The sequence below is a fragment of the Oncorhynchus gorbuscha genome, linkage group LG16 (assembly GCF_021184085.1).
Source record: "Oncorhynchus gorbuscha isolate QuinsamMale2020 ecotype Even-year linkage group LG16, OgorEven_v1.0, whole genome shotgun sequence".
NCBI classification, from domain to species: Eukaryota; Metazoa; Chordata; class Actinopteri; order Salmoniformes; family Salmonidae; genus Oncorhynchus; species Oncorhynchus gorbuscha.
Window position 1 is genome coordinate 67,540,382 of NC_060188.1, and position 132,289 is coordinate 67,672,670.

A 132,289-nucleotide genomic window follows, 5' to 3' on the forward strand; every position below is an offset into this window, starting at 1 on the left:
AGAAAATTAGGTCATTTTAGCCAATTTATCCATTGGATGAAAGGGAATGTTATCCCCTCCCCTCCCCTCCTCCTCTCACCATAAGTCCCTCTTTGGGTAGTGATGATCCAAACAAGGCAGACAGGTCCTCAAACAACATGTTAGTCATATTGCTGTAATGCTACCAGACAGAGAGACACACGTTTTAAAATCAATGCCAGCACACAGGGACTGTAAACTGCATTTTTTAAATGACAAATGCAATGGCAAACATCACTTGTAAATCCACAACAAACTTGATCATACAGTTCTACAATTATGAGGACTCACAGCATAGATGTATGCGTGCGCAGGTAAGGGAGCCAGTGTGCAGCACAGCACCAGAGTGAGAAGGCCCAGTTGGGCATCCATGCACCACAGACCCAGCATCCTGCCTCACTGTCTGTTTGGAGAATGGGATGAGTACTGTAAGGTAACAGGGAAGCTCAGCCTGAGGAGTGAAAATAATCCCTTGATTATAGTAATCCCTTACAAAAAAATACTGTAGTTTTGAAACTGCAGTAAATGTGCAGTAACTGCAGTCAACTGTGGTATTTTGAACGCAGTAATTGCAGTATTTGCAGCAATTATACTGCACTCTAACTGTAGTAATAAACTGGATGGTTCGAGCCCTGAATGCTGATTGGCCGACAGCCGTGGTATATCAGACAGTATACCATGGGTATGACAAAACATACATGTTTACTGCTCTAATCACGTTAGTAACCAGTTTATAATAGCAATAAGGCACCTCGGGGGCTTGTGATATATGGCATATATAACAAGACTAAGGGCTGTGTCCAGGCACTCCGCGTTACGTCGTGCTAAGAACAGCTCTTAGCCGTGGTATATTAGCCATATACCACACCCCCTCAGGCCTTATTGCTTAATTATACTGCTCTCTGACTGCAATCTTTTTTCGTAAGGGATTAATATCATTATAATAAATGATTCCAATACCAGTCCAAATAAACGGGGGGAAAAATCACAGTATAACGTTAATAGTTTCTTTGATCAACGTTTAGATATGTTGGTGCCTGTATACAAAACACAAATACGGTACAGTAGCTAGCTAACGTTACTCGTCAGTGATAACTAGTTTATACGTAGCTAGCTTGCAACCTAGCCAGCTAACGTTAAATTAACACACAGCTAAAAGACGTTAAACATTTTGGAATCAATGCTTGGGGACAAAAATAACACATTCGGTCCGGTGGACAAAACTATTATTTTCCTTAATAACTGTTAGCGAGCTAGTTTACTTCGCTATTGGCTGAACAATCTGACGCTAGGTAACATTAGGTGTGCTGCTAACAACAACAAAGACGAATTTCATTTACCACGGCACGGATAACTAACGTTAGCTAATGTTCTAAGATTGTAACTAGCGATCTGAAAGTTACAGTATTTTATGTCAAGCTGCTCCTCAATACTGATAATCAGAACAGTATCAATTATGGAAATGTAAACATATCTATCTAGCTATCTATCTGGGGGAAATGGTGTGATCCTTTTACCAGTCAGTGTCTTGTTTGGTCCAATTCTTCACTGCGATAAAGTTATTACCGTTCTCCTAGCAGCAGGATATTATGGCGGTACCACGATCGCGGATTTTATGTTTTCAAAATAAGAGTCCCTAGCAAAGACATACTACATGTTGGGAATATTGCACTCAATTGCAGTACAACTGTTTTTCACAGAATTTTAAATGTTATTTATACCAACATGTATTTTAAAGTTTACACAGATACAAACAGATCACCAACCATTTCGAATCCCACCGTACCTTCTCCGCTATGCAATCTGGTTTCAGAGCTGGTCACGGGTGCACCTCAGCCATGCTCAAGGTCCTAAAAGATATCATAACCGGCATCGATAAAAGACGATACTGTGCAGCCGTCTTCATCAACCTGGCCAAGTCTTTCGACTCTATCAATCACCACATTCTTATCTGCAGACTCAACAGCCTTGGTATCTCAAATGACTGCCTAGCCCTGGTTCACCAACTACTTCTCTGATAGATTTCAGTGTGTCAAATCGGAGGGCCTGTTGTCCGAACCTCTGGCAGTCTCTATGGGGGTGCCACAGGGTTCAATTCTCGGGCCGACTCTTTTCTCTGTATACATCAATGATGTCGCTCTTGCTGCTGGTGATTATCTGATCCACCTCTACGCAGACGACACCATTCTGCATACTTCTGGCCCTTCTTTGGACGCCGTTTTAACTAACCTCCAGACCAGCTTTAATGCCATACAACTCTCCTTCCGTGGCCTCCAACTGCTCTTCCTAATCTTACTTCATTTGCACACACTGTATATAGATTTTTCTATTGTGTTATTGACTGTACGTTTGTTTATCCCATGTGTAACTCTGTTGTTTGTGTCACACTGCTTTGCTTTATCTTGGCAAGGTCGCAGTTCTAAATGAGAACTTGTTCTCAACTGGCCTACGTGGTTAAATAAAGGGCAAATAAATCAAAAATAAAATTAACTAAATGCTAGACCCTGCGAAACAAATAAACATGACCAGAAACTCATAAACAGTTACACATAACTGGGGCCACAGGGGACCTATCAGTGACACAGGGGGTTAAGGTCCCTCGGGTGTTCGAGGGCGAAGAGGCCCATCTGTATGGGGATAACCTGTCCCGGTGCAGTGCCACCTTTCTCCCCCTGGGACGCAGCTGGACCTGGTACACCACCTCCCCCATCCTCTCAAGGATGCTGCAGGACCCCACCCAGTGCCTGTCGAACTTGGGGCAACAGCCTTTCTTCCTCAGGGGGCTGTAGACCCAGACCACGTCTCAGCCTCAAAGTGCCTCCCCAGGTGTACACAACATAGTTTATTTTCTGCCTCACATCTGAATTCCCCAGATTTTTCCTAACGAAGGTATGGGCTGTCTCAAGACGGTCCTGGAGTCTCCTGGCTTATTCTGGCACCAGTGGAACAGAAGGGCTATCAGGGGGTCGGCCCAAATGCCGTCTCTGCAGGAGTGTGGATCTCTCTCCCCAGCATGAGTAAGGCAGGCATGCAGGAGGTGGAGTCTTGGACAGTGGTGCAGCATGCCATGAGGACCATGGGCAGGTGCTTGTGCCAGTCACGCTGGTATCTGGCAGAGATGATGGCCAGCGTTTTGTTGAAATGCTCCATGAGGCCATCACTCTGTTGGGGAAACGGAGTGGTGCGGGTCTTGTGCACACCCAGCCGTTCACACATGGTTGCAAACACAAAGGACTCAAAGTTTCTGCCTTGGTCGCTGTGAATGGACTCTGCAGCACCAAACCTGCTGTACATACCCCCTGTGATGGCGTTGATGGTGGTCTTTGCTTTCTGGTCAGGCAGAGCATTGACCCCAGTGCACAACTGAGCAAGAGGACAAGTACATTAGAGTGTCTAGTTTGAGAAACAGACACCTCACAAGTCCTCAACTGGCAGCTTCATTAAATAGTAACCGCAAAACACAAGTCTCAACATCAACAGTGAAGCGGCGACTCAGGGATGCTGGCCTTTTAGGGAGAGTTGCAAAGAAAAAATATATATATCTCAGACTGGCCAATAAAAATAAAAGTTGAAGAAAAGAACACAGACACTGGACAGAAGAACTCTGCCTAGAAGGCCAGCATCCCAGAGTTGCCTCTTCACACAGTATATTTTACAATAGTTATCTTTTGTTTGTTTTTAGTCCCATCCTTAAGCTCCACTTAACCACTCCCATCTTTCTCTGAACAACATCCAGTTTTGATTTCTATGTGCCATATATTTTTTAAACTGTTCTGTGATGTTACACAACATTTCTGAACCTTTCTATTCTCATACTTTCTACATATTGTAAATTAAAGATAAACATTTTTGCAAAGAGTAGTATTATATTATTGATCGATTGACTATTACTTTTTAAATCACCCAGCAGTGCTATCTGCAGAGGGGGACATAACTTGCAGGGGGTCTGGGGGTCCTCCCACTACGTTGCCTAGAAATTGGCCTGAATATTGATCACCCATATCTCTACAACTCTGCTCTTTTCAATCTATATCTAGCATATTGACTGATATAGCCTAGTAATACAATATAAGGGCCATGTGAGAATCTCTGGTAATTTAACCTATTTCTTAATTAAGTTATTTTGTGCATTTGATATTGCCTATAGGGAGCAACATTTCTGGGACCATGGCTGGCAACGTCACATACGCCTAACTTAACATTGTGGGACTGCGGTTGGGTTTGGGACCAGTCCTTGCAGTAGCAGATGGGAGTCAGACAGAAAGCCAGCTTGGACAGAAGCGGGATGAAGAAATCGGTCCACGCAGACCTCTACTGTGCACCATGACACTGAAGCCTGTAACACTTTAGAGCTGTTTATTATTGTGTCAGCGTGAAAAGTAGGGACTTAGCTAGGTAAACTGACAGATCAATAACGTTACATTGACATACTGGCTAATATAACTCACATCGCACTGAAAAAACATCAAAATGTCATTCTTTAATCGTTTGGAAGATGGTTTCATAATTTCATTCAGGTCTAGTTTGATTGAGGCAAAAATTAATAGCTAAGCCAACTTTTGGCCAGCTCTCTCTGTAACGGTTCATCAACGGTGAAAGCTTGCCAAGTTTATTTACTTCTGTAATGTGACAAAACAAAAGCTACAAAACATTTTCATACAAACAGCTGCAGTTACATAGTAATAATAACCACCTCATATCGCTATCTGACAGATAACTAGAGGCTAGAGCTGACCTGGCTGTGGTATCTACCCACTAATGTATTCATTCACCTCAGTCGAGAGGGGATGAAACATTAGTTAAAGTTACAATACTAGCTCAGCACTATGGGCTCCTAACCAACTGTGCTATTTTTTTATTTTTTTTTGCATTGTTTGTAACTTATTTTGTACATAAAGTTACTGCTACCGTCTCTTATGACCGAAAAGAGCTTCTGGACATCAGAACAGCGATTTCTCACCCCCAACTGGACGAAGATATTTTCTTTAATGAGTCCGACGCAAAGGATATACTGCTTCCCTGAGACCAGGCCCAAATCCCCGTCATTCGTGTGAAGAAAGGACGGGGATACAGGGGGAGAAGGTCGGGGTGCCTTGTGAGAATTCGTAGGCGAGTGATTAAACCACTGATACCATCCGTTCTATTGACCAACATGCAATCACTGGAAAACAAACTGAATGATCTACGGTCGAGACTATCCTACCAATGGGACATTAAAACTGTAATATTTTATGTTTCACCAAGTTGTGGGTGAACGACGACATGGATAATATAGAGCTGGCTGGGTTTGTGTTTCTATTTGTCAATAACAGCTGGTGCGCGATGTCTAATATTAAAGAAGTCTCTAGGTATTGCTCGCCTGAGGTAGAGTGCCTCATGATAAGCTGTAGCCCACACTCTCTACCAAGAGAGTTTTCCTATTATTCGTAGCCATCTATTTACCACCACAAACCGATGCTGGCACTAAGACCGCACTCAAAAAGCTGTATAAAGCCGTAAGCAAACAAGAAAAATGCTCATCCAGAAGCGGTGCTCCTAGTGACCAGGGACTTTAATGCAGGTAAACTAAAATCAATTTACCTCATTTATACCAGCATGTCACATCCACTCCATCCAGCCAGCTCCATGCCCCAGATAGATGGGGGGAGAGGGGAAGGGTGGAAGGGGCCGTCCTACCGACCCTGCTATGCCCCTCCAGAGGGACAGAGTCAATCATCCAGTCATCCAGCCCAAGCTGTAGTAGGCCTAAGCCAGCCCTCCACACTTGCCTGGCTACCCAGACATTTGCGAAAACATTCAGGGCCATCTGATTGGTCCAGAAACCGTTGGGCCAGAGGCTGAACACACATTAGTAAAGCGGCAGTTTGAACATTTGTTATAGGCTTTGATACTCTGATTGGTAAGAGGCGATCTAATCACTGATGACTTTGTTTTGTACAACAGTCCTTGTACCTCTTGTCACCAGAAACGACTTCAATGATGTCAGTCTCAGACTAAAGTATGTAACGAATGACAGACCTCCAGGCTTCTAGGCCCTATACTCTCGGCCCTGCATGCCTGCCTACATGCCCTTTCCCTGGGCCTAAGTGTCCAGCTTACTCCCCCCCAATAATTAAATTTTTCCTCTCCACATCGAGACCTCTAGGCCTTTTCTCCCTGCCCTGCTTGCCTACCCAGTTGTGTAGCTAGCTAGTGCTGTTCGTTGTTGAATCTCAGATCACTTGTCATGATGTGCGCTCATACTGCTCTCATCTCACGTGCCTGCTGCAGAGCTCTCTCAACACACACACCCCTCTGGTCCTCCCCCTCTCTACCAATGATTGTATATTAAGCTCCCTCCCTACCACATTTACTTACTCAGCAACAGCCTGCCTCACTGCCTGATAGTCAGCAGCAGGTCACAGTGAAATTAATACATGTAAAAAAAAAATGCCATGGTGGCCATGGAGCTATTTAGAAGTAGCCCATAACCAATACATTTTCACCAATTTGCAGTAAAACCATGGACATGGCAACACTGGTTGTGATTGAATGGCAAAGACCCACCCAAGAAACACTCACATCAAACCACACCCCCAAGACAACCTTCATTTGCCTTCAGTCGTGGTCGCTAGCGTTTCTTAATGAGCATTGACGAAAAGAGGCCAAATCAGGAGCCCTTTATGCTTATGGATTAAATTAACTCCACAACTGGGTTATTAGCTACCAGTTCCCAAAACAGAAAACGTCCAGCAAGGTTTGGGGACGTGCATCACAAGAGGTTGCTGAGGGGAGACCATTTCACTAATCCGCTCCAGTCATTACCACAAGCCCGTTCTCCCCAATTAAGGTGCATGTTACATCTACAATGGGGAAAGCAGACCCATTTAGGAGCAACTTAGATTTACAGGCATTACGGAACTAGATATTGGACAGACAATTTATGCCACTCAACAGTCACCCATTACTGCATTTCTGTAGATAACTGAACTAACTGTTTTTCTGCAGCAGCTTAAACCAAAGCAAGGTTTCCTAAACTTGGTCCCCGGGACTCTAACCTTTTTGTTTTTGCCCTAGCTCTACACAGCTGATTCAAATAATCAACTAATCATCAAGCTTTGATAATTGGAATTAGCTGTGTAGTGTTAGGACAAAACAACTAAACATGCACTGCTTGTGGTACCAATGACCGAGTTTGGGAAACTCTGAACTAAAAGGTACAAGAGGGTCGGTCGCCTCCAGGCAAAAGAGCTGATCAAGGGACTACAGAAAAAGGCAGGCCGAACAGGCCCCCATTAACATCAACTGGGCTGTAGTGGAGCGGGTCGAGAGTTTCAAGTACCTTGGTTCCCACATCACCAACAAACTATCATGGTCCAAACATACCAATACAGCAGTGAAGAGGGCACGACAACAACTTTCCCCCCTCAGGAGACTGAAAGAATTGGCATGGGTCCCCAGATCCTCAAAAAGTTCTACAGCTGCACCATCGAGAGCATCCTGACCGGTTGCATCACTGCCTGGTATGGCAACTGCTCAGCATCTAACCATAAGGCACTACAGAGGGTAGTGCGTATGGCCCAGTACATAACTGGGGCCAAGCTTCCTGCCATTCAGGTCCTACATACTGTAGGTATGTCAGAGGAAACCCCCCAAAATTGTCAAGTCGTATAGACTATTCTCTCTGCTACCTCACAGCAAGCAGTACCGGAGTGCCAAGTCTAGGACCAAAATACTTCTTAACAGCTTCTACCCCCAGGAGATAAGACTGCTGAACAATTAATAAAATGGCCACCCAGTCTATTTACATTAACCCTCCCCCCATTTGTTTTTACACTGCTGTTACTCGCTGTTTATTATTTACACAGTCACTTTACCCTTACCTACATGTATAAATTACCTTGACTAACCTGTACCCCCACACATTGACTCGATACTGGTACCCCCTGTATATAGCCTCGTTATTGTTATTGTATTGTGTTCATTTTTAGATTTTTTTTACTTCAATTTATTTGGCAAATATTTTCTTAACTCTTTGTTGAACTGCATTGTTGGTTAAGGGCTTGTAAGTAAGCATTTCACTGTAAGGCATTCGGCACAAGTGGCAAAGTTTGATTTGATTTGGTAATTATATAAATTAGGTAAGAGAATATCATATTACCATTCGTGTAATAAAATGAGAGAGGTTAAGGTGAGCCCCTTAATAATCCCGCCTCCTCAATCCAAGTGTTTGACATTGAGGAGGGGACAAGTAACTTTATCAGCAACAGTCATTTTTCATTGTAAAAGGGAAAGCTAGTCAGTTGCACATCTGAATGCATTCAACCAAAATGTGTCTTCCGTATTCAACTGAATCAGAAAGGTGCAGGGGGCTGCCTTAACCGGCATCATTGGCACCCAGGGAGCAGATTTTTTCCACTTTGCCAGCTCGGAGATTCAAACCAGCGACATTTCGGTTACTGACCCAACGCTCTTAACTGATAGGCATCATACTTTGATCTGCTGTCATCCAAATATGGCTCACGAGTTGTGCAAATCAAATCAAATTTTATTTGTCACATACACATGGTTAGCAGATGTTAAATGCGAGTGTAGCGAAATGCTTGTGCTTCTAGTTCCGACAATGCAGTGATAACCAACAAGTAATCTAACTAACAATTCCAAAACTACTGTCTTATACACAGTGTAAGGGGATAAGGAACATGTACATAAGGATATATGAATGAGTGATGGTACAGAGCAGCATACAGTAGATGGTATCGAGTACAGTATATACATATGAGATGAGTGTGTAGGCAAAGTAAACAAAGTGGCATAGTTAAAGTGGCTAGTGATACATGTGTTACATAAGGATGCAGTCGATGATGTAGAGTACAGTATATACATATGCATATGAGATGAATAATGTAGGGTAAGTAACATTATATAAGGTAGCATTGTTTAAAGTGGCTAGTGATATATTTACATCATTTCCCATCAATTCCCATTATTAAAATGGCTGGAGTTGGGTCAGTGTCAATGACAGTGTGTTGGCAGCAGCCACTCAATGTTAGTGGTGGCTGTTTAACAGTCTGATGGCCTTCTTCACGACGCTGTCAGTGTGAGTGGACCAATTCAGTTTGTCTGTGATGTGTATGCCGAGGAACTTAAAACTAGCTACCCTCTCCACTACTGTTCCATCGATGTGGATAGGGGGGTGTTCACCCTGCTGTTTCCTGAAGTCCACAATCATCTCCTTAGTTTTGTTGACGTTGAGTGTGAGGTTATTTTCCTGACACCACACTCCGAGGGCCCTCACCTCCTCCCTGTAGGCCGTCTCGTCGTTGTTGGTAATCAAGCCTACCACTGTTGTGTCGTCCGCAAACTTGATGATTGAGTTGGAGGCGTGCGTGGCCACGCAGTCGTGGGTGAACAGGGAGTACAGGAGAGGGCTCAGAACGTACCCTTGTGGGGCCCCCGTGTTGAGGATCAGCGGGGAGGAGATGTTGTTGCCTACCCTCACCACCTGGGGGCGGCCCGTCAGGAATTCCAGTACCCAGTTGCACAGGGTCTCGAGCTTGATGACAAGCTTGGAGGGTACTATGGTGTTGAATGCCGAGCTGTAGTCGATGAACAGCATTCTCACATAGGTATTCCTCTTGTCCAGGTGGGTTAGGGCAGTGTGCAGTGTGGTTGAGATTGCATCGTCTGTGGACCTATTTGGGCGGTAAGCAAATTGGAGTGGGTCTAGGGTGTCAGGTAGGGTGGAGGTGATATGGTCCTTGACTAGTCTCTCAAAGCACTTCATGATGACGGAAGTGAGTGCTACGGGGCGGTAGTCGTTTAGCTCAGTTACCTTAGCTTTCTTGGGAACAGGAACAATGGTGGCCCTCTTGAAGCATGTGGGAACAGCAGACTGGTATAGGGATTGATTGAATATGTCCGTAAACACACCGGCCAGCTGGTCTGCGCATGCTCTGAGGGCGCGGCTGGGGATGCCGTCTGGGCCTGCAGCCTTGCGAGGGTTAACACGTTTAAATGTCTTACTCACCTCTGCTGCAGTGAAGGAGAGACCGCATGTTTCCGTTGCAGGCCGTGTCAGTGGCACTGTATTGTCCTCAAAGCGGGCAAAAAAGTTATTTAGTCTGCCTGGGAGCAAGAAATCCTGGTCCGTGACTGGGCTGGATTTCATCTTGTAGTCCGTGATTGACTGTAGACCCTGCCACATGCCTCTTGTGTCTGAGCCATTGAATTGAGATTCCACTTTGTCTCTGTACTGACGCTTAGCTTGTTTAATAGCCTTGCGGAGGGAATAGCTGCACTGTTTGTATTCAGTCATGTTGCCAGCGGTCTAAGGCACTGCATCGCAGTGCTAGACGCGTCACTACAGAGCCTGGTTTGATCCCAGGCTGTATCACAGCAAGCTGTTATCTGAAGTCCCATAGGGCTGTGCACAATTGGCGCAGCGCCGTCTGGGTTAGGGGAGGGTTTGGCCGGGGTAGGCTGTCATTGTAAAAAATGATTGGTTCTTAACTGACTCGCCTAGTTAAATAAAGGTTAAATAAAAAAATATCATTACATTTCATGAAAAACATGATTTTGACTGTTCATTACCTTTAAATTTGGCAGATGCAATCGGGGCCTGGGTAGGGTAGGGACAGAATGTCGCGGGCATGGGTAGGGATTCAAATGAATGCCCATGCAGGGCTCTAAGGAAGGTCCAGGGAGTAAGCTGGACACTCAGGCCCAGTTTTACTGTGTGTGTGTTGCAAATCTATTTTTCTGCATTTGGTGCATGTGTACTGTGTCTTCCTTCCCATCTTGGGCCCACACACATCGCAGCGCTTCTTCTTGTTGCTACCTGCTGCATTCAATACTGATGAAAACACTTAGTTCAGGAATTTTACTAACATCTCACTCACTCACTCACTCACTCACTCACTCACTCACTCACTCACTCACTCACTCACTCACTCACTCACTCACTCACTCACTCACTCACATAGTTGTAGCAAGCCAAGGTAAGAGAGTCAGGCACACACACATGCAACAACATCACTCACACTTACTTCCGGTATTGGAGTTGTTGGTTCTGTGGGTCGGGCGGATGGGGCACCAGCATCCTCCTCCTGAATCCTCCTCACAATGGCTGCAGAAGCTGTGGTCCTTGGGATATGTTGCCTCCTCTGGATTTGAGGTCTTACCAATGCCTTTCCCAGCTCTTAGAGAAAGAGCCATCTCCTCTGGAACATCCCTCTGTTCCAATCTGGGTTCAACGCCATCCAGATGACAAACGCGTTGTACGCCCGAGATCTCCAAGATGTTGAAGAATATCACAAGTGGCCAGCTTAGGGTTCTTCTTTTGCAGCTGTAGCCAGTCACCAGCTTGTATAAATTGTACACCCCTCCTTCTGTTGCATTGTAATCCATTATGATTTCTGTTTTTTGTTGTTCCTGGCCACAGATTCTCCCATCCCTCCTCACGAGTACCACACTTTTTCCTTTATTGGCCAAAGACTTTTAGAACTAAACCAAGATACACCACAGCCTGTCGTTTCAAATGGGAACAAATGAGCCATAGTGGGCAGAACAAGCAAGGAGGTGGATTGAGCCAAGCACGAGCTAGCGAGATCCTATTGGAAGGTTATAGCACAAATTAGCATGATTCTGTTGGGGAACACCTACTCTGAAGTGCGCGTGTGCAATAACTGAATTTGCCTTTGCTCTCCTTCTAAACAACACAATGTTTTAAAACTTTGGCAAAGTTCAAACTTTGGTAAAGTCTAATTAGTCCACTCTGTTCGTAACATAGTGTAGTTTTGGAAACAGAAAACTATATTGACATCAAATGATTCAATTATCAGAATGTCAGGCAAAATCTTTCTAGTTCCTTATTCACTCACTGCTGGCCACTGGGCTTCCTCTCAGTGGAAACGCAAACCGGATGCTTCACATTTATACATCCAGTGAAATATCGGTTTCATTGTTCTATCTGTGGTGGAGCTCTAGGGCTTCTGGGCTTGCTCAGTACTTGTGCACTAGGAACGTCTGTGAGTTTATTTTCAGCTTGGTTTAACCATGTATTTTTGGAGCCAATTGCTCTGAATCTTTCTAAGAGTTAATCCTTCTGTCGAATGCGCTTTCACTGGAGCAGATGTGGTTGACCCTATGTAGTTGACTTATAGGGTGACTTTAGGGCGGGTGTGACAACGTTGAGCATGGAGGAAGTTGTATTTGTTTGTGCTCTTTCTGAATAGAGCAGATGAGAGGGAGGTACCTGATTTGGTGAGGCGTATGTCCAGGAAGTCAAGACCTCCTTCATCATGTCCCATAGCGCAGGAGTCCTGCAATTGAATTCACAAATTGGTGAAAGGACATCAGTGAGTTTAGGTCAGAACAAAAATGTACTAAAAAAACAATGGTACTCAAAAAAGGGTTGGACGTCTTCTTTAGAATGTGAACTTTTTCAACATACTTGATGTGCAGGTTGGCTAGGTTCGGTGTCATCCGCTACACTGCAGGAATTAGCATTTGAAGTAATATTTGGTGAGCGTCAACCCCGTGACTTCAACTGGGTTACTTCATTGTTTTATTATTTTCCCACCAAACCTTAACCCCATCTTCCCACAAGGTGGCAGTATGTTTCTACTGAATGATTTCTATGTTTGTGAGGGATGAAGGGACTTAAATTATACCACCTCTGGACGGGTGGATTGAGCCTCACTTCTAGGGAAAAACAACTCAGATAATCTGATAGTTCGGAATTTCTGAAGGTCTACAGAGATTTCAAAATTTTTAATAGATGCTGTAGGAACAAAAGACAAACCATGATTCTCTGTTGGTTGGTGGGTGTTTGTTTCCGTGTGAGTGTTTGTCGCCACACGGTACTGTTTCGGTTTTCGTTTCATCACATCATTTATTGTTTTGTATTTCAGTGTTCAGTTTGTTTTTTAATAAATCGTCATGAACACTTACCACACTGCATCTTGGTCCGATCCTTACTCCTCTTCAGACGAAGAGGAGATCTGCCGTTACAGTGGGCTCCGCTGCCTTGGATAGCAAAAGAGTAAACATAACTCTCTGAGTATAGTCATTGTAGTAAATTACCACATATTCAGCACTAAACTAGGTAGAATATTTGAATTAAAATAATTGTACCGATGTCATTGAATAGCCAATAGCTAATATTTTGGTTAATTGCTGAAAAATATCCCAAATGTATGTTATTTGTTCAGCACTAAGATTCTAACAACAACAGTGTGCTAGATATACTTATTTAGGCTCATGTTGTTTAGGTTCTAAAATGAACAGAGTAAAAACTCACAGACAACTATGAAAAGCTCAAACAAAGTGTATTTACCCAATGGGTCAGACAAGGACATGTTACCACCAGCACAAGTCTACTCCTTCCCTCTAAACATTACATCTTTATTGCTAGGCAGGAAGTTAAGGGACGTGGGTAATAAACTGTTCCTTCTCCCTTAATGTGACCTGACCTCCACCATATACATTCCTCCTACAGATAACCATTAACTTCTGGTGTAACAACCAGACTTTGGCCCTTCTCCTTTCCATAGGATGGATACCTGATGTCTAACAATATTTCAAGTTTAGAAGTCAGAACCCATCATCAGGAAAGGACAAGGACAGGGGGACATAACTTTAAAAATGGCAGAGTAATTAAAAAAGTACATTTGTTTTGAGTCAACATGACGCTCTCGGCCTGCCTAATGTTAATGGTTACACTTGTGTCCACCTAGCCTACAATTTCATGGTTTCTGAGACAGTGATCTGAGAGGTTGCCAAGTCTACTGTGATAATTAGTGTCATATCAGGGCATTATGTTCTAGTCTCATAGTCTATTAATTTAAGCTATAGGCCTATGGGTTTATTATGTTTAGTTCTGTGTGAGTCGCATGTTAAATCCAAGAGTGATGGATTTATGTAGGCCTAAAATACTATTTGGTCTGGATAGTGAAACCACTTTAGATGGTTTGTTGTGTGCAATCGATTACAGTATGGTTTAGGGTGGGCTATGTTTTTATGATAATTGAATGATAATTTGAGTGCCTACATTTTGGCACACCTACATTTTAGCTGGCCCTGCCATCAACGGACAACTGCCTACGCCACTGATCTAAACTTGCCCAGAATGAAGGTAGAATGCTTTAAATGTTTTGTAGATCTTTATTAAGGGCTTGCAAACTATTACAGACTACAAAGGGAAGCACAGCCGCGAGCTGCCCAGTGACACAAGCCGACCAGACGAGTTAAATACTTATATGCTCACTTTGAGGCAAGCCAACACTGAAGCATGCATGAGGGCATCAGCTGTTCTGCACGACTGTGTGATCATGCTCTCCATAGCCGATGTGAGTAAGACCTTTAAACAGGTCAACATTTACAAGCCCACAGGGCCAGACGGATTACCAGGACGTGTACTCCGAGCATGCACTGACCAACTGGCAAGTGTCTCACTGACATTTTCAACCAGTCCCTGACCGAGTCTGTAATACCAACATGTTTCAAGCAGACCACCATAGTCTCTGTGCCCAAGAACACCAAGGCAACCTGCCTAAATGACTACCGACCCATAGCACTCATGTCTGTCGCCGTGAAGTGCTTTGAAAGGCTGGTCATGGCTCACATCAACACCATTATCCTAGAAACCCCAGACCCACTCCAATTTGCATACCACCCCAACCTATCCACAGATGATGCAATCTCTATTGCAATCCACGCTGCCCTTTCCCACCTGGACAAAAGGAACACCTATGTGAGAATGCTATTAGTTGACTACAGCTCAGCATTCAACACTATAGTGCCCTCAAAGTTCATCACTAAGCTACGGACCCTGGCACTAAACGCCTCCCTGCGCAACTGGATCCTGGACTTCCTGACGGGCTGCCCCCAGGTGGTAAGGGTAGGTAACAACACATCTGCCACGTTGATCCTCAACTCTGGGGCCCCTCAGGGTTGCATGCTCAGTCCCCTCCTGTACTCCCTGTTCACCCATGACTGTATGGCCAAACACAACTTCAACACTATCATTCATTTTTCAGATGGCATAACAGTAGTAGGCCTGATCACTGGCAACGATGACAGCCTATAGGGAGGAGGTCAGAGACCTGGAAGTGTGGTGCCAGGATAACAACCTCTCCCTCAACTTGAACAAGACAAAGGAGATGATTGTGAACTACAGAAATAGGAGGACTGAGCACGCCCCCATTCGCATTGACGGGGCTGTAGTGGAGCAGGTTGAGAGCTTCAAGTTCCTTGGTGTCCACATCACCAACAAAGTATCATGGTCCAAACACACAAGGACAGTCGTGAAGAGAGCACTACAATGCCTATTCCCCCTCAGGAGACTGAAAAGCTTTGGCATGGTCCCCAGATCCTCAAAAGTTCTACAGCTGCACCATTAAGAGCATCCTGACTGGTTGTATCACCGTCTGGTATGGCAACTGCTCTGCCTCCGACCGCAAGTCACCACAGAGGGTAATGCGTACGGCCCAATACATCACTGGGGCCAAGCTTCCTGCCATCCAGGACCTCTATACCAGGCGGCGTCAGAGGAAGGCCAAATAATTGCCAAAGACTCCAGCCACCCAAGTCATAGACTGTTCTCTCTGCTACTGCATGGCAATTGGTACCAGAACGCCAAGTCTAGTTCCAAAAGACTTCTTAACAGCTTCTACCCCCAAGCCATAAGACTCATGAACAGCTAATCAAGTAACTTTACCTGCATAATCACTTTACCTCTACCTACATGTACATATTACCTCAATTACCTTGACTAACCTGTGTCCCCGCACATGGACTCTGTACCGGTACTCCCTGTAAATAGCTTGCCTACTGTTATTTTATTGATGCTCCTTAATTATTATTAATATTATTTTTGTATTTTTTTAAACTTCAGTTTATTTACACATTTTTTCGAAAACTGCATTGTTGGTTAAAGGCTTGTAAGTAAGCATTTCACTGTAAGGTTTACCTACACCTGTTGTATTCGGCGCATGTGACAAATACAATTTGATTTGATTCAAGGGTCAGCCCATGCATGAGTTGACTTGAGGTAGAATATGAGGTCATTGCTGGCAAGTATTTTGATAAAATGTCATGTTGTAGCCTATGCCTAGGCCTCGCTAAAGGTAAAGGCTAAACTATCTTGCAAGTTCACGCACATCAGAACAACTGGGAGAATTTCGACAGGTGAATAATGTTGCAAGTGTAAGGGTGGGGAATTAGCTCGCTGGTTTAGGGTCATGAACCCTAAATGCTATCTAACTGGCTAATGGACAGCCCCTCTGCATTAGGTACTTGAACCACCCCCCAGCGCTGGACACATGTAATAGGCTGTAGCAGCCTCCAGACCAGCAGTAGGCTACCATCAGCTACATAGGGATTCAATCCTAAAGGGGCCGTGAAAACCTGTAAGTAAGAGACCTAGGGCTTCAACCTTTAAACACCTGGCACTGGCAACTGGAAGGTGTTGGTGGAGTGGAAGAAGAGATTCGAGGCACCAGGAGTTTAAAGTCCTACTCCAGTCTCTTTTTCACCTAATTTATGACCTGATTTAGTTAATAAAAGGCACATCTCAATAGGTGGTCCAGTTGACTCATGACATTATGGCACAAGTGGGGTAAGGTTTGCTCCTCAAGCATGGGGGGAGGCCGATGACATCAGCAGGCACCATCAGACCAACTCCTTGAATGCCCTACTCCTTGAAGTTTGCAGTCTAAATAAACACAAATTTGTGCAAAACACATGTTTTTACTCTTTAGTGTGTGTACACTGATGTATTTATACTTGGGATATCGCTTAACAGGAAATGTTCAATAATCTCTGGAGGATGTCATTACGTTTATTGTTTTTATTTATTTATTTATTGCACCAAAGAGCAAAAAGGCAAAAATCCTGCAGGAACGTTGTACAAGAGTCAGTGAAAGAACAAATTGCTGTAACAAAAGCCCAGAAAGGCTACCTCACCAAAGAGTGAGCATAAACCTGGTCTTGTATATAGCCATGTTATTGTTATGTCATTTTCTTGTCTTACTTATTATTATATATTTTTTTTAACTTTTACTCTATTTAGTAAATATTTTCTTAACTCTATGCCTGCATTGTTGGTTAAGGGCTTGTATGTAAGCATTTCACGGTAAGATGTACACATTGTATTCGGCACGTTACAAATACAATTACATTTGTGGGCTAGATGCAGCCAAACTTGCCCCCTGTGCAAGGGATTTATAGACTTTCACTAGGAGCTGTATCATGAAATTAATTGTCATGAAATGGATGTTGCAATCCAAGATTGCCCTCTTTTAAGTTTGATAAATTATTCCAAACAAGAGTGGTGAATAACATAATACCACCATAATGTAACATAACCGTTTTTTTTTTACCTCCACTCCTCACAGGAGAATTGTCACGTTCTGACCTTTATTTCCTTTGTTTTGTATTTATTTAGTATGGTCAGGGCGTGAGTTGGGTGGGCAGTATATGTTTGATTTTCTATGATTTGGGATTTCTATGTTTCGGCCTAGTATGGTTCTCAATCAGAGGCAGGTGTCATTAGTTGTCTCTGATTGAGAATCATACTTAGGTAGCCTGGGTTGCACTGTTTGTTGGTAGGTGATTGTCTATGTTAGTGGCTTGTGTCAGCACAGGTCTCATTTGTAGCTTCACGGTCGTCCTTGGTTTATTGTTTTTGTTACTCTTTTGTATAGTGTTGCAGTGTTCAGTGTTCTCTTTAATAAAATTCACTATGAACACATACCACGCCGCATTTTGGTCCTCTGATCCTTCTCGCCTCTCCTCTTCAGATGAAGAGGAGGAAGACCGTGACAAGAACACTAATACACACATTTATTGCATTGTTTTCCAAGTGTATTTATCATCCCACCCACCACCCCCTTCATCTAAGCTGCTTTTCTACTATATGATTCTTGCAATGAAATATGTTGATTCTTGCAATGAAATATGTTTTTTCTTTACTGCCAATTTGATTATATTAACCCCTGCAGTTGAAGGTGTTACAAATGGAAAAGTGCAACAAATAAATATACAGGAAGTTAGATACACAGTTAAGTCATGGAAGGCAGTCCACAGAATCCCAATATCAGGTGGAGGGACATAAGAAGAAAATATCATAAACTGTGATGGTGGTGATGTCTTTATTCACATATGTCCCATGTGTTAATGATCAGAACTGATCTAGGAACTATTCAGTTGTCATAAGAAATGAGAAACACAGCACCTGAAAATAAAATAATGGATTAGTAAATCCACATATTCCAATGGAAAGTGTGTCCGATTATGTAGTACATTTACTTGATGTGGAACTGTTGAAATATAAACTTACAAGAATCCCTTTCCACAGCCAAGTGGTCCAAAGAACATCTCTGTTGGCAGGCAAACTTTTCGACAGACTCCACTCAGGGTGGGGCAAGAGAAGGGAAATGATGCAGCCTCATTCTGCACAACTATAGTTAGAACCAAAAGAAGTACAAAATGGAACCAATAAAACAATAAATTTAAGAAAAACATATTGCATATACTGTAATACATGCAACTTAGATGTAACTATTGAATGCCAATGCATTCATATCACCATTTAATTTAGAAATGCTATTTTCATTAGGCATGTAAACACAAATTGAATCCAGACTTACTATTAAGTGATAGGAAAACCAGGAGCACCAGGAAGAGCACACGTTGACAAGACATTCTAGCTGCTGAAGAGGATTATGTTACTACTCCGTAACAGAGCTGAACTACACAGAACTGAACTTTAGTCGTGGCCTGTTTTGTATGTTGGTCTTGAGGGAGGAGTGACTTTAATAAGGAACGCTATGGTCACTGTGAGAAAAGCTCAGGATGGAATTATGTGGATGTCTGAATGGACATACTGTTCCTAATCACATTTAGTAAAACTCCTTCCCTGCAAAGAGTAGGCTACTCATGATGCAGTAGCATCACAGGACAGGAGCTCGAGAGCAAAAATTGTTTTCACCTGATCTAAAAAATGCTTTAGTCCATATGTTAACAATTTCCAGGGAATGTTTTTCTCTCTGTGAGAGGCAGCAATGTTAGCCTGAAATCACACGTATCTCCAATGTATGTTGTTTATATCAAATATACTTATTCTATATTTGCAGAACATATATAGTCTCATAAGTCTTTGACCTCTGCTGTCTGCCCTTTTAGGCCATATTTTTCAATGGCAGTGAGAGACATTCAAACTTCTACATACTGTAGGTGAGTTTCTTGCATCGCAGAAATTTGCATAATGCATAACATTATCACATTACAGTAAACCTCCATAAATGTTTGCTGCCTTCTGATGGATCACACAGTTAAGGTTTGTAAAGACATGCCTGTATGGAAGGTAGGACTACTAGGGCCGCATTGTACTAGTTCTGCTTGTTGAGCTGTTCTTATGGTTTGAGGTTTTCTCTTGGGTTTGAGTCGTCCGGGTTTGACCGGGGTAGGCCGTCATTGTAAATAAGAATTTGTTCTGAACTGACTTGTCTAGTTAAATAAAGGTTCACTTAGCAACCAGCATGTCTAGGCATCTAGCTTTTATTTTTATCAACTCAGTTTCCTTTTTACATGGGCTGATAAATAGATCCTGTGTTCCTTACACAGTAAGTGGAAACAGAGAAACATGTATTATTGAATAAAACAAATTCCCTACTAAATCCCCTACTAAATATGCATCCAGAATGGTCCATTTACATTTGTTATTACATTTGCAGTGCTGTACAAGCTGACTCTTCACAAGAATACTTCAGATTAAAGGTAGAATAGCTCAACTAAATTCACTCCATTACTCATTTCAATCCATGTTCTTTGGCGGTGTTATTTTAGCTCTGATTCTTTTGTTTTTAACAGCTTAACTAACGGTGTGAGGGAGAAACAGAAAACAAAGAATAGAACTAATAAGCAATAACCAATTCATGTTTAATGATCAATTTAACACTACAAGTATTTAACTCTGTATCTGCTGAAAATGTTTGTTTTTTTATCTGTGTCCTGATAGGAGTTAGTTTGACACCATATATAATGGGTTTGATAAATGGAGGGATGACAATAATAGCAAACGACATGAGCTTTCCAAATACCTTTGGACCATCCCTGGATCCAAACAGAGAGTCCATAGCATCAAATACCTTTGGACCATCCCTGGATCCAAACAGAGAGTCCATAGCATCAAATACCTTTGGACCATCCCTGGATCCAAACAGAGAGTCCATAGCATCAAATACCTTTGGACCATCCCTGGATCCAAACAGAGAGTCCATAGCATCAAATACCTTTGGACCATCCCTGGATCCAAACAGAGAGTCCATAGCATCAAATACCTTTGGACCATCCCTGGATCCAAACAGAGAGTCCATAGCATCAAATACCTTTGGACCATCCCTGGATCCAAACAGAGAGTCCATAGCATCAAATACCTTTGGACCATCCCTGGATCCAAACAGAGAGTCCATAGCATCAAATACCTTTGGACCATCCCTGGATCCAAACAGAGAGTCCATAGCATCAAATACCTTTGGACCATCCCTGGATCCAAACAGAGAGTCCATAGCATCAAATACCTTTGGACCATCCCTGGATCCAAACAGAGAGTCCATAGCATCAAATACCTTTGGACCATCCCTGGATCCAAACAGAGAGTCCATAGCATCAAATACCTTTGGACCATCCCTGGATCCAAACAGAGAGTCCATAGCATCAAATACCTTTGGACCATCCCTGGATCCAAACAGAGAGTCCATAGCATCAAATACCTTTGGACCATCCCTGGATCCAAACAGAGAGTCCATAGCATCAAATACCTTTGGACCATCCCTGGATCCAAACAGAGAGTCCATAGCATCAAATACCTTTGGACCATCCCTGGATCCAAACAGAGAGTCCATAGCATCAAATACCTTTGGACCATCCCTGGATCCAAACAGAGAGTCCATAGCATCAAATACCTTTGGACCATCCCTGGATCCAAACAGAGAGTCCATAGCATCAAATACCTTTGGACCATCCCTGGATCCAAACAGAGAGTCCATAGCATCAAATACCTTTGGACCATCCCTGGATCCAAACAGAGAGTCCATAGCATCAAATACCTTTGGACCATCCCTGGATCCAAACAGAGAGTCCATAGCATCAAATACCTTTGGACCATCCCTGGATCCAAACAGAGAGTCCATAGCATCAAATACCTTTGGACCATCCCTGGATCCAAACAGAGAGTCCATAGCATCAAATACCTTTGGACCATCCCTGGATCCAAACAGAGAGTCCATAGCATCAAATACCTTTGGACCATCCCTGGATCCAAACAGAGAGTCCATAGCATCAAATACCTTTGGACCATCCCTGGATCCAAACAGAGAGTCCATAGCATCAAATACCTTTGGACCATCCCTGGATCCAAACAGAGAGTCCATAGCATCAAATACCTTTGGACCATCCCTGGATCCAAACAGAGAGTCCATAGCATCAAATACCTTTGGACCATCCCTGGATCCAAACAGAGAGTCCATAGCATCAAATACCTTTGGACCATCCCTGGATCCAAACAGAGAGTCCATAGCATCAAATACCTTTGGACCATCCCTGGATCCAAACAGAGAGTCCATAGCATCAAATACCTTTGGACCATCCCTGGATCCAAACAGAGAGTCCATAGCATCAAATACCTTTGGACCATCCCTGGATCCAAACAGAGAGTCCATAGCATCAAATATTGTTAAAATAATAAAGTTGACAAGGGCTATTAAATGAGGCAAAGAAGTAGACATAAATTTGTGTTGATTTTTTGGGGGAATGCCAACAAGCAACAATAATTTTGACATGAGAAAATAAGAAATGCTACTAGTAAATTAAACCACACAAAGAAAGACCCATTGACAATATGTTTAACAATGTCCTCTTGGCAAGCAAGTCTTTCTATCAATGCCCAGTTTTGACAAAAGAGTCAGTCTATGTGTGATCCACAAAGAGGATAGGATTTCCCTGTTGTACCACAGGGAAACAGCCAAATGAAAATGAGCAACTTGCAGATGGTTACTCTTGTCATGACAGTTTGATAATGCAGAGGTCTACATATTGCCATGTACCTGTCAAGAGCCATCACAGTTAAATTAGTAAATTCACATAAGGAATATGTCATGATCACAAATATCTGGAGAACACAGTTACTGAGTGAGATCATATTTGATCCTGTCAGTGTATACAATAATGCAGGGTAGAAACCAGTGGATCCATAATGCACAAGTTACACAAGAAAATATACATGGGCTCATGGAGAGTTCTGTGTAAACTTATAATCACAATCAAGGTCAAATTAAGACAAATTTGACAGTGGGGATGGTGTGTTCAGGGTGATGAGCTGTGTTGCTTTTACGCCAAACATAACGTTTTGCATTGTTGCCAAAAAGTTACATTTTGGTTTCATCTGACCAGAGCACCTTCTTCCACATGTTTGGTGTGTCTCCCAGGTGGCTTGTGGCAAACTTTAAACGACACTTTTTATGGATATCTTTAAGAAATGGGTTTCTTCTTGCCACTCTTCCATAAAGGCCAGATTTGTGCAATATACGACTGATTGTTGTCCTATGGACAGAGTCTCCCACCTCAGCTGTAGTTCTCTGCAGTTCATTCAGAGTGATCATGGGCCTCTTGGCTGCATCTCTGATCAGTCTTCTCCTTGTATGAGCTGAAAGTTTAGAGGGACGGCCAGGTCTTGGTAGATTTGCAGTGGTCTGATACTCCTTCCATTTCAATTTTATCGCTTGCACAGTGCTCCTTGGGATGTTTAAAGCTTGGGAAATCTTTGTGTATCCAAATCTGGCTTTAAACTTCTTCACAACAGTGTCTCGGACCTGCCTGGTGTGTTCCTTGTTCTTCATGATGCTCTCTGCGCTTTTAACGGACCTCTGAGACTATCACAGTGCAGGTGCATTTATACGGAGACTTGATTACACACAGGTGGATTGTATTTATCATCATTAGTCATTTAGGTCAACATTGGATCATTCAGAGATCCTCACTGAACTTCTGGAGAGAGTTTGCTGCACTGAAAGTAAAGGCGCTGAATAATTTTGCACGCCCAATTTTTCAGCTTTTGATTTGTTAAAAAAGTTTGAAATATCCATATATAAACTCAGCAAAAAAAGAAAGGCCCCTTTTTCAGGACCCTGTCTCTCAAAGATAATTTGTCAAAATTGAAATAACTTCACAGATCTTCATTGTAAAGGGTTTAAACACTGTTTCACATGCTTGTTCAATGAACCATAAACAATTAATGAACCTGCACCTGTAGAACGGTCATTAAGACACTAATAGCTTACAAACGGTAAGCAATTAAGGTCACAGTTATGAAAAGTTAGGCCACTAGGAGGCCTTTCTACTGACTCTGAAAAACACCAAAAGAAAGATGCCCAGGGTCCCTGCTCATCTGTGTGAACGTGCCTTAGGCATGCTGCAAGGAGGCATGAGGACTGCAAATGTGGCCAGGGCAATAAATTGCAATGTCCGTACTGAGACGTCTAAGACAGCGCTACAGTCCAGAAAAAAACATTGCTTAAAGAAAAAAATAAGCAAACACGTTTGGTGTTTGCCAAAAGGCATGTGGGATACTCCCCAAACATATGGAAGAAGGCACTCTGGTCAGATGAGACTAAAATGGAGCTTTTTGGCCATCAAGGAAAACACTATCTGGCGCAAACCCAACACCTCTCATCACCCTGAGAAAACCACCATGCTGTGGGGGTGTTTTTCATCGGCAGGGACTGGGAAACTGGTCAGAATTGAAGGAATAATGGATGCTGCTAAATACAGGGAAATTCTTGAGGGAAACCTGTTTCAGTCTTCCAGAGATTTGAGAATGATACACCTTCCAGCAGGACAATGACCCTAAGCATACTGCTAAAGCAACACTCGAGTGGTTTAAGGGGAAACACTTCAATGTCTTGAAATGGCCTAGTCAAAGCCCAGACCTCAACCCAATTGAGAATCTGTGGTATGACCTAAAAGTGCTGTACACCAGTGGAACCCAACCAACTTGAAGGAACTGGAGCAGTTTTGCCTTGAAGAATGGGCAAAAATCCCAGTGGCTAGACATGCCAAGCTTATAGAGATATACCCCAAGAGACATGCAGCTAAAATTACTGCAAATGGTGCCTCTACAAAGTATTTACTTTGGGGGGGGTGAATAGTTATGCACGCTCAAGTTCTGTTTTTTTGTCTCATTTCTTGTTTCACAATTTAAAAAATGATCTGCATCTTCAAGTTGTAGGCATGTTGTGTAAATCAAATGATACAACCCCCCCAAAAACTATTTTAATTCCAGGTTGTAAGGCAACAAAATAGGAAAAATGCCAAAGGGGATGAACACTTTCGCAAGCCACTGTAAATGAGCTATATGTTTATTTATTTATTTTAATTTATAAAATAAATAACCTGTTTTTGCTTTGTTGTCATGTGGTATTGTGTGTGGATTTATGGGGGGGGGGCGATTTAATCTATTTTAGAACAAGGCTGTAATGTTACAAAATGTGGAAAAAGTCAAGGGCTCTGAATTCTTTAGGAATGAACTGTAAACACTTGCAGTTTCCTAAATGGCATTGGCACTTGTATTGGAACCAGGAGCTATGGTCATATGAGACGAAAATAGAGGTCTTTGGCCAAACACACCAGCGGTCTTCAGTACATTTAGTAATTGCTTGCTTTTCTAAAGTCTACCAACCTTGCCAACTGGAATGCCATCTAAGATAGTTAGACAAGCTAGCTACTCTAACTTGATTGATAGCCTGAAATGGCTTCTTGGTAGCTAGTTATGAGGTTGGGAGATTGGGAACCTATCTGGGCTAGCTAAAGCCACCTTTATAAAATTGCTAGGTGGCTAGGAATATTACAGAGAAAAGAAATGTTCTAATAAAAATAATAAATATGATTATTTATTTTTTAAACAGGACAAATCTGAGGGAGCATGTGCCCCATAAGGGAATGACACCTCTGGCACAAAGCATTGAAAACAGGGTTGGCAATAATTTTGAGAGAAAAATATATATTACATGTTAAACAAAATATCTTTCTCTTTTATTAGTATAAAAAGTAATAAATATAGCTCAGTTTTGGTATCATTTAACTAGTCTTTTTTGCTCATCTTTGTCAAGGGTGCCAATAATTTGAAGTGACTGTATAAAACATTGGGCACAGAGGGAATATGGCTCCATCCATGCTCCCTCACCCAGTTCCATCAGAGTTACAACAGTGTTGTCTGACGGGAGGTCATTACATTTACATTTAAGTCATTTAGCAGACGCTCTTATCCAGAGCGACTTACAACTCGCCCTCATCTGCTCACCCTAACCTCCAGACACCAGCCACAAAGAGTTCCATTTGGTCGGAGTGTCCTTTAGGTCTCATCAGTGTGGTTTTAATTGCTTTCCAGGGGATGAGTGGATTAATGACCTAGTAGCCCAGATAGCTAGTCTGATGAAGAATATGGTTGTCAACTAACTCCTAAAATATACTGAGAACAACAAAGAATATCCCAAAAGAAACTGAGAATGAAAATAAAACTGAAAAGTGAAAGGTTTATAACTAGACTGCAATTGTATGCCTGTCAGCATTTCGTCAATATCAAAATGTGCCAAATGTCTACCAAAGACATCAGTAAAGTAGCTAATTATGGAGAATTATTAGTGCCACGTTGAAAATGAAATGCTTAAATACTATATTGGAATGTAAAAATTATGAATACATTTACATTTTTTTGGTAACACTTTATTTGGATAACCTATCTGTCGATGCTCTAGAGACTATATACAGACTACCAGTAATATTTCAACAGCATGACTTTAACCTTTCAGTAGCATTTCAGTGGTGTAGCTCTTCATTTTCAACATGGTAGTCTATAGTCCATCTGTACATGCTCAACAAATAATCTGTATACTATTTGCAACCAAGCTTTAACTTCCTAACTCATGTCTTGATGTTGCTTCAATATATCCACATCATTTTCCCGCCTCATGATGCTATCTATTTTGTGAAGTGCACCAGTCCCTCCTGCAGCAAAGCACCCCCACAACAACCGCTTCACGGTTGGGATGGTGTTCTTCAGCTTGCAAGCCTCCCCCTTTTTACTCCAAACATAACGATGGTCATTATAGCCAAACAGTTATCTTTTTGTTTCATCAGACCAGAGGATATTTCTCCAAAAAGTCTGTTCTTTGTCCCATCTGCAGTTGCAAACCGTAGTCTGGCTTTTTTATGGCAGTTTTGGAGCAGTGGCTTCTTCCTTGCTGAGCGGCCTTTCAGGTCATGTCGATATAGGACTTGTTTTACTGTGGATATAGTTACTTTTGTACCTGTTTCCTCCAGCATCTTCACAAGGTCCTTTGCTGTTGTTCTGGGATTGATTTGCACTTTTCGCACCAAAGTACGTTCATCTCTAGGAGACAGAATGCGTCTCCTTCCCGAGTGGTATGACGGCTGCGTGGTCCCATGGTGTTTATACTTGCGTACTATTGTTTATACAGATGAACGTGGTACCTTCAGGCATTTGGAAATTGCTCCCAAGGATGAACCAGACTTGTGGAGGTCTACAATCTTTTTTCTGAGGTCTTGGCTGATTTCTTTTGATTTTCCCATGATGTCAAGCAAAGAGGCAAATCAAATCAAATGTATTTATATAGCCCTTCGTACATCAGCTGATATCTCAAAGTGCTGTACAGAAACCCAGCCTAAAACCCCAAACAACAAGCAATGCAGGTGTAGAAGCACGGTGGCTAGGAAAAACTCCCTAGAAAGGCCAAAACGTAAGAAGAAACCTAGAGAGGAACCAGGCTATGTGGGGTGGCCAGTCCTCTTCTGGCTGTGCCGGGTGGAGATTATAACAGAACATGGCCAAGATGTTCAAATGTTCATAAATGACCAGCATGGTCGAATAATAATTAAGGCAGAACAGTTGAAACTGGAGCAGCAGCACAGTCAGGTGGACTGGGGACAGCAAGGAGTCATGTCAGGTCGTCCTGGGGCACGGTCCTTGGGCTCAGGTCCTCCGAGAGAGAGAAAGAAAGAGAGAATTAGAGAGAGCATATGTGGGGTGGCCAGTCCTCTTCTGGCTGTGCCGGGTGGAGATTATAACAGAACATGGCCAAGATGTTCAAATGTTCATAAATGACCAGCATGGTCAAATAATAGTAAGGCAGAACAGTTGAAACTGGAGCAGCAGCATGGCCAGGTGGACTGGGGACAGCAAGGAGTCATCATGTCAGGTAGTCCTGGGGCATGGTCCTAGGGCACAGGTCCTCCGAGAGAGAGAAAGAAAGAAGGAGAGAATTAGAGAACGCACACTTAGATTCACACAGGACACCGAATAGGACAGGAGAAGTACTCCAGATATAACAAACTGACCCTAGCCCCCCGACACAAACTACTGCAGCATAAATACTGGAGGCTGAGACAGGAGGGGTCAGGAGACACTGTTGTCCCATCCGAGGACACCCCCGGACAGGGCCAAACAGGAAGGATATAACCCCACCCACTTTGCCAAAGCACAGCCCCCACACCACTAGAGGGATATCTTCAACCACCAACTTACCATCCTGAGACAAGGCTGAGTATAGCCCACAAAGATCTCCGCCACGGCGAGAGGCTAGCACTGGAGTAATATGATCAAATTTTTTGGTTCTAGTCAGGATTCTAGCAGCCGTATTTAGCACTAACTGAAGTTTATTTAGTGCTTTATCCAGGTAGCCGGAAAGTAGAGCATTGCGGTAGTCTAACCTAGAAGTGACAAATGCATGGATTAATTTTTCTGCATCATTTTTGGACAGAAAGTTTCTGATTTTTGCAATATTACGTAGATGGAAAAAAGCCGTCCTCGAAATGGTCTTGAAATGTTCTTCAAAAGAGAGATCAGGGTCCAGAGTAACGCCAAGGTCCTTCACAGTTTTACGACTGTACAACCATTAAGATTAATTGTCAGATTCAACAGAAGATCTCTTTGTTTCTTGGGACCTAGAACAAGCATCTCTGTTTTGTCCGAGTTTAATAGTAGAAAGTTTGCAGCCATCCACTTCCTTATGTCTGAAACACATGCTTCTAGCGAGGGCAATTTTGGGGCTTCACCATGTTTCATTGAAATGTACAGCTGTGTGTCATCCGCATAGCAGTGAAAGTTAACATTATGTTTTCGAATAACATCCCCAAGAGGTAAAATGTATAGTGAAAACAATAGTGGTCCTAAAACGGAACCTTAAGGAACACCGAAATTTACAGTTGATTTGTCAGAGGACAAACCATTCACAGAGACAAACTGATATCTTTCCGACAGATAAGATCTAAACCAGGCCAGAACATGTCCGTGTAGACCAATTTGGGTTTCAAATCTCTCCAAAAGAATGTGGTGATCGATGGTATCAAAAGCAGCACTAAGGTCTAGGAGCACGAGGACAGATGCAGAGCCTCGGTCCGATGCCATTAAAATGTCATTTACCACCTTCACAAGTGCTGTCTCAGTGCTATGATGGGGTCTAAAACCAGACTGAAGCATTTCGTATACATTGTTTGTCTTCAGGAAGGCAGCGAGTTGCTGCGCAACAGCCTTCTCTAAAATTTTAGATGAAAAATCAAGTGCATTTAATCTAAATATCGGTATATGAGGACCCCTAGTGGTCACTGGGTTTTTCCCCTTTCCTTTGCAAAAAAAACAACCAGAGATTGTATACAGTAGCTTGCAATGCAATGAGATATATTTGACTCCCGTATTTACTCTGCAACATTTATTGTCATTGACTCGAACAAAATATAATTGTATGAGCTATGCATATGTGTAGCGGCATAGCCGCGGGAAGTAGGGGTGAAGCAACACCTGAACAATGTTAATATATATATTTTTTTTCAACATGACAAAAATATATATATTTTTTTTAATAATTTTTTTCACAAAAGTAGTGCAATGATATTAGCAGACCAATATAGATGGCTATAGCACCATCAAAGAAAAAAGCCCAGCATATCTGATAGCTGTATAATTAAGAATAGCATCTCGCAGGATTCAATAGTTGGAATTGTGAGCGTTGATGCCCTGTCCCTTTCTTTGCGAATGTCATTCTAATGGTTTCCAGAAAGAACAAAAGCCTCAAACATTTACATCAAAATGCGCAAAGTTAAAAGGTAAATGGGTAAAGACACAATGTCATGCAGATGATAGAGGACCCAAAAGCGACTTAACAGAAACAGAGTTTATTCAAGTCCAAACAGGGAATAACAGAAATCCTCTAGTCTGTAGAGGGGAATGACAAGAGAAGCGGCCACAGACTGCAGGTCGCTTCGGGTAGGCGCAGGCCGTAGTAGACAGAGACACCTGCTCACACGCAGCATCTGATGAAGGCAAAAAACACGACAGGACAGGGCGAAACACAATCACAGCATGGTGAATACAAAACAAGGAACCGACGGGACAGGAACGGAACACAAAGGAATAAATAGGGACTCTAATCAGGGGAAAGGATCGGGAACAGGTGTGGGAAGACTAAATGATGATTAGGGGAATAGGAACAGCTGGGAGCAGGAACGGAACGATAGAGAGAGGAGAGAGAGGGGAGGGGGAGAGAGAGGGATAGAAAAAGGGAACGAACCTAATAAGACCAGCAGGGGGAAACGAACAGAAGGAAAAGCAAAAGACAAGATGATATAAGACAAAACATGACAGTACCCCCCACTCACCGAGCGCCTCCTGGCGCTCTCGAGGAGGAACACTGGCGGCAACGGAGGAAATCATAGATCAAACGGTCCAGCACGTCCCGAGAAAGAACCCAACTCCTCTCCTCAGGACCGTAACGAAAAACGATAAAAAGGGAAACTAGGGTACTACTCTAAAAAAAAAAAAGAGAACTAGGGACAGACTGAGACACAGCAAGGGCAGGGACAAGAACAGGAGAGATGCGATGGCAGGGAACAGACTGAGACCCAGCAAGACCAGGAGCAGAAGCAGAAAAAAATTACCAGACTTCTTCTGCGCGCAGTCTGAACACGCAGCCACGAAACGGCGCGTGTCACGCTCCTGAGTCGGCCACCAAAAGCGCTGGCGAATAGACGCAAGAGTGCCTCGAACACCGGGATGACCAGCTAACTTGGCAGAGTGAGCCCACTGAAGAACAGCCAGACGAGTGGAAACAGGAACGAAAAGGAGGTTACTAGGACAAGCGCGCGGCGACGCAGTGTGCGTGAGTGCTTGCTTAACCTGTCTTTCAATTCCCCAGACTGTCAACCCGACAACACGCCCATAAGGAAGAATCCCTCGAGATCAGTAGAAGCCACAGAAGAACTAAACAGACGGGATAAGGCATCAGGCTTGGTGTTCTTGCTACCCGGACGGTAAGAAATCACAAACTCGAAACGAGCGAAAAACAACGCCCAACGAGCTTGACGGGCATTAAGTCGTTTGGCAGAACGGATGTACTCAAGGTTCTTATGGTCTGTCCAAACGACAAAAGGAACGGTCGCCCCCTCCAACCACTGTCGCCATTCGCCTAGGGCTAAGCGGATGGCGAGCAGTTCACGGTTACCCACATCATAGTTGCGCTCAGATGGCGACAGGCGATGAGAAAAATAAGCGCAAGGATGAACCTTATCGTCAGACTGGAAGCGCTGGGATAGAATGGCTCCCACGCCTACCTCTGAAGCGTCAACCTCGACAATGAATTGTCTAGTGACGTCAGGAGTAACGAGGATAGGAGCGGACGTAAAACGTTCTTTTAGAAGATCAAAAGCTCCCTGGGCGGAACCGGACCACTTAAAACACGTCTTGACAGAAGTAAGAGCTGTGAGAGGGGCAGCAACTTGACCGAAATTACGAATGAAACGCCGATAGAAATTAGCGAAACCTAAAAAGCGCTGCAACTCGACACGTGACCTTGGAACGGGCCAATCACTGACAGCTTGGACCTTAGCGGAATCCATCTGAATGCCTTCAGCGGAAATAACGGAACCGAGAAAAGTAACGGAGGAGACATGAAAAGAGCACTTCTCAGCCTTTACGTAGAGACAATTCTCTAAAAGGCGCTGTAGAACACGTCGAACGTGCTGAACATGAATCTCGAGTGACGGAGAAAAAAATCAGGATATCGTCAAGATAGACAAAAACAAAAATGTTCAGCATGTCTCTCAGAACATCATTAACTAATGCCTGAAAAACAGCTGGCGCATTGGCGAGACCGAACGGCAGAACCCGGTACTCAAAATGCCCTAACGGAGTGTTAAACGCCGTTTTCCACTCGTCCCCCTCTCTGATGCGCACGAGATGGTAAGCGTTACGAAGGTCCAACTTAGTAAAGCACCTGGCTCCCTGCAGAATCTCGAAGGCTGATGACATAAGGGGAAGCGGATAACGATTCTTAACCGTTATGTCATTCAGCCCTCGATAATCCACGCAGGGGCGCAGAGTACCGTCCTTCTTCTTAACAAAAAGAACCCCGCCCCGGCCGGAGAAGAAGAAGGCACTATGGTACCGGCGTCAAGAGACACAGACAAATAATCCTCGAGAGCCTTACGTTCGGGAGCCGACAGAGAGTATAGTCTACCTCGAGGAGGAGTGGTCCCCGGAAGGAGGATCAATACTACAATCATACGACCGGTGAGGAGGAAGGGAGTTGGCTCGGGACCGACTGAAGACCGTGCGCAGATCATGATATTCCTCCGGCACTCCTGTCAAATCGCCAGGTTCCTCCTGAGAAGTAGGGACAGAAGAAACGGGAGGGATGGCAGACATTAAACACTTCACATGACAAGAAACGTTCCAGGATAGGATAGAATTACTAGACCAATTAATAGAAGGATTATGACATACTAGCCAGGGATGACCCAAAACAACAGGTGTAAACGGTGAACGGAAAATCAAAAAAGAAATAGTCTCACTGTGGTTACCAGATACTGTGAGGGTTAAAGGTAGTGTCTCAAATTTGATACTGGGAAGATGACTACCATCTAAGGCAAACATGGGCGTAGGCTTGTCTAACGGTCTGAAAGGAATGTTATGTTTCCGAACCCATGCTTCGTCCATGAAACAACCCTCAGCCCCAGAGTCAATCAAGGCACTGCATGTAGCACCCGAACCGGTCCAGCGTAGATGGACCGACATAGTAGTACAAGATCTAGATGAAGAGACCTGAGTAGTAGCGCTCACCAGTAGCCCTCCGCTTACTGATGGGCTCTGGCCTCTTACTGGACATGAATTAACAAAATGTCCAGCAACTCCGCAATAGAGGCACAGGCGGTTGGTGATCCTCCGTTCCCTCTCCTTAGTCGAGATGCGAATCCCTCCCAGCTGCATGGGCTCAGTCTCAAAGCCAGAGGAGGGAGATGGTTGTGATGCGGAGCAGGGAAACACCGTTGATGCGAGCTCTCTTCCACGAGCCCGGTGACGAAGATCTACCCGTCGTTCTATGCGGATGGCGAGAGCAATCAAAGAGTCCACATCTGAAGGAACCTCCCGGGAGAGAATCTCATCCTTAACCACTGCGTGGAGTCCCTCCAGAAAACGAGCGAGCAGCGCCGGCTCGTTCCACTCACTAGAGGCAGCAAGAGTGCGAAACTCAATAGAATAATCCGTTATGGACCGTTCACCTTGGCATAATGAAGCCAGGGCCCTAGAAGCCTCCCTACCAAAAACTGAACGGTCAAAAACCCGAATCATCTCCTCTTTAAAGTTCTGGAACTTGTTAGAGCAATCAGCCCTTGCCTCCCAGATAGCTGTGCCCCATTCTCGAGCCCGGCCAGTAAGGAGTGAAATGACGTAAGCAACCCGAGCTCTCTCTCTAGAGTATGTGTTGGGTTGGAGAGAGAACACAATCTCACACTGCGTGAGAAAGGAGCGGCACTCAGTGGGCTGCCCGGAGTAGCAAGGTGGGTTATTAACCCTAGGTTCTGGAGACTCGGCAGGCCAGGAAGTAACAGGTGGCACGAGACGTAGACTCTGGAACTGTCCAGAGAGGTCGGAAACCTGAGCGGCCAGGTTCTCCACGGCATGGCGAGCAGCAGACAATTCCTGCTCGTGTCTGCCGAGCATAGCTCCTTGGATCTTGACGGCAGTGTAACGAGCGTCTGAAGTCGCTGGGTCCATTCCTTGGTCGGTTCCTTCTGTCATGCAGATGATAGAGGACCCAAAAGCGACTTAACAGAAACAGAGTTTATTCAAGTCCAAACAGGGAATAACAGAAATCCTCTAGTCTGTAGAGGGGAATGACAAGAGAAGCGGCCACAGACTGCAGGTCGCTTCGGGTAGGCGCAGGCCGTAGTAGACAGAGACACCTGCTCACACGCAGCATCTGATGAAGGCAAAAAACACGACAGGACAGGGCGAAACACAATCACAGCATGGTGAATACAAAACAAGGAACCGACGGGACAGGAACGGAACACAAAGGAATAAATAGGGACTCTAATCAGGGGAAAGGATCGGGAACAGGTGTGGGAAGACTAAATGATGATTAGGGGAATAGGAACAGCTGGGAGCAGGAACGGAACGATAGAGAGAGGAGAGAGAGGGAGGGGGAGAGAGAGGGATAGAAAAAGGGAACGAACCTAATAAGACCAGCAGGGGGAAACGAACAGAAGGAAAAGCAAAAAGACAAGATGATATAAGACAAAACATGACACACAAAACATCCACATCAATTAAATATTTTTACTGCTCAAATAACATGGAAAACAACCACTTTTTGTGCAGTATTAATTTACCAACCTTAGAAACCACTTAATGTAAATTTACATTACTGTATTGTACAGAAGTTTGTACCTGTAGACCAGTGGAGGCTGGTGGGAGGAGCTATAGGAGGACGGGCTCATTGTAGTGGCTGGTATGGAATAAATGGAACGAAGTCAAACGTGGTTTCCATATTATGTTTGATGTATTTGATACCTTTCCATTTATTCCATCACAACCCTTAAATTGAGCTTGTCCTCCAAAAGCTCCTCCTACTATCCTCCACTGCTGTAGACTTTCCCTCACCATGAAGAAAAACAAGGCACAATACAGTAATTGAGTACATTGAGACAACAAGTGGTTTGTGGTGATGAGAGTTTGTGGCTCAGTTGGCAGAGCATATAGCTCTTGCACTGCCTAGATTGGGGGGTTCAATTCCCACAGGGGACCAGTATGAAAATGTATGCACTCACTACTGTAAGTTGCTCTGGATAAGAGTGGCTAGTAAAATAAATCGCTTCAGTTTTCATATAGAGATAAGTTGCATTTTCAAATATTTCAAGAAACTGGAAACCATATCAAGCAAGTGTTTTCCACAATAATTATCAGATAACCTGTTTTGTACAGATAATTATCAGACTCAAAATACAAAACATATTAAATACTCAAATACATTTCATTTAAATGTTTTCACAAAGTAGTGCACTGGGCCTTTACTAGTCCTGTATTATCGGCCCCTCCATTCAGGGGTTGCCACTGTTCAGCTAAAAAAACTGGCTCTGTTTTCCATCTTATTTTGACATTAATATGTGACACATATCAGTTTGCAAGCAATGTAAAAAACAAACAAACATTGAATTAATAAAGCTGCATACTCCTTTTTGCTTTCTTGAGTAAGGCAGCCCCGAAATGCAGCATAGCTCAGTGCTTTCTGTGGTGGTGTGTTAACCAGCGTAAAATACAGAGTGTAGGGATTGGTAATGTTCTCTAGTTGCGCTGTGATTGGCTTAGTGTTCTGTCACACATGGGGACACTACGTCACTGCAAAATCTAAGGGGAGAGCTCTAAAATTCAAGCCGTTGGGTGCTGCAATACAGTTGCATTAGAAGTGCCCATCCAAGAAGGCTCAAGGTCATTGGTCACAGATGAAATGACATCAAATCACGTTATATGTACAGTATCTTTGACTGGACTGACATCATACTTTCTAAATCTCTGCTTGCAGTCATCATCAAGAACTCAAACATGTATTGGAAAATCCTTTTCAATCCTGTCACATTTTCCTAAGTTTGTTTTATTCACTGCTTTAGCACACTCTGCCAATCCGGATGTCTTAGCCGTGTCTGAATCCTGGCTTAGGAAGACCACCAATAACTCTGAAATCTCCATCCCTAACTACAACATCTTCAGACAAGATAGAACGGCCAAAGGGGGCGGTGTTGCAATCTACTGCAGAGATAACCTGCAGAGTTCTGTCCTACTATCCAGGTCTGTACCCAAACAATTTGAACTTCTACTTTTAAAAATCCACCTCTCTGCAAACAAGTTTCTCACCGTTGCTGCCTGCTATAGACCACCCTCTGCCCCCAGCTGTGCTCTGGATACCATATGTGAACTGATTGCCCCCCATCTACCTTCAGAGCTCGTGCTGCTAGGTGACCTAAACTGTGACATGCTTAACACCCCGGCCATCCTACAATCTAAGCTTGATGCCCTCAATTTCACACAAATGATCAATGACCCTACGAGGTACAACCCCAAAGCCATAAACACTGGCACCCTCATAGATATCATCCTAACCAACTTGCCCTATAAATACACCTCTGCTGTTTTCAACCAAGATCTCAGCAATCACTACCTCATTGCCTGCATCCGTAATGGGTCAGCGGTCAAACGACCTCCACTCATCACTATAAAACGCTCCCTGAAACACTTCAGCGAGCAGGCCTTTCTAATCGACCTGGCCCGGGTATCCTGGAAGGATATCAACCTCATTCCGTCAGTAGAGGATGCCTGGTTATTTTTTTAAATGCCTTCCTCGCCATCTTAAATAAGAATGTCCCATTCAAGAAATTTAGAACCAGTTACAGATGCAGCCCTTGGTTCTCTTCAGACCTGACTGCCCTTAACCAACACAAAAACATCCTATGGCATTCTACATTAGCATCGAACAGCCCCTGTGAAATGCAACTTTTTAGGGAAGTTAGAAACCAATATACACAGGCAGTTAGAAAAGCCAAGGCTAGCTTTTTCAAGCAGAAATTTGCTTCCTGCAACACAAACTCAAAAATGTTCTGGGACATTTTAAAGTCCATGGAGAATAAGAGCACCTCCTTCCAGCTGCCCACTGCACTGAGGATATGAAACTCTGTCACCATCGATAAATCCACTATAATTGAGAATTTCAATAAGCATTATTCTATGGCTGGCCATGCTTTCCACCTGGCCACCCCTACCCCGGTCAAGAGCACTGCATCCCCCACAGCAACTCGCCCAAGTCTTCCCCATTTCCCCTTCTCCCAAATCCAGTCAGCTGATGTTCTGAAAGAGCTGCAAAATCTGGACCCCCACAAATCAGCCGGGCTAGACAATCTGGACCCTTTCTTTCTAAAATTCTATCCTGTTCAACCTCTCTTTCGTGTCGTCTGAGATTCCCAAAGATTGGAAAGTAGAGCTGGTCATGGGTGCACCTCAGCCACGTTCAAGGTTTTAAACGATATCTTAACCGCCATCGATAAGAGACAATACTGTGCAGCCGTATTCATTGACCTGGCCAAGGCTTTCGACTCTGTCAATCACCCCATCCTCATCTGCAGACTCAACAGCCTTGGTTTCTAAAATGATTGCCTCGCCTGGTTCACCAACTACTTCTCCTACAGAGTTCTCCTACAGAGTTCAGTGTGGGGCGGCAGGGTAGCCTAATGGTTAGAGCTGGTGGACTAGCAACCGCAAGGTTGCAAGTTCAAACCCCCGAGCTGACAAGGTACAAATCTGTTGTTCTGCACCTTAACAGGCAGTTAACCCACTAGGTTGTCATTGAAAATAAGAATTTGTTCTTAACTGACTTGCCTAATTAAATAAAGGTAAAAAATATTTAAAATCTGAGGTCCTGTTGTCCGGGCCTCTTGCAGTCTCTATGGGGTGCCACAGGGTTCAATTCTTGGGCCGACTCTCTTCTCTGTATATATCAATGATGTCGCTCTTGCTGCTGGTGAGTCTCTGATCCACCTCTACACAGACGGCACCATTCTGTATACTTCTGGCCCTTCTTTCGACACTGTGTTAAAAACCCTCCAGATGAGCTTCAATGCTACACAACTCTCCTTCCGTTGCCTCCAACTGCTATTAAATACAAGTAAAACTAAATGCATGCTCTTCAACCGATCGCTGCCTGCACCTGCCCGCCCGTCCAGCATCACTACTCTGGACGGTTCATACACCTAGGTGTATGGTTAGACTGTAAACTCTCCTTCCAGACTCACATAAAACATCTCCAATCCAAAGTTAAATCCAGAATTGGCTTCCTATTTCGCAATAAAGCATCCTTCATTCATGCTGCCAAACATACCCTCGTAAAACTGACCATCTTACTGATCCTCGACTTTGGCGATGTCATTTACAAAATAGCCTTCAATACCCTACTCAACAAATTGGATGCAGTCTATCACAGTGCCATCCGTTTTGTCACCAAAGCCCCATATACTACCCACCACAGCGACCTGTACGCTCTCGTTGGCTGGCCCTCGCTTCATACTCGTCAAACCCACTGGCTCCAGGTCATCTACAAGACCCTGCTAGGTAAAGTCCCGCCTTATCTCTGCCCGCTGGTCACCATAGCTGCACCCACCCGTAGCACGCGTTCCAGCAGGTATATCTCACTTGTCACCCCCAAAGCCAATTCCTCCTTTGGCTGCCTCTCCTTCCAGTTCTCTACTGCCACTGACTGGAATGGACTGCAAAAATCTCTGCAACTGGAAACACTCCCTCACTAGCTTGAAGCACCAGCTGTCAGAGCAGCTCACAGATCACTGCACCTGTACATAGCCCATCTATAAATAGCCCAAACAACTACCTCTTCCCCTACTGTATTTATTTATTTATTTTGCCCCTTTGCACCCCAGTATTTCTACTTTGCACACTCATCTACTGTCAAATCTACCATTCCAGTGTTTTAATTGCTATATTGTATTTACTTCGCCACCATGGCCTATTTATTGCCTTTAACTCCCTTATCTCACCTCATTTGCTCACATTGTATATAGACTTCTTTTTCTACTGTATTATTGACTGTATGTTTGTTTTACTCCATGTGTAACTGTGTTGTTATACAGTATGTGTCGAACTGCTTTGCTTTATCTTGGCTAGGTCGAAGTTATAAATGAGAACCCTACTGTCCAGATTGTAAACGCTATTACATTTTTGCGCATGGCATTTGTGCATGGGAGTGACAAGGTAGAAATGATGGCAGATCGATTTGTTTGGTTTGCTATGCTACACTAAGCTCCAGCGCCCGTATCAGTCTCTGCCACATGGCCTCAAACTGCATCATTTCGTTTTCACCATCGCCCACGCATTTTCAACATTTAGAAAATAAAGCTTTTGAACTTTCCATTGTGTTAACATTGAGGGAGGATTGGTTGATTTCCATTTTTTAAGTATATGTTTTTTTCAGGATGATTGACGACAAGAGTATCATCCAACCCGTCGGGTATCTCCCGAAACCCCATATGTCATGTCTTGAAATATGCAGACAGACGGATTCAAATAAATGTACATTGTAATACTTCTGACAGCCAAACCTCAAACTCCGCCAATAATTGTTGGACTTTATAGCATTCCCAGAAGGCATGGATTATTGAGTAAGTGTTAGTTTTACACTTAAGACATGACTCTGCCGTTGTGCTGAATAATTTGTTTAGTTTTTCCCTTGTGTAATAAATTATTTTACATTAGTTTACACTGAATTATTTTTGTTAACTGTAATTATTTTTGTTATGTTCCAACATTCCTTTTTTTTCTAAGAGAGTGTCATTTGGATTGGCTCTCTGCACGGTTTTGTATATTGAACCTACAATATCATATGACTATCATTTTCTGACTCAAATAGGATTCCCTCAAGATTGCTCTGATGTCCAAAAGATTTCAAATCAACATTTCTTGATAAAACCTTTAAGTTGCATGTATTTGAAAATATATACACTGGTCAGTCCAAAATGGCTTTTTAATTCTGTCATGGAAATAAATGTATTTCCTCTTACCAAGTCATTTATGGTTTCTATCTCTTTAGTTTTCCATATGGACCAATTTATCTCTGAATTCTGAAAAGATATCCAAGGATTGTTCCATCGGGTTCTGTTTTTAGGGAAAGATATTAGTTCTTGTAGAATACGTTTCATTTTCATCCATTTTGAAATAGTGTTCTTAACTATAAAGTTGTTAATATTCTTAGCCTTTTCCTTTGAAAATAGACACGTGTAAAGATTCTGGGGATGAGCAAGTGCATCTTCAATAATATGTACCCATTTGTCTAATTTAGTGCACTTAACTATACACTGAGTGTATAAAACATTAAGAACACCTCATTCCATGACATAGACTGACCAGGTGAAAGAATCAATCCCTTATTTTTGTCACTTGATCAATTTCATCAGATAATGTATTATTTGTGTATATTTTTTACTTGAGGACATTTATATAATATTTGTATTACATTTATTATTTCATTTTGAAAGTTGAAAGCTTCCAACGTTTTGAATAGATAAGGCCTTTCAAGGCGGTCTAAAGCCTTTTCGGCATCAACAACCATTATTGATAAATCTATGTCTTGTTTTTTAGCTTATTGTATTAAACTGAAACATGTTCTTGTATTTGTTTTTAAGTGTTTCTTTTTAATGAACCCTGTTTGATTGATATGTATCAGGTTTGCCATTCTATTGTTTAGGAGCTGTCACAACCTCGTCGAAGATGGTGCCTCTTCCTGTTCGGGCGGTGCTCAGTGGTCGTCGTCGCCAGCATATTAGCTGCCATCGATTCCCTTTCCGTTTGTTATTGGGTAATTGGGTACACCTGTTTTGTATTAGGGTTTGTTTGTAGGTTATTTAAGGGCACTAGGCCTGCTGGGTATTTGTGCGGGCTTGTTTGTTGTTACTCTGTGTTGGATGGTGTTATTTGTTCGTGTCTTATTTTTCCGGACTATTTTTGTCCTCTTGTTTGGACTGGCAACTTGTATCCGCCCTGTGTATTGGCGTGACCGTTTTTGTTGCGCTGGTGAATAAATTTGACAAACGACTGAACCCTGCTCTCTGCGCCTGATTCCACCCACCACTCCTAGTTTATCGTAACAGGAGCTTTGTTATTATTTCATTGTCACAATTTATTAAACCTTTAAAATTATAACTGACTTGGCATCTATTTGTTTTGTGAGGGCTGCAAGATGTTTGCCAGTTTTATTTGCCTTTAAGTAGTGTGCTTTATTGGAGTCTAACCTGTAGTTGTAAAATATCATATTTGTGTTTAAGTTCAGAAATTGGTTTAAACTTTGAAAGTTCCTTCAAGTGCAGTCACAAAAACCATCAAGCGATATGATGAAACTGGCTCTCATGAAGACCCAGAGTTACCTCTGCTGCAGATGATAAGTTCATTAGAGTTTCCAGCCTCATAAATTGTTGCCCAAATAAATGCTTCACATAGTTCAAGTAACAGACACATCTCAACATCAACTGTTCAGAGGAGACTGCGTGAATCATGATTTCATGGTTAAATTGCTGCAAAGAAACCAATAAGAAGAGACTTACCTGGGCCAAGAAACATGAGCAATGGACATTAGTCCGGTGGAAATCTGTCTTTTGGTCTGAAGAGCTGAACGGAGAATCTCTGCATGTGTGGTTCCCACCGTAAAGCATGGAGGAGGAGGTGTGAGGGTGCTGCATCAGATGACCCGTCAGCCCAATTGAGATGGTTTGGGATGAGTTGGCCAGCAGAGTGAATGAAAAACAGCCAACAAGTGCTCAGCATATGTGGGAACTCCATCAAGACTTGGAAAGCATTCCAGGTGAAGCTGGTTGAGAGAATGCCAAGATTGTGCAAAGCTGTCACCAAGGCAATGGGTGGCTGTTTTGATGAATCTAAAATCTAAAATATATTTTGATTTGTTTAACACTTTTATTGGTTACTATATGGCTCCATATTTGTTATTTCATAGTTTTGATGTCTTCACTATTATTCTACAATGTGGAAAATAGTTTAAAAAAAGAAAAACTCTTGAATGAGTATGTGTGTCCATCCTTTGGACTGGTACTGTACATTTGTAATTGTAAAGGTTTTTATGTTTTCATTTACAAATGTAACACATTAAGGAACTTAAAGATGAGCTCTGTTCATTCTCCATATTCTGTCGCTAAGAATATTTTCTGTTGGTGTAATTAAGCATTATACCGTATAATTATCCAATATCACTATGTCATGGATTTTTTTAACCCAGTACATTTTTTTGAGCATTTTTGTAACAAAAAATTTAGTCAATTCTTGAATAGCTTTTCTTACTTTTAGGGCATAATTTTTTATATTTCTAATGAAATCTCTTAAAAATAATAGGTCCTAAAAAATATTGTCTTCTTTGATGTCTATCACAAAACTTCTGTGGTGGAAATGAATACCAATAACTTGCATAATTTCTGTTGCTGCTCCTACATTAACAATGTATTCTGTTTATGTGGTTGTGTCACGTTCGTCAAATGAATCGGACCAAGGCGCAGCGTGGTATGCGTACATTCTTTATTATATTAAGAATGAACACTGAACAAACTAACCAAAATAAAACACACATGACGCTATACAAAGGAGTGCTGACAGGGAACTACACATAGACAAGAACCCACAAACACAAAAGGGAAAATGGCTACCTAAATATGATCCCCAATCAGAGACAACGATAAACAGCTGCCTCTGATTGGGAACCATATCAGGCCACCATAGACATACAAATACCTGGACCTACAAAACCCTAGACAATACAAAAACTAGCATAACCCACCTTTGTCACACCCTGACCTAACCAAAATATAAAGAGATATCTAAGGTCAGAGCGTGACAAGTTGTCAAAAGGTATCTGCAACGCTGTGCAATTTATTATACAATAGTGCAATACATTATAATTATAAATACTGTATATACTGAACAAAAAGTGTTGGTCCCATGTTTCATGAGCTGATAAAGATCCCAGAAATGTCCTTATTATTTCTCTAATTTTGTGCACAAATTTGTTTACATCCCTATTAGTAAACATTTCTCATCTGCCAAGATAATCCATCCAACCTACCTTTATTTATTTAGGCAAGTCAGTTAAGAAGAAATTCTTATTTACAATGACAGCCTACCCCAGATGACGCAGGGCCAATTATGCATGCTCTATGGTTGTGACGCAGCCTGGAATCAAACCAGGGACTGTAGCAATGCCTCTAGCTGAGAGATGCAGTGCCTTAGACCACTGCGCCACATGGGATTGGCATGCTGACTGCAGGAACGTTCATCTGTGTGCTCATCGTCCTCACCAGTGTCTTGACTTGACTGCAGTTCGGCGTTGTAACCAACTTCAGTGGGGAAATTCTCACCTTCGATGGACAGTTACACTCTGGAGAAGTGTGATCCTAACGGATGAATCCCGGTTTCAACTGTACCAGGCAGATGGCCGACAGCGTGCATATAATATATAATAATATATAATATCGTGTGGGCTAGCAGTTTGTTTATATCAAAGTTGTGAACAGATTGCCCCGTGGTAGCTGTGTGGTTATGGTTATGGTATGTGTAGGCATTATCTACGTACAATGAACACAATTGCATTTTATTGATGGCCATTTGAATGCACAGAGATAATGTGATGAGATCATGAGGTCCATTGCTGTGCCATTCATCCACCTCCATCACCTCATGTTTCAGCATGATAATGCACAGCCCCATGTCATAAGGACCTGTACACAATTCCTGGAATCTGAAAATGTCCATGGCCTACATACTCACCAGACATGTCACCCATCGAGCATGTTTGGGATGCTCTGGATTGACGTGTACAACAGCGTGTACCAGTTCCCACCTATATCCAGCAACTTCGCACAGCCATTGAAGAGGAGTGAGACAACATTCCACAGGGTGGTGGAAGGGTTCTTTAAAATAAATGTAATCTTTAAACAGAAAGCTTTGCACAAACAGACATCACTGGAGCCCACAGATGATCGTATTATCACATTCAAATGAATTATTAGAATATTACTTGTGATTCTGTATTAAAATCAGTGATGTAGTGGGGGGAAAACAGTGAGTAATTGGGTAAACTAACTGAAATAGGCAATTGAGATACGACGAACAACCACCAATATAAACAAACATATATTTGTAGAACTGTATTGTTTGCAGTAATGTAGGCCTATAGGGAAGTTAGGCCATGGGGAGATGTTTACATTAACAGTTTTTCTCAGGGACCCAACATGGGACCCCAATTCCAAGTTTGGATCAAATAGTCCTAGAATGTATCCACGATAAATGTCCCTTTTTCTCTCTCGCCATTTCCGCCACTCCCTTCTCCATCTCTGTGTAATAAGCCGTAATATCTTGTCAGTCCACTAGGGACCTTTGTCTCATGTAAGTGTGTATGTGTATTCTGTGTTATTATTTAGTTAGTTAGTAAATAAATAAATAATGATATACATTTGTGTAGTACTGAATAAGGCTCAAGGTTGGGGTTCTTGCGGATCCAAGAAGGTTACGACTGTTCAGAATGAGACTGATATGATTAATAAGTGACTGTTAGATACATAATTTATATATCCTCTAGAGTTGAATTCAGGAGATGGTAACTCATGAAACAACTTCTTCCATGGTGCCCCAAATCCTAATGAGTTCATTGTTACATTATTTATTTAAATTGTGTAAAAAATAAACATAGTTAGTGGATTAAATAAATAACAGTCATCAGATTAATGATAGTCACGTCACGACACCATCATGAGGTTGTTACAACCTAGCCTATGAATAAAGTTTACAACGTAGGTACACACAGGTTGAGAAAGAAATTAGAGGTGACAGACAGTGATACATTCAACATCGCCTTGCACACTCTTGCCTGCATCTAGTTTATCTAGGATGTAATCATTCATCCAGCATTTGCAAACAAGAGTTTATATTGGACAAATTCAGGTATTTTATCCCCATTTTGTTTGCTTCCGTTTAAGAAACTTTTTTTAACAGAACCAGTGGAATGGATGCACCCCTGATCACGTGTAAACACAGTTTACTTTCATAGCAGCCATGTTCTATTCCTTCTCGCATCAATGCCCTCTCCTCCTCTTACCTTTTCCCTTCTTTTGTGGATTTTAATGTGACCAGGCAAAAAACCTTTCCAAGCCAAACCATGTCATAACGCCACACAGCCTACATCGTTGACCCCATATTAGCTAAAGTAACGTCCTAGTCAATATAGCTAATAAAACTTATGCATTAGTAAACCCAATACAATCATGCAGGAACATTACAGTGTATAGTCAGTAAGCAGTTTGGCAGTTACACCGGTGGCAATAAATTAATAAAACCAAAAGCTGACCTTGAAGCTAACCTAGAGTTCCAGTGTTGGACAGTCATAGCCAACTAGCGAAGATAGCATCCCTCTGTTTGAGTAGGCCAGCTAAGTAAGCTAAGTGTTTGAGTAGGCTGCATTTGCTAGCTAAGTGAAACTGAAAGTGAAAAAAATGACTCTCTCTTGATTCTCCTTCATTTTTGAAGAAATGAATTTGTTTAAAACTGTTCAACTATTGTCTTTCTCTCTCGAGTCAACTACTCACCACATTTTTTGCACTGCAGTGCTAGCTAGCTGTAGGTTATGCTTTCAGTACTAGATTCATTTTCTGATCCTTTGATTGGGTGGACAACATGTCAGTTCATGCTGCAAGTGCTCTGATAGGTTGGAGGACAACCTCCAAAAGTTGTCATAATTTCTGTGTAAATCTATGGAAGGGGGTGAGAACCAAGAGCCTCCTAGGTTTTGTATTGAAGTCAATGTACCAAGGGGATGGAAGCTAGCTGCCCTCCGGCTACCCCATGGTGCTACCCTACAGAGGGCTGTTGAGGCTACTGTAGACCTTCATTGCAAAACAGTGTGTTTTAGTAAATTATTGGGTTACGTGAATATATTTAGTATAGTTTAATCTAAAAAGGATAACTTTAAAAATATTTTCACATTTTTATATTCATGAAATTCACTGAGGCTGAATGACCTCCTCTGAGGAGCCGTCACTGGTTGACCTAAGTTCTCAACTACAATAAGGCCCGAGCCAGGAAGGTAACGCTAGATGCAAAGGTCAGAGAGATATAGTAGTTACCCTCTCAAACTCTTCAATTGCCACCATTTCCATGGCTACACAGAGGACACAGAGTGCACATGGCTCCTTGTTCCATCCCTCCAGTTTCATCAGCGTTACATCAGTGCTGTCTGGCGGTAGGTCATTACAGGTCTGTCCTCATCTGCTCACACTATCCCCCAGACATCAGCCACAGAGGGCTACATTTGGGTTGGAGTGTCCTTTGCGTCTCATCAGTGTGTGGCCTTTAATTGCTTTCCAGGGGATGAAAGTATCAAGTGGATAATGACCTCTAATAGACATGTTTATGACCTCTGATAAACATGTTTACCCATGTGCAGTTATGTGCAGTTTGTCAGCGATATCCCAGAAGGTACTGGGAACACTCCAGAATGTCCACAATATCAGATAGAATTGGATAACAACATCTATAGTTTTAAAGTTCTAACTATAAAGTGACACACTCTTCATAATGATACTGTCTATATGTCATCTGTCAATTAATTTCAATAACAGAGAAATGCTTACTCACATAGAAAATATGATCTTTAACAATTCCATTGGCACTTCAAAAGGAAATTCTGTTGCACCCATTTCCTACCGATATATGTTGTCATTTAGGCACAGTTTTGTTGAAACTACTGTACACTCTTAGAAGTAAAGGAGCCTCAAATAACTTTTCTGGGTTCAGAAGATTGCCACTGTGGATGAACCTTTTCAAGTTAGCTTGAGGAAGCCCTCTGAAAATACTTAATGTTGCCTATAAAAGAATGCCTAAAATAGTCATACAAAACTGCACTTTGCCATACTATCTCAAATGTAGTCTGAACAGGAGGGAAACATTGTGGAAGAACATGAATCATTTGTCGCCCCCATTTTCAGGGACATTGCACAATACATCACCTGAAAATGCATGTATTTCAATGTAATTGAATATTCATGTATGGACATACATTCATTTGTTAAAATATGACATCAGTCCTCATTTAACAATGTTAACCACCTATAAAATATGTAATTGCTGGTATGACCCTCTTTTGATTTCCAAACCACCTGGTAGAGCTCTGTTATTTCCAAAATAAATATGAAGTAAAAAAATATATATATAATTAAAAGTTCTTATTTGAATTGTGAGTAATAGGAATTTAAGCGTAAATCATTTTTTCAACACGTTTTTCAAGAAGAGACAGTTAAACCATTAAAACAGGAGGCTGAAGTAATTCAAATCAAATCAAATGTTATTTGTCACATGCTTCGTAAAACAACAGGTGTAGACAACAGTGAAATGTTTACTTGCAGGTCCTTTTCCAACAATGCAGAGTTAAAGGAAAAGATAAAGTGACACAAGAAATAAATACACAGTAAATAATGAATAACAATAATGAGTAAAAAACAACATGGCTATATACAGGGAGAACCAGTACCTTGTCGATGTGCAGGGGTACGAGGTAATTGAGGTAGCTACTGTATTCACATTTAAGTGATAATGCCTAAGAAGCCGGAGTTTGGAGAATATATTGGCACGCTAGTTGTTAGGCCCGAGACAAACTTATGCACCAGGTAATAAATAAAGCATATTGCGTTCATCATTTCGCCCGTTAGATCATTTTTCATTATGAAGCTTTTTCATTATGAAACTTATCGGTACTAGTTATGTTTTGAGTTAGTCATGTGTTTGTTTATAAAGAAGCACAATTAACAAAATGGTAGCTTTGTGAGGTGAGTCATCTCTGCAGTGCAACTTAAGTGAGGTGATTTTTATTTGTATTTTATTTAACTAGGCAAGTCAGTTAAGAACAAATTCTTATTTTCAATGACGGCCAAAGAACAGTGGGTTAACTGCCTGTTCAGGGGCAGAACAACAGATTTGTACCTTGTCAGCTCGGGGATTTGAACCTGCAACCATTTGGTTACTAGTGCAACACTCTAACCACTAGGCTACTCTGCCACACCAGATGATCTTCAGATCCACAGACTCCATCGGTTCAAAGGGGGCCGCACGCAACCTGAGATGGCGGTGCGTGTGCCATCTCAGGTTGGTTTTGAGACCTATTGCGTCCACTTTGGAGTTGGCTTTGGTTTAGGATGTGTTGCGTGCGGCCCCCTTTGAACCGATGGAGTCTGTGGATCTGAAGATCATCTCCTACAAGATGGTCCTGCTCATTCATGGCTTTTGCCTTGGCTCAACAAGTTGGAGATCTCCACGCGTTTTCTGTCCATCCCTCCTGAATGAAGTTTGCCCTTGGAAACTCTAAGGTGAAATTGCGTCCTAATGCAGCCTTCGCCAATAAGGTCATTACTATGTCCTTCAGGTCTCTAGCTTTTAAACCTTTTCCCTATTCGCCTCCTCCATTTGCTTCTGGGGAGCAGCCAAGGTTACATGCCTGGTGTCTGGTATGAGCGTTATGCATGTACATTGAGCGGACCAGGGGTGTCATTGTCTGTTTTGCTAATCTGGCTTGTGGTGGAGCGCTTTCTAAAGCAGGGTGAACACCACACATTTTTAGCCAGAGTAAATCCGGAGTAAAACGTAACAGATTTGCGGTTGATGGCTGAAAATCAATGAAATCAAATAGTAACACAAGAAATTCACATAACAATAATGAGGCTATATACAGGGGGTACCGGTATCGAGTCAATGTGTGGGGCTACAGGTTAGTCGAGGTAATTTATTAAAGTGACTATGCATAGATAATAAACAGTGAGTAGCAGCAATGTAAAAACAAAAACAAAATGGTGGGGAAGGGTCAATGTAAATAGTCCGGGTGGCAGTTTGATTAATTGTTCAGCAGTCTTACGCTGTTAAGGAGCCTTTTGGTCCTAGACTTGGCACTCCAGTACTGCTTGCTGTGCAGTAGCAGAGAGAACAGTCTATGACTTGGGTGACTGGAGTATTTGATAATTTTTTGGGCCTTCCTCTGACACTGCCTAGTATATAGGTCCTGGATGTCAGGAAGCTTGTCCCCAGTGATGTACTGGGCCGTACGCACCACCCTCTGTAGAGCCTTACGGTCAGATTCTGAGCATTTGCAATACCAGGCGGTGATACAACTGGTCAGGATGCTCTTGAACGTGCAGCTGTAGAACCTTTTGAGGATCTGGGGACCCATGCCAAATCTTTTCAGTCTCCGAAGGGGAAGAAGGTGTTGTCGTGCCCTCTTCACAACTGTCTTGGTGTGTTTGAACCATGATAGTTTGGTGGTGATGTGGACACCAAGGAACTTGAATCTCTCAACCCACTTCAATTCAGCCCTGTCGATGTTAATGGGGGCCTGTTCGGCCCTCCTTTTCCTATAGTCCACGATCAGCTCCTTTGTCTTGTTCATGTTGAGGGAGAGGTTGTTGTCCTGGCACCACACTGCCACGTATCTGACCTCCTCCCTATATTTTGTCTCATCGTTGTCGGTGAACAGGCCTAACACTGTTGTGTCGTCAGCAAACTTAATGATGGTGTTGGAGTCGTGCTTAACCATGCAGTCATGGGTGAACAGGGAGTACAGGAGGGGACTAAGCACCCACCCTTGAGAGGCCCCCGTGTTGAGGATCAGAGTGGCAGATGTGTTGTTGCCTACCCTTACTACCTGGGGGTGGCCCGTTGGGAAGTCCAGGATCCAGTTGCACAGGGAGGTGTTTAGTCCCAGGGTCCTTAGCTTAGTGATGAGCTTTGTGGACACTATGGTGTTGAACACTGATCTGTAGTCAATGAACAGCATTCTCAGCTAAGTGTTCCTTTTGTCCAGGTGGGAAAGGGCAAGGTGGAGTGCAATAGAGATTACGTCATTTGTTGGGGTGGTATGTGAATTGGAGTGGATCTAGGGTTTCCAACATGATGGTGTTGATGTGAGCCAAGACCAGTATTTTAAAGCACTTCATGGCTACCGTCAGTAACAATCTATGAAAGTTACCTTTGCTTTCTTGGGCACAGGGACTATGGTGGTCTGTTTGAAACATGTAGGTATTACAGACTCGGTCAGGGAGAGGTTGAAAATGTCAGTGAAGCCAGTTGGTCCACGCATGCTTTTAGTACACATCCTGGTAATCCGTCTGGCTCCGCGGCTTTATGAATGTTGACCTGTTTAAAGGTCTTGCTCATACAGGCTACGGAGTGCATGATCACACAGTTGTCCGGAACAGCTGGTGCTCTCATGCATGCTTCAATATTGCTTGCCTCGAAGTGAGCATAAAAGGCATTTAGCTGGTCTGGTTGACTCCCGTCACTGGGCAGTTCACGGCTGGGTTTTGCTTTGCAGTCCGTAATAGTTTTCAAGCCCTGCCACATCCGACAAGCATCAGAGCTGGTGTAGTAGGATTTAATCTTAGTCCTGTATTGACTCTTTGCCTGTTTGTTGGTTCACCTGAGGGCATAGCGAGATTTCTTATAAGCATCCGGATTAGTGTCCGGTCCTTGAAAGCGGCAGCTCTATCCTTTAGCTTGGTGCGGATGTTGCTTGTAATCTATGGCTTCTGGTTGGGAAATGTACATACATTCACTCTGGGGACGACATCGTCGATGCACTAATTGATGAAGCCGGTGACTGCGGTGGTATACTCCTCTATGACATTGGATGAATCCCGGAACATATTCCAGTTTGCGCTAGCAAAACAGTCCTGGTGCGGGGCATCCGTGTCATCTGACCACTTCCGTATTGAGCCAGTCACTGGAACTTCCTGCTTTAGTTTTTGTTTGTAACCAGAAATTAGGAGGATATAATTATGGTCAGATTTGCCAAATGGAGGGCGAGGGCGAGCTTTGTATGCGTCTCTGTGTGTGGAGTAAAGGTGGTCTAGAATTTTTTTCCCCTCTGGTTGCACATGTGATATGCTGGTAGAAATGAGGTATAACAGATTTAAGTTTGCCTGCATTAAGTCCCCTTGCCACTAGGAACACCGCTTCTGGATGAGCATTTTCTTTTTTGCTTATGGCTTTATACAGCTCGTTGAGTGCGGTCTTAGTGTCAGCATCAGTTTGTGGTGGTAAATAGACAGCTACGAATAATATAGATGAGAACTCTCTTGGCAGATAGTGTGGTCTACAGCTTATCATGAGGTATTCTACCTCAGGCGAGCAATACCTCGAGACTTCTTTAATATTAGACATTGCGCACCAGCAGTTATTGACAAATAGACACACACCCCCACCCCTTGTCTTCCCAGACGTAGCTGCTCTGTCTTGCCGATACATGGAGAAGGTAACCAGCTCTATATTATCCATGTCGTCATTCAGCCACGTCTCTGTGAAACACAAGATATTACAGTTCATAATGTTCCGTTGGTAGGATAGTCTTAATAATCATAGATCATCTGGTTTGTTTTCGAATGATTGCACAAATGATTGCACGTCAATAATCCCGAGGGTAGTGTTGGTTTACCTACTCGTCAGCAAATTCTTACAAGGCACCCCGCCCTCCTTCCCCTTTTTCTCTGTCTTTTCTTCACACTGATGTGAAGAAAAGTGGGAATATCCATGTAACATCAGCTTGGCTGAATGCGGCTGTGCCCAGGTCGTCTGTAAAAAAAAAGGCAAGTGTACATAGAGCCCACATCGTCATCCAAACTTGAGTCCTGTGTAATAACGAAGGAGACCGAGATATCAGACAGCTCCACAGTATATTGCCATGCTGCGAGGATAGCTCGATGTGATCCGACCAGAAACCCAGATTCACCCCGTATCCTACAATTCAGATTCTGCCGAGATACAGGCATCCAGGGGAGGAAAGTAAACTTCAGTCCCACCAAGCCTTCTAAGGAAGGCTACACACCTCTCTTGAACGCAGCTGCCGACTGTGTTCGCACGAGCTGGTTTGATCCAGGGAAACCTGACCATGCACCCAGCCGAGAAATACAAGACTACACTTGTGAGTATGATTCAAAGGCATGGTGAAACCACATGACTGTGGGCAAAGTTGTGAACACGAACCCGGCATAGCAGCCTTCGTCGACTCGTTCGTGCTAGTCATCTTACTTACAACCAGTAAGTTAAACAGGCAGAAGAATTTTAAAAAAATTGGTAAGGAACTTCACGAAACTAGTTACCAAACTTTAACACACAACATCCAGAAAGATGTGCACACCTAAGTGGGACTGTTAAGTTGGAGTAAAGTCTGATACATTCTGCTTTTACAAGGCTAGATGCCCACCCGGACCCTCCACCATGGAGTCAGGTTCTGCGGCCTGAGTCCGCACCTTTGGAGGGGTGATACTGTCACGCCCTGACCTTAGAGAGCCTTTTTATTTCCCTATTTGGTTAGATCGGTGTGTGATTTGGGTGGGCATTCTAGTTTTCCTATTTCTTTGTTTGGCCTGGTATGGTTCCCAATCAGAGGCAGCTGTCTATCGCTGTGTAGCCTGTTTTGTATTTTGTTGTTTTTCGGTGTTCGTTTTTAAATAAAGGAAGATCAAATCAAATCAAATTTATTTGTCACATACACATGGTTAGCAGATGTTAATGCGAGTGTAGCGAAATGCTTGTGCTTCTAGTTCCGACAATGCAGTAATAACCAACAAGTAATCTAACTAACAATTCCTAAACTACTGTCTTATACACAGTGTAAGGGATAAAGAATATGTACATAAGGATATATGAATGAGTGATGGTACAGAGCAGCATAGGCAAGATACAGTAGATGGTATCAAGTACAGTATATACATATAAGATGAGTATGTAAACAAAGTGGCATAGTTAAAGTGGCTAGTGATACATGTATTTCATAAGGATGCAGTCGATGATATAGAGTACAGTATATACGTATGCATATGAGATGAATAATGTAGGGTAAGTAACATTATATAAGGTAGCATTGTTTAAAGTGGCTAGTGATATATTTACATCATTCCCATCAATTCCCATTATTTAAGTGGCTGGAGTTGAGTCAGTGTCAGTGTGTTGGCAGCGGCCACTCAATGTTAGTGGTGGCTGTTTAACAGTCTGATGACCTTGAGATAGAAGCTGTTTTTCAGTCTCTCGGTCCCAGCTTTGATGCACCTGTACTGACCTCGCCTTCTGGATGATAGCGGGGTGAACTGGCAGTGGCTCAGGTGGTTGATGTCCTTGATGATCTTTATGGCCTTCCTGTAACATCGGGTGGTGTAGGTGTCCTGGAGGGCAGGTAGTTTGCCCCCGGTGATGCGTTGTGCAGACCTCACTACCCTCTGGAGAGCCTTACGGTTGAGGGCAGAGCAGTTGCCGTACCAGGCGGTGATACAGCCCGCCAGGATGCTCTCGATTGTGCATCTGTAGAAGTTTGTGAGTGCATTTGGTGACAAGCCGAATTTCTTCAGCCTCCTGAGGTTGAAGAGGCGCTGCTGCGCCTTCTTCACGATGCTGTCTGTGTGAGTGGACCAATTCAGTTTGTCTGTGATGTGTATGCCGAGGAACTTAAAACTTGCTACCCTCTCCACTACTGTTCCATCGATGTGGATAGGGGGGTGTTCCCTCTGCTGTTTCCTGAAGTCCACAATCATCTCCTTAGTTTTGTTGACGTTGAGTGTGAGGTTATTTTCCTGACACCACACTCCGAGGGCCCTCACCTCCTCCCTGTAGGCCGTCTTGACGTTGTTGGTAATCAAGCCTACCACTGTTGTGTCGTCCGCAAACTTGATGATTGAGTTGGAGGCGTGTATGGCCACGCAGTCGTGGGTGAACAGGGAGTACAGGAGAGGGCTCAGAACGCACCCTTGTGGGGCCCCAGTGTTGAGGATAAGAGGGGAGGAGATGTTGTTACCTACCCTCACCACCTGGGGGCGGCCCGTCAGGAGGTCCAGTACCCAGTTGCACAGGGCGGGGTCGAGACCCAGGGTCTCGAGCTTGATGACGAGCTTGGAGGGTACTATGGTGTTGAATGCCGAGCTGTAGTCGATGAACAGCATTCTCACATAGGTATTCCTCTTGTCCAGATGGGTTAGGGCAGTGTGCAGTGTGGTTGAGATAGCATCGTCTGTGGACCTATTTGGGCAGTAAGCAAATTGGAGTGGGTCTAGGGTGTCAGGAAGGGTGGAGGTGATATGGTCCTTGACTAGTCTCTCAAAGCACTATCACGCTGCATCTTGGTCTAATTCATCCAACGGAAGTAACATAAAGCTCTTAGAGACTTACTCAGAAAGACTCCCATGTGTAATCGCTGCCATACGTCATTCTAACATGTATTGACTCAGGGGGTCGAATACTTATTGAATCATATTTTATATGATATGTTACTTTTTTATGATTTTTTTTCCAAATGTTCAAATTTTTCTTCCACTTTGACATTAGAGTATTTTCTGTAGGTCATTGACAAAAAAGACAATTCAATCAATGTTAATCTCACTTCGTAGCACCACAAAATCTGGAAAAAGTCAGGGTGTGTGAATACTTTGATGTTACAGTATCTGTTTTACCATTTAGTGGGGAATGTCCCCCATTTGAAGGTAACATAAGTATTTGGACAAATTAATTTACAGTGTATTGAAATTTGATCCCATATTGCGCATTGACAACATCATGCTTGTGACAACAAACATGTTGGATGCATTTGCAGTTTGTTTTGGTTTTGTTTCGAATTATGTTGTGCCCAATAAAAATGAATGGTATATAATATATTGTGTCATTTTGGGGCATGTTTATTGTCAATAAGAATATAATATGTTTCTAAACATTTCTGCATTAATGTGGATGCTGCCATGATTATGGATAATCATGAATTAATTGTGAATAATGATGAGTGAGAAAGTTAGAGAAATAAATATCATACCTCACCCAAAAAATTGGGGCAGCAAGAAGCAAAAGGTCACTGGTTCGAATCCCCAGGCCGACTAGGTGAACATCTTCAAGGCACTTAACCCTAATTGCTCCTGTAAGTCGCTCTGGATGGGCTAAAATGTACATGCACTGTAAGTGTTCAGAAATGTACATTTTACGAAACATATTCGATAGAGTTGGACTTTAGAAAACCAGACTGTAGGTCATAAACTGCACGTGGTAGAAATGAATGCAAGTCACCTGCATCATTTCTGTCGCTGTTCAAACAATAACAAAGCCGCCACCGCATTTCTGATTTGGTAAACAGCAAAGGAATTCCATCTGGAGATTTATCAAATTCATAGACAGCTATGGATGCAAGGACTGACTAGCCATAAGATCAATATTTTAGTTTGAACCTTGTTTTGAGGCAATACAGTGTTTGTTTACAAACAATGCAGTAAAAAAAACATGTTATGGGTTCTGATTGGGTAAGACAGCTGAACTAAGCTCATGAGGCATTTATAAGTGATATTCTTCAAAAGAAAAAAGGTATATATAATCAGTAATATAAATGTCCAAAAATGGATGTAACAATTGCAGATTGACCCTTTTTATGTGATTGTAAAAATGTCTATAAAAGCAGTGCAAATTCTTTTACAATTGTGCAACAAGCTAGGATAAAAAAATATAGGAAACAAATTACTTAAACTCGAACTAAAAGGTACGCCTGTGTTGTTGTACTTATTACACAGTTAAATGTTGAACAAATCTGCCCACATCATTTGTTAATTTGTTTTGGAAAACCATTGTAATTGACATGGGCTGTCTAGGGACATGCAAATTACAGCTGGTGTCCTGTAGGATGGTACTTGATGTCAGTAAAATGTGCAAGACAAATAGGTGACATCACCATGTTCTGACCTTATACTCCCATCATGCACATCACCATGTTGTTGTTTTTTACCTTGTGATTCCCATCATGTAGTCTACAAAAGCCGTGCGCAAAAATATCATAATGTTATACTTTTGGCAACCTGGAGAAGAGTGTTTGGCTTGGATAGATAGGGACTCTCAGAAACAGGTAAATCAGATTAACAATGATGTTTTATTTATTTATGAATATTCTGAATATCTGTTTGTTTTCTACTGAAATAGTTCATTTTAAAAGGCCTTCATTGGATGAATTTGTGTTGATGTATTCACTTTTTATCTGTTTGATTTAGTTACGATCATTTCATTTTAATCAACAGTGGGGCTTCACTGGGGCCATTAAATTGTATTAAGGATTTTCTTTCCAGTTTCAACCCGAAACAGAACTTCCAGTTTTCACACTGATTAAGGAAATTTAAAGGGATTTTCAGTCTCATCATTGGTGTGCCGTGAAGACCACCTGACCTGATTTAACGAGATCAGATTTAACGAGTTCATAAGCTCTACAATTCAGGTCATACTACTGGTGGGGAGATACAAGTACAAAGGTGAATGATTTTAATGTTTCCCATGTTTAATTTCTGTCTACAAAATTGTGCTACAGGGTAGAAATTGCAAGAGCTGAATTTTTAAATATATTTATTCACACACTGTGTAATATTCACACAAAACAATGTAGATTTGTCTGCTAACTAATAGTACCATTTAGAGACCTATGCTGAATGTGAACTTGTCACAATTCTGCCTTATGACCCAAAGTCTGAAAAACCTCATATAACCCCAATAAGATAGTAACAGTATAGGAGTCAGTTGTAACTGTCTTTAATGGTGTACATGAAGGGTAATTCACCAATGTTATGATTTGAAACTGATATTTGATGAAAATATATTAAATTGACATACAATATTTTCATATGATCTTTTAGGCATGTATTGGCAATAAAATTAGTTGCCAAAATGTTATATTTTGTTTTAAATGTTAAAAATGTTTTTTTGTTTGTTTGTTGACGTTAACAAGTGCAATTTGATATAAATTTGTGAATGTGTCTATATACTATAAAACTTTATGTAAGGGGTAAATTCTAACACTACCTTACAATTTAACACAAGCATAGGAGCCTTTAGCCTCTAGTCATGAGAAAATACAACGATAATTATTGTCATCAACTATACCTATCAAAATCCCTTCTTACTATATCATAAAAATTATATATGTTTAACACATGATCTTTCACAGGTTAATAATACAAAAAAGAAAGGTGACAAAAATATATAGTTGTTTTAGCCTCAAATGTTTTGTCAATAAAACCCCCCAAAATGTATGGATTAACAATAAAAATACAAATATGTTTAGGCATGAGAGATATAACCATGGATCATACTATTGAATAACAGTCGTTTCTAATTTGAGTTATGTATGCCTGTTACAACTGACCTGTGAAACAATTGTCCCCAGTCTCCCCTACTTATTACTTCACATATAGCATATCATAAAAACAAGACATTTATGGTGATGGAAAATTAGCTACATTTAGGACATTACCTCTAACATCTAGGCATTTATTTTCTTACAGTATTTGAAGAAATACATTTCAGGTGATGGAAAATTCATCAACAGTATCATCCATCATACTGTCTGCATACTTTGGAATGGAGGATCTTAAGTATTTGTACTTCAGCATTTTCCTTATTTTGTACATTGCAATTGTTGCTGAAAATGTCATTATAATTGGAGTAATCTACACTGAGAAAACATTGCATCAACCAATGTATTTCCTGGTGTGTAACTTGGCAGCAAATGGTCTCTATGGTAGCACTGCGTTGCTGCCAGCACTGTTGAAAAATGTAGCTTCCCACCCTAGTGAGGTATCTCTAGCAAGCTGTCGAACACAGATCTATTGTATACATACATATGCTATTGTTGAATTTACAATTTTAGGAGTGATGTCTTATGATAGGTATGTTGCTATATGCCATCCACTACGGTATCATACCATCATGTCTCTGACAAACGTGTATAAACTTGTAGCATTCACCTGGATTTACCCTTTGGTAGCATTTCTCATCTTTTTCATTATAACTCTTCAACTTAGATTTTGTGATAAAACTATAGATAAATTGTACTGCATCAATTACTCACTTATAAAGCTCTCCTGTACAAATACGTCTGTTGTGAACATAATAGGATTAATGTCTGTGGTTTTGTATAGTGTACCACAGTTAGTTATGATAATTTATTCATACGCACATGTCCTGAGAGTCTGTGCATTATCTTCCAAAGAATCCAAACTCAAAGCACTGCGAACTTGCACTCCACACCTGTTTGCTGTTATCAACTACTTTGTGGGTTGCTACTTTGAAATATTGCAAAGCCGATTTGACACAAGCCATTTACCTTACAGAACTCAAGTGTTTATGTCACTTTACTTTTTGATATTCCCTCCCATTCTTAATCCAGCAATCTATGGGTTAAGTATTCAAGCCATAAGAGTGAAGCTGTTGAGACTTTGTTATAATAAGAATAGGATATTGTCAATACAGTAGCCAAGGCTGTTGATTTGATTTCCATTGTACATGTTTCTCAAATGACCTGTCATGTTTGTATTGTGTTGAAGTAATAGTATAGATTACACTGGTTGTACATATAACATAGATATTATATATCTAACAATCTATGAAATGTAATAAACTGTAGAACATCTTCTTAATGCTGTTTTATAATAAAATACATAATCATGGAATGACATTTTTCTTTTGAAGGAGATGGCTCAAGGGTGATGTTGGAGTGTGTAAACACATGGTTGCCAATCGATTTCCTTTTGCGTAAACTTAAGCCAATCCCAAACTCTAACCTTAACCAATTTTGATAATCTATTTGAGGCCTGAGAGGTTTTGCCCTCAAGGAAAAGCTGTGCCAGAGCTGCCCTTAAAAATGTTCATGAAAAGACCTTTAGTTGATCATTTATATGCAACGTGTCTTTGGCATCATTAAACTGAAGACTGTAATTTTATCAAACCAATTCTCTAACTATTATTACGTGATTAAACTAATCATGTAAATGTTATTAACTAGGAAAATCTTCAGATTCCAAAGTTATACTTTTCCTAATATAAAACTCTTCAGATATTTTAATATCTGATCAATTATTCTTTACCTCACATTAGTCTAATTCCGAACGTGTAAATCGTTGGTTATCTGCACGAACCCAGCCTGCACTATGAATCATCCATACATCAATTGTCTTAATCATTTATTTACGAACTAAAAAATCACAGAAATGCAGAAACAAACAAACAAGCAGTAGATATGGTTCCAATGAAATGATAGGTGATGTTCCCTAGTGGGATAAGCCAATATGGCGACTTGGTAGACAAAGGGAAGTGGGTGTGGACTGAGAAGGGCGCAAAAAATCCCTACACAGTTAATAATTAAATTGATTGAAATGCTAATCCTTTGCCCATGAACGCTCACTCATTCGGGAATATTGCAATCAATATATACAGTGGGGCAAAAAAGTATTTAGTCAGCCACCAATTGTGCAAGTTCTCCCACTTAAAAAGATAGAGAGAGGCCTGTAATTTTCATCATAGGTACACTTCAACTGTGACAGACAAAATAAGAAGAAAAAAATCCAGAAAATCACATTGTATGATTTTTAATGAATTTATTTGCAAATTATGGTGGAAAATAAGTATTTGGTCAATAACAAAAGTTTATCTCAATACTTTGTTATATACCCTTTGTTGGCAATGACAGAGGTTTAACGTTTTGGATAAGTCTTCACAAGGTTTTCACACACTGTTGCTGGTATTTTGCCCATTCCTCCATGCAGATCTCTTCTAGAGCAGTGATGTTTTGGGGCTGTTGTTGGGCAACACGGACTTTCAACTCCCTCCAAAGATTTTCTATGGGTTTGAGATCTGGAGACTGGCTAGGCCACTCCAGGACCTTGAAATGCTTCCTACGAAGCCACCTTCGTTGCCCGGGCGGTGTGTTTGGGATCATTGTCATGCTGAAAGACCCAGTCACGTTTCATCTTCAATGCCCTTGCTGATGGAAGGAGGTTTTCACTCAAAATCTCACGATACATGGCCCCATTCATTTTTTCCTTTACACGGATCAGTAGTCCTGGTCCCTTTGCAGACAAACAGCCCCAAAGCATGATGTTTCCACCCCCATGTTTCACAGTAGGTATGGTGTTCTTTGGATGCAACTCAGCATTCTTTGTCCTCCAAACACAACCAGTTGAGTTTTTACCAAAAAGCTATATTTTGGTTTCATCTGACCATATGACATAATCCCAATCTTCTTCTGGATCATCCAAATGCTCTCTAGCAAACCTCAGACGGGCCTGGACATGTACTGGCTTAAGCAGGGGGATACGTCTGGCACTGCAGGATTTGAGTCCCTGGTGGCGTAGTGTGTTACTGATGGTAGGCTTGGTTACTTTGGTCCCAGCTCTCTGCAGGTTGGGAGTGTAACTGTTTGAGGTTGTGGACAGGTGTCTTTTATACTGATAACAAGTTCAAACAGGTGCCATTAATATATATATATATATATATATATATATATATATATATATATATATATATATATATATATATATATATATATATATATATATATATATATATATATATACATACATTTGTTGTGATTTAATGTCTTTATTATTATTATTATTTTTAATTTTATCCCATTTCTCCCCAATTTCGTGGTATCCAATTGTTTTAGTAGCTACTATCTTGTCTCATCGCTACCACTCCCGTACGGGCTCGGGAGAGACGAAGGTTGAAAGTCATGCGTCCTCTGATGCACAACCCAACCAAGCCGCACTGCTTCGTAACACAGCGCGCATCCAACCCGGATGCCAGCCGCACCAATGTGTCGGAGGAAACACTGTGCACCTGGCAACCTTGGTTAGCGCGCCCTGCGCCCGGCCCGCCACAGTTGCTGGTGCGCGATGAGACAAGGACATCCCTACCGGCCAACCCCTCCCTAACCCGGGCGACGCTAGGCCAAGTGTGCGTCGCCCCACGGACCTTCCGGTCGTGAAGGTAGATTTCCCTCTCAGCGACGGGTCCTTACAAGGCACCCGGACTGTTGTCCACAATATCTCCATCTTTTCCTCTTGCGAATGGCGGGGATGAGGACCCTGTCGGATGTCCGAAGTAGTAAATCTTTCCCGTCCGACTCGTTGAAGAAGAATTCCTCCAGTACGGGGTGAGTAATCGCTGCCCTGATATCAATAAGCTCTTTTCGGTCATAAGACAAGGTGGCAGAAACATTATGTACAAAATAAGTTACAAATAATGTGAAAAACAACAGCATAATTGGTTACGGGATCATAAAACGGCAGCCGTCTCCTTCGGCGGTATTATAAATAAAAAGCACAAATAGTGTATAGACATGAAACACAGACAATAAAGCCTAGGGAAAGTCTGAGGAGGTGCTGATGCGCGTAATGATGGTGACAGGGGTGCGTAATAATGAGCAGCCTGACAACCTTGAGTGCCGGAGAGGGAGTATACGTGACAGTACCCCTCCGTGATGCGTGGCACTAGCCGCAGGTTGCCAATCAGAGGGACGGTCCCGAGGAGCAGGCCAGTCGCTTCTGCTGAGGCGCAGGAACCTGTCGAGCCGGCAGAGGTGTGGGAACCCGACGAGCCCGCTGAGGCGTGGGAGCCTGACGAACCGGCTGAGGCACGGGGAGCCTGCCAAGCCAAACAAGTCTTGGGAGCCTGTCACACCAGCTGAGGCATGGGAGCTTGACGAGCTAGCTGAGGCATCCTCAGTAGACACGGCAACAGACTTTTGATGGGTCAACCGGGTCTTGTAAACCTGACAAGCCGGCTGAGGCATGGAAGCCTGACGATCCAGCTGAGGTATCCCCAGTTGCGGCACCCGGACCTGACGTCACATACACTAACAAAAAACAAAAAACACTCCCTGATGCTTGTAACGTGTACGCTGGGAGTCAGGAAGCAAGTTCAGGGAATAATAAATAACACAAGGAACAATAGTAGTGTACAGACATACTGGAACAGGATCAATAACGCCTCACCAAAGGGAAGCAACAAGCCTCATCAGGCCCCCGCGCCTCAGCAGAAGCGACCGGCCAGCTCCTGGTCCTCGGGACCGTCCCTCTGGTCAGCGTCCTGCAGCTGGAGCTGAACATCAGGGAGGGGGTACTGTCACGTATACTCCCTCTCTGGCGCTCGAGGTCGTCAGGCTGCTCATTATTATGCACAACTGTCACCATCGTTATGTGCATCAGCGCCTCAGACTCAGCTGGACTCAATCACCTGCCTGATTACCTTCCCTATATATTTCACTCCCCTTGGTTCTTTCCCTAGGTGTTATTTTTTCTGTGTTTCATGTCTATACGCTACTCATGTTTATTGTTTTGTCCATGTTCGTTTATTCATTAAATTTGTTTCCCGACTCCTAGCATACACGTTACAGATGTGTAATCTTTTGAAAGCATACTTTATCATTTGAGCATGATGAAGATATTAATTACACTTTGGATAGTGTATCAGTACACCCAGTCACTACAAAGCTACAGTACTCCTTCCTAACTCAGTTGCTGGAGAGGCAGGAAACCGCTCATGGATTTCACCATGAGGCCAATGGTGACATTAAAACAGTTACATAATTTAATGGGAGAAAACTGAGAAATAGTTTTAATAGGAGAAAACTGAGGTTGGATCAACAACATTGTAGTTACTCCACAATACTTACCTAAATGACAGAGTCAAAAGAAGGAAGCCTGTACAGAATAAAAAATATTCAATATCATGTGTCGTGTTTGCAATACCACACTAAAGTAAAACTGCAAAAGTGTGCCAAAGAAATTAACTTAATGTCCTGAATACAAAGTGTTATGTTTGGGACAAATTCAACATATAACATCACTGAATAATAGTGGCTTTATCATGTAATGGGTATGCTTGTCATTGGCAAGGACTAGATAGTTTTTTAGGATAAAAAGAAACAGAATAGAGCTAAGCACAGGCAAAATCCTAGTTCTGTCTGCTTTCCAACAGACAGTGGGAGACAAATTCAATTTTCATCGGGACAATAAGCTAAAAAACAAGGCCAAATCTACAGTTGAGTTGATTACCAAGAAGACAGTGAATGTTCCTGAGTGGCCGAGTTACAGTTTTGACTTAACTCATTTGTCAGCTCAAGCCATCTCCAGTGACCATACGCCCAGATTAGCTGCATGGAACTAGAGGGGCGTAGTAGGACAGAAATGTCTTACTATTAGTTAAATATTCATTGTTACCATTAATATCAAATAGAAAATATATGCATTTAACCGATCTATCACAACCCCGAGTCAATACAATTATTCTTTAATTCTTCTGTAGCTCAGTTGGTAGAGCATGGCGCTTGTAACGCCAGGGTAGTGGGTTCGATCCCCGGGACCACCCATACGTAGAATGTATGCACACATGACTGTAAGTCGCTTTGGATAAAAGCGTCTGCTAAATGGCATATATTATATTTATTATATTAAAATATTATTCAAGCTCTGTCAAATTGGCTGTTGATCATAGCTAGACAACCATTTTCAGCTCTTGCCATAGATTTTCAAGCAGAATTAACCTTTATTTTACTAGGCAAGTCAGTTAAGAACAAATTCTTATTTACAATGATGGCATACTCCGGCCAAACCCGGACGACGCTGGCCCAATTGTGGGCCCCCTATGAGACTCCCAATTAAGGCTGGATGTGATACAGCCGGTGGTTCTCTGCATAATCAAAATCCTTTTGGGTAAAACACTGAGGTAAATCCTGTATGGACATGCGCCACAAGAGTAGGAGTGCTGATCTAGGGTACGGCCCCGCCTAGGGCTGTTGCGGGGATCGTATTACTGCCACACCGGCAGTCATGAATCATGACCGTAGTATAATTCCACTTGACTGTTGAGTACCGGTAATCTCCTCCTATGCACTCTGGACATAAATTGGTATTACACAACTTGCTAACGACCATCAAGTCCTAATGGCCTGGTACTCAGGGCTCTATTGTCCCTCTAACCACTGACATCAATGCAAATGCAATCGGAAATCACATAATAATAATAATAATATATGCCATTTAGCAGATGCTTTTATCCAAAGCGACTTACAGTCATGTGTGCATACATTCTACGTATGGGTGGTCCCAGGAATCGAACCCACTACCCTGGCATTACAAGCGCCATGCTCTACCAACTGAGCTACATCAGTCACTTATCATCAAAACAGTATCATGCCTTTAAAACTCACCACACTGTGATGATCAATTTGAACAGCAGGTTGAAACTGAGTGTAAAACATGGTCGATGTGGTACTTTCGCAAGGCACTGTAAATCCAATGAAATACAATTCTGAATGGGAGACATTTCTGAAGGTTCCAAATTCCATTCCCATTCCAGCACTTGGGAGGTTAAATCAATACCTGCAACCAAAATAAGAAAACATATATTAGTGCAGCTTTAGTGCATATTTCAACCTATCATGACAACAGTGAGCAGTGACTTAATCTAAAAGAAAGAAATCACTTTTTTCAACTGACCCCCAATAGTTCTCCAGCAGTATTCTTTAGACAGTGGTTTTCTGTCTTTGCTCAAAGCTGTGTATATGGGGGAATTAAAGCACATACATTTCATTAAAAGATTTAGCATTTGAAGTGAAGTCAGCAAGAAAATGTGATCAACGGATGGTTTCTCTGTACCTTGTTGTTGATGTATCAAGGCATCCCATTATTGACCCTGTCATGTAAATGGCTCATCACTTCTCATAGACTAAAGAGAACAAAGGAAGGAGCACCAACAGTACACTGTCCACAGTGTCTTACCCCTCATCATTATTGGCTATATTCTCCTCCTGGTCAAACAATGGCCCCATCTTAAATTCTCCTCCCAAATTCCCAATTCCCTTAGCACTGTTGCCAAGACCAGTTTGGGTTCTAATTGGTGTTAGAGTAACTATGACTGTAGTAACGTGTTGCTGCACCAAGGCCACTGTTATTCACAACCCTTTCATCATCACCACACAATTAACAAGACTTTCCACCTATATCATAACAAGTTACTAAAGAACTTGCAACCGGGACCAAAGTTCAAAATAAAATTTGAAAACATGACCCGCTTCACACTACTCACTGCTTGTCTGCAACGTGGTGTTAGAATGACGATAATCTATCTTAACCAGGACAGAATAAAAAAAATGTATCATGAATTCTGGTGTATGTATGTTGTTCCTCAACCCTTGGTAGGGTCAAAGGTTATATGGAGATCTGTGGTGTGTTGCCATGTGGATGCCATTAACTGCTTCTCAGGTAAGGTTCAAATATTACTCAAGTAAGACATGATGAGAGTAATGCCATGGCCATGGAGCCTGTATACCAGAAACTCAATACCCACCACCCTAAACACACTTTACTGTATTTAGTGTGGCCCTGTGCAGACAGAGGTGACAGAAAACTTCAAAATATCCCTCAGGCCGACACAGTGATGGCTCTCAAAGAACTACAGTACACTGGACTATGTGCAAACTGGAAACCCCCTTTTTCCACCACTGGTTTTACTTAATTCTCCGTCCTGGCCAATGATTATAACGGTGATTCTGATCCAACCATTAATTCATACATTGTGCCCCTGGACTGAGAGGATGGAAGTTCAACATGTGGTATGCTAATGTTAAATAGCTAGCCTGGTGCATCGTTGCCCATGAAAGGTAGTTAGGCTAGCAAGCAAGCATTTTAGCCAGGTAGTCTAGGACTACAAAAACTAAAAGCGTGTAATGTATGACAGAGTCATAGACTGTTTCGGCAACATGAAAGAGAGGAGGATGGCATTGGTGTTTTTCTTCAAGTAGGTGTGTCAACATGCTTTTTCTAGTTGCACGCAGACAAATCAGTACCATGGACAGCCACATCATATTTAGCTTACGTGGATTGGACCCAAAAATATTTTTGGGTATTTTTTAGTTGTAACTGTATTAGACTAAGTATATGTGATTAGATGATGTTGAAATGTTGAAATTCAAATGGTGCTGGAAAAATGGAGGCAGCTCCTGTTTTATTTGCGACTTGCGGTGTCATGGAAATATTTGGTCAATCATATTTCACAAATACCGGAGCATGTAAGTTCAAATAGACGTTTTATTACTTCATAATAAAAGCCTGAGCTGGAATCATGAAAACAACTCCCTTTCAGTATTGGCACAAACTACTTATACATTTGTCCTCCTTACTTCATACTCATAGTAACTTCTCTTAGTGGCTTATCACCTCTGGCATTTAGCCACAGTTATCATATTGCCTTCATATTAGGAGATGCAACCTGTAGAGTCACAGAAATAGTTTCAAGTATGTAGGACCATAGCAACAGACCTTGGCACTCTACAGGAATAACCAATAGATGTTATCCTGCTGACACCTCTGAAAGGAGTCAGCAGGAAAAGACCCAAGAGGTGAAACCATAGTTGGCCATAACAGTTACAAGAATAACCACATGCATGTCTCATGGAGTCCAATGACATAGAGCACATAGAGTGAACCAGTTTTGCTGGCTCCTTCTGAAATAAATAATTGCCACATACGCACTGAAAAATTCACAATAGCGGTAACTGTGGTTCTAAATCAATAATTGTTTAGCAGTCCGAAAATATTGGAAACATTACCTTGCTTGACCATGCTGTAGGTCATGTAACTGTTTGTTACATGCAATATGTTTTGTAGACTTCACCAGACAGATGTCTCTCTCCGGTTTTGTAATGAAACAAATGTGTGGTTGAATGTATTCTGCCACTGTGTCTTCTTATTGCCTCGGGTTTAGGCCTATATTCTGTATCACGGTGTCAAGGCATATGAGCGAACAGGTTGTAGATCAAACAACGCAACACATAGATTGTAATATGGCTGATTTTCTGGATTGGCTTCCCCAGTGAGTTTACCCACGCACCGCTACTGATTGGATGTGACATGGTTAGACATCCCCTTTTGTTTAACATACCGTTAAGCAAGTTGATTTGTGTGTTCAGTGTGTTATTCATGCAATCTGTGTAAGTTGATGTATGTAATGACAAGTGTAATAACTATGCATTGTGGAGCAGACTTATAAATGCATATGTTCAAATCTATTGGAATCCAAACTGGATTCAAGACCAGCAGGTTAAGAATATTGTTCTGCATTGAGCTAGGTACACTACATGACCAAAAGTATGTGGATACCTGCTCGTCGAAACATCTCATTCCAAAATCATGGGCATTAATATGGGGTTGGTCCCCCTTTACTGTTATAACAGCCTCCACTCTTTAGGGAAGGCGTTCCACTAGATGTTGCTTTGCTGCAGGGATTTGCTTCCATTTAGCCACAATAGCATTAGTGAGGTTGATTACTGATGTTGGACAATTAACCCTGGCACACAGTCAGCATTCCAATTCATCCCAAAGGTGTTCAATTGGGTTGAGGTCAGGGCTCTGTGCAGGCCAGTCAAGTTTTTCTACACCGATCTCGACAAACCGTTTCTGTATGGATCTTGCTTTGTGCATTGCAATGCTGAAACAGGAAAAGACCTTCCCCAAACTGTTGCCACAAAGTTGGAAGCACAGAATCGTCTAGAATAGAGTGGTGTGGCCTACCACTTCAAATTGTTGTTCCTCCTAGATGTTTCCACTTCACAATAAAGCACTTAAAGTTGACTGGAGCAGCTCTAGCAGGGCAGAAATTTGATGAACTGACTTGTTGGAAAGGTGTCATCCTATGACACTGCCACTTTGAAAGTCACTGAGCTCTTCAGTAAGGCCATTCTACTGCCAATGTTTGTCTATGGAGATTGCATGTATGTGTTCTCGATTTTATTCACCTGTCAGCAACGGGTGTGGGTGAAATAGCCAAATCCACTCATTTGAAGGGGTGTCCACATACTTTTGTATTGTGTAGTTAAGAGTTAGTGTATAATGAGCTGGGGTTGATCTTCATCCCAGATCATGAGATGATCTCCTGTTGATATTCGTTACATTTGATCTGTGGTGTCCCATCCGGCTGCTGCTGCTACTACCTCATTCATCAACCTCCTTATAAGCTGACAGCCATGTTGAAGCTTCTCCCTTCTCTTGTCTTTAAATGGATATTATAGAGAATGTTCGGAGCTTTTCAAAAGCGTATCCACATAAGAGTTTACAGGTAAGAGGTACTTATTAATGCTCACTGCTGATATAAAGAACCATCCAACATTGAGGGAGAAACTTTTAGAGGAAACGATTTATTTATCTTCTACAATCTGGGACAAGAATTCACCCTGGCATTTTATCGACACCAGCCCACATTCCTGCACGCGCCACAGACTCACTATGCACATTAGTACCTGTCATACAGTATGTGTTCCCCTGAATCCACACCTACCCTAAGGGCTCTATTCAATCTGTAAAGCTGATGCATTACAGATTCCGCAATAGAAATGTGAAGGTAATTTCCGATTGAGCCGACATATGCAGAGTTTACCGTGAATGTAGTCTCTGCTAAAGTAGGAACATTGCCTTTCAATTTCAATGACGTTGTAAATCTGAACTTTCGCAATACGGATTGAATAGAGCCCTAAGCGTTAATTACTATGACATGGCTCCAGACTAACATTTTCTCCTGATGCGACTAGCTTTTCCAGTTAGTGGCACCAGCCCATGATTTGGTCAGACCCAAATCATGAGTAATCATCAGGAACATTAATCTTAAATCATTCATAGTGCTTTATTAAGTGTAGTAAATAGCCTACTGAGGTATTCAAGAAATACGTTGTTTCATCCAACACGTCAAAGCAGGAATGCACAACTGAAGATGTTTTGTGCAATTCAATCACGTGATTGTCATGACATTTGGGATGACGGTTAGACTATAGTTGCTTTATTTTACTTTCAAAATAGGACTCCAGAATTTCCAGATCGTTTTTGTTGAATAGAAATGAATTACTTGAGGAAGTGAAAACTCAAAACACATTAACTAGATCGCTAACTATAAATATACTACCCAGTGCTAGTAGCCATTTATTCATCCAACAGTCAATTTAATGTCCCAAAAAAACTTTGCATTTGTTGGCTTCTACCCATGAGACCTATAGGCCTATAGGCCTTCGCAATGGCGGATATGCATTTCGTGCACGCCGCTTCATATCTCAAAGCCTTAAAAAATACCTTGGTTGTAAAATTGTTGCTATTGATCTGAATATTGAGAGTTGAGAAATATAAATTATAGCTACAGAAAGCTGAGGCCCTCCACTATTCGACAGGGACAAGGGGATGAAACTTCATTTTGAGACGTTATACGATAAGAACACATTTCCCTCACAAGCGCATGGCTCGCTCATTACAGCAGCAGGCCCCAACAAAACAGGCACTGGAGCAGGACACACTTCCATTACAAGAATCATGAGGTTAATGCACTGTTATCCACCCATGAGATGAGGTGACAATTTAGAATGTGGTCTTTCTACTTTTATAGGCACCCTTTCCGTTTTTTACGATCCGTGATCTTAGCTGTCTAACTGATGATAGAGTCAGAAGAGCCGGTCTCTTTGCTGATGCCACGTTTGACTTAGAATGTGAGTTTGCATGACCATCATCAGCCAAAGGCTCCTTATAGATCAGTATAACAGAGAAATTGCAGCAAAAAAATCAAGTAAAAAAATGACAAATTAACAGGCCCATGGGCCGCTGGCCACGTCATCTTTTACATTCGTTTTTTTTACACCAAACAAAAAAAATGGTCCAGCCCATCTGGCATTTGAAATAATTGCCTGATGGCCAATCCGCCCTTGTCCCCTCATCAGGAATAGAGCAACAAAGAAAATATTTGAAATGGAGGAATCATCATTAAGAGAGAGTTCTGGAGATGGACAAGCCTTTGTTTATTATTATTGAATAAAAAAGTAAATTAGCCACAATACGGCAAACATGTGCAACTTCCATATATTTCAAATGGCATGGTATTCTGTTTAAGTTATACAACGCATGCTCAAACATTGAACAGTTTATAAATACAGTTATTTACCTTTTAGCAGAGATCACTTCAAAAACAAACACTTTCTCCTGTCGCTTTTACTTAAAATGTAAAATATTTCTTTGAAACACAATGTGGACGATGGGTTCACACCAGCAGTTTCCAGATCACACACACACACCTCGGAATACAAAACCATTTACAAACATTTGGATAGATAGCATGCATACAAAAATAAACACGTGTTTCTGATCAATGCTTCACAATTTACAGTACTGGTTTATTATTGCCAGTCCTCTTCTCTGTGCACCAGTTTCTGTTTATTATAAGAGAGAAATTCCACCCTGCAGCCATAATCTATGTTCACCCAGTCCTGGAGTGTTAATTCTTTCAGAATCTCTGAGGCACAACACTGAAGTTGAAAGATAATCTCCTTGCATTTTGTGCTGAAATAGCAGTTGCGTGATATCCAGTTTATGAAATAAATATATACGCTTAACATACTGTACACTCTCATAACACACAGACATACAGCACATACTCATTTACCATTCACACATGCATAACATAAACATTGTAGACATCAAAAATACAATTGCTTATTATAGTTCATTTAGGATCAAGATTAATTGTAGTGATACTGTGCACAACCCTGGCATAGTCTTCAGAACAGACAGTACTGTACAGAAGCAGAAGATTCTAACATGGCCATGCAGATGAGCAGTGAGTTAAAGGGCGCCCCACTAATGCAGTCTTTCAGATGGGTGGAAATATCCAATATCATCAAACCAGAAAAGGCTGTGGATGTCATGGTTGCCTTCTAGAAAAATAAATCAAACAATACATTCCTCCACAGACAATGTTCTGAGTGCGAGTGGGAGAGTGAGTGAGTCAACGAGATGGGGTGGACAGAAACCCAGAGTGAGATGTATGTGTGTTGAAGAGCCTCTGAAATAGGTGGAGGGAGATGGGCGTAAAGACACATAACGTGACATTTTCCTCATACAAAACAATGAACTGTGCAAAAAATACCATCAAACACAGACCAGGATTCAATCAGATCAGCGCTAACCTCGGTAGTGACAAACGCATAGCTAAATATTGCTTTTGACAGCTCCAACACAGTTACATCTTCCACCGCCTAGACGAAAGCAATATTTAAACCTCTTTGGGGCTAGGGAGCAGTAGTTTGACGTCTGGATGAAAAGCTTGCCCAAAGTAAACTGCCTGTTACTCAGGCCCAGAAGCTAGGATACGCATATATATAGATTTGGATAGAAAACACTCTAAAGTTTCTAAAACTGTTAAAATAATGTCTGTGAGTATAACAGAACTGATATGGCAGGTGAAAACCCAAGGACAAACCATCCCAACAAAAAAGAAGACTCAGTTTACCACTGTTTATAATAGCTATAATTTTTAATATGAGGCGAAATGAGGCGAAATCTCCCAGATTGCAGTTCTTAGGGCTTCCACTAGATGTCAACAGTCTTTAGAAAGAGTTTCAGGCTTGTTTTTGGAAAAAATAGCTAGAATGTGTAGCCTTTCTAAGTTGTTGTTTGACTTGTTTGGAGAAGTTTATTGGTAACGTTTGGGATTAATTGTGTATTCATTGTGAAGGAGGGAAACCGGTGGATTATTGAATGAAGCAAGTTTTGGGGATATAAAGAAGGACTTTATCGAACAAAAGGACAATTTGTGATGTAGCTGGAACCTTTTGGAGTGCCAACTGAAGAAGATCTTCAAATGTAAGGCATTTATCTTATCACTATTTCTGACTTTCGTGGCGCACCTGTCTGGTTGGATTTTTTATGCATTTGTGTTTGGGATGCTGTCCTCAGATAATCGCATCATGTGCTCTTGCCGTAAAGCCTTGTTGAAATCTGACACAGGATTAACAAGAAGTTACGCTTTATTTTGATGTATGACACTTGTATTTTCATGAAAGTTAAATAATACTATTTCTGTCATTTAAATTTCACGCTCTGCAATTTCACCGGATGTTGTCCAGGTGGGTCGCTAGCGGAAAGCCTGCGCCAGAAAGGTTAAGCCATGCATTTGTCGGTTACCGTGGGTTAACGCTGATCTGATTAAATCCTGGCCTCACTATATTCTCCAGTGCAATTTCTGCTGTAACTTTTCTTTAACCTTTTCATACTTGAGTTCCAAATATCTCTAACTGTCGCCCCTGCGTGAGTTTTTTCATGAGCGTGATGTCAGAATGCTCTCACTGTTCCAAAATGTGAATGTTACACAACAGGACAGTTACCTGCGCTGCCCTCAAACCAAGGCACGCTGCCTGCTAATTATCAATAGGGTATGTTTCGACTTGTCCATTTCAAAATAATTTCAAACAAGTTTTATTTTCTAACAAAAGTTTGGATTGAGGTGTGTTTCGCTTCCTCGTTAATTTGCATAAGAAGTAGCCCATTTCCCTCTTGCTGACAATTTATCTTTGAGGCTTTACTGAGCAGACAAACTTCTCTCTTCAACTTGAGCCCAAGACATTGCGCATCTCTCGTCAGAACAGGCCTTGCACAAACGTTTTCCTCCAGCACATTTTCTGGCTGGGGCCCACATTGTCTTCATGGTTCTTTGTCTTACAAATTGGACTTTGGGCATGTTATTTATGTTTTATTTAACAAGGCAAGTCAGTTAAGAACAAATTATTATTTACAATGACAGCCTACCAAAAGGCAAAAGGCCTCCTGCGGGGACGGGGGCTGACATTAAAAATCAATTTAAATGTAATACAAATATAGGACAAAACACACATCACGATCAAGATATTTGTATGGATCATAATGTGTTTACTCTTTTGTTAACATGTTTTCAAGTACTGGTGACAAATAATGTATTCCGATTCTTGCATAGATTGTAATGGACACATATGATGCGTGTAAAATACTTGAATGTTGTACTGATTATGATGAGCTAATGCTAAGCTATTTGCCGGCTATGTGTGGCGCCATGTTTGTGAACATTCTGTTTGACACGTTAGCGTCTGTCAGACCAAAGATGTTATAACAACTCGACTGACTTATGGTGCTTTCAAGACAACTGTGAACTCTGAAAAAAAATAGGCAAAATCATGGCATCAATGATCTTTGGGTCAGAAAGTTGGAGCTCTAGAAAGAGGCCCGAGTTCCCAAGTTGGAATTCCGAATTGGATAACCGTTCAAAACTTTTTTCCTGAGTTCCCAGTTGTCTTGAACGCGGCATCAGATTGTAACTTTGGTACCTCAGGGTTACCAGCTCCGATCCCTCTTTCCAGGGGGTTTATTTTTATTTAGCATATAACCTTCTTGTGTTTGCCCCCCATTTATTGATAAATCCCCCATCATAGTAGTATTTCCTGCATCATATCCCCACAAGATACCTTCCCCCATTTCTACCCCCAATGGATTTGAAAACCCCCCACAAATGAAAGGAACCCCCCCACAAACCCTCATCCCTGTTTAGGTTTTGCACTATGGTTAGGCTAGGCAGTAGGCTTGTATTTGATGTGATGCTCTGTGAGGTAAAAACCTTTATTTGCTTTGTGATTTGTCAGAAATGGTTAATGACTTGTCAAGTCATGTGCTCCAGTTCTTGTATACACTGTAACAAGTACATCAACAATTTGTAATATGCTGAAAAGTGGCTAAACTAAGTGAATATTTTTCAGGCAATAAGCGCAGCAATCTTTGATTTTGTTTATTTGCGTTTTATAGTGAATAGCATTCTGGGATTAGAGAGTTTTTGCTTGTCAAACGTAAACCAACATGGCTGCCATCTTAAAGAATTGAGCTGTTAGCATAGCTAACACGCATTTCTTTTCTAAACAACATTGTGTTAGTCTCATGCTCACCAGAGATGTGGTACATTGTAAACTAGTCTAGCTGTTAGGTCACTAACTTCATTTTAATTTTTTTGTCAGCGCAACCTGTTATTTAGACTGGTTTATGAAATGAGTTTGGCTGTGTATGTGTTCCGTGTGATGCTTGGATGATGAAGTTCGCATTTATCTTTTACAATAAAATATAAAATTGAGGAATAAAGTTTAAGAACTTTATTTTCCATCAATACAACAAAAATATTTTGATGCTTTTCAGACAACAATGGTGTTTAGACGCGTTTGTTGCATCATACATTATGTTACTACTGTTCCAATCACGTATTTGAGATCGCACGCTGCAGGGACCATTCAACAATGATCACAAAAATATGTGATTGTACGCATCAAAGGATTAACAATGTCAATGAGAAGAAGACTATTATTGAACCAGAGTTTAAGTAAATAGTGTGAACATGCATTGCACGCATTTTATGATGCAAACTTGGATAATTAGTCATCCCATCTATTTAATATGTTATCGTTATTTTGCTCACTGAACAAATTATTTTGCATGAGGAAAGGTCCTTAGAAGCAGATGTGGGCATGCAGAGAGAGTGAGATTGAGTGAGTGCGTGAGAGAGAAAGAGAGAGAGAGAAAGAGAGGGGTGTAACACTGGTTGTTATGGTCTTCCAGGGATGAGGGGATGTCTGGGGTAGGGCAGTAAGGGCACGTCCCTTGGCAGGATGTATGGGATGACTGTAATGGCGCTGCTGTGTCCATGGTCTGTTCCACATAGGCTATCCTAAAAACCCCAACGATGGGTCAGAGTCCTGAAGAGGAACATTCTGTCAGGAGGAGAGAAGAGTACGATTTAAGAGGTAATACACTGTATACACTACACAGTACACACACACTGTACATACACTATATTCTATAGGTCCTCTCATACCTTGAGAGCACTCTGTAGGATGCGGAGACGGTGCAGCTTTTCACTGAGCAGTGGGTCGTTGACGCGGCGGACGAAGGAGCGTTTGTACTCCAGACGGGAGGAGGGCCGGTGATCGCCTATGGAGGACAGGTTGGCCCTCTCCAGGGCCCGGTACAGGTCCCCCAAAGAGTCAGCCTGAGGACGTCCCTCCCGCTCGCAGCCTGAGGACAAGCAGATTCACCATACGTGTTATTCATGTGCTGTTTTATTTTGCACCACATAAACAACAACAACAACATACATGTGAATCTAGATCTCAGCACAGCATTGCACTTCCTCAAGGGCAGGCAACACACACACGGTAGGCTGCTACTGTGGAATTTCCCATGTTATCCTTTACATACAGTGCATTCAAAGTATTCACTTTTTCCACATTTTGATACGTAACAAGCCTTATTGTCAGGTATGCGTAAATGGCTGTAAGGGAGTCAGGTGCAGGAGAGCAGATATTGGGTAGCCAACGGAGCCTTTTATTTAGACAAACAAAAAGCACATGGCAAAATAAACACAAAATAACAATTTGGGTTAACATAACCCAGCACAACAGACTAACGTGCGCATAACATGAAACAGAATAAACAATAACACACAAAGACATAGGGGAAACAGAGGGTTAAAAACACAACACATAATGAGGGAAATGAGAACCAGGTGTGTGGAAAAACAAGACAATACAAATGAAAATGAAAAAGGGATCGGCGATGGCTAGAAGACCAGCGACGTCGACTGCCGAGCACCACCCGAACAAGGAGAGGCATTGACTTCGGAAGAAATCGTGACACTTATTCTAAAATTGATTCATTTGTTTTTTCCCCTCATCAAAATACACACAATACCCCGTAATTACAAAGCAAAAACAGTTTTTTAGAAATGTTTGCAAATTTATTACAAATAAAAAACTGAAATATCACATTTACACAAGTATTCAGAACCTTTACTCAGTACTTTGTTGAAGAACCTTTGGCAGCGATTACAGCCTCAAATCATCTTGGGTTTGATGCTACAAGCTTGGCACACCTGTATTTGGGGAGTTTCTCCCATTCTCTGCAGAGCCTCTCAGGCTCTGTAAGGTTGGATGGGGAGCGTCGCTGCACAATTTTCACTATTTTCAGGTCTCTCCGGAGATGCTAAATCGGGTTCAAGTCCGGGCTCTGGCTGGGCCACTCGTGGACAATCTGAGACTTGTTCCAAAGCCACTGGGTTGTCTTGGCTCTCATTGTCCTGTTGGAAGGTGAAACCTCGCCCCAGTCTGAAGTCCTGAGTGCTCTGGAGCAGGTTTGCATCAAGGACCTCTCTGTACTTTGCTCTGTTCATCTTTCCCTCGATCTTGACTAGTATCCCATTCCCTGCCACTGAAGGACTTCCCCACAGCATGATGCTGCCACCACCATGCTTCACCGTAGTGATTGTATTGGCCAGGTGATGAGCGGTGCTTTCTTTCCTCCAGACATGACGCTTGGCATTCAGGCCAAAGAGTTCAATATTGGTTTCATTTTGGCTAACTCCAAGCGGGCTGTCATGTGCCTTTTACATTTCCTCATCTCTCACCCCTTCTAATACGACTAGCCCCGATGCTCCTCCATATTTTTCCCCCACTCCGCTACTAAGTTTCTCCCTGCAGGCAGTCACTGAGTCTGAGGTGCTAAAGGAGCTTCTTAAACTTGACCCCCAAAAAACATCTTGGTCAGATGGTTTAGACTCTTTCTTCTTTACGGTTGCTGGCCCTATAATCGCCAAGCCTATCTCTGACCTTTTTCACCTGTCTCTTCTCTCTGGGGAGGTTCCCATTGCTTGGAAGGCAGCCACGGTTCACCCTTTGTTTAAAGGGGAGATCAAGCTAATATTAATTGTTATAGGCCTATTTCTATTTTTCCCTGTTCATCAAAAGTGTTGGAAACACTTGTCAATAATCAACTGACTGGCTTTCTTGATGTCTATATTATTCTCTCTGGTATGCAATCTGGTTTCCACTCAGGTTATGGATGTGTCACCGCAATGTTAAAGTCCTCAATGATGTCACCTTTGCCCTTGATTCTAAGCAATGTTGTGCTGTTATTTTTATCGACTTGGCCAAAGCTTTTGATACGGTAGACCAGGTATTTCCAAACCCCCAGAGGTACGAGCAATGCCGTTGGGGGTATGCCAAATAAAAATTAGATTCACATGAAAAATTATTATTATTATTTATGAAAAACATTTTCAAACAGTACATTTATATTTTCCAACGAGGCTATACATTTGGGTGAGTTTTTTTTCTCACCTGAGTAGTCTCGTTTCACTGCCAAAAATAAAATTAAACCATCTAGTGTTCAGCGAAATAACATAATGTGAAATACAGCTATCCGAGTCTAATAATTAACATCCAATCACATTAACCGTTACTCTCTCGCAGGAAACCTTCACTCTTGCTCAGACATTTAGAAATGAAACATGACAATTTGAAAAATAAGCCATGGGAGTTTTTTGAGCAAGAATAAAAATGACTTTTGAGTAGTAAGACATGTATAAAAGCAACAGATACCATTTGTAAGAAGGCTAGAAGTGTCTTCTATGGTGAGCTACCGAGTGGCTAGGACAGGCAAGCCCCATACTACAGACTTAATTCTTCCTGCTGCCTTGGATTTGGCTGGGACAATGCTGGAGGAAAAGGCCAAAACAACTATATAGACAATTAGTTCATCAAACAACACTGTTTCACGACGCATCAGTGACATGCCATGAGATGTTTTGAAACAATTACTGCTTTGCATAGAAGTCAGTGAATTATATGCATTACAGATGGATGAGTCAACAGATGTGGCAGGCTTGGCACAGCTTCTGGTATATGTCCATTACGTTTATGGGGGGTCAATTAAGGAAGACATCCTCTTCTGCAAACCACTGGAAACCAAGGACAACATGAGAGGATATTTTTTAAGTACTGGACAGCTTTATGGTCTTTGGTGGTCAAGATGTGTTGGTATCTGTACAGATGGCGCAAAAGCCATGTCAGGTTGACATAGTGGAGTGGTAACACGCTTGCAAGCAGTTGCTCTCGACGCCACTTGGGTACACTACAGCATCCATCGAGAGGTTCTTGCTGCCAAGGGAATGCCTGACAGCCTGAAAGATGTTTTGGACACGATTGTGAAAATGGTTAACTTTGTTAACTTCTTATGGCTGCAATCCCGTTAACGGGAGCGATTTGACAACAGCCAGTCAAAGTGTAGGGCGCCATTTTCAAAACATCAAAAATCTCATAATTAACATTCCTCAAACATATATGTGTCTCATACCATTTTTAAGCTATTCTCGTTGTTAATCCCACCAAAGTGTCCGATTTCAAATATGCTTTTCAGAAAAAGCACTACAAACGATTATGTTAGGTCTCCACCAAACCACAATAAGCACAGCCATGTTCCAGTGAAATATAGCATTCACAAAAAGCAGAAATAGAGACTAAATGAATCACTAACCTTGAATTATCTTCATCAGATGACACTCATAGGACTTCATGTTACACAATACATGCATGTTTTGTTTGATAAAGTTCATATTTATGTAAAAAAAATCTGAGTTTACATTGGCTTATTAGATTCACTAGTTCCAAAAACATCAAGTGATTTTGCATAGCCACATCGTTTCAACAGAAATACTCATCATAAATGTAGATGATAATACAAGTTATACACATGGAATTATAGATATACCTCTCCTTACTGCAACCGCTGTGTCAGATTTCAAAAAACGTTTACGGAAAAAGCAACCCATGCAATAATCTGAGACGGAGCTCAAAACAGAAGCCAAATTAGCCGCCATGGAGTCAACCTAAACAAGAAAATACATGATAAATGTTTCCTTACCTTTGATGAACTTCATCAGAATGCAGTTCTAGGAATCCCAGGTCCACAATAAATGCTTGATTTGTTCGATAATGTCTGTTATTTATGTCCAATTAGCTACTTTGGTTAGCGCGTTTGGTAAATAATTCCAACGTCACAAAGTGCGTCCACTATAACGTGACGAAATGTCCAAAAGTTCTGTATCTGTCAGTAGAAACATGTCAAACGATGTACTGAATCAATCTTTAGAATGTTGTTTACATATACTGTATCTTGAATAACGTTCCAACCGGATAATTTTGTAAAAGTTCTGTTATACTCACATATATAATTCAAACAGTTTTAGAAACTTCAGAGTGTTTTCTATCAAATACTAATAATAATATGCAATATTAGCAACTGAGACTGAGGAGCTGGCCATTTACAATGGGCACCTTTTCATCCAAGATAGGATATGCATTTAATTAGTAGATTTGGATAGGAAACACTCTAAAGTTTCCAAAACTGTTAAAATAATGTCTGTGAGTATAACATAACTGATATGGCAGGCGAAAACCCAAGGAAAATCCAACCAGGAAGTACTATTATTTTGAAAGGCTGTTTTTCCATTGAAAGCCTATCCACCATACAAAGACTTACGACCCAGTTCGCGGGCTCTGTGGCTTCCTCTACATGTGGCCAGTCTTTAGGCATTGTTTCGAGCTTTTACTCTGAAAAATGAGGGAGATACAGCACTTTCAATCTTTGGCCAGTGGAAATTTCCATTCATCAGCCTGATCGGGAACACACCTTTCTTGTTTCTCCTTTTCTATTGACAAAGCTTTTGTCCGGTTGAAATATTATTGATTATTTATGAATAAAACAACCGGATGATTTATTTTAAACATCGTTTGGCATGTTTCTACTAACTTTATTGTACTTAAAAAAAAACATTTGTCTGGACTTAGTGCACACGCCTTAAGCATTCAGAATACTGGACAAAATGTGCAAACAGAAAGGAGGTATTTGGTCATAAAGGGGGATATTATCGAACAAAACAAACATTTGTCTAACATGGAGACCTGGGAGTGCCACCAGATGAAGATCATCACAGGTAAGTGATTTAATTTTAATGTTATTTCTGACTTTTGTGACACTCTCCTTGGCTGGAAAATGGCTGAATGGGTTTCTGTGGCTAGGTGCAGACCTAACATAATTGCAAAGTGTGCTTTCTCCGTAAAGCCTTTTTGAAATCTGACACAGCGGTTGCATTAAGGAGAAGTTTATCTTTAAATATATGTTAAATACTTGTATCGTTTATCAATGTTTATGATGAGTATTTCTGCTTTTTGATGTGGCTCTCTGCACTTTCACTGGATGTTTGTTTGAGACAATGCATTTCTGACCATAACGCCAATGTAAACTGATATTTTTGGTTATAAATATGAACTCTATCGAACAAAACATACATGTATTGTGTAACATGAAGTCCTATGAGTGCATTCTGATGAAGATCATCAAAGGTTAGTGATTCATTTGATCTCTATTTCTGCTTTTTGTGACTCCTCTCATTGGCTGTAAAAATGTCTGTATGGTTTTCTGTGACTAGGTGCTGACCTAACAGAATCGCATGGTGTGCTTTCACAGTAAAGCTTTTTTAAATCAGACACTGTGGTTGGATTTACAAGAAGTTCTCTCTTTAAAATGGTGGATAATACTTGTATGTTTGAGGAATTTTAATTATAGGATTTCTGTTGTTTTTGAATTTGGTGCATCCCACTTGTACCAGAGAGGTTAAAGTTTTCTTTACTTAACCTAATATTCACTTGTCTGAACGGTTGCATGATGACGAGTTTCTCACACGGCTGGCCTATCTGGGTGAAGTTTTTTCTCGCCTGAATGATCTGAATCTAGGATTACAGGGACTCTCCGAAACTATATTCAATGTGCGGGACAAAATTGAGGCTATGACTAAGAAGTTGGAGCTCTTTTCTGTCTGCATTAACAAGGACAACACACAGGTCATTCCATCATTGTATGATTTTTTGTGTGCAAATTAACTTAAGCTTACGGACAATGTCAAATGTGATATAGCGAAGCACCTGAGTGAGCTGGTTGCGCAATTACGCAGGTACTTTCCCGAAACAGACGACACAAACAACTGGATTCATTATTCCTTTCATGCCCTGCCTCCAGTCCACTTACCGATATCTGAACAAGACAGCCTCATCGAAATTGCAACAAGCAGTTCTGTGAAATTTGAATTTAATCAGAAGTCACTGCCAGATTTCTGGATAGGGATGCATTCAGAGTTTCTTGCCTTGGCAAATCACTCCATTCTCATTAACCGGTGGTCAATGATGAACAAATCAGGTTTTATATATAAGATGGCTAAATAAAGAGCAAAATTATTGATTATTATTATTATATTATTATTTGTGCCCTGGTCCTATAAAAGCTCTGTTACTTCCCGCGAGCCAGGTTGTGACAAAAACTCACACTCATTCTTATGTTTAATAAATGTATCATATAGTGTGCATGTGTGTGGCAGGCTTACAATGATGGCAAAAAAATACATTTGAGAGTGAGCTGACACTGGTGCTAGAGGGGGTACACAGTTGGAGTTTGAAGAGGTACACGACTATAAAACGTTTGGGAACCACTGCGGTAGACCATTCCATTCTTGTGTGCCGGCTAAGGTGTATTGGTGTCTCTTAGGGGTATTTGGCCTGGTTTGCTAACTACCTCTCTCAAAGAGTGCAGTGTATAAAGTGAAAAGGATCGGAGGACCAATATGCGGCGTGGTAAGTGTCCATGGTTCTTTTAATAAGAAATAGTACACATGAACAACTGAATACAAAAACAATAAACGTGGAATGAACGAAACCCAAAACAGTACCATGTGGTGAAAAACACAGACATGGAAACAAACACCCACAAACACACAGTGAAACCCAGGCTACCTAAGAATGATTCTCAATCAGAGACAACTAATGATATCTGCCTCTGATTGAGAACCATACTAGGCCGAAACATAGAAATCCCCAAATCATAGAAAAACAAACATAGGCTGCCCACCCCAACTCACGCCCTGACCATACTAAATAATGACAAAACAAAGGAAATAAAGGTCAGAACATGACATAAAGTCAGAACATCTGCTGTCTCAGACACTGCCTGTCACCAAGGGTGTACCCCAAGGCTTGATCCTAGGCTCCACGCTCTTCTCAATTTACATCAACAACATAGCTCAGGCAGTAGGAAGCTGTCTCCTTCATTTATATGCAGATGATACAGTCTTATACTCAGCTCTGCCCCTCAAAGGATGGTGTGTTAAACACTCTACAACAAAGCTTTCTTAGTGTCCAACAAGCTTTCTCTGCCCTTAACCTTGTTCTGAACACCTCCAAAACAAAGGAAGAAGAAGAAGAAGAATGCCCCTCTCCCCACAGGTGTGATTACTAGCTCTGAGGGTTTAGAGCTTGAGGTAGTCACCTCATACAAGTACTTGGGAGTATGGCTAGATGGTACACTATCCTTCTCTCAGCACATATCAAAGCTGCAGGCTAAAGTTATATCTAGACTTGGTTTCCTCTATCGTAATCGCACCTCTTTCACCCCAGCTGCCAAACTAACCCTGACTGAGATGACCATCCTACCCATACTAGATTACAGAGACGTAATTTATAGGTAAGGGTGCTCTCGAGCGGCTGGACGCTCTTTACCATTCAGCCATCAGATTTGCCACCAATGCTCCTTATAGGACACATCACTCTTCTGTAAACTGGTCATCTCTGTATACCCGTCGCAAGACCCACTGGTTGATGCTTATTTATAAAACCCTCTTAGGCCTCACTCCCCGCTATCTGAGATGTCTACTGCAGCCCTCATCCTCCACATACAATGCCCGTTCTGCCAGTCACATTCTGTTAAAGGTCCCCAAAGCATACACATCCCTGGGTTGCTCTTCCTTTCAGTTCGCTGCAGCTAGCGACTGGAACGAGATGCAACAAACATTCAAACCGGACAGTTTTCTCAATCTCTTCATTGAACGAATTGAGAAAAAAAAAATCGCTGAAGTTGGAGACTTTTATCTCCCTCACCAACTTCAAACATCTGCTATCTGAGCAGCTAACCGATCGCTGCAGCTGTACATAGTCTATCGGTAAATAGCCCACCCAATTTTACCTACCTCATCCCCATACTCTTTATATTTATTTAATTTTCTGCTATTTTGCACACCAATATCTCTACCTGTACATGACCATCTGATCATTTATCACTCCAGTGTTAATCTGCAAAATTGTAATTATTCACCTACCTCCTCATGCCTTTTGCACACAATGTATATAGACTCTTTTTTTATACTGTGTTATTGACTTGTTAATTGTTTACTCCATGTGTAACTCTGTGTTGTCTGTTCACACTGCTATGCTTTATCTTGGCCAGGTCGCAGTTGCAAATGAGAACTTGTTCTCAACTAGCCTACCTGGTTAAATAAAGGTTTAAAAAAATAAAAAATCAAAGACTCAATCGTGGACACTCTTACTGACAGTTGTGCTGCTTTGCATGATGTGTTGTTGTCTCTACCTTCTTGCCATTTGTGCTGTTGTCTGTGCCCAATAATGTTTGTACCATGTTTTGTGCTGCTGCCATGTTGTGTTGCTACCATGTTGTTGTCATGTTGTGTTGCTACAATGCTGTGCTGTCATGTGTTGCTGCCATGCTGTTTTTCCTCTTAAGTCTCTGTTTATGTGTTGTCTCTCTTGTCATGATGTGTGTTTTGTCCTATATTTTTTTTATAATAAAAAAAAATTCATCCCAGCCCCGATCCCCACAGGAGGCATTTTGTCTTTTGGTAGGCCGTCATTGTAAATAAGAATTTGTTCATAACTCACTTGCCTAGTTAAATAAAGGCCCGATTGGTGGAGTGCTGCAGAGATGGTTGTCCTTCTGGAAGGTTCTCCCATCTCCACAGAGGAACTCTGGAGCCACCATCTCTGCAGAGACCTAAAAATAGCTGTGCAGCGACGCTCCCCATCCAACCTGACAGAGCTTGAGAGGATCTGCAGAGAAGAATGGGAGAAACTCCCAAAAGACAGGTGTGCCAAGCTTGTAGCGCCATACCCAAGAAGACTCAAGGCTGTAATCGCTGCCGAAGGTGCTTCAACAAAGTACTGAGTTAAAGGGTCTGAATGTAGTATTTTAGTTTTTGCTTCGTCATTATGGGGTATTGTGTGGATTGATGAGAAAAAAACGATGAAATTAATTTTAGAATAAGGCTGTAACGTAACAATGTGGAAAAAGTGAAGGGGTCTGAATACTTTCCCGAATACACTGTATAGTGCCCTCTTATGGTGCTAATGTCACATAGCTCTTATTTTATGTTAAGTAATCTGGCAAGCTTTGTGGATTCAAACAGACCCAAAAGTTTTGTGTCTGGTGGTTGTCATACTATGTTGTCCATTTGTGAGACTTGCTATGTGTTTCGGGGGTCAGTTGTAAATCTGTGCCTCTTGAAGTGTATCATGCAGTGTTTGCTGCATGTTTTGTGTTAGATATAGTCTACAGAGAGAGCAGTAGAGAAATTAGGACAGAAAAAAAGTCCCCTTAGGCAGATGTTATATGTATCTTTTAAACGGAATTAATTTCTGTGTCTGTGTTTGTTATGTACTGCATATGGATGTATGAACTTGTCAGGATATGGCTGTAAGCTACCTCTCTCTGTCTCTCTATAGGGCATGTACATCAAATCCACATATGACGACCTGCATCAGACAGTGGTGTGTCTCTCTCTCTCTTCTTACCTTATATTATCTCTCTGCCCATCCCCTTTATCTTATTCTCATACATCTACATACTGGAAAATGACTACCCTATGATTACTACTATGCTTGTGTGAAAGGTCGCCCTATGTGTTTTTCATTGTGCGTGTGTGTGTGCCTGTAAGACATTGTGGAGGGGGTTGGGCTGCCAGAATGAATTAGTGTCAATTAGGACACTAAGATTTCACTTCACTTTAGAATAGTGTCCTGGAGGTCTATAGGGATGGGGGATGGGGCTGGTCTAAATTTCAGACAATCAGCAAAGTTTGTGACACAGACTGTGTATTCAACTATTTATACCCATCAAGTTATATCCTAGAATGTGGCAGAAAGAGTGAGAGTGAGGTTGTTGTCAAATCTCTTTCTTCTCTGCCTCACAGTATCATGTCTCTCCATTTCATGGTGTCATCGTGGTTGTCACATCTCTTTGTCCTGTGTCTCAGTCATGTCTCAGTAATGTCTCACCTGTGTCTCTGGCCAGCTGGTAGCGGTGGTGGTCCGTGTGGTCAGAGGCGCTGGCCGAGGCTGAGAGTATGGCATGGAGCCCACTGTCTCGGGGAAGGGTGAAGCTACGGGGTTTCCCCCCAGCCTCTACAGGGACACTGGGGCTGAGTTGCAGGGGTAGTGGGCCATAGTGCTCCTGCATCAGGCTGCGCTGAGCAGGGAGGGTTGACTGGCGGCGGTACTCCACAGAAAGTCCACCTCCTCCAGGGGAACGCAGCAGGGCCTCCTCCAGGGGCAGGGTCTGCAGGTAGTGGAGCCCCGTGCTGCCCAGGGGAGTCTCAATCAAGTCCTGCCACGAACGCCGTTGACTGGAAGACTTCTGACCAGGGGAGCCGCTCCCGCTGCTGCCCTCCTGTGGCTCGGGGTGGAACTCCTCATGAGAGGAGTGTGACTGGAAGGATTCAGAGGAGAGGCGGCCGTGTTTGGGCTCCAGGTATGGACTCATCTGGGACACCTAAAGAGAACCAGACAGAGAGGTGTAATGGCATTGTAACGGTTATTAATATAAATACCAGAATGATAAAAAAAGGAAGAGACACAGCTAGAGAGGTATATAATGGCATTGTAAAAATAATGTAAATAACATATTAAAACTACGCACAGAGTTGTTGTCTAACTTTTTAAAGAGAGATTAACTTGCCGAGGGGGGCCTGGGGTAGCTGTCGTAGGGGGGTGGAGGGCTGTCCTGTTTGGGTATGGTTGACGGCATCTCCGTGTCCTCATGATCACTTTCACTCCAGTAGTCTGGTGACAATGGCAAGGAAGAAGCAGAAAAGAGGACACGCCACCATCAGAAAGAGACAATGTGGGGGGGATTTTCTAAAGTAGGGCAAACAAAGTAGCTATTGTCCTTTATTATTGCCAGCTTTATTAATGTGTATTCATGTATTCTCACCCTGGTCCTGCCGGATCCTCTCCTGCTCCGAGTAACCTGCCACTGCCATGGTCAAACGACTCAGCCACCTGTGAGGAAACAACACTAATGAAACGTGACAGCTACACACCATTCCAGATCTCACACACCACATACCATTCTGTTATTCCCTGTTGTTTTTGCATCTCACATCAGCTCACCTGGTCATTTGCCTAGCCCTATTTTCCTAGACTTTCCAGGTTTCTGTCAGTCTGTCTCACCTCCTTGTCTCTTCCTGTCTCCCCCTCTCATATCTCAGCTCTGTGTCAGCTACAGTAATCATCACTGACAGTGACTCTCACCTATTCATGTCATCCACATTGTCTGCTGCAAAGTAGAAACTCTTGATCTTTGGATGGCAAGCCTTGAAAGCACTGGAACACAGAAACATGATGTTAAGGACAGATTCCACCATACTGTAAATATCCTGGGGCACATACACAGACTGCATATTCTGTACTGTGCATAGAGACACAAGACACCCATAAACATATCTTGCATTTAAAGACACACACACACATGTTCTCAACATATTCAAACAAACACATGTTGGGGTTCACAGAGACAAACAGACCCCAAGACTCAAATATGAATGAATCGGTATACAAACACAAATACATGTACTCACTACTTCCTACGGCACTCAGATGCACGATCAATCTTGAATTCAGGGAGACTGACAAAGCCCTCTGCCTTTTCATCCTGGGGGGGGGACACAATATCATATATTGTTCTGACATCCATTAATTTTCTGACACATACAAAAAATATAAAGGGATGGCTCACATTTTAGATTAGATAATCAGGACAGGAAGCCACAGTACTACAAATCAGCAAGTCTGTCAGTGTCAGTGTCACTCACACACTCACCTCCTCATTCATGTACCAGTACAGGCAGGTATCTTTCAGGATGAACCAGTACTTTTTCCACTTCTGGGAGAAATAACTTTTAGCATCCTTCTTCTTCCACAGCCAGCCCTCACAGTCCCCACGCCCCAGGTCCTTACAGGAGATACGCCTCTTACTGATGGAGGACAGAGAGCCACCTACTGAAGTGAGGAGAGAGGAGAAGATGGGTAGCAATGAAGGGACTGTATTGGGTGATCTGCGTCAGCATACATTTATGTATCTACAGGAGGTGTATGTACTGCATATTTGAGACTGTACATAGGGTATTAACTGTAGGTTTTGAATAACTCACCTTTACTTTTCTTCTTAGACCTTGAGAGCAGCGAGGATCGTTCAAACATCTACAAAATAACACAAATGAAATTGAAAGATAGCAATACACATTGATCCGTCTCCACTGTTATCAGTCCTCAAAATAACTTACCATAATTACAACAAACTGTATAAGCCAGTGTTGTCTCAGGGGTCTGGGACCAATGGGACTTACATGGTAGAGGGAGGCAGAGTCAGAGCTGGATGTGGACATGGAGACCTCCATCTGGAGGGCTGGGTGGAGGGCGTAGTGGGCAGGGCTGCTTTTGTCACTCTTCTTCCTGCTGCGTCCTGTCAGGTACTCCTCTGGCATGGCCTTGTCCTCACTCTGACTCACATAGTGCAGCAAGGAGTTTTCTATGGGAGCAGGAAAGGCCAGCAATTCTATCACTTTGTCTAATGCCATTTGATTCTATAGACCTACAATGTGTACATTATTTCTACCTACTGAATATTAACTGCGCTGTAACTTAAAACCTCTACTGGATCAGTGTCCCGAAATCGGGACAGTTGCTACTCAATATTTGACTTGAATGGCATTGTAAACAAAAGCCAACTTTCCGGGGCATAGACATGTCTTATATGGTCAGAAAGCTTAAATGTTGTTAATCTAACCACAGTGTACAATTTACAGTAGCTATTACAGCTAAAAAATACCATGCTATTGTTTGAGGATAGTGCACAACATAACACTTTTATCAAGGCAACTGGTTTGATACATTCACCTCTGATGGTATATAATGTACTTACATTCAGTAATCTTGCTCTGATTTGTTATCCTGAGGGTACCAGAGACGAAATGTAGCATAGTTTTGTTTGATAAAATCTATTTTTATATCCTAACACGATCCATGTTTTATACAGCGTTTTGCATGAATTCCAACTCTTTCAACTTGCAACAAAACAATCTATGAAATCTAACCGGCTAAACCTTGTTTCACCCGGTCAAGTTTGGTTTCTGTGCAATCCTCAGACACTCTAGAAGGCAACCCAAAAAGTGTTAATCATTTTACATTACGTATTGGCTACACAACATGTTAATTAGCCCATGAAGGACAGCCATCATTATGCTTTACATGAGTATGTGATGGCCCTTTGTAGGACTAATGGCCATTGTCCTATGGCTGCGCGCAACACAATTCATTCCCCATTGAAAATCCACAAAGTTTTCTGAAAACTGAAAAAGTACAACATGGCTGCTAAGAGTATAAATGCTAAATCGAACTTCAAGTATACACATTTGGATGATATTATTGCAGAAATTTACTGTGAGAGTGACAAGAGGAGTCCTGCGAGCAAGAAAGACTGGAAGGAGAAGGTAACGTTACTTTTATATCTGTAAGTAAAATACTTTTTTTCTTCTCGTGCTAATCCAGTTGTTTAAATGGATGCATATTCTTTTAAGATATTTGTCTTTGATTTCTATATATGTACAGTATATATAATATATAGACCTAAGGCATACAATATATTAGTATAGTCTGTGTATGTTATGTTGGCTATGACATGCTGTGGCTGTGGCTTTTGACTGTTTTATAGGCTATTGGTCCTCATATTTCATTAAAGTGATTGTGTTCCCCATACTCTATGTAATATCCATATAGATACACTACCGGTCAACATTTTTAGAACACTTACTCATTCAAGGGTTTTTCTTTATTTGTATTATTTTCTACATTGTAGAATAACAGTGAAGACATCACAACTGTGAAATAACCCATAACACATCCCAAACCATCTCAATTTGGTTGAGGTCAGGGGGATTGTGGATGCCAGGTCATCTGATGCAGCACTCCATCACTCTCCTTCTTTGTAAAATAGCCCTTACACAGCCTGGAGGTGTTAATTGAAATGTATTCCAGGTGACTACCTCATGAAGCTGGTTAAGAGAATGCCAAGAGTGTGCAAAGCTGTTATCAAGGCAAAGCTTTTGACCGGTAGTGTTTGTGTTGTGTATTTGATGTATTGATGTCGTGCTAACCCCCTACTAAAATAAAGGTTAAATAAAATAAGTAATGGTAATCTTGAGTTCTAACTGATTTTTAAAAATCCTCAATAGTGTTAGAGACTCCTCCATCCCCCACTCATTCAAACATAGGACCTGAATCCTCCAGTCTGACCCCTTGCTGTGTCTCGCTACACACCCTAACCCCGCCCGGCAATCTAGAGGTGTGAAGGTTAGTACCTTTTATGTATGGAAGCTAATGATCCATCATGTATGACATTCCTGGGAGTGTGTAAATTTTATTACCATAGCATTTTTGTATGTTCCCAATTTGGCCACTTGGGTACATTTGGGCAAACTCGGGACACCTGGGAGACTTGATACAAAATATTATGTAGATCTCTCATTCTTCAATGTATCAGTCTGAAACTTTGCACACACACTGCTGCCCTTTTGTGGGAAACATCTAAATTACACCCAGCTTACTATGTCAATGTATGGCCTTTCTTTTGCATTTCAAAGATGATGCAACAAAAATAAAAATAAAGAATGCATGCTTTTTTGTTTGTTTTATCTTTTACCAGATCTAATGTTTTATATTCTCCTACATTAATTTCACATCTCCACAAACTTCAAAGTGTTTCCTGTCAAATAGTATCAATAATTTGCATATCCATGCTAAAGGTCCTGGGTATGTCATTTTGGGCAGAAATTGAGCTGAAGGGTCCGATCCTTAAGAGGTTTAATGCAAACTTAAACAAGAGCGGAAAAACAAGCCAAGTCAAAATCCAATTCTCGAGATTGTGTAATGATTGCTTGGATGAAAGTGGACAGTTGTGTGACTTGTGAGCATTAGGGCCTTAAGACTGGAGCAAGGCCCATTGACGAATGTCCTCCATCTGACTTATGAGCAAGTTTTGTGATTTATGTTTTAGGGAAGTGTAATTGATGTTTTGTGTAGTCCTGTGGTGTGTCCAGGCATTCGACTTTAGGGCTCTAAGGCTTTACTCTGCCTTGTCATTCAGACCAATATCTATACTTCACTCAAACTCCATTACTGCACTGAAACAACATAGCCATTCCTAAAGGACTGTCATTATTTTGATATCTGCATGGCATTTCCCTCAAAAATAGAAATAAATGTTGCATTCAGGAAGAAATTCAATATGTCAAAGATACTGCCTCTTGCCAAAAAGGCAGATAAATATAGCACCCTCACTGATGCTGAAAAGCCCACAGGAACAATAGACTGACTGCCACCACCCCCTTCAGGAAGCACAAACATAACACCACAATGTCTGCCTCTCAGACTGAAACAAGGCCATTCGCTCTCTTCCTACTCTGTTTGCCACTGGGCTTGGCAGCAACCAATGAAAGGCACGAATCTTGGGAAGATCCTGGCTACAGTTGCCAAGGAAACGACATACAGTACCTTCAAGACCCAAAAGCAGAGAAAGAGACAGAGAGAAAGAGGTGAGAGAGGAAGAGAGAGAGAGAGCAGGAAGGACTAATTGAGATACACAGAAAGAAGATACAGGAAAAGAGGGACAGATAAAGAGGAGGATAGCTAATTCAGTATCATATCTATCATGCACTGAGCCCTGCCTCACATGGCTGCTCAGCCTCCTGGTCCCTTGGCTAAGACATCTGAGATGGGGAGGTAGAAAACCCGTCCCTGGCCCAATTATGAGTGATATCCACCCACTCACCTCTGCTGCTTTATCTCTCTCTTTCTGTCTCCCCTCTCTCTTTATCTCTCCCTCTCTCTCTCTCCATCCCAGCCTCCCACTCACCTCTCCTGCTCTCTCTTTTCAGCTTGGCCGAGTCTTCATAGTCTCCCACCCAGTTATATTCCACTGGCATGGAGATGGGCCTAAGCCTGCCTGGAGCACACAGACCACATAACATACAACATTACAGACCTACCCAGGAACATCAAAGAGCTACAAACAGCCTATATTAACACCAAAGTGACACAAACACTAACATTACAAACTCATAAAGGATTGCATAGGAACAAGTGCACCACAGGCATCCCACATCCAAACACACATTCTTGGACTGGGTCATACCATATGTGGGAGATTGACATCCCACATCCAAACACACATTCTTGGACTGGGTCATACCATATGTGGGAGATTGACATCCCACATCCAAACACACATTCTTGGACTGGGTTAATGCCATATCTGGGGGATTGACATCCCACATCCAAACACACATTCTTGGACTAGGTTAATGCCATATCTGGGGGATTGACATCCCACATCCAAACACACATTCTTGGACTGGGTTAATGCCATATCTGGGGGATTGACATCCCACATCCAAACACATAGCCTTGGACTGGGTTAATGCCATATCTGGGGGATTGACATCCCACATCCAAACACATAGCCTTGGACTGGGTTAATGCCATATGTGGGGGATTGACATCCCACATCCAAACACACATTCTTGGACTAGGTTAATGCCATATGTGGGGGATTGACATCCCTCATACAAACACACAGGCTTGGACTTGATCTTACCATACAGTATGTAGGGGGCTGACATCCCTCATACAAATATGCAGGCTTGGACTGGGTCATACCATAAGTGGGGGTGCTGTCCCTGCGGGCAGGTGGAGGTCCATGGTTCTGGTCGTACTCGTAGCAGTAGAGAACAGCATCCTCCTCCACCAGAGGAAAACGTCGGCGACACTCCTGGTCCAGGAAGGAGTTGGGGGACTCAGAGCCCTTGGCTACCGGGACTTCAGCTTGGAGGTCATCGTCACCTGGTAGATTCCCCTTGTCATCTCTGCAGCACAGATCATGGAGAGAGTCTGTTTGCCTATGGAGCATCGACTGCAGAGGTAAACCTAAACAAACTCATATACTATAAGGCACATATATCACCCCTCAAAAGGGAACAAACTGACTAAATACACAGACTATCGTAATTACACAGGTAAAACCATTGTACAATATTTCACTGCAGTTAGCTTACTCACAACATATGAACAGTGACTACACTGTAATCCCTAAGGTAAGGCATACAGTATGTCATAGTGAGGCAGCTTGTTTGTGTACCTGGGGGTGTATGGTTCATCAGGGGCCGGGGGGATGAAGAGGTCCTGCAGGGCACAGCTGTCTCTCCTGGACGGGGTGCTCAGGGTACTGGTGGGCGTGGCCACACTGCTGCTGGGGCTCTGAGGGATGATGGGCTATGAGGAGAGAGATAAAGAGGGGGGAGAAGGGGGAGAGGGGGGGGGTTAGTTTTCTGACATACTGCAGTGATGTGTAGTCTCGATAACAGTTTAAGACTACGCTTAATCAAACCATTAGAGCTTCAATATGTGGAAATTCTTTGTTTCTCAGTTGGAGAATGGCTAGAGGCAGGGTTAGGGAATGGAACATATATTTGATCCTTTGCATTTGATGAACTATAAATTCAAAGCATAAGACAATAACTGAATCTGGATGCATGATGAAACAAGAGGGAGAGGAAGGTAAGGAGAGGAGAAGAGAGGTAGCAGAGAAGAGGTAAAGGAAAAGGGGAGGGGGAGGTGGGTAAGATGGGGGGGATCAGGAGGTGGCAGAGCTCTGATGCGCTCCAGTTGGTCAGGGCCCCAGGGGGAGGGAGGAAAACAGCACTTAGCCCAGCATGGGACTCAGAGGGGGGGCAGGGATGAAGTCACATATGCCCCTCACACACACGCTTCCTCCATGCACCAGTTCAGATATAACACCTATATTACACAACATTTTGGGGCAGAATATGACACACAGACAGACACAGTAACAAAAACTCACTGCTTTACCGAGACCCACCAACATACAGTTCACTCTCCTGATTGCATACTCACCGACACAATGCACAGACAGTCACATACTATACACATGCAAAAGTTCACACACCATCTCAGTCATGAATCTACTGATAAGATAGAGGGATACTGTACATAAATCACCTCTCACTAAATGCCACCCTATTCCATATATACTATAAAGTAAGCACTATAAAGGGAATAGTGTGTTATTTCAGATTCGGCCACACATACACTACCCACCACTGCGACCTGTATGTTCTCGTTGGCTGGCCCTCGCTTCATACTCGTCGCCAAACCCACTGGCTCCAGGTCATCTACAAGTCTTTGCTAGGTAAAGCCCCGCCTTATCTTAGCTCACTGGTCACCATAACAGCACCCACCCACAGCATGCGCTCCAGCAGGTATATTTCACTGGTCACCCCCAAAGCCAATTCCTCTTTGGCCGCCTTTCCTTCCAGTTCTCTGCTGCCAATGACTGAAACGAACTGCAAAAATCACTGAAGCTGGAGACTCTTATCTCCCTCACTAACTTCAAGCACCAGCTGTCAGAGCAGCTCACAGATCATTGCACCTGTACATAGCCCATCTGTAAATAGCCGATCCATCTACCTCATCCCCATACTGTATTTATTTATTTTGCTCCTTTGCACCCCAGTATATCTACTTGCACATTCATCTTCTGCACATCTATCACTCCAGTGTTTAATTGCTATATCGTAATTACCTCGCCACTATGGCCTATTTTATTGCCTTACCTACCTTAACTTACCTCATTTGCACACACTGTATATATATTTTTTTCTACTGTATTATTTACTGTATGTTTGTTTGTTCCATGTGTAACTCTGTGTTGTTGTATGTGTCGAACTGCTTGGCTTTATCTTGGCCCGGTCGCAGTTGTAAATGAGAACTTATTCTCAACTAGCCTACCTGGTTAAATAAAGGTGTTCTCAACTAGCCTACCTGGTTAAATAAAGGTGTTCTCAACTAGCCTACCTGGTTAAATAAAGGTGTTCTCAACTAGCCTACCTGGTTAAATAAAGGTGTTCTCAACTAGCCTACCTGGTTAAATAAAGGTGTTCTCAACTAGCCTACCTGGTTAAATAAAGGTGTTCTCAACTAGCCTACCTGGTTAAATAAAGGTGTTCTCAACTAGCCTACCTGGTTAAATAAAGGTGTTCTCAACTAGCCTACCTGGTTAAATAAAGGTGTTCTCAACTAGCCTACCTGGTTAAATAAAGGTGTTCTCAACTAGCCTACCTGGTTAAATAAAGGTGTTCTCAACTAGCCTACCTGGTTAAATAAAGGTGTTCTCAACTAGCCTACCTGGTTAAATAAAGGTGTTCTCAACTAGCCTACCTGGTTAAATAAAGGTGTTCTCAACTAGCCTACCTGGTTAAATAAAGGTGTTCTCAACTAGCCTACCTGGTTAAATAAAGGTGTTCTCAACTAGCCTACCTGGTTAAATAAAGGTGTTCTCAACTAGCCTACCTGGTTAAATAAAGGTGTTCTCAACTAGCCTACCTGGTTAAATAAAGGTGTTCTCAACTAGCCTACCTGGTTAAATAAAGGTGTTCTCAACTAGCCTACCTGGTTAAATAAAGGTGTTCTCAACTAGCCTACCTGGTTAAATAAAGGTGTTCTCAACTAGCCTACCTGGTTAAATAAAGGTGTTCTCAACTAGCCTACCTGGTTAAATAAAGGTGTTCTCAACTAGCCTACCTGGTTAAATAAAGGTGTTCTCAACTAGCCTACCTGGTTAAATAAAGGTGTTCTCAACTAGCCTACCTGGTTAAATAAAGGTGTTCTCAACTAGCCTACCTGGTTAAATAAAGGTGTTCTCAACTAGCCTACCTGGTTAAATAAAGGTGTTCTCAACTAGCCTACCTGGTTAAATAAAGGTGGAAAAAAACAACAACAAAAAACAAACACATTCATCAGTTGTGTGGAGGTTGAAAGTATTGTCATACTTGCAGGGCTAAGGGTTTCCATCTCATGTTCTTCAGTAGTGCTGGGGTGGATGTGAGTGTACTCTGTGGGCGCTTCTTAAGAGTCAGCATAACACCCCCGGGATCCCCGCGCAAAGAATTGACCAAGTTCTTCAACTGCCAGCCCACCTAGCGCCACACGCCAACAAACACACACACAAACACACAATGAAAAACACATGGGGCAACCTTTCACACAAGCATAGTAGTAATCATAGGGTAGTCATTTTCCAGTATGTAGATGTATGAGAATAAGATAAAGGGGATGGGCAGAGAGATAATATAAGGTAAGAAGAGAGAGAGAGACACACCACTGTCTGATGATTGACCTGGATGACTTCATCGCCTGCGTGGATTTTCTTACAGCGGTCAGCCAGAGACTTATGGAGAGGAAGACACATCACACAGCTATAAAAACAGATTGGCCTGATGCTGTTCACTGTCATTAATGGGATTCACTGTGACACAACCATGAGTGACACTTCTCCGTCTGTATCATAGGAGAATGATCTACATGCCAAATGGCTTCATAGCCCTGACTGACCATGTTGAAGATTTACTCACTCCCTCTGTAGTTCCAGTGATGACATGCAGGCCGTCATATGTGGATTTGATGTACATGCCCTATAGAGAGACAGAGAGAGGTAGCTTACAGCCATATCCTGACAAGTTCATACATCCATATGCAGTACATAACAAACACAGACACAGAAATGAATTCAGTTTAAAAGAAACATATAACATCTCCGTAAATCCATATCGTAAATATTCAATCGGTCCCTGTCAATCGTAGAGGCAAACAGACAAACGTACTAAAATGCTCAAGCCTGCCCTTTGATGGGCTGTAAGTGCATAACAAATAGACACACAGACACACACACACACACACAAACACACACACACACACACACACTCTCAGTGCATTTCCGTCTGAGTGAGATGAGAGTAAGAGGTTTATTTTTGTCCCATTCGGCCCACTCCTCTGTTCAGGTTATATTGACTGTACTGTATGTGAAAAGCTCTGTGGCCCTCTGTGTGGCCTGTGCATATGTGTGTGTGTGGGGGTGGGAGCTTACAGCCCCAAGCAGGACAGTCATATCTAAGTGCAAGTCAGAGCAAACATGGAGGTTTTAGATAACAGTTTATGTCCATATATTGTACAGGAGAAATCTACTAAGTAAATACAGTGTACTCGGAAAGTATTCAGACGCCTTCACTTTTTCCACATTTTGTTACCTTACAGCCTTATTCTAAAATGGATTAAATTGTCCCCCCCATCAATCTACCCACAATACTCCATAATAACAAAGCAAAAACAGCTTTTTAAAATTGAAAAAAACAACAGAAATATCACATTTACATAAATATTCAAACTCTTTACTCAGTACTTTGGGTATGACGCTACAAGCTTGGCATACCTGTTTTTGGGGAGTTTCTCACATTCTTCTTGCTCTGTTAGGTTGGCACAGCTATTTACACAGCTATTTACACAGCTATTTTCAGGTTTCTCCAGAGATGTTCGATCAGGTTAAATTCCCCAATCTGGCTGGACCACTCAAGAACATTCAGAGAATTGTCCAGAAGCCACTCCTGTGTCGTCTTGGCTGTGTGCTTAGGGTCATTGTCCTGTTGGAAGGTGAACTTATGCCCCAGTCTGAGGTCCTCAGTGCTCTGGAGCAGGTTTTCATCAATGATCTCTGTACTTCACTCCATTCATCTTTCCCTCGATCCTGACTAGTCTCCCAGTCCATGCTGCTGAAAAACATCTCCACAGCATGATGCTACCACCACCATGCTACACCTTAGGGATAATGCCAGGTTTCCTCCAGATGTGACGCTTGGCATTCAGATCAAAGAGTTCAATCTTGGTTTCATCAGACCTGAGAATCTTGTTTCTCATAGTCTGAGTCCTTTAGGTGCCTTTTGGCAAACTCCAAGCGGGCTGTCATGAGCCTTTTACTGAGGTGTGGCTTCCGTCTGGAATAAAGGCCTGATTGGTAGAGTGCTGCAGAGATGGTTGTCCCTCTGGAAGGTTCTCCCATCTCCACAGAGGAACTCTGGAGCTCTGTCAGAGTGGCCATTGGGTTCTTGGTCAGCTCCCTGGCCAATGCCCTTCTCCCCCGATGGCTCAGTTTGGCCAGGCGGCCAGCTCAATCTTGGTGGTTCCAAACTTCTTCCATTTAAGAATGATGAAGGCCACTGTGTTCTTGGGGACCTTCAATGCTGCAGAAATGTGTTGGTACCCTTCCCCAGATATGTGCCTTGACACAATCCTGTCTCGGAGCTCTACGGACAATTCCTTCAACCTCATGGCTTGGTTTTTGCTCTGACATGCAGTATCAACTGTGGGACCTTATATAGACTGGTATGTCACTTTCCAAATCATGTCCAATCAATTGCATTTACCACAGGTCGACTCCAATTAAGTTGTAGAAACATCTCAAGGATGATCAATGCAAACAGGATGCACCTGAGCTCAATTTCGAGTCTCAAAGCAAAGGGTCTGAGTACTTATGTAAATAAGGTATTTCTGTTTTTTTTTTTTTTTTTTTGCAAACATTTCTAAAAACCTGTTTTAGCATTATTGTGGGGTATTGTGTGTAGATTGTAAAAAGTAATGTAATACATTTTACAATAAGGCTGTAACGTAACAAAATGTGGAAAAAGTCAAAGGGTCTGAATACTATCCGAATGCACTGGTTATAAGAGTTACCTATAATATTGATCTATTACCCAGAAAGAGTGCCTGTTTTGTATTTGTGTGAGAGAAAGAAAATAAGTACAAGGCACAATACCTAGTATGTACTGTATGCCTGAGTAATTGGGGAGTCTTACCAGTCCCTCAGTAGACTTGATGTTGGCCAGCTGAACTACCTCCAAATGGGCTGACTGAGACACCATCGGGTCAGAGGACAGAGAGATGATGTGATCACACACTCCAGATAGAGTCTTACACTGGAAAAGGGAAGGATGGTGCGAAAGGGAAAAGAGTGAACAGTGATTTTAGATCAATTAAGGATGAGTCGCCAGCCAGTAACTAAATTATGGGGATTCTAATTCTGTTTGGATGTGTTGAAGGGAATTGAAATAAGTGGGCCCACTCACCACATGCAGAATCTTATTTTCGGTCTCATACACAGAACAGTCCTGAAATACAGAGGGAGATGGAGAGGCAGAGGTTACCACAGGACAATGTGTCAGAGAAGTGATTATTATTCCAGTTATAACAAAGTGGCTATTTGCAAAGAACAGAGAGGTTCAGCACCAATGCCCCCCCCCCCACACACACACACACACACACACACAAACAGTCCACCGTGAGTCACTCTGCCCTTACGGGGCCTGCGTCCCTCGCTACCTCTCTCCACTCCTTCTCTCTCTCTACAGGCGATATCTCTCTGCCATCAGATAGACTCTGAGGACAGCCACACACGGATGAAATCTCCGCTGCAATACCTGCTGCTCTTTTGGAGCACCTCCCCAGCCTTCGACCAGACCCTCTCCTAAGTGGTATAGCACCGTTTCGTGAAGCCCCCTGCAAGGACTAAGCAAGCCCCCCCCCCTAACTAATCTCATGCAATTCTATACATTTTGCCATGAGGCTGAGAGAAAAATGTGCAGTTTCATAGCTAACCTTATGCTATCCTAAAATAAATCCATGAGGCTGAGAGAAAAATGTGCAGTTTCATAGCTAACCTTATGCTATCCTAAAATAAATCCATGAGGCTGAGAGAAAAATGTGCAGTTTCATCTAACCTAGCTAACCTAAAATAAATCCATGAGGCTAGTTTCCTAAAATAAAAATAAATCCATGAGGCTGAGAGAAAATGTGCAGTTTCATAGCTAACCTTATGCTATCCTAAAATAAATCCATGAGGCTGAGAGAAAATGTGCAGTTTCATAGCTAACCTTATGCTATCCTAAAATAAATCCATGAGGCTGAGAGAAAAATGTGCAGTTTCATAGCTAACCTTATGCTATCCTAAAATAAATCCATGAGGCTGAGAGAAAAATGTGCAGTTTCATAGCTAACCTTATGCTATCCTAAAATAAATCCATGAGGCTGAGAGAAAAATGTGCAGTTTCATTATGCTATCCTAAAATAAATCCATGAGGCTGAGAGAAAATGCAGTTTCATAGCTAACCTTATGTTTAAAATAAATCCATGAGGCTGAGAGAAAAATGTGCAGTTTCAAGCTAACTTATGCTATCCTAAAATAAATCCATGAGGCTGAGAGAAAAATGTGCAGTTTCATAGCTAACCTTATGCTATCCTAAAATAAATCCATGAGGCTGAGAGAAAATGTGCAGTTTCATAGCTAACCTTATGCTATCCTAAAATAAATCCATGAGGCTGAGAGAAAAATGTGCAGTTTCATAGCTAACCTTATGAAAAAAAATGTGCACAGTTTCATAGCTAACCTTTCATAGCTAACCTTATGCTATCCTAAAATAAATCCATGAGGCTGAGAGAAAATGTTGCAGTTTTAAAGCTATGTTCCTGTAATTCTAAACATTTTGCTATGGCTTATGATGTGTTCATTTGCTATCTGGGGGGTCTTGAGCTTTTGGGTGGACTGCGGGGGTGCGTCCTACACCACTGCTTCTCGGATGTGCCTGCCTGTCCTTGTGCCAATCCCTGCAGGACCCAGGGCTGAACTAACACTCCCTCCCTGCAGCCCTTCCCCTACAGTATCATGTCCTGCTCTAGTGAAGACGGATGCCTCTACACAGTGCCAGCCTTCCCCTATTTATATCTATTGGAACACCTCAGCACTGTTCCCGCAGTATGAATTAGAGCAACACAGAGAAACACATCCTCCCAGCGTGCACACATACTGTATGGTAGGCATGCAGACCGTCATGCTCTTTACAAAAGGTAAGGCTACATTTGAGTAGCCAGAGGCTGTCCTCTCTCCATGGGCATGATGACACATATAGTCATTTCCAATAGCAGAGCAGAGCACACAGCTCCTGTGTTGACTAACTTAATTGAAAAAAGGCCTTTGAGAAATGTTTGTTTATAACCCAGTTTTGGGAAACAGTAACCGTGGTAATGCTGGCTCGTGGTACAGCTGTATATGGGACTGTGTTTGATGGCTTACCTGCTGTACAATCGTGGTGAGCTCGAGACACAGCTGAATCACATTGTTTCTTGTCATGGAGTAGTCTGCCACTGCTGCGAACGGAGACCTGAAAAAGAAGTAGCATCTGGAATTAACCATTAGATCATTCTTCATTCTAATCCCTTTGACTGGACAATACATGTGGGTGAGTATGAAGTGTATATCGTGTGCCATATTATATATGACAATGACAGGCATCTACAGTGCCCTCCCTAATAATTTTCTTCTTTTGGCTCTATACTCCAAAAGTTTGGATTTGAAATAAAACAATGTAAAAGTGCATACGGTCAACTTTAATATGAGGGTATTTCTATCCATATCGTGTGAACTGTTTATCAATTACAGCACTCTCCGTGCATAGTTCCCCCATTTTATCGGACCAAATGTTTTGGGACAAATTCACACTTCTTTTTTTCATTTAACATTTATTTAACTAGGCAAGTCAGTTAAGAACAAATATGTTTCTAAAAATGTCTGCATTAATGTGGATGCTACCATAATTATGGATAATCCTGAATGATGAGTGAGAAAGTTACAGATGCACAAATATCATACCCCCCCCCCCCCACAAAAAAAAACGAGTGAGGTTAGCGTGTCTTGAGGGTATGATATTTGTGCGTCTGTAACTTTCTCACTCATCATTATTCAGTATTAATTCAGGATTATCCGTAACCATGGTAACATCCACATTAATGTAGACGTGTTTAGAAACATTCTATTCTTATTTACAATAAAAGTGACACGATACATTATTTACCATTTCTATTTGGCACAAAATAATCTGAAACACAAACTAAACAAACAGCAAATGCATCCAACAAATTTGTAGTCAGAAGCTTGATGTAGTCATTGCGTGGTATGAATATGGGACCAAAAACGTAACTTTTTATTACTTGAATACACATATACTGTAATTACATTTGTCCCAAAACCTTTGGTGTCCTAAAATGTGGGGACTATGTACAAAAAGTGCCGTAATTTTGGAACGGTTCACCCGATATGGATGAAAATACACTCAAATTAAAGCTGACAGTTTACACTTCAACCGTATAGTCATTGTTTGAGTTTAAATCCAAACCTTTGGAGTATAGAGCCAAAAGAAGAAGAAAAATGCACTGTCCCAATATATACTGAACGAAAATATAAACACAACATGCAACAATTTCAAAGATTTTACTGAGTTACAGTTCATATAAGGAAATCAGTCAATTGAAAGAAATTCATTAGGCCCTAATCTATGGATTTCACATGACTGGGAATACAGATATGCATCTGTTGGTCACAGAAACTTAATAAAATAGGCAGGGGCATGGATTAGAAAAACAAACACTCGCGTACACGTGTTCTGCGGTTGTGAGGCCGGTTGAACGTATGGACACTCTCTAAAAAGACGTTGGAGGTGGCTTATGGTAGAGAAATAAACATTAAATTCCCTGGCAACAACTCTGGTGGACATTCCTGCAGTTAGCTCCCTGAAAACTTGAGACATCTGTGGCATTATTGTGTGACAAAACTGCACATTTTAGAGCGGCCTTTTATTGTCTATGTCACAAGGTGCACCTGTGTAATGATCATGCTGTTTAATAAGCTTCTTGATATTTTACACCTGTCAGGTGGATGGTTTATATTGGAAATGGAGAAATGCACACTAACAGGGATGTAAACAAAATTTGAAAGAAATAAGCTTTTTGTGCGTACGGAACATTTCTGGGATCTTTTATTTCAGCTCATAAAACATAGGACCAACACTTTACATGTTGCGTTTATGTTTTTGTTCAGTGTAGTATATGACGCTGAAATTGTTCAGTTCTTAAATTGCAGTGCAAGTCGAGGGAATCAAACTAGTTATGCAGAAAAAACATTTTTTGTTTACTGCATATCTTAATACATCCACCCACACACCCGTACACACACACACACACACACACACACACACACACACACACACACACACACACACACACACACACACACACACACACACACACACACACACACACACACACACACACACACACACACACACACACACACACACACACACACACACACACACACACACACTGTCTGGCAGCATCTCACAGAGGACCTGAGGAGGATAAACAGCAGCACCTAACAGACACACTCTCTCATGGCCAACCTCTCAAAACAACACTTACATAAAAGCTCACTCATCTTTTGTTTGTCAGCTGTTTGCTAATGGAAATTATGTAAGGACATCAACTTAGTCATGTTTGAGTGTTCAAAATCAAATCAAATGTTATTTGTCACATGCTCAAAATACAACATGTGTAGACTTTACAATGAATTGCTTACTTACAAGCACATAACCAACAATGCAGTGTCTTCTCTGTATACATCAATGATGTCGCTCTTGCTGCAGGTGATTATCTGATTTATCGCTGCGTTAACTAACCTCCACACGAGCTTCAATGCCATACAACTCTCCATCAGTGGCCTCCAACTGCTCTTAAATGCAAGTAAAACTAAATGCATGCTCTTCAACCGATCGCTGCCCATACCTGCCTGCCCGTCCAGTATAACTACTCAATTGATCACTCAAGAAGTGAGTCCTAGATGACAGCCTAACAGACTGTAGCTGGAAAGGTAGCAAATCTAATACGAGAACACTGACTGACGTCGACGAATCTCCAGAGTGAGATGAACCTCTCAGACCACGTGAACCTCTCACACGACGACCCGGAAGAATCTACAAAGGACAATGGCGACATCGACTGTGCAAACCAGAGCCTCACCAGCTCAACAATCGAAGCCAGCTTCACGTAAATACAATGCATTGCTTTTCCCAATGAGCTATCGTTAGTGGCATATGTATTTATGTAAGAATATCTTTCCAGGTCCAATAGAGACTCATGTTCCTTAGTCTTCCTTCCAAAACCCCCTTCTCTTCTCTCTGAATCTATCATGTTATAACCAAACTGTTTTTGTTCAGTCCACTAGGGACGGAATTTACTGTTTAATGTTATTATGTATTGTACATTCTGTAATTGTTGAATTAGTTAGTAAGTAAATAATTGAGCCCATTTGTGTATGGATGATTCATAAGTTAAGTCTGGGTTCGTGCAGATAACCAAGAACTTTACGACATTCAGATAAGACTGATATTAGGTCAAGAATAATTACTATGTAAACGAACAAACTATACTAACTAACTAACTAACTAACTACTTCCGTGGTGCCCCAGGTTATTAAAGAGTACATTTTTGTTGCATGATTTAATTCAATCACGTAATCAATTCATGTTAGGTCATCGATTTGATAAAATAGCATGTCATATTAAAGAATTCAGAGACATGACACACCCTATGGGTTGAAGCAAAAGTAGTGTACTACATATAGAGAAGTGTGTGATTTGAAAAGCAACCTATGAAACTAGTCTGGGTAGAATAGTGTGCCTGAGCATGTATGCGTGTGATTGTGTGTGTACTGTAGCTCATTGCAAATCTCACCTATCCAGCCATGCCAGCAGGCTCTTGGCTGCAGCGATGAGGTCCACCACAGAGGTGAGGAAGTCATTGGGCAGCTTGCGGGCGGCACGGCCGTCATAGTGACCACTGCGACGCCGCCCTGTGATGAAGTTCTGCAGGTTCTTGGCTGAGGCGTTAAGCTTATGGGATAGAGTCTTCAGATTCTCTGTCTCCAAACCGTAGTTCTGAGTGAGAAAGAGAGAGAGGAGAGGGAACATGAGTTTTTTTGTTTTGGTCGATTCTTGTTGTCATTATAATTTCCATGGGATTGTTGATGCTTTCTGTTGTTTTATGTTTCTACAGAACCCTCAGAAAGAGTTGATGTTGTGTCTCAATGGGTCTCAAGTGGTTTTCACCTGTAGATATAAATTCCCAAAAACCAAAAGCAATGTCACAGCCAATATTATACACAATTACAGGAAGTCGACTGCCACAGGTGCATTTCACCAAAGGAGATCTTCACTATAGTGTGTGAAGAATGAGTGCACACTAACCAGTGAGTCACATCCTGTACATGTGAAGGCAACTAAAAGAGAAAGGCTACTCAAATCAAATCAAAGTTTATTTGTCACGTGCTCCGAATACAACAGGTGTAGTAGACCTTACAGTGAAATGCTTACTTACAGGCTCTAACAAATAGTGCAAAAAAACATATCAGGTATAACCTTCCCCAAGAGCTGTAAATATACTGTATGATAATGTTGTTGAGATAAACAAGTCTACGGTAATTCTAAAAACGCTCCCTAAGCTCCCTTGTGCGTAAGCACTGTTCACACTGTCGTTCAAAGGAAGTGATTGTGGCATAAACAAATAATTCACTGTAACGTTTCTTTCCATGCAGGCAGTGAAAGTACAGGGATTAAAAGTGTGGTAAATAGAAAGTCAGTCGTACTGGCAGGGGCTCATAGGGATTCCGGCCCGCCTGCTTACACCTGCCTCGCTGTGTGACAAACATGTGAGGATCTAACAGAACCAGCGATCCATCAGACACACCCCCACTCTCCCTCCAGCTGTCACCTCGCATGTGTGGGAAAACCAGAACACTCATTATGCACTACCCACAATGCCCCCTATGTACGTGGAGGTCTGTGGGCTTCTGTCATGCCAGTGTCATGACTGTCCTGTGAGAATCCAAATAGGTCAGATCAACTTTGCAATAAATAACTTAAAGCAGAACCCCTCTCACCTGTAAGTGGGGGTTAACACCTCACGTCCTGTTGTAAATCAAGGACAGAACACTTAGACATCCCTCTCCAAATTCACCCAAGGAAAGACTTTTCTAGCCAAAACTCTAACACGTTCAAAAGTAACTGCTAGAACAATTTTTCTAACATTGAACGTTGGGAATGGACAGAGGTGACCTAAAATAACACTAATGTCATTTTTGATGTCATTAAAAATGTTATAAATGAAATACTGTAGCTTGAAAATTATACACACTACATGAATGAAGTTTCCATTCTCTGCCTTGTGTATGCTATATGAAAAATAATGAAAGTATTTTTGCTAAGAGCGGGTTGTGATTTTAGAAACTGTAAGAAAAAAATGTTTCTATAACTGTGCACAGTAAGTAGTCACCGCCTCCTTGAGTGAGGTCAGAGAGCGTGTCAGCCTGACGGAACCGCCCCTTTTGAATGAACTCACGTTTAAAGTGGTTTGAGCTCTGAATCTTAACATGAGGAAGAGACGATGAAGTTACCTTCCGGACAATCACTGCTAGCTGTCCTAAGTAAAGTATCTAGAAAAGTGAACTTAAGTGGGACCACTCTACTACTCGTTTCAAGCCATCGTAGTACGCTACTCCCATTACTCCATTGGGAACCATCAACACGGCTGACTAGCCTATCTTCAAAGAAGCTTCTTCCAGAGCGAATGGAAGGAAAATGAACTTGTAGTTCTGTTCAGGACTAAACAACAAGTCACCGGATACCGGACGACAAGCAGAGGAGAGCAACAGAGAAAACCCTTTTGGAAATCAGAGCCTTAGAAGCGTGCCGTGAAAAGGTCCAACCCCCTTTCCAAGGCGGCCCGGTTAGGAGAGACACACGGTGAACCAAGGCATTTTCACATAAATACATTCATGATTTCTTACTCCAAGCGGGCGGCGGTTCGTGTGCAAAGTATATGATTACTGTGAATGTAGTTTCTAAATTGACCAACTTTAAGTGTCTCTGTCTCTCTTTCTCACCCTCTCCATGTCTTTTGTAGCAAGCAGCCATATTGTTGTTAGTCACTAGGGACCTGTTTCTAATGTATTGTGTATGTTTATCCTGTGTTATCATTTAGTTAGCTAGTAAATAAATAATTAAATCAATTTGTGTAGTACTGAATCATAAGTAAGGCCCAGGTTTTTGCAGATGCAAGGAGGTTATGACTGTTCAGAATGATGAGATGATACGGGGTTATGATTAATAAGTTGATTATTTATGTATGTGATAGGTAAAGACCTTAAGGGTTTAATTTGAGAGATGGTTACTCTTTAAAGAACCGCTCTCGTGGTGCCTCAAATCCTAATTAGTTAATTGTTACATAGTTAGTTGATTAGATAAATAACAGTCATCAGATGAAAGTAAAGTCACAACACCAGGGTTTCTTGGATGGGGGCTGGCCGATGAGTAATCATATTTAATGCAGCATGCCTGACGGACTGATTTAACCAAATCCCAGTTACATAAGGGGCTTTGGGAGTGAAGACGAGGCTTACCCATATGGCTATGGAGGATGAGTGGGCTTCAGATAACATCTGTGACCTCTGTCTCCTAACTCTCCGTCCCCTCCTCTCTCTCTACATCACTCCTTCCCACTCTCCATCCCACCTCCTCTTTACGCGTCACTCGTTTCCCTTTAGTCCCATTAATCTCACCCACTCAATCTCTGCTTGCACTCTCTATCCTCTCTTTCTTCCTCTCTCTCCCCCTCTTTCTCTCTATCTGTTCTTTTCTCTTGGTCATCACTCTCTATCATCCACATGTCACACCCACCCAAACCACCCTTGAAGCTGTGTATTGTTTTGCGTCTGTGTGTGGGGTGGTGTGATTGTACAGTATGTGTGTGTGTTTATTTTCTCTGGACTATCCCTCCAGCATACACAAGGACCAGTGGAAGTGAACTGACAAACAGGGTAATTACCTGGTCTAACGCAACACTATCAGCCTAAATCAGAAGTTTAGCCAGCTGTGAAGGTGGCAACTAATAATTATCAATAATCAGAAAGAAAATGCAACCTAAAGGGGATTATAAAACGATATCTCCTAAAATTGACACAGACGTCAGGCAAAATAAAACGTATAATATTGAACAAGAGTCTGAAATGCTGTCAGAGCAAAAATGCTTCAACATATCCTAGCACTGTACTCCTAAGCTGTAAAGACTCTTACAGTTAAGCACTATCCCCACCAGCTGCCTGTCTGACCTCTATGTCCAAAAAATTAAAAGCAAAACAGATTAAACACCAAAACCTGACTTCCCAGACACAGATTACGCCTAGGCTTGGACTAAAAAGCTACTTCAGTTGGTGAGTACCTGGATGGTTCTCTGATTTTCTGACTTGATTCACACTCTTTGGGGGGTTCATGGATCCTCTGGATGAGTCATTGAATCTCTGTTTAAATCATAGATTCTCTGTATGATTCATGACTCCACACAGCCTGGTGGTGACTCTAGAGAGGAATACATGACTGAATGAAGGGGGTGGAGGACTCACCAGGGCACAGCCTCTAGGATAAGCTCAAACTCTAGCTAGCCCTAACCCCTGACCAGCACCCCCTGACTCCATCATGACTACTCACCAGAGCACAGAGTAGATCCACAGCCTCGAGGATATGCTCAAACTCTAGCTAGCCCTAACCCCTGACCAGCGCCCCCTGACTCCATCATGACTACTCACCAGAGCACAGAGTAGATCCACAGCCTCCAGGATGAGCTCCTGGTGTCCGATACGGGACACTCCCAGGTCCTCCAGCTCCTGGTGAGTGATACGAAGCAGCTGATCTCCCCCCACCTTCTCCCTCTCAAACGTCTTAATGTACTGCTGCAGACAGTCATCCAGCCCTGGAGAGAGAGGAGACGAGATGACGCTGTGAAGACTAATTACAAAGGGAAATATTAATTTGATAAATGAATTTGTTCTGGCTCACTCCTCTTTGCTCCTGTCTGCTACTACCTCATATACATGTCTTGATGATTCATTGAAAAATGCTTCTGGTAAGGAACTGTAATAGCATATAACTTTGAGAAACAATATAATATTATTCAAGTTACAATAGTCTTTGTATCAACTCCGTCCATCCATCCAGGTTATTATGACCAACTAAGGCCTACGCAGGCAGTGTGTTTCAGATATAAGCCCCAACAACCTCAGTCCCTTCCAGACATCAGTCTAAATATTGTGTGTGAAGATGTTATGTTATCTGGTCAGGGCTGTGTGAAGAAACTCCCTCTTATCAGTTCAGCTCTGCAGTCCTGAGGGGTTTACAGTGACTCAATCACTTCATCTTCTCTCTCTCACTCTCTCTCTCTTTCTCACTTTCCCGTCTCACTCTCTCCCTCTAAGTGTGTGTGTGTGTGCGTCTGTGTGTGAGTGTGTGTGTGTGCATGCATCTGCATGTGAGTGTGTGTGTGCGTGCGTACGTACGTGCGTCTGTGTGTGTGTGTGAGTGTCTCCGCATCTCTCATTTCTGGGCTTTGAAACTGTAGCCTTTGAGTGTGTGCCAGTGCTTGGTTTAATACTAACTGACACACAGAGATCTCAAAGATGAACACACGTGGCAGAGCTGAACATAGTGCTGTTCTGGGCACAGCTGAACAGACATACATACACAGCCTTAGCCAGCCATACACATACATACACAGCCTTAGCCAGCCATAGACATACATACACAGCCTTAGCCAGCCATAGGCAGGCTTTAATCACCCACGTTACACAGACCTCCACGGATGTCCAACAAATTACAATGGTACATACAACCCACACACAATCAACCCTTTCCCCCTACGCATACCATTACATACAACCTTCCTCCTATTATTAACAGAACTGACACACATCATATATTTATTAAGACCATGACATATTCAAACACTCACAGCATTTACTACACACATACAGCCCACTCACAACCAACAGTTGACAGCCCACTCATAACCAACAGTTGACAGAGGCCTGTCAAAGAGTAAACATTTAGTTCCACATTAAACCCAATGGACACACAGAATCATCCTTACATTCTTCCATTCTTTCATCCCTGGGGGAGGAATAGAGGAGCTTTTCAAATTGATCCTCCCATCCCCCTGGCATACAAAAACAGAGATGGCACCATCTCAGTTATCCTCTCTGAAAGCTTTAATTCACAGCTGTACAAATACCATCAGTCAGTGTCTATCTAAATGTGGACTCAACACTGACACACAATTTCTCCAGCACTGACACACACTGCTTACAGATACACACACACACACACACACACACACACACACACACACACACACACACACGCACGCACGCACGCACGCACGCACGCACGCACGCACGCACGCACGCACGCACGCACGCACGCACACACACACACACACACACACACACACACACACACACACACACACACACACACACACACATCATGCTGGTTAAGTGTGCCTTGAATTCAAAATAAGTCACAGACAGTGTCACCAGCAAAGCACCCCCACACCATAACACCTCCTCTTCTATGCTTTACGATGGGAAACACACATGCTGAGATCATCCGTTCACCAACACCGCATCTCACAAAGACACGGCCGTTCGAACCAAAAATCTACAATTTGGACTCCAGAACAAATTTCCATCGGTCTAATGTCCATTTCTCGTGTTTCTTGGCACAAGCAAGTCTATTCTTCTAATTGGTGTCCTTCAGTAGTGGTTTCTTTGCAGCAATCGACCATGAAGGCCTGATTCACACTGTCTCCTCTGGACAGTTGATGTTGAGATGTGTCTGTTACTTGAACTTTGTGAAGTATTTATTTGGGTTGTAATTTCTGAGGCTGGTAACTTTAAGGAACTTATCCTTTGCAGGAGAGGTAACTCTGTGTCTTCTATTCCTGTGGTGTTCCTCATGAGAGCCTGTTTCATCATAGAGCTTGATGGTTTTTGCGACTGCACAGAAACTTTCAAAGTTCTTGAAATGAGCCTCATTGACTGAACATCATGTCTTAAAGGAATGATGGACTGTCGTTTTTCTTTGCTTATTTGAGCGGTTCTTGCCATAATACGGACTTGGTCTTTTACCAAATAGGGCCATCTTCTGTATACCACCCCTACCTTGTCACAACGCAACTGATTGGCTCAAACGCATAAAGAAGGAAATACATTTGACAAATTAACTTTTTTTAAAGCACATCTGTTAATTGAAATGCATTCCAGGTGACTACCTCATGAAGCTGGTTGAGAGAATGCCAAGAGTGTGCAAAGTTGCCATCAAGGCAAAGGATGGCTATTTGAAGAATCTCAAATAATTTGTGATCTATTGCATCCCACAACTGTCCCATACTATGTTTAGAATATTTATTTCTCAAACAGAAACAGAATATAATAGGTCGACTTTTGTACTATGGAGGATAGTAGATTGACATAGTGTCACGCTCTGACCTTAGAGAGCCTTTTTATTTCTCTATTTGTTTAGGTCAGGGTGTGATTTGGGTGGGCATTCTATGTTTTCTATTTCTTTGTTTTTGGCTGTGTGTGGTTCCCAATCAGAGGCAGCTGTCTATCCTTGTCTCTGATTGGGAATCATACTTAGGCAACCTTTTCCCCACCTAATGTTGTGTGCCATTATTTATGTTCTGTGTGGTTGTGTGCCATTATTTATGTTCTGTGTGGTTGTGTGCTTTACGGTCGGTTTCTGTTTACCTGTTGTTGGTTTTTGTGAAGGTTTCACTTTATTAAAGATGTGGAACTACATGCACGCTGCGCCTTGGCTCATTTATGACAGGAAGTTTGAAGACAGTTGAACGTGACACATAGGCTATTGGTTTCGCTCTTCGTTAGGCCTACTCATCTTGTTGGCTGACGAAAAGCAAATGTGAACAGTTCTTCCAATATCTTCAATATGCACTTCGGAATTGGATAAGGACGCGCGCAGTTGCGTCCCGGATGTGTCTGACTTGTAGCCTGTGAGAAAGACCGGATCGGGTGACGGAGAGCCATGCGAGTGAGAGACGCTTCGGATTGTGCAGCACTCTCAGGGAGAACCGCACATCACAGCACTCCGGGCCGCAAAAGGCATGGATTTGTTTAGGGGTCATTACCGCCACAAAGGAGATGCCGCCGTGAAAATCGAGGCATTATCAAGTGCTTGTCAAATTGTGAATGGAAGAATATTGGAGTGTGTACAGCCTGCACAACAAACAAAACAAAGCAGAGCTCATGCCTTTCAAGCGACTTTTTTTCAAATCATCATGAGAATCTCATCATGCAGCCTTACAATGTATTACATATCAAAACGTATAGCCCAACGTTTGTAGAACAACTAAAGTTACAAAGTTACTCCAAAGTTACTCCAAATAAAGAATATAGGAGTACCTATTTCTTTGTTAACCGCTCTACACAGAATAGCCGCTTATGCACACTTCGTTCAATTGTATTCTTCATACTATAAAATAATGCCATTGAATAATAAACAAATATTGTCTGCTAAATGAACTAGTGTTGCCCACAGCTATTTGTCATAGCCAGATCAGGACCTAACATAAGGGCAACTCAAAAGTATGCTATTCTGTTCTTCTGAAATAGACTACATTTTCTTCATATCATGCTTCTTTAGACCTGTCTAAAATAAATAGTGGATTTATTGTGAAGGGTGAGGCTATATTACATGGATTTATTAGACTTTATAAACTAGCTTGGTAGGCTATGTGTGGAAGCCAGGGGATGGTAAATGTGTTATGTTAATTAACGGTCACCTAGTCATGGAAGCCATTATTCCTTACATTGGCTAAAATACAGATAAACATATAAACACACAAACATCCATGTAAACACACTCATACACACCTTTACATACAACAGACAAGAAGGAACTGGAGAGGAAGCAGAACCAGTCGGGTTGTCTGTGTTTTGGTCCAGACCACAGCAGCTCCATTTCCCTCATCTCTCTATCTCAGTGTTTCCTCATCTCTCCCTCATCCACTCTCCCACACTCTTTCTATCCTTTCTCCTCCCTTGGTCAGCCTCCCACAAAGAAGGTGGTGGAGCCCTCATCTCCTCCTTTTGATTTAATCTCAATGTCTTCTTGGGCCTAGACCTAATGTAGGATTCAGCTCAAGTTCAGCTGGCAGCTAAATGATGGAGAAGCTGCAAGAAGAGAGCTCCATGGCTTTGTACACAATTTAAGGGCTTAACAAATCCACCTCTTTACCAAGTTAATGGAGACCCACTTGTCAATGAAAAAAATGCCCATGTTGCTATAGAAACCACACAGTGGGGTTTGGAGTAGAGTCTGCTGCAAGACGACAATACTGTAAGTAAACATGTAATTGAAACATTATGGATATAGAAATAAAACCTCTAAACTTCAACCCACCAAAACAAGCAGGGACATTGTCTAAAGTATGAATGCTCTCTCCAGATAACATATATAAACACACAGATAATACATTCTAAAGGTCAAACACGTATTTGTTCTATACATCTATATTACACCTCAATTCAGAGATCGGCTTCGTCCATCTAAATGGGCAGAGCAACCCCCCCATAACAAACTAGCCTATATCTTTACCCCAGAAACCCCCCTTAATCAACGGGCCTGGCCTCCTGTTAATTAACAAACAGAGCTATTTTTGTGATGAGATCAATGGAGGAGACAGACAGCCTGGGTTGGCAAGAGCACACATAGACACACAGAGAGAGATTAAATGAGAAATCTGATTAAGAGACTATTAATCCACTAGTAATTGAGGCTGAGGTGAGTAAATTCTGTTTAGTGTTGTGATACATTATTGAGGTGGCTTTCTAGGGGAGAGGCACTATGTTAATCTACATATTTTATCACTGTCAAGAGACATGGGCAGGGTGCCAGCCATTCAGATCAAAACACACACACATAAAGTTTGACAGGGCAGTTAAGAGCGTTGGACTAGTAATCGAAAGGTTGCTGGGCCGAATCCACGAGCTTGGTTTGAATCCCTGAGCTGACTAGGGGGGAAATCTTTTGATGTGCCCTTGAGCAAGGCACTTAACCCTAATTGCTCACCTGCTCCCGAGTGGCACAGTGGTCTAAGGCACTGCATCTCAGGGCTAGAGGTGTCACTACAGACCCTGGTTTGATTCCAGGCTGTATCACAACCGGCAGTGATTGGGAATCCTTCAGGGTGGTGCACAATTGGTCCAGTCTTGTCAGGTTAGGGTTTGGCCCGGGTCATTGTAAGAATTTAAATAAGAATTTGTTCTTAAATGGCTTGCCTAGTTAAATAAAAAATAAATGAAGATGATAAACACATTCTAACCAGAGAAACATGGTGTAAATGTGCACACACATACTCTAGGCTATACATACACTCCCATACCCAACATATGGCTCATAATATTCAAACATCAAATATGCATGCTATGCAACCCAAGTGAGGAGATTGGTCTTTTTCAACATGATTCTACTTGGACAGTGCATTAGAGCTTAGCTAGCTCCATGATCATCTTACTAATCGCCTTTAGCACAAATGTATGGCAGGTGTTTTGTGTGAAAATAATTTATAATTTATGAAACTGTTTCTCTTTTCATAAAACACTTAGCTTGAACATGATCCAAGTATTTGCAGCTGTTTAAACTTCAATATATGTCTAAATAAGCACAGTTCGCCCTTAATTTAAAGGCTCCATATATTTTCCGTAAGTGGAGGGGTATTCTCTGTGGAGAGGCCTTTGTCGGTGCTGATGGAGCAGAGAGGCTTGGACACAGGAAACACCGGAGGATGCAGAGTGGCACTATGGGAAGGCCACTGGGTGCTCCTATATGGCCTCAGGACATCACTGAGCTGTATGCTAATAATGGAACCTCTGAATGGTAATGATGAGACCGAGATGCTGTGGGCCTTTGGGACTGGGAGTATAAGAATGGATCTGAGACAAGATTACACAAACTCCATTTCCTTTCATTCTCTCTGTGACTGTGGCTCCCTCCATTCCTCCATCCCTCACTTTACATCAACATTACTATAGGCTTTGCGCCTAGAACCTGTCTCAGCTCTAGTCATCAGATGTGGCTGGGCTACCATAGGGCCCTCCCTCTGAAATGTCTTCCCTTCCTCATCTCCTCTCCATCTCTTCCAATATACAATCTCTTTCTCTTCTCTCCATCAGCTCTGAATCTCCTCATTATTATCATTTTACTCTCTCCTCTGCCATTCCCACTTACTCTTCCATTACATCCCTATAATCCTCCTGTTCCACTAGTCTTTCCAAGCAAAAGCTCTCTCTCACACACACACATGCACACACACAGACACCTAGACTAATATGTACTCTTTTACAGAACTTGTAAACTGCTTTGTGTCTAATCCCAGTAGCCAGTCAGGAGTATGTCTGACTCAGCCAGCCAGACAAGCTCCTGTGTATGTTTGGAGCGTGACTGCGTCTGTGAATGAGCGTGTGTTGAGGCAGTGTGGAGGCAGGAATAAGTAAATTAACACATTAGTTTGAGCATCACTGCGAGGGTATACTCATCCACATGAGTACCCTGCTCAGCACAGACCACCAACACATTACACAGTAATAATGATACATATCAACAATGAGGTACACAGGCATGAGATACATATGAAACACATGACAGTAACACACAATCTATGGAAACAATAACCATAGAATGAACAGAAAACATATTCTCTCTCTCAAATGGAAAGTGTGTGTGTGTGTGTGTGTGTGTGTGTGTGTGTGTGTGTGTGTGTGTGTGTGTGTGTGTGTGTGTGTGTGTGTGTGTGTGCGTGCGTGCGTGCGTGCGTGCGTGCGTGTGTGTGTGTGCATGCAGGCGCATGTGTGTGTGTGTGTTAAAGATAGTCTTATCAACTGTACACAGGCATGAGATACTTATGAAACACATGACAGTAACACACATTCTATGGAAACAATAACCATAGAATGAACAGAAAACATATTCTCTCTCTCAAATGGAAAGTGTGTGTGTGTGTGTGTGTGTGTGTGTGTGTGTGTGTGTGTGTGTGTGTGTGTGTGTGTGTGTGTGTGTGTGTGTGTGTGTGTGTGTGTGTGTGTGTGTGTGTGTGTGTGTGTGTGTGTGTGTGTGTGTGTGTGTGTGTGTGTGTGTGTGTGTGTGTGTGTGTGTGTGTGTGTGTGTGTGTGTGTGCATGCAGGCGCGTGTGTGTGTGTTAAAGATAGTCTTATCAACTGCTGTTCCATCAATCCACAGTGGCTCAGCAGCACATGGGGATTTACCACCATCTGGTTAAGCATCTCTCCAAAACAACATGGGCCTACCTCCAGCCTTGATCCATGACCTCACACACACTACATCTCTCATATGAATCCCCTGAACTAGCACCACATACTGTCAGAATCATCTGTCTTAGAATGATAGAATTATTACTGCATTATCACACGCTGTATTGCAGAAGTGAAATAATATTTTGGGATGTAGTTAATAAATAATCAATATATTTAGCATATGCACTTGATCCACTCCAGAGAAATGTAATAGCTATTAGTAATATATTCTTTACAAAATCCATCTTTTACATTCCCTATAACTAACCTCCACAGAAATTAAAGTCATTTGACATATATTTGTGTCTAACATGCTACACTTCAAATACCTACAGGTCTACATTACTAAAAATACTTTTTTCACTTCGGAGTCAAATTCATCCCAATGCCTTAATTTCAGTGAACCATTAATCCCATAATGGAAATATTCAGACCCTTCTGATCCGGCCATTTAAAAGGCAAAGACTGTACTGAACCAACTGTACTGAACCAACTGAACTGAACCAACTGAACTGAACCAACTCATCCTCCAGTGCTTTGAGATTCTCTCAGGTCCAAATCTATATCACTGCCAATTCCACACCCCACATTTCTACTGAAAATGTCATTCCATTTGTGGTATAGATATACCACATAGAATATAATAATATAATATAATAAAATATCCGTATGTTGCCATTATATAATTGACTACATATACTGAGGTTCAGCAGGTGTTTTTGTTTTCCACAATCCCCAGTGATGGCTCTAGCCTCGCACTGTTTATTGATCGGAGTGGGCGCATTTAGTGCCGTTATACTTGAGCCAAGAGAATATATATTTCACTGCATTTTGTGTGCAGGTTGGTTGCCAACAACTAATGTACATATATCTTAAAACCGTGGCGTACCTTTCATCCAGTCCACCACTTGACTCGAACTCCACTTGCTCACAGGTTCCATGACCAGAGCCATTGTGGAAGTTAACGTTTTAACACTTTTAAAATAAACGTTTTAACACTTCAATCTATTACATTCACCAAATTCACCAATGTTTGATTCTGTAGTCCGTTTGCGTGTTTTCTAACAACTGCGAGGGAGGTCCATCGGATCCGAGGCGACGTCATGCGTGGCTTGATTCAAGTCCGATAGATGTCTACACAATCCTCTCCGCTTGGTGCTTGTGTTGTTCGCTCGAATATCGCGAATATCTCCTTTATCAGTCATTCATGTCGGCTGCTGCCAACACTGCATGATTCTGGTGGAACCGTCTGCGACCCTCTCGCCAATTAATCTCCAGACTAGTATCAACTGATCAATACAGCCAGCCTCCAACCATCCAATAGAGAACGCATTCACTGGCATCTGTGGGTGTATTTCCCAGTCGCATTGTGTAGTCCATGTATTCTCCTTCAGACCAACCCACTGAGTCACACTAGCGCTTGCAGGCTTTTTAAAATCCTCATCAGATGCACGTTCACTGTATCTCCCTCGCCTCTTTGTCGCTGTTCACGCCTCCATCATACAAGCCTCCATCATACAAGCCTCCATCATTACAAGCGCTTCCTAGCGGAAAATACGGTCGCAACAGAGGCTGAGGATGCTGTAATGTCCCCCTCTCTTATTATCATCCTTTACGATGAAAGTTGAGATGTAGCCCTATTCAATATACCATGAATTGATCTGTCTAATTGAGAGTATGAAAGAGAAGAATGAATGGGCATAGGGCATTGCAATATATATTTTGTTATTTGAAATAACCGAACAATCATCCCCATTACAAGTTTGTAACTCAGAATGTGTAATGTTTTATACCCAATTGTTTCACTATGCATTATGAGTTTCTATTGAAGGCATATGATACTGTAGGCCTTATATTAAATATGACCGTATCAGGGTTACACACACACCATACATTACAGGACTAAGCTGGTTATGAAAGAGTGGGCGCTTTTATCCATTAACATAAAATAGTTAGCCTTGCTAAAAACCCTTAATTGAAACAATTACAAAGCTGACACCTCGCCTGTTTTGGTAAAACGCTGAGTGATAGGCCTGGAAAAATATAACCACTCTCAAATTCATAGAAATAGTTATGCAAGAACTGACCGTCTATGATATCAAAATTATAGTTTTAACCATGTTTTGAGGCATTACAGTGTTTGTGTACATTTACAGGAAAACAAGCTTATATTTTGGGTTCTGATGGGGTATGACAGATGAACTAAGCTCATGAGGCATTCATTTATAAGTTATATTCTTAAAGAATTAAAGGGTATATATCAATCAATCAATCAATCAATCAATCAATCAATCAATTAATGTATTTATAAAGCCCTTTTTACATCAGTCAATGTCACAAAATGTCACTGGGTTTCTGCTGTACAGAAACCCAGCCTAAAACCTCATACAGCATGCAATGCAGATGTAGAAGAATATATCATTAATTTACAAGTCCAAAAATGAATGTAGCAATTAAGGATTCTAACTTTAATTCACACATATCAATTGGAGGCCTTTGGATGTTGCTGCCTGTCAGCATAGCCTGGGTCAATCAAGGCACACCCAGTTCACTGGGGCTGGAGAGCGCCAGGGGCTGACCGTCACATCAATTACACCCTCTATTAAATAAATCCACCAACAGACTCAAGACTCAGTCACGACTACAATGAATCTCTTTGACATAACAAACATCCCACTCACTCAGGTGAAAGCAGTAGAAGACTAGCATGAATGCATCCCACTACTGCAACATGAATAGGCCCACCATAGGTTGACATGCTGCCTCATAAAGTAGGCTCATGGAAACAACAAGCTCAGATTAAGTGATGTGATTTTGCTTTACTGGTTTGGCATAATGTGCATATGTGGCTTTCATGGCCTTAACCAGATGTGATGTAATGTATCTGCACACTGAACTATTCTGAGTCGTATTCTGTAAATAATAATCTAACCTAAAGCACGGTCACTTCAAAACCCCTCAGTATTGGTAGTTAGACTGTTGCACACTAGCCCAAAATGCACAATACCTCTATGAGAGAGCCTATAGAGCATCAGAACAAAGAACCACTCTTTTTCCATAACCCCTGACCTGTGCAACAATATTGTTCAGGCTTTGCACAGTTCATGTTTTGTGTCAAATTAGTCACCGTCATGTTATTGACGTAAGAGGGATGGTTGTTCTTCCCAGAATCATGGTACAACAAAGAATCAGCCTCTAATTTTCTAAAATGCCTCAAAGACTAATTCTCAGTGATATCAATCAAGATGTATATCAAAAAATGAGTGTTTGAAGTCTAAGGATATACAGGAAGCGATACACAAGATAAGAATATATTATATAGGCCTATCTCATAGGACAATAGCTGTTAACCACCAAGTCTTGCTTTGTTAAATCAAAGCATCTTGGCTTGTCCTTTATTTTATTTATGTAAGATTAGCAATGGCTCTTGCTCCTCTGCCCCACCCCTACGGGTATGGGAATACATTTGCTCTGTGTGGAGGTATCTTTGTCAGCATCTCTGACTAATTTAAACAGAAGAATGTGTAATCTGCTTTGCAAGACGGGCATTGTCACGTTCTGACCATAGTTCTGTTATTTTATTCTTTGTTTTAGTAAGGTCAGGTTGTGAGTTGGGGTGGGCAGTCTGTTTGTTTTTCTGTGTTGGGTTTTGTGTTCGGCCTAGTATGGTTCTCAATCAGAGGCAGGTGTCGTTAGTTGTCTCTGATTGAAAATCATACTTAGGTAGTAACCTGGGTTTCACTTTTGGTTTGTGGGTGTTGGTTCCCATGTGTGTGTTTGGGCCACGCGGTGCTGTTTCGGTTTTGTAAATTCACGTCATCGTTTATTGTTTTGATTCAGTGTTCAGTGCTTTATTTAATTAAAATCATCATGAACACTTACCACGCTCCGCTTTGGTCCGATCCTTACCCCTCCTCAGGCGAAGAGGACGATATCCATTACAGGCATGTGAAATACAAGAGCCTTAAATTACAACTATTCAGTTCATTTTCTCCTTGCAAGTTATGAATGGAACGTTTATGTCGCTATTAATTTCCCCATTATCTGTGAATACTTTATATCTTTGGGGAAGCTCTCTCCTCTCTCCTGCTATTATTACTCTACCCTTGTAGACTCGTATCTGTCCCTGTGCTCTGAGTGTGTGTGAGCAGCTAATGGGTCAGTCTACATCCAAAGAGTCTGTTTGGTTTCTCAGAAGAATTTGTGAACTAAGTTGCAATTCATAATATTGCGAGTATTTTAAGTATTATGTCAATAAACGGTTGTATACAATATTATAGAGTAGGTATCAGATGTGTGCGTACTGGTAGCGAAGTCAGGTGCAGGAGAGCAGAGATTTGTGAACAGGCGCACACTTTATTTTTAAAAGTGTAGAAAGCGCAAAAAAGTCACAGTAATTATGTTTAACAATAAACATCTTTGTGAAAAATAACACGGAAAAACAAGCCAGTTTTGGCGCGTCAACAATACACACGTAACACAAACAATCTCACACAAAGACATGATGGGGAACAGAGGAATACATACAGTGGGGCAAAAAAGTATTTAGTCAGCCACCAATTGTGCAAGTTCTCCCACTTAAAAATATGAGAGAGGCCTGTAATTTCCACCATAGGTACACTTCAACTATGACAGACAAAATGACAAAAAAAATCCAGAAAATCACATTGTAGGATTTTTAATTAATTAATTTGCAAATTATGGTGGAAAATAAGTATTTGGTCACCTACAAACAAGCAAGATATCTGGCTCTCACAGACCTGTAACTTCTTCTTTAAGAGGCTCCTCTGTCCTCCACTCGTTACCTGTATTAATGGCACCTGTTTGAACTTATCAGTATAAAAGACACCTGTCCACAACCTCAAACAGTCACACTCCAAACTCCACTATGGCCAAGACCAAAGAGCTGTCAAGGGACACCAGAAACACAATTGTAGACCTGCACCAGGCTGGGAAGACTGAATCTGCAATAGGTAAGCAGCTTGGTTTGAAGAAATCAACTGTGGGAGCAATTATTAGGAAATGGAAGACATACAAGGCCACTGATAATCTCCCTCGATCTGGGGCTCCATGCAATATCTCACCCCGTGGGGTCAAAATGATCACAAGAACGGTGAGCAAAAATCCCAGAACCACACAGGGGAACTAGTGAATGACCTGCAGAGAGCTGGGACCAAAGTAACAAAGCCTACCATCAGTAACACACTACGCCTCCAGGGGCTCAAATCCTGCAGTGCCAGACGTGTCCCCCTGCTTAAGCCAGTACATGTCCAGACCCGTCTGAAGTTTGCTAGAGAGCATTTGGATGATCCAGAAGAAGATTGGGAGAATGTCATATGGTCAGATGAAACCAAAATAGAACTTTTTGGTAAAAACTCAACTCGTCGTGTTTGGAGGACAAAGAATGCTGAGTTGCATCCAAGGACGACTGATCCGTGTAAAGGAAAGAATGAGATTTTGAGTGAAAACCTCCTTCCATCAGCAAGGGCATTGAAGATGAAATGTGGCTGGGTCTTTCTGCATGACAATGATCCCAAGCACACCGCCCAGGCAACGAAGGAGTGGCTTCGTAAGAAGTATTTCAAGGTCCTGGAGTGGCCTAGCCAAATCTTTGGAGGGAGTTGAAAGTCCGTGTTGCCCAGCAACAGCTCCAAAACATCACTGCTCTAGAGGAGATCTGCATGGAGGGATGGGCCAAAATACCAGCAACAGTGTGTGAAAACATTGTGAAGACTTACAGAAAACATTTGACCTCTGTCATTGCCAACAAAGGGTATATAACAAAGTATTGAGATAAACTTTTGTTATTGACCAAATACTTATTTTCCACCATAATTTGCAAATAAATTCATTAAAAATGTAACAATGTGATTTTCTGGATTTTTCCCCCCATTTTGTCTGTCATAGTTGAAGTGTACCTATGATCAAAATTACAGGCCTCTCTAATCTTTTTAAGTAGGAGAATTTGCACAATTGGTGGCTGACTAAATACCTTTTTGCCCACTGTACATATAGATTGATTGAGGAATGAAAACCAGGTGTGCAGGGAACAAGACAAAACAAATGGATACATAAAAAATGGAGCGGCGATTCCTAGAAAGCCGGTGACGTCGACCGCCGAATGCCGCCCGAAAAAGGAGAGGAGCCGACTTCGGCAGAAGTTGTGACAGTAGGTCTATTTTGAGCACGTATAGGCCTATCATAGAGCCACTTTTAAACCAACGTAAGCCAATTGACCATTAAGTGACTTTGAGTCATAGAGAAATTTTAGTGATCACATTTCTCACACTAGACTATAGCCTATCTTTGTTTGAGTTTGTCAAACAGTGCAGTTAATTTCACATTTTCTAAAAGGAGGAGGAGCAAAGCAGAGATATGATAGCACTCAAATCCAGATGTTCATCAACAGTCAGGTGCTTCAGGACCTTCAACCGATCACTGCCCACACCTGCCCGCCCGTCCTGCATTACTACTCTGGACGGTTCTGACATAGAAAATGTAGACAATTACAAATACCTAGACTGTAAACTCTCCTTTCAGACTCACATTAAGCATCTCCAATCCAACATTAAATCTAGCTTAAATCGGCTTCCTATTTCACAAAACAAAGCATACTTCACTCATGCTGCCAAACATACCCTCGTAAAACTGACCATCCTACCGATCCTCGACGTCGGCGATGTCATTTATAAAATAGCCTCCAACATCCTACTCAAAAATCTGGATGCAGTCTATCACAGTGCCATCCGTTTTGTCACCACTGCGACCTGTAGGCTCTCGTTGGCTGGCCATCACTTCATACTCGTCGCCAAACCCACTGGCTCCAGGTCATCTACAAGTCTCTGCTAGGAAAAGCCCCGCCTTATCTCAGCTCACTGGTCACCATAGCAGCAGCCACCCGTAGCACGCGCTCCAGCAGGTTTATCTCTCTGGTCACCCCCAAAGTCAATTCCTACTTTGGGCGCCTTTCCTTCCAGTTCTCTGCAGCCAATGACTGGAACGAACTGCAAAAATCACTGAAGCTGGAGACTCATATCTCCCTCACTAGCTTTAAGCACAAGCTGTCAGAGCAGCTCACAGATCAACGCACCTGTACATAGCCCATCTGTAAACAGCCCATCCAACTACGTCATCCCCATACTGTATTTATTTATTTATCTTGCACCCCAGTATCTCTATTTGCACATTCATCTTCTGCACATCTACCATTCCAGTGTTTAATTGCTATATTGTAATTACTTCGCCACCATGGCCTATTTACTGCCTTACCTCCCGTATCTTACCTCATTTGCACTCACTGTATATAGACTTTTTTGTTTTCTTTTTCTACTGTATTATTGACTGTATGTTTTGTTTATTCCATGTGTAACTCTGTGTTGTTGTATGTGTCGAACTGCTGTGCTTTATCTTGCCCAGGTCGCAGTTGTAAATGAGAACTTGTTCTCAACTAGCCTACCTGGTTTAAAACTTCTTTGGGATAGGGGGCAGTATTTTCACGTCGAGATAAAAAGCATGCCCAAAGTAAACTGCCTGATACTCAGGCCCAGAAGCTAGGATATGCATATCATTAGTAGATTTGGATAGAAAACACTCTGAAGTTTCTAAAACCGTTTGAATGATGTCGGTGAGTATAACAGAACTCATATGGCAGGCAGAAAAATCCAACCAGGAAGTGGGAAATCTGAAGTTTGTCATTTTTCAAGTGATTGCCTATCCAATATCCAGTGTAAATGGGGTCAGATTGCACTTCCTAAGGCTTCCAGTAGATGTCAACAGTCTTTAGAAAGTTGTTTTGGGCTTCTATTGTGAAAGGAGAGAGAATAAGAGCTGTTTCAACAAGTGGTCAGCCTGAAAGGCATTAGTTGTGTCTCACGAGTGGCCGTGAGCGCGACGATTGTTCTCTTTCCTTTCTAATGACAACAGAATTATCGGGTCAGAATATTATTGAAGACAAAAACATCCTAAAGATTGATTATATACATCATTTGACGTTTCTACGAACTTTAATGGAACGTTTTTGACTTTTCGTCTGGATTTAGTGCCCCCGCTTTGTGCATTTGGATTAGTGAACTAAACGCGCAAACAAAAAGGAGGTATTTGGACATAAAGATGGACTTTATCGAACAAAACAAACATTTATTGTGGAACTGGGATTCCTGGGAGTGCATTCCGATGAAGATCATCAAAAGTAAGTGAATATTTATAACGCTATTTCTGACTTTTGTTGACTCCACAACTCGGCGGGTGACTGTATGGCTTGTTTTGGTGGCTTAGCGCTGTACTCAGATTGTCGTATGGTGTGCTTTCGCCATAATGCTTTTTTGAAATCTGACACAGTGGTTGCATTAAGGAGAAGTTTATCTTTAATCCTATGTATAACACTTGTATCTTTCATCAAAGTTTATGATGAGTATTTCTGTAAATTGATGTGGCTCTCTGCAAATTCACAGGATGTTTTGGAGGCAAAACATTACTGAATATAACGTGCCAATGTAAACTGAGATTTTTGGATATAAATATGAACTTTATCGAACAAAGCATACATGTATTGAGTATCATGAAGTCCTATGAGTGCCATCTGATGAAAATCATCAAAGGTTTCTGCTTTTTGTGACTCCTCTCTTTGGCTGAAAATAACTGAATGTTTTTTTGTGACTAGGCGCTGACCTAACATAATCGCATGGTATGCTTTCGCCGTAAAGCCTTTTTGAAATCAGACAATGTGGTTGGATTAACAAGACGTATATCTTTAAAATGGTGTGTTATACTTGCATGTTTGAGTCATTTTAATTATGAGATTTATTTTTCACTGGCTGTTGTCAAATTGATCCCGTTAACGGGATTTGATGCCTAATAAGTTTTTATAAAGGTGAATTTTATTTTATTTTTAAGTTTCAGGTAAGAACCAAGTGCAGACTATGTTGAAGTAACAATGTTTATTACAGCAACCGGGGAAGGGAAACGACAGGTCAAGGCAGGCAGGGGTTGATAATCCAGAGTGGTGGGGCAAAGGTACAGGATGACAGACAGGGTCAGGTCAGGCAGAGGTCGGTAATCCAGAGTAGGGGCAATGGTACAGGACGACAGGCAGGCTCAGGGTCAGGAAGGCGGGCTCAGAGTCCGGACAGGCAAGGGTCAAAACCAGGAGGGTGAGAAGAAGAGCAACTGGGGAAAAGCAGGTGCTGAGAAAAACACTGGTTGACTTGACAAACAAGATTAACTGGTGACAGACAAACAGAGAACACAGGTATAAATACACAAGGGATAATGGGGAAAATGGGTGACACCTGGAGGGGGGTGGAGACAATCACAAGAACAGGTGGTAGGTGAGAATTGTCTGTTAATTGAATGATTAGAATATTCCGCTCTGAATGTCATGTTTGTCATTTATTATCATGTCTTGTCCCTGTGCTCCCCATGCTATTCGTTTCCCTCTGCTGGTCTTATTTGGTTCTTTCCCTCCTATCCCTCTCTCTCCCCCTCCCTCTCTCACTCTCTCGCTCTCTCTTCTCTCTATCGTTCCGTTCCTGCTCCCAGCTGTTCCTATTCCCCTAATCATCATTTAGTCTTCCCACACCTGTTCCCGATCCTTTCCCCTGATTAGAGTCCCTATTTATTCCTTTGTGATCCGTTCCTGTGCCGTCGGTTCCTCGTATTGTATTCACCATGCTGTGATTGCGTTTCGCCCTGTCCTGTCGTGTTTTTGCCGTGATTGTGTATCACCCTGTCCTGTCGTGTTTTGTGCCTTCATCAGATGCTGCGTGTGAGCAGGTGTCTCAGTCGACTACGGCCTGCGCCTACCCGGACCTGCAGTCTGTGGCCGCTTCTCCAGTTGTTTTCCCTCTACAAATCTAGAGGATTTCTGTTATTCCGTTTTGGACTTTAATAAACTCTGTTTCTGTTAAGTCGCGTTTGGGTCCTCTTTCACCTGCATGACAGAAGGAACCGACCAAGGAATGGACCCAGCGACTTCAGACGCTCGTTACACTGCCGTCGAGATCCAAGGAGCCATGCTCGGCAGACACGAGCAGGAATTGTCCGCTGCTCGCCATGCCGTGGAGAACCTGGCCGCTCAGGTTTCCGACCTCTCTGGACAGTTCCAGAGTCTAGTCTCGTGCCACCTGTTACTTCCTGGCCTGCCGAGCCTCCAGAACCTAGGGTTAATAACCCACCTTGCTACTCCGGGCAGCCCACTGAGTGCCGCTCCTTTCTCACGCAGTGTGAGATTGTGTTCTCTCTCCAACCCAACACATACTCTAGAGAGAGCTCGGGTTGCTTTCGTCATTTCACTCCTTACTGGCCGGGCTCGAGAATGGGGCACAGCTATCTGGGAGGCAAGGGCTGATTGCTCTATCAAATTCCAGAACTTTAAAGAGGAGATGATTCGGGTTTTTGACCGTTCAGTTTTTGGTGGGGAGGCTTCTAGGGCCCTGGCTTCCTTATGCCAAGGTGAACGGTCCATAACGGATTATTCCATTGAGTTTCGCACTCTTGCTGCCTCTAGTGAGTGGAACGAGCCGGCGCTGCTCGCTCGTTTTCTGGAGGGACTCCACGCAGTGGTTAAAGATGAGATTCTCTCCCGGGAGGTTCCTTCAGATGTGGACTCTTTGATTGCTCTCGCCATCCGCATAGAACGACGGGTAGATCTTCGTCACCGGGCTCGTGGAAGAGAGCTCGCATCAACGGTGTTTCCCTGCTCCGCATCGCAACCATCTCCCTCCTCTGGCTTTGAGACTGAGCCCATGCAGCTGGGAGGGATTCGCATCTCGAATAAGGAGAGGGAACGGAGGATCACCAACCGCCTGTGCCTCTATTGCGGAGTTGCTGGACATTTTGTTAATTCATGTCCAGTAAGAGGCCAGAGCCCATCAGTAAGCGGAGGGCTACTGGTGAGCGCTACTACTCAGTCCTCTTCATCTAGATCTTGTACTACTATGTCGGTCCATCTACGCTGGACCGGTTCGAGTGCTTGTCATGCAGTGCCTTGATTGACTCTGGGGCTGAGGGTTGTTTCATGGATATGAAGCATGGGTTCGGAAACATAACATTCCTTTCAGACCGTTAGACAAGCCTACGCCCATGTTTGCCTTAGATGGTAGTCATCTTCCCAGTATCAAATTTGAGACACTACCTTTAACTCTCACAGTATCTGGTAACCACAGTGAGACTATTTCTTTTTGATTTTCCGTTCACCGTTTACACCTGTTGTTTTGGGTCATCCCTGGCTAGTATGTCATAATCCTTCTATTAATTGGTCTAGTAATTCTATCCTATCCTGGAACGTTTCTTGTCATGTGAAGTGTTTAATGTCTGCCATCCCTCCCGTTTCTTCTCTCCCTACTTCTCAGGAGGAACCTGGCGATTTGACAGGAGTGCCGGAGGAATATCATGATCTGCGCACGGTCTTCAGTCGGTCCCGAGCCAACTCCCTTCCTCCTCACCGGTCGTATGATTGTAGTATTGATCTCCTTCCAGGGACCACGCCTCCTCGAGGTAGACTATACTCTCTGTCGGCTCCCGAACGTAAGGCTCTCGAGGATTATTTGTCTGTGTCTCTTGACGCCGGTACCATAGTGCCTTCTTCTTCTCCGGCCGGGCGGGGTTCTTTTTGTTAAGAAGAAGGACGGTACTCTGCGCCCCTGCGTGGATTCTCGAGGGCTGAATGACATAACGGTTAAGAATCGTTATCCGCTTCCCCTTATGTCATCAGCCTTCGAGATTCTGCAGGGAGCCAGGTGCTTTACTAAGTTGGACCTTCGTAACGCTTACCATCTCGTGCGCATCAGAGAGGGGGACGAGTGGAAACCTCATCGGCGTTTAACACTCCGTTAGGGCATTTTGAGTACCGGGTTCTGCCGTTCGGTCTCGCCAATGCGCCAGCTGTTTTTCAGGCATTAGTTAATGATGTTCTGAGAGACATGCTGAACATTTTTGTTTTTGTCTATCTTGACGATATCCTGATTTTTCTCCGTCACTCGAGATTCATGTTCAGCACGTTCGACGTGTTCTACAGCGCCTTTTAGAGAATTGTCTCTACGTAAAGGCTGAGAAGTGCTCTTTTCATGTCTCCTCCGTTACTTTTCTCGGTTCCGTTATTTCCGCTGAAGGCATTCAGATGGATTCCGCTAAGGTCCAAGCTGTCAGTGATTGGCCCGTTCCAAGGTCACGTGTCGAGTTGCAGCGCTTTTTAGGTTTCGCTAATTTCTATCGGCGTTTCATTCGTAATTTCGGTCAAGTTGCTGCCCCTCTCACAGCTCTTACTTCTGTCAAGACGTGTTTTAAGTGGTCCGGTTCCGCCCAGGAGCTTTTGATCTTCTAAAAGAACGTTTTACGTCCGCTCCTATCCTCGTTACTCCTGACGTCACTAGACAATTTATTGTCGAGGTTGGCCTTCAGAGGTAGGCGTGGGAGCCATTCTATCCCAGCGCTTCCAGTCTGACGATAAGGTTCATCCTTGCGCTTATTTTTCTCATCGCCTGTCGCCATCTGAGCGCAACTATGATGTGGGTAACCGTGAACTGCTCGCCATCCGCTTAGCCCTAGGCGAATGGCGACAGTGGTTGGAGGGGGCGACCGTTCCTTTTGTCGTTTGGACAGACCATAAGAACCTTGAGTACATCCGTTCTGCCAAACGACTTAATGCCCGTCAAGCTCGTTGGGCGTTGTTTTTCGCTCGTTTCGAGTTTGTGATTTCTTACCGTCCGGGTAGCAAGAACACCAAGCCTGATGCCTTATCCCGTCTGTTTAGTTCTTCTGTGGCTTCTACTGATCTCGAGGGGATTCTTCCTTATGGGCGTGTTGTCGGGTTGACAGTCTGGGGAATTGAAAGACAGGTTAAGCAAGCACTCACGCACACTGCGTCGCCGCGCGCTTGTCCTAGTAACCTCCTTTTCGTTCCTGTTTCCACTCGTCTGGCTGTTCTTCAGTGGGCTCACTCTGCCAAGTTAGCTGGTCATCCCGGTGTTCGAGGCACTCTTGCGTCTATTCGCCAGCGCTTTTGGTGGCCGACTCAGGAGCGTGACACGCGCCGTTTCGTGGCTGCGTGTTCAGACTGCGCGCAGAAGAAGTCTGGTAATTTTTTTTCTGCTTCTGCTCCTGGTCTTGCTGGGTCTCAGTCTGTTCCCTGCCATCGCATCTCTCCTGTTCTTGTCCCTGCCCTTGCTGTGTCTCAGTCTGTCCCTAGTTCTCATTTTTTTTTTTTTTTTAGAGTAGTACCCTAGTTTCCCTTTTTATCGTTTTTCGTTACGGTCCTGAGGAGAGGAGTTGGGTTCTTTCTCGGGACGTGCTGGACCGTTTGATCTATGATTTCCTCCGTTGCTGCCAGTGTTCCTCCTCGAGAGCGCCAGGAGGCGCTCGGTGAGTGGGGGTACTGTCATGTTTGTCATTTATTATCATGTCTTGTCCCTGTGCTCCCCATGCTATTCGTTTCCCTCTGCTGGTCTTATTTGGTTCTTTCCCTCCTATCCCTCTCTCTCCCCCTCCCTCTCTCACTCTCTCGCTCTCTCTTCTCTCTATCGTTCCGTTCCTGCTCCCAGCTGTTCCTATTCCCCTAATCATCATTTAGTCTTCCCACACCTGTTCCCGATCCTTTCCCCTGATTAGAGTCCCTATTTATTCCTTTGTGATCCGTTCCTGTGCCGTCGGTTCCTCGTATTGTATTCACCATGCTGTGATTGCGTTTCGCCCTGTCCTGTCGTGTTTTTGCCGTGATTGTGTATCACCCTGTCCTGTCGTGTTTTGTGCCTTCATCAGATGCTGCGTGTGAGCAGGTGTCTCAGTCGACTACGGCCTGCGCCTACCCGAAGCGACCTGCAGTCTGTGGCCGCTTCTCCAGTTGTTTTCCCTCTACAAATCTAGAGGATTTCTGTTATTCCGTTTTGGACTTTAATAAACTCTGTTTCTGTTAAGTCGCGTTTGGGTCCTCTTTCACCTGCATGACACTGAAACATATAATTGTATGGAATTGTATAAAATCATAATCAATAAATGTGTAGTCCTAGTCAGAATTAGGGTAAACAATATGTCTTCATGGTATTTTAAACACAGACTGTCTGAGCTTGATACCGACCTGACTAGAGATTTGGGAGAGAACGTGGAGTATGTCTCAAGGACAAGGTCACTATCTCTGTCGGCTGGGTAGTGAGACAGACAGTGCGTACGTATGTTTGTGTATATGTGTGTGCATATGTTTGTGTGGGTGTGAGAAGTCAGTATGAAATTAATTGTTTTGTATTCTTGACTTTAGAACGTTCTCTGAATAAACTGTACTAACCTTTTGTATAAGCTGAGTCTTTGACTAATTATTATTATACCCATGGTCTTACAAACCTCGGGAATTGGTCAGAGCTATTGATTTATTCATTGGGATTGGAAATTATCTTATCAATAGGTGAAACAAATCAGGGTGTGACAGACAGGTGAGACCAATTATCTCAATCATGGCTGCCCATAGACTCAGTCTGGCTAGGAGGGGCAGCCATGGGTTCAGGTGCTCCTCAATCTCTGATGAGGATAGCACTGTGGCTGTGCGCCTTGCAGTCCTTTGGTCAACTGGAAAATGTTATTACAACTTGGGACTATGTAAGAATACATTTCACAGACATACAGTATTTAACCATTGCCAAATTTGTGAAGCTGAGTGAGCGACATACTGTAGGTATACTAATCTCGGAAATCTCAGACCTAGTGGGAGGTAACCCGTCTGCCTAGGAAGACTGTGTAGCCGATGGGCGTAGCCTAGGGAGACTTACCTTACATTTGACTGCTTTATTAAAAACTAATGAAAAAAAATGGATCTCTAAACAAGTGAATTATTTATCCTTAGGCTCCCTGCGTGGTATGTATATAAAACATTTATAGATAGAACTTCACTAGATCATATAACTTTTTCTAAATGACAAAATATAAGACACATTTACCTCAAAATTGTTTTGTTGGAGTGACTTAAAAAATGAAGATGAGACAGATAAAATGTATACAGTAGTTGAGCAAGGTTAGTGGCCGCCAGGGGGAAAAACTGTGACATAAAGCGCTAGGCAGGTACTGGATTTCAGTGGCTTTACACCACACAGTGCTACTCAATTCCTCATGCACTATATCCTGTCTTTCTCTCTTTCTGTCACACCCTGACCATAGTTTGCTTTGTATGTTTCTATGTTTCGTTTGGTCAGGGTGTGATCTGAGTGGGCATTCTATGTTGTGTGTCTAGTTTGTCTATTTCTATGTTTGGCCTGGTATGGTTCTCAATCAGAGGCAGGTGTTAGTCATTGTCTCTGATTGGGAACCATATTTAGGTAGCCTGTTTTTTTGTTGGGTTTTGTGGGTGGTTGTTTCCTGTCTTTGTTGCTCCAGATAGGGCTGTTTCGGTTTTTCCACGTTTATTGTTTTGTATTATGTTTAGTTTTCTTATTAAAAAACATGAACTTCAACCACTTTGCATTTTGGTCCGCCTCTCCTTCCCAGGAGGAAAGCCGTTACACTTTCTCCTCTCTCTTCCTAACAAACCCCCAAATTTGTGAACTAACTTGGAACAAATAAAATAGTACAGGCTAATTTAACATGGTACATACTGTACATAAGCATAAGAATGATATAGACAATGATATTTTTTCAAATAGAGAAAGTTTCTATTAGATGTGTGGGCACTATTTCTCAAAACAAATGATAATTGGTCAAGTATATACTGGCTAAATTGTTTTAGTTCAAAGACAGATTTGGTAATATTATAAACCTTAAAATATCTGTTTTTTGGTAGGCTACAGAATTAGAGAGCCCGTGAACCTTTGGCAGTAGTGTTATGCACATGAGTGAGGACCCAAAAGCGGTTTAACAAATACAGAGTCCTTTAATGTCAAAACACAGGGAAGACATAGATCCTCTTCAGACGTATATAATGGCAAAATAGACAACCCGCAGAGAGGGCGACAAATGAAACAAAGTCCTTCTGATATTTTCAGAAGAGTCCCCTTCTTAGCAGCAGAGGAGAATAGCTGGGTTAGCGGCGACAGACTGCTGGTCTCTCTGGGTAGGCGTGGGTCGTAGAGGACAGAGGTACCTGATCACACGTAGCATCAGATGAACAGGCAGATTCCGACAGGACGGGACAAGGGTGAAGCAAACGAGACGATAGTTTGGTTCTGGCATGAGAAACTCAAACGAGTATCTGACAAAGACAGAAGCAGAAACAGAGAGAGAAATAGAGACCTAATCAGAGGGAAAAGGGGAACAGGTGGGAAAAGGGTGAACGAGGTAGTTAGAGAAGATGAGGAACAGCTGGGGGAAGGAGAGGAAGAGAAGGTAACCTAATACGACCAGCAGAGGGAGACGGAGTGAAGAGAAAGAACAGGAACAAGACATAATATGACAATACATGACAAGTAGGTTCAAGCAAACCGGTTTCTCTCCCTAGTCAGAGGATGAATGCCTATTTCCCAGAATCTGATCACTAGCAGCAACCTATCCTCCTTATTTTTGTTTAGAAAACAGATTTGAAGGCCACAATTGTGGGGGGAAAGAACTAATCACGCAACCTATAATCACCCTTAGAATACTTCCAGAACCATCTTTATTTCTTATTTAAATTTGAGAAAATCTACAATAGAAATTGGCCCACCCCAGTCTTCATTCATAGGGATGCATGTGACATTGCACAGCAATAAGCTGGTTTATATATCTGTTATACATTTTTACTTCTTGATTTCAATATGGAAGGGAAACCAGGTACTGGTGTTTGTATATACTGTTTCCTTCATTGTCTTATGTCTGGTGGTGTCACTCCTATGCGACGCTCATCCCTAATCTGAGTATGTGCAGGCAGAATTGTTGCCCTATCGGATGTAAGACAATGGGAAAGGGGATACCTAGACAGTTGTACAACTGAATGCCTTCAACTGAAATGTGTCTTCCGCATTTAACCCAACCCCTCTGAATCAGAGAGGTGCGATGCCCTGCCTTAAGCGACTTCCACGTCTTTGGCATCCGGGGAACAGTGGGTTAACTGCCGTGCTCATGGGCAGAACGACAGATTTGTACCTTGTCAGCTCGGGATTCGATCCAGCAACCTTTCGGGGTTACTGGCCCAACACTCTAACCACTAGGCTACCTGCCGCCCCCAATGCTGTTTCCCGATGTGTAAAAGGCAAATTTATTAACTATATTAGAATAATTGTGTTATTCTTATACTATATTTTTGTGTAACAATTGTGTAAGAGTTCATTCAATTGGGGGAGGTGAGGGGGTATGGGGGTGGATAGGATGGACCCCCATGATGAAAGGGGGGCATGACTGAAAAAGAAGCACTGATCTAGCTAATGATTAGCACAAATACATATGGGCAACTCCATGCTTCAGCCTATTGTTTTAGACCCCTGCGCTACAGACAGGGGTCTAGACTGCGACCATTTAGTGACCCTTTGAATTGGCTGTACGAGTTACATTTTTCATTGGTTGCGTCATTGCTAGTTGTAAATTGTATTTTTTGGGTGGGCGAAAACCACGGTTTGATCAAACAGTATTCTACGTCTTCAAGAAAGTGCTTTGATTTCTCAATAAAGCACTGTGAATGACCTTATAAGATGATTAGTAATTTATTCTATTGCATTACGCTGCAACCAAAATGTTGGTGCGACCAAATCATTGGCTGGTGCGAACCAAATGAAAAGTTGGGAAAACGCTAGTCTGGAGCCCTGGCTACAGATTATAACAGTTATTGCTAATAACTTCAACCAATCATGTAATAACATGCCAAAATCAATGTATTTATGTATTATTTCCATTGTTTTGATGGACATGGAATAGTCCCAAAAGTGCAAAACTTATCAATCTGGCACTCCAGGCAGGCTTAAGCGAACGCTCAAAGTATTTAAATTATTTCAAATACTCTCTGAACCCAGATCTGAATGGCATCAGGGCAATTGGTGTCTTTTTAACCTTGCCTGAAACCTGAAGACTTGCATTAGCTCCACAAGCTAACTCCTTGGGTTAGTCTCAGCATAGGCGATCAGTCTTATGCTGCGCAAAAGTAACCCGGTCAGTAACACCAGCAACCATCCAGCTCAATCCCAAAATATATTTTTTATAAAAAATATCTTGTAATAGTGTAATGAAAACTTTTGTTTTGAAGATGACATATAATTGATGTTGTATTAATGTGGTATGAAGGTTATTATGAATGATCCTGCAACACTCATGAAGGTGTTATTAATGATTTCATAAAGGGCTTATGAATTCTTTACGCCTTTGGAGTTGCCAAAACACACATACTGGTATATCCCCACACATACAAACTTAACATGTATTCAAAACACATGCATGTACAGACTCACAGGAACACATAGGCATGTGACAAAATAACACACACACATACTCAGGCAACATTTTTTTCAAAATAAAAGTATATTGTATAATGGTAACTGTTTTTTGTTGTCACTGTACCAAACCCTATGACACACTAAACACAGAACAGTATTGGAGCAGAACAGGGTCAGCCTTGCCCTTGTAGCAGTTTACGGGCAAAGTGCCTTACTCATGGCCACCAAGGCAGTAGGCAATAGCACCTGAAAAGTATTGTAGGTGTAATTAAACTTGTCTGAGACCTAAAGTTTTGCGTAAGCTCCCTGAGCTAATGCCTACACTTAAGCTTAGCAGGGTAACACAGTGTTGTGGCCTGCAGTAGACCTAGGTTAAACACCATTCTGTCCCATTGGTC

General features: G+C 42.2%; 3 protein-coding genes across 8 annotated transcripts in view; 1 reads left to right on the top strand and 2 right to left on the bottom strand.

Moving 5' to 3' along the window:
- LOC124000636 (E3 ubiquitin-protein ligase RNF167-like) overlaps positions 1 to 1,637 on the bottom strand; it is a 5,691-nt gene extending 4,054 nt beyond the window's left edge. The window contains exons 1-3 of one of the 3 annotated variants that reach the window (XM_046307159.1): positions 1,536 to 1,637; positions 310 to 469; positions 80 to 160 (exon numbers count right to left, since the gene is read on the bottom strand). In XM_046307159.1, coding sequence (XP_046163115.1) covers positions 80 to 160; positions 310 to 408 — 180 coding nt within the window. In that variant the 5' untranslated portion in view covers positions 409 to 469; positions 1,536 to 1,637. The remainder of the gene's footprint in view (positions 1 to 79; positions 161 to 309; positions 470 to 1,535) is intronic. The other 2 variants (XM_046307160.1, XM_046307161.1) reach the window with 2 other exon arrangements.
- Positions 1,638 to 56,318: 54,681 nt separating this feature from the next.
- On the top strand, positions 56,319 to 57,241 carry LOC123999797 (olfactory receptor 52D1-like). The gene has a single exon (XM_046305820.1). It carries the CDS (start codon positions 56,348 to 56,350, stop codon positions 57,239 to 57,241), a length of 894 nt encoding a protein of 297 aa, XP_046161776.1. The 5' UTR covers positions 56,319 to 56,347.
- A 14,906-nt stretch (positions 57,242 to 72,147) lies between these two features.
- LOC124000086 (connector enhancer of kinase suppressor of ras 2-like) lies at positions 72,148 to 115,084 on the bottom strand. Of its 4 annotated transcripts, none has more exons than XM_046306211.1 (22): positions 114,473 to 115,084; positions 106,006 to 106,169; positions 102,102 to 102,304; positions 98,611 to 98,698; positions 96,611 to 96,652; positions 96,341 to 96,460; positions 94,070 to 94,129; positions 93,817 to 93,885; positions 93,488 to 93,634; positions 90,778 to 90,911; positions 90,300 to 90,505; positions 89,497 to 89,586; positions 85,934 to 86,115; positions 85,739 to 85,787; positions 85,408 to 85,583; positions 85,166 to 85,239; positions 84,840 to 84,911; positions 84,520 to 84,587; positions 84,265 to 84,368; positions 83,586 to 84,078; positions 73,457 to 73,656; positions 72,148 to 73,352 (listed from the first exon to the last, which is right to left on the bottom strand). In XM_046306211.1, exons 1-22 carry the CDS (start codon positions 114,534 to 114,536, stop codon positions 73,305 to 73,307), a joined length of 2,853 nt encoding a protein of 950 aa, XP_046162167.1. In that variant the 5' UTR covers positions 114,537 to 115,084; the 3' UTR covers positions 72,148 to 73,304. The 4 variants fall into 4 exon arrangements, with proteins under 4 accessions (XP_046162167.1, XP_046162166.1, XP_046162165.1 ...); XM_046306210.1 differs by having other exon boundaries at positions 85,408 to 85,586; XM_046306209.1 differs by having other exon boundaries at positions 98,611 to 98,716.
- Positions 115,085 to 132,289: the final 17,205 nt, after the last annotated feature.

What these genes read in the sequence shown, in the direction of transcription:
- LOC123999797 (XM_046305820.1), top strand. Translation starts at nt 56,348, where the DNA reads ATGGAGGATCTTAAGTATTTGTACTTCAGCATTTTCCTTATTTTGTAC.
- LOC124000086 (XM_046306208.1), bottom strand. Translation starts at nt 114,536, where the DNA reads ATGGCTCTGGTCATGGAACCTGTGAGCAAGTGGAGTTCGAGTCAAGTG. An exon ending in GATGAACCATACACCCCCAG is followed by an intron (nt 90,506 to 90,777) that starts GTACACAAACAA and finishes TCTGTGCTGCAG; the next exon opens with AGATGACAAGGGGAATCTAC. An exon ending in GTCTAAGAAGAAAAGTAAAG is followed by an intron (nt 85,587 to 85,738) that starts GTGAGTTATTCA and finishes TCCTCACTTCAG; the next exon opens with TAGGTGGCTCTCTGTCCTCC.